The sequence below is a fragment of the Megalops cyprinoides genome, chromosome 23, assembly GCF_013368585.1.
Source record: "Megalops cyprinoides isolate fMegCyp1 chromosome 23, fMegCyp1.pri, whole genome shotgun sequence".
NCBI classification, from domain to species: Eukaryota; Metazoa; Chordata; class Actinopteri; order Elopiformes; family Megalopidae; genus Megalops; species Megalops cyprinoides.
The window spans coordinates 17,984,982-18,116,863 of NC_050605.1; the positions used below are offsets into that span (position 1 = coordinate 17,984,982).

Below are 131,882 nucleotides of genomic sequence, written 5' to 3' on the forward strand. Positions count from 1 at the left end.
TTAATTTTAAAAATAAAGTAGCGCATATGTCACATGGATATAAATGCACACAGATATAAAAAAAAAATACCTTCATCATGGTTGATACTTCTATATAGCAGTCTTAAACAGATCATTACACAATTTAGCCAATGTTTACAAGAGTTTTCAGTTTTGAGACACCATATTCTCCTGGCCTTATATATTTTTTTGGAAGAGTCATGGGCTAATTCTTTCATTTCATACGTTGGCTGGCAGTTCATCCACAAATCTTGGCATGTTTGCAGCTCAAGATGCATATCAATAGCGCTTGGTGCCAATGCATTTATGCACAGATATGAAAAACAAACACATTATGTTCTCACAGTATTTCTGTGATGTTGAGAGAGTGTTACTGTGTCCGTTGGCTAGGGAGTGAACTCAAGCTTGTGTGCTTGTCCTGAAAGAAAAAAAAAAAAGTGTGACATCACTCAGCTAAAGCCTGCAATGTTGGAGGTTAATTCAATTTGCTAGTGCCAGTCCTAACAGATGCCAACCCATTTCAAAAGTGATGTTTACAGCCATTACTTCCATATCTGTGTGAATGGGATCACAGCCCTCCATCTGATATCCAGTAGCCTCTAATAACTGCGGAAATGATCACGGCTGATAGACTGAAGCTGTGACTATTACGGAATCGAGTTTCATTAAAGATAGATGCAATGTAAAAAACTATTCAACGTTCACATCATGTCTCTTGTGATGCTGTCAGCATCACACCCGCTGTAGAGGTCTACTCTATTAAATTAGTGGATAAGTTAGATACTGTTTATGTATGTACAGAGAAAGATACGTGAGCAAGATATTCATATATTACAATGGAAATGCATAAACTTTTGTGTCCTTTTTTTACCTGATAACTCATGAATACAAGAGGACACCATAGATGAAGAGCTGGTGAGGGTAATAGCAGCAACAAAGAGCATTGCACGCATTGGCAGCACACAGCAAAGAGGACTCCCATCCATTTCACCTCGAAGTGGCAGGACCTTTTAGACGTTTCCTGAAGCCGGTCCGGCCTAATCCTTCCTGGATGTTTGGATTGCACCTCCACGACTTGTTTAATCAGCTCACCTAACATGGTCTGGATGCCCCAGCGCGCTTCGGCCTCTGTGTTTTTGTGGTGGTTGTTGTTTTTTCTTTCTGTTTATTTCACTTAGTAGAACGTGGCATCCCCCTCTTTCTTCCCCCGCGCTTTGAAAAGGTGCGGCGTGCGCCTTTAAATGTGGGCCCCCCTGCACACCCCCCCCCCCCAGGAGCTGAATGGTTCCTAGGACAGGGAATCGGAGTTGCACCTTTAACGACATTCCTAGTGTTTATAAAAACATGTAAAGTGACGCGTGGAGACTGAAAGTGAACAGTCAGCTCTCTTGGCTCTTTTCCCCCTCCCTCCAAGTGCCATATGAAAGCTGACTTTTGTGTACCAGTCTGCTCGCTTATGAGCTGGACACGGTCTGTTTTTCCTGGCAGCCCTTAAACAAATACAGACCAATTACACTGCTCGGCCTGGTGTGTCAAAATATGATATACAGTTTTATTTTGCATTCTTTTTCGCATGGGCCGAGGAAATAAATATGCATTCTCAGAACAAGAGAAATAAAAAAACATTTAATTCCATAGGTGTAAATCTTGTTAAAGAGTATGTATCCGGTGGTTGCAGAAAAACACAACCTGGCCTCTACTTCATCGCTGTCATCATACAGCTGGTTTAATCTGTGCTGCCCTTCAGCAATCTAATGGTCTGATCTTAAAAGATTTGGAGAAAAAAAAAATCATTGCACTTTCAGTTTGAATTTCAAAAAAAAATTATATATATATATATATATATATATATATATATATATATATATATATACATACATATAAACATCTTGTTATGATCAAAGATAAAATCTGCTAATTACATCGAAGCCACCAGGAAAAAACAGCCACTTGAAACTGATATTGCAACGTTAAAGGTGTTCAAATTTAGAGGCGTAAACAAATGGCCCTTCCTACTGATTTTTAACCAAACCATTCCACTCCTGTTTTATGGTCTCTGCCCTCATAAAACACCTGTGTTTTTTTTAATCAATCAAAACAGACTCTCACTGCTGCCTAGATAATGACCAGTGTACCCTTTCAGGTGTAGCCTTCACGCTGTAGACGGTCTCTGCATAGCGTCTCTATTAACCGAAGATGCAGTGCGTATTGTTGTGGACATAAATGAAATGGATATTGATTTGAAGGTAGAGCCAACTAACTTTCGGAAGAATATGATAACACTTTATAACAGAAGGGTAGGTTCTCGGATCACATCATTAATTTTTCAGAGAGACAGATCAATAGGCGGGTCTTCCCACTCTTAATGCTCTTGACAGTGTTTTTCACTTCACGTTTGTCCGAGATTATTCCGGTGTCTGTCAGCTACTTCAAGACTTAAAACGGAGCCTTGAAATATTCCGGCCTATTGAAGATATTACTTATTTTCCCCTCAGAATCTGCATCAAATTTGTGTCTCCTCTCAAAGTCCGGGTTAGGAATTGCATTATTCATCTGAGAAGGTGCCTTGGCTTTCTCACGGCCGACGGCACTTTTTCCTCTTAAGACCATATCATAGCATTTTCAAATTCCATCCAAGCTCCTTCATATTTTTTCTTCCTCATGAAAGTCTGTTATCTAAAAGATGAGCGTTGCTGCTTGCTGGGGAATACGATGTTGCAGTGGAGCAGCGCGAAGCTGTCAGTGGGAGAGGTGCAGTGACGGTTACTGGTAGCTTGAGTGCGAAGCGTCCGACCCGGTAAGCGGCAGGAAAGACCGAGCTGCGTATCGTTTTTTGGAAGGGGGGGGGGGGCGTGAAAGGATCCAGCGCAATTATGGAGCAACAATCAAAACACCCATTTTAATTAACTCGGCTCGTACACAAGTGCGTCCGCTGCGCTTCTAAAAACACGGCGAGAAAACATTCCTTTCCAGTGAGCGCGGGAGAGGCATCAGAGGAGCCGTACATCAAAGGGCGCCGGAGTTCCAGCTGCTTATTCATGTGTACTGCGCAAACATCCATTCACCTGGTTGACTGCCGGATAAATACGGCGCTAGACTCATTTCAGTAACAAGCGACAGGGGCAGTTGGAGATCCCTTTTAATAGTCTAAATTATTCATCCTGTTAGCATCATGCCTATCTTTTTTTGTTCCTGTCGTATAAGATGCACATTAGATTTGTTACTTTATGAATTATTGATTTGTTTTTGGAGACACACTCACCCCGGGAAGCCTGTGCAGTTTACTTATTACGCTTTCACACAGCTGGATTTTGACCGAAGCCGCTCCGATAAAGCACCGCGCTCAAGGGTAACAGCTGTGTCCCGCCCATTATTTGAACCTGTGGCTCAGAGGGTCAGCGCCGTGCTTCAACCGTTATTCCGCGGTGCTGCGTGGCGTAGGCTGGAGTTGTATAATGTTCATCGCCGGTAACGTGACTAAAAGGAATTCCATAACAGTCCGTGTCAGCAGTGACCGCTGCCTTTGTGCAGGTAGCAGGATTCTCCATCATTTTAGAGTGACAGGTTGTAGCTGACCTGGTACTTAATGAGGCTCTGATGCAGACGCAAATTAAACGAACAAATTGTTGACCCTTAATTAAACACTGTTATGATTCAGAATTACAGTAATTTGGAAGGGCTAAAAATTGACCGGTTGTGTTTTGAAATCTGGGACGTTTTAGCGGGACTGCCACGAAACGCTCAGTGTCCTTTCCAAGGTCTGTGATCCTTCCAGAAACGGGGTGCGCGGAGTCCAGTTGAAGTCTGGTATTATTTTGGCCCATCTGGACACATTTTTAGAGGCTAATTAGATCAAGAGAACTCGTACGTGCACCGCAACACACAGCCATTTCTGGAGCGCTGTCCCCCCCCCCCCCCCCCCCCTTGTTGTTGTTGTTTTTATTTGATATTTATTCAGAGACTGTGAAGTAAACATGTTGCAGCTGACCCTGCGACTGCTGTTACCCAGCCGCTCTGCACAGAGGAAGTGTCTCCTTAGTGCATTCCCTCAGACGAGGACCGGGCCAAGTCCAATCCATGCCCAAGCAGGCCTGTGAATGACAAATGCTGGAACTTTCCTGTTTTCTATGCAAGTCAACGTTGCTCTTTCTATCACCTCTTTTTGTTCTTGTTTGGGTTTTTTTTTTGGTGTGTTTTAAACTGTTAGCCACCCAACAGGTGCTGAAGGCCACACTTTTGCAACCCGTTGAACTTGACTCTTCCTTCAGTAGGATTAAAATGTCCTTTTTTTTTTTTTTACCTTCTTCTGATCAGGTGTAATTGCGAAGTTAGGGAGGAAGCATGACTCAGGAGGTCATCAGCTGTAACTGAAGAGTTGGTGAGTAAAAAAAAAAAAAAAAAAGTGACTCAGAAGGTCTCTGGTAAAGGGTCACGGCTGAGCAGAGCTGAAATTTGTCATGTCGTCACTTGGGGTTTGTTTGGAAACTTATGTGGGAGTGGTTGCGGGCGACATTCGATCAGAGCCAGTGTGACACATTGTCCTTAACTTTGAGTAACAACGATAGACAGGTGTTACTTTTTCCATTCTTGCACGTCACCAGATGCTAAAAAATTTGAATTTGTGAGCTCTAAGAAATGGCGGTTATATTTCCCACTGTTTTCCCATTCATGACAGGTGAAAGGTGGGTCAGATGATGCACACTTTATGAAAACCACAGGAAAGGTTTGATGGACTTTGGTTTACAATGTATACGCTCTGAGAGTTTAAACTACACAGACAGAGGCAAGCTGTGGGCATTCTGTAACACTGAATTTCATTTTCTTAGGTAATGTAAAATAGTCTCCAGAAATATTGCTAGGGATGTAGTCTGAAGCTTAGTGTTTTTTTCAAACTCTTATAATTGTGTTAGTAGCCCAAATAGTAAAGTAAAGTACATTTGCACTTGAAGTTTTATATTTGGTTCCCACAAGGGGATGGAGGGGAAATATTTCACTTTTGTCCTCATCAATGTTTTGTTGTAATTTTTCAACTCCTCAAGACCAAATGATTGATTATTTATGTAATTTGTATAATTTTCTTTTTAAAATTCTTTAATATGTGTAAAGGGTTCCCATAGGGCAACTCATGTGCTTTTTATATGGAATGTGATCTGTGGAGAACAATAAATTTGATTTATTGGTTGACTGACCCACCAATAGGACCTTCACAGTTTGTTCTCCAGTCCGTCCCCACTGCCTAACACAGCACGTGTTCGTGAAAGAGTCTGATTAAAGGAGAAACGTGCTTTGATATTAAAGCCCAACGGCGCTTTCGTTTTTTTTTTTTCCCCAAGAATAACCGACACAACCAGCCCACCCACTCCCTCCTATCATGTGCTAAATTTGATCAGCGGTCGTCTGTCTGTCAGATAGGGGGTTGTAAAAGAGAGTTATTTGTTTTCTGAGAGGCTTGCGATGATGTGAACCGGTTGTACTCCGTGCCACCGTCTCCCTCATTCATACAACAGCGGCCCGTCACAGATGGTGAGGGTGAATTGACACACTGAATGAACAGGAGGCTGGGGAGCAGTGCTAGCCAGGCTGAGAGCGTTTTATTCTTCTTTGTTCATTGAGCGACAGATGAAAATACCTCCACATGCAGGGAAGAGGAGCGCTCTGTGATACACACAAGCACTGATGATGAGTCTTACTGCACTCATTTGTCTCCTTATAGAGGAATTTTAGAGAGAATTTTATAGTGTATCATGAGAATGAACAACTGAAGCGGAGTTTGTCTTGAGCTATTACTACTTAGCAGATGCACCAGCAGCACATGTAGATTCCTCACATTAGATCTGACAGTAATACTGTATACAGTTATGTGACATCAGTAGCGTCATTGCTATTGGCTTAGTACAATACTGATTCTATTGGCTTATCACCAAGTGTAACTGATAGAGATTGTATGTGCAAGTTATTTATGACTTCCCCTTAAAAAATTAAGTAAAGCCATGTGACTAAAGGGTCAGCGGGCATTGTTATGCATGACGACTGCACCAATGTGCCGCACTCATGACAAGTTGAATTTTATCTCCTCCGGGAAAAATACACCTCACCTCTGACTAAACCACAGCAGCTCAACGGAGAGGTTGGCTCTTGGCTTCTGGGGCGTGTTCAGGTCGTCAAGGCACCACTCTCCAACCCCCTCCCCCCACCACCACCACCTTTCCACCACAGCCTTCGGTGTTCAGGAGGCTCTGAGAGTCAGAGCATAAGAATGAGCTTTTTGGTAATGTATGTAAGAGGTGTTTATTTTACATCAGGTTCGCGCGTATGTCAGGGGGGCTGTGCCAGGGTTCGAGCCTTGTTGACTGCATTACTGTACATGAGATTTTAATAGGATACTGTTAGTTCTCTTTAAGCCCTCTCTGGGCCCTTGTAAATGTTCCCTCTGCGCTTTACACTGCTCTGGTAAAATTGCCTCTGAATTGATTGGCAGTCTCTTCAACAGCATCGGCCTTGACTCTTTTAACCAGCCAATTTTTTAACGGCCCTTTCAACGGAAAGTAAAACAAGTCTGACATCAGGTGATGAAAAGGTGTTCCATCAACATGTGGGCGATTTGTATACAGATGTTGGGTTTATGTGAGGAGCCTCAGGAAATGGACCGGGATCGAGGGAGACACCTTTCACTCGCTCCGTTTTCCGCAGAAGATACTTTTATCCAGTGGGACTAACACGGCTTACACATGATCCATTTTGTACGGTTTGTTCTTTACCGAAGTCATCTGGGTTAAGTGCCTTACTCAATGGGACAGCAGCAGTATCCCACTGGGCAATCATAACAGCAGGCTTTGGGTTACAATCCATGCTGCGTCCCACTGCATCACACTGCTGGCGACACCATCCTTGCAGGCGGCGGTCTATAGGGAAAAAAGAACAGCGCCAGTTTTTGTTCAAATTCAAACCGCTGGAGAGATTCTGGAACACAACAAAACAAAAAAGATGCCGCCGCAGGGGCAGAGGTTAAAGCAAGCTATTATCTTCCCCCTCTTCTTCCCAGAGAGGGTTTGCGCTAGCTCTGATGAGTTCTCTGCGAGATCTGAATTCTCAGCGATCTCCCCCGTGGTGTAATGTTGAGTCATGCCGTTCGCCGTTTAGGTGCAGCTTTAGCGTAACCAACGCTGTGTTGAGGGAGCTTCTTTCCCGGGCCAGCCATCTTGGGATCGCTCGGCTGGAACGCGTTGTCTTTTATGAAAAGCTAAAACCTGTTCAAAGACATCACAGCTAACTCAAAGAGCAGAGTCCCCTGCTGTCATTGTTGCCACTGACAGAGGCTTGCTACCCCAGCTATGACTCTGACTACAGCCATACGCGCACATCACAAATCTCTCTCTCAGTTGCTGTCTCTCTAACATTCTGTCGCTGTTCAGAGAGAGGTCAGCGTGCCCTACTCTTGTCACATAGCCACAAAGGGGACTATAGATCTGCCAGTAGGAAGGAGGTCATGTGGCGGGAATGAGGATATCTACAGGAGAGCCCTGTTCTTTCCCCACACGCACTGGGGCTGGCAATAACAAGATATGCTTCACTATGCACAATCAGGCTATGGCTCAATTGGTAAAGAGATGTGTAAAAAAATGCAAAAGCAGAGAAACATGTAGCACATGGTTATGGTTGATTCAGACCTTTGTCGGCATGTACATTACACTCACCACGCATTTTTAAAGTCCTCCTTACCTCCTGAAGAAGGCATAGATTTCATGCAGTTGACGACTACACGCAGTGGCTGTAGTCTTTATTATTATTTTCTTTTTGGGAGATGTTAATTTCACAAGAGTTGAACGCTGAAATCCCAAGTGTGCCAAGGCAAAGACCTGCTCATAAGAGACCACACTGTGTATGAGCAGCAGTGGATCTGACAAGAAGCTGTGATTTTTCTGTTTTTGCCCTGTGTGCCGGCTTTAACCCAAGAGGGTTTACACTCTCCTCTCCGGTTTTCTGTGTCATAACTGTGATCTGTCCACAAAAATGGGTGGACACAAACATTGTACCCTTCTGTTTTACGGCAGGTTTGTGTATCTGAGATGGGGTCATCACAGTATGTGCTCTTATTTATGTGATCTTATTTCATAATTGTATGTGTGTTAGTGCATACATTTTATTTTTTATTTGCAGAAATGTGTACGCGTGCGCATGTAAAGATATGCATGGAGAAGTAGAATCTGCCACACAATTGTGCTTCTCTGTACTGTACTGTACGTGACCAATGAAACATTGATGTTACTTCCATCAGCCATCCTGAAAGCAGCGTCACTGTGACTTCTGTTGGATCAATATTTAAAGGACTCCTCCCATGTCTAAAAAAAAAAAAACATCTATCTCAGCTAAAGGTTGTCATCAAAGAACATTCCTTAATGTAAGTAAATAATGAAACACATCCACAAACAAGGAGATAAATAAGAAACATAACAAACTACTACGACTTGTTGACAACTTCCACATTTTTAATTTTTAATAAGAGAAAACAGTGGCTTTTTTATGTACTATGACACTAACCCTAAATCTATGCTACAAAGTACATGGTATGTTACAATCTTCCCAAAATTCTAATAAAAGTGAAAGTACTGTTACATTAATTCAAAATAAATGTAGCTTTTTTCTGTGCATTCCTATATTTCTGTTCTTGATGTATAAGTGATCTCTTTCTGCGTGTGCATGGTGGGTATTTTGGTGCCCTGATTTGTGTGTTTAAAGCATTACAGTGTAGTCACCTTTAAAAGGCATATTGATTGGGTAAGTAGCTGTCCATGTTGTCATGTCTCAGCTAGACATGGTAACAGGTCATTGAGTCCCTTCCTGTTTACCCTGGCTGGCTGACTGGCGACTGGCTGAAACTCCAATCGCCAGCGCCAGTTATGGAACTGTCAGTGACAATGTTGCAAAGCCTTTAACCAGAAGGTTGCTGGTTCACATCCTACCAAGCCTCTGTTCCCCAGAACTGCTTTTGTAAAGTCAGGCAATAGTAAGAAATTCATGTTCTGTAAGACCAAAAAAATAATATAATATAATATAATATAATATAATATAATATAATATAATATAATATAATATAATATAATTTGCACAAAATGCAGGAAATGAAAAAGAGGCTGTGTGTGCGCGACGTTGGGGGCGGGGCTCACAGATTTTTTTTTTTTTAATTAATGTGAAAAATACAAACTTTAAAAGATACCTGGGTCTTCGGTGATCTCCCTTAACGTAGTCCGTTCCGGCGGCTTTTCGGTCCAAGATCCAAGTTACCAACCAGCTAATGGGCCCACTTCGTGCAGGGGGGCACATGGTGAGGTTGCGTATAGTCATCGCTATATAACGCTCAATGGCGGGTGGACTTAGGATGGAAAGACTGTTCTAGAACCCACTTCGAACTGCTCTCTCTTTGTAAGTCCTCCATCGACAAGCCTACTCAGATATCGTCACGCCTCGTCATACCTTCTGACGAGGTTCTCTCATATCTCGTGAGTCATATTTGCACACCAGAGGAGAGAAACGTACGTCCTACGGTCAAGGAGGACAGGGAGAATGAGAGAGGCCGGTATTATCAGGCTACGAAATTCCCAGAAACGGCAAAATTATCTCTTCCCTGCAGACAAATACGCTTAAGTCTTCAAACCGCACAAACTGAGACATGTCCTGTCACAACCTCCACCTTCAGATTCGCGCTATATGATACACGCATGCACTTTATGGCAACAGAATGTTTTGTCATCAAATATCAAGTTTTGCACAAGTGGTAAAAGTGATTGCACTTGTGTTAAAAGGTAAAAAGAGAAAACTATAAGGCAGAGGTACAGACACACTACCTCTTGCAAAATATAACATTTTAAAATTCCCTTTTGCAAATTTGTCAAAGTTTCCGTCCCACAACCTTGGTCAGAAGAAAATATTCTGCAACATCTGGATTTCAGCATTGTCCCTGAACCTCATTTAAGGAAATTGGACACAACGATTTCTCAAGAATTTTGTGAAATATTTTTATAACCATAAATTAAACATTTGAGAAAATTCTGAATAAATAAAACATTACTGTTTCAAAACAAGAGAGCACTTCGTTTTATTACAACTGCTGTACCGATTACTAAAAATGCGCTTCAGAAGTTTTTAACACAACAGCATAAAGGAGGGGGGAACTTTTGTTTTTTAATTCACTTTGCGTCTAATCCTACCGGTGCCTTTACCTGACAGAGAAAAACAACCAACTCTGTTGTACAGAAGGTGTTAATATGCGCGCTCAGTTGCTGGCGGTTAATATACAACATTTTTTATTTCATATATTTCACATGATGCAATGTTAGTGACGAGTCTACACAAATTCCATAAGGGCGGAAGGTGAGGGAGGATTTGAGTGTGTGGTTAAAAATGCAATATTCGAGTATCCCCGTGTACAAATAAACCCGGATCATCTGACACCGCCTGTAGCACAGGGTAGTTAATGGTTTCAGCGGTGTTGTTGCTGCGTCGCGTAGCCCCGTCCCGTATGTATGGACTGTGCTCAAGGATAAAAAATAAGCCACACGACTATGCTGTACCCTCGTGCACTGGCAGTTTCGGAGCTCATGGCAAATAACCAGACCCCGACTTTCCCTCTTTTCTTCATCTTCACCCTCAACGACTTGGACTTAAACGCACCAGTGCTGGATTTCTAGTTTTGCTTCGGGAGCAACGGGGAAAAACTGGGGGAAATTTCATCCTCAAAAAAGAGAAAGAAAAACCTTTAGAATATGACCAGAGTGCACGCGTTTCCACGCGATCGGGAATGGCGCTCGTATTTTTGCAAGAAGAAGGAATGCTTGGATGAGTAGGGGGGAAAATTAAAACGTGTGGGGAAAAGGAACAAGGGAAAGGGCTGAGAAACGGAGCACCACAAAGGAGGACAGCACAGAAGGAGCGAGCGAGTCGGTGATGTGAGGAAAACGAATGGCCTAGATTCGTAAATCGTCAGGAGTTTGTCTGTCATTCTGGTTCACTGGGTGCCGTTTAGGAGTTTATTTCATTACCTGGAGGCAGGAGACGAAAGGGAGTATTTTCTAAGAAAGTTTGTTATAAATGCAACGATGGAACCTCTGGTGTTTCTTTAAACTTTATACTCCTTTTGTTTGCATTGGATTTTTTTCTGCAAAATTACACGTGTTTGTTGGGGGTTAAGGATATTACGTCCCTTTAACAGTGGCTAATTGTTCTGGTTACTCATGCAGTGGCTTATTACCTGGATGTCCCCGATGTCTAAACTTTGTTATTACCATTAATAATAACACTAATACCATTGCGCTCTGAAATATTAACCATTTGAATGATGGCGATGACTGTGGAATCCGACAGCGACAGGGGAATATCGGGCAGCGGTCACGAAAAAAGCCCCAGGGCTCGCGATCGCAATGGTTATGTGAAAACATGTGTTACTCCTCTGTCCCAGAACCCGGAGTGTGGATCGTGGGTGAAAACAATATTCACTAAAATATGGAGTTCTAAAGGACTGTCATCTGCGGTATGCGTGGGGTCGCTTTCGGTTTTTCTCGCTCTGGTGGTTAAATTTGTAGACTGGGAAATCGAGCACAACCGCAGCAGTAGTAGCAGCAGCAGCAGCAGCAGCAGCAATAACAGACGGTCCGGGTCTCCGATTCATTTCACGTCAAGCTGCGCGGGGGAGCTATTGCTAACTTGGTGGCATCTGGTTTCTCCCGTCTTCACCCTCGTATGTGCCTTCTTCTGGGTCGGCTTGTATCTGATCCGCTGTGGAGTCCTAATCAAAACAGCCCTTTTCCTCTTGACCGCCTGCCATTTGGGCGAAGCGGCGGCGCAGTCGTTGTTGCGCGGCGCGGATGATCAGTTGCTCTCCTTCACTGCGACCGTGGTGGTGCTCGCGTGCCTGGCAAGCGGGGCACTCATGGTGGTGAAGCTCAAGCAGGGAATCTCAGTGATCGTTTTCATCAGCATCGTCAGGACAATCTCGCTCATTTCTTTGAACAAAGTACGGGCCAGCTGGAGACCTTACTTGGGTTACGTGGTCGGAGTGCTGGGCATCCTACTGGCGAGGTATGCTGACAAGCTCCTGCCGAACCAAGGAATACACCAGGAGGGTTGTACCTCCGTGACTGGATCGAAGGAAGAGATCCCGGTATTTAAAAGGCGAAGGAGGTCCAGCTCCGTAATATCCTCAGACATGGCACACAGTCAGTCCAACAGCAAGTCTCACCGGCGGACTTCGCTGCCATGCATTCAAAGGGACCAGGTAAGAAGTTTTTTTTTTCCTGTCCCTTTTCCGATGAACGTGTCCGACCGACTTCGTGGTTTGCCTTGACAGTATTTTGGAATTACTGTGGATGTGAAGTCAGGAGTGATAGGATATCCGGCCTCAGCAACAAAATATGGATTTGTCGGTGCTTTTGAAGGCGCAATTGTGATCTGTTATTATTATTATTATTGCTATTATTATTATTATTATTAGCTTTGCACATAAACATCAAAGAAAACGACGCAATTTTGACGGAGCTATTGGCGCTGGATGTAGACTTCAACTATATCGGCTGCATGGTAATTTAATGAGATCCTGTAGTTCTGCCGCTTTATTGCGGTGCCGAATTTGAGATTTCACCTCTTTATATAACTTTGTAGATAGTGGTTGCTGTTTTAAAAATTATTTTTCGCAGCTATTTGTGATTTCCCTATTGAAATATGTCATTTTTCCATATAAATATTTGGGTAACTGTATGCGTAGTATTTTGTTGTATAAATACCACGAGAAAATATCACTGGAGTGTTCTGTATGTATTGCTGTAAGGCATATATATTTGCTGTTCAATTCAATTAATATTTAATGAGATGTTTCCTCGCTTAATGTTAGATGGTGGAGGTACTTCGATGTATCGACTTGAAGAAAAGTAAGCCGTGTGTGTAGTAAACACAAACCACGAAAGGTCGCTCTAAATGTTAAACAAAGTCCGGCTGGTTGTGGAGCTTGTGTACAGAAATAAAGTTTATATCAAATACGTTGCATCAACACAGATTAAAGACTCACAGTTTGGCTCAGATTTCAGTGGGTCATCATTAGTCAGAGGCTGTAGACTGATACCGTAAAATAAACATGCAAACATAACACATTGCGCAAGGCGCTGAATGATATTCTATTTTCCTTTGCCCGCTACCGTTTCAACTTAAGGAATCATTTATACGGACTTTACACACACACCTATCTGCATTATTTGTCTGGGAAAAGTTTGGGCAAATAGTTGTGTACTACATGAAGTAGAATTATATAACAACTTAAGTGATCTGTAAAGCATGCGATTTCAGAGCAGAGTGATGCTAAGTGATTGATAAAAATGCTGAGATAAATGTTAAGTATTCAGAAAGCAACAGACATTTTAAATTGGTCTCAGACCACTGCACTATACTACATATAAAACAATCTATATTTTTTTTCTTTTTAAAGCCCTTTGTAGTCCTTTATATCATTGAAGATATGGTGCATTTATTAGATTTTGTAAATTTATTAAACATGTCTCATGCACCTTGTGTAGGTATTCAGATATAAAACAGTGCTTTTTGTCTCCACACCAACAAGATGTGCTTTTTCTTGTGTGCACCATCCATTTGAAGGGAAGAAACTTCCAGAAAAGCACTGTGTCAGTACTTTGCATATCTTTTTTTTTCTTCTCCAGGGCCTTTGTTTTTATTTATTTTTTTGTTTCTTTGCTTCACTGATTTCGCTTGATGGATTTGCTTTTAATGAAATTACCATTTTGATATATATATATATATATATATATATATATATGCATTATATGGAGCCTCACTTAGATTGCTGTTGGACTTTGCTGTTGTTTTCAAGCAGAGCTGGCCATCATAAAACCATGCGTGCACACCCCTCCTGCTTACTTTATAGTCCTGTCCTAAACATGGAGATAGACACATACCTGTGTTCACTCGGAGCGCACAGTGATCTTTCACGCTAACTTAATGCGAAGTCCAACAATGTGGATTTACAGCACCCCTATGTGAAATCAATCACCACGGTGAGCCCTTCAATGAAAAACAGATTTTCTCGTGGATCAAAGACTGTATTGTGACTCGCTTTTTTTTTTTGGTCAGAAGCTCAGGGATACCTGAGGTCACAGTGTTTACTCAGGCATTTAAGATATATTGTTGTCATTTTATGGGCATGTGGTACTTAAGTGGGAGAGATATATTCTGCTGTCAGTTTCTCCTTTCGTCTGTTATGTGAACAGAATCGTGGAGCTTAAATATGAGGACAAAAAAAAAGCTGTCTGAGATCTCCGAAAAATAGGAGAATAGATCTAGGCATGTGTCATGACCGTGTTTGATGTCTTTTGAAGGACTGTGAATATTTTGAAAGATAATGGTGAAAATGCATGTAAGTGTTGGTAGAATTGTTTCCTGCGTAATGATGAGACAGGAAAGGTGCGAATAATATGGGCAAATTCATCAAGTGCTGCAGGACATCACCGGAGACAGCTGCGGTAGACACCATGTTCTACTGTAATAACCAGAAAGTAACACATTCCAAACATTTAGATACGCACCGAGCCCTGGCCCTCAAACCTACGAAATGAGGATGATAATACACATTCTGGGGCAGGTTTGTGTGCTCGTGTAATATGCACTCACCATTTTAAAAACCGATGGTCTGTCAGAATATTTGGAAGAGTGCCATGTTGTGAATTAACAAACAAGTAGTAAAAATATAAACATTTCTGTCGGGAAATATATTGTCGATATTACGATATTTCCCTGTTAATCTAATGCTAATATCAGTGATAAATGGCTTGGGCTGCTCTCACATTTTTTTTGCTGTTTTGTGACAGTTTTCACCATTTTGTTACAATGCAGTTGTCCTCTCTTTAAAATGATTATTATTAAGATGATTCATTAAAACATATTATTTTCAATGAAAACTTTTTCATGACACAAATTTAATATGTATGTAATATATTTTATATATAATTATGTACATATTATTCATATCATTAACACTGCAAAATACTGTACTGTACCATATGGAGCAACTGTTTTGCAAAGACATTGATAAGTCTTCATGTTAGAAAAATAGATGATTTTAGTTTAACAGATACTGGATATACAGGTACTGCAGTACACACTAGACTTTACAGCAATGCTACAGCATCACCCGTGATGGTAAAGGTGTATTTATGCATGTATAAAATGCTGTCCCATATACATTATGCTGCCTTATTTGGAAGGCTTCATGACAGAAAGGTAGTTTACCATACAGATAAGATATAAACAGTAAATGGTTTCATATTTTAATGTAAACTGCATATTACAGATAGTACAATATAACATATGCAATACATAATGCTTATTGTCTATATCCTATAGAATGTGTAAGATTTCTGTCATTAAATACAGCTGCTTCTGTAATGTCAAGCTGAGATGTACATATATATTTTCAAATTTACAATTGTTCCATATAAACTGCAAAAATAACAGCAGCATCAATAACAACCTCAACAACGCGGAAACAGGGAGCTCTCGTCTGTGGGCTGAACAGCTGCCATTCCCTCTTGTAAACAAGAGCCCTCTAGTGACAGACGTACAAAACTACAGACAGTGGGAACTGAGGATGCAACCATTCATAAATCTGGCATTTTTTCCCATTTGTGTCTGTGCTGGAATGTCAGGGCTGCTGTTTTGCATGTGGTGTAAATTGCCTTAACTGCGAAACCAAGCCCTTAACGACCGAAGGCTGAGGTCTTTTTTTTTTCTTCGTCGGGGGGATTGATGTGGCCGGGAGGCCGTGACGCAGACTGCGCATTGTTTGTGTGTACACACACAACAGGCGGGTCTGTGCATGTTCCTGTCACATGACCATTGCGTGTCTTACGGGCAGCGGGCCGCCTGGGCCGCGGTGCGTCCGTGTCATCTTGATGTGTAAACACGGCAGAACGTCACCTTCAGCAGTCATTAGCGGTTCTCACCTCTCTAATCGGTTTTGCTTGCTCATGTGAAGTACGGGGAGTTTAATTGCCGCGCTCTGTTGGCGTAAGATAAACTAGGAACGATAACTGAAATCAGCCCTGAGTTCCATGTGCAAGGTATCCCTACAATCACCACCTTGTGTTTTCATTCATGAAATAGAGCACATGACCCACAGTCCACAGTCCACTGTCAGATATAAACATATCTGTCTTAGAAAAGGGCCCAAGGGCCCACTTCTGTATAATAGAATTAAGAAGATTGCTGGAGTTCTGTTTTCTTGTTCATTTGAAGAGTCGCTTGAATGAATGCCAGTTGTTTCTTGGTTGACCTTTGATTGAAGGATGTATTTGGCTGAGAGGTTAGACATGAGTGGAAGCTAATATGGTGTTACAGAGCAAGGCTCATGCCCCAGGGCATTCTAGAGTGATTCTAGTGTTCTGGAGCACTCAAAATGGGACTCGTATTCCAGAACGGAAGCGATGCTGTGGAATGGGGCTTGTGTTCCCTTGTGAAACTCTCTAACATCAGAAGATACATCCATACATCCATCTGCTGTGAGAGGTCAGGAGGCTGAGGGATCTCCGGGGGAGTGGGGATGTGTCTGACAGCTTGTGGGTTTTACAGATAAAAACCAAAATCATTTTGTTCATGGAAGAATCAGGAACTTGAATGAATGGATGCAAATAACGAATACCTATTTGCCATTTTTTGCATTTTTAATTTTACTTTTTGCATTTTTGAACACATGTAAATAGTAGTTGCTCATAACTATTTTGAAGAAGCTATGGTATTGTGATAAAAAAAAAATGATCGCAAATGTCATAGAGGTACAGAACCAGGCAAGCCCTGAAGTAAGCATTTATGCTGCTGTGAAGTCGTTTCTACCAGTAATGCGTAGTCCCTTGACTTGTAGCGGTGCACACGGCCCCTCAAATTCATACTTGATGTAGGAGAAGAGTTTATATGGGGAAAAAAAACTATAAAAGAGCAGAGTGGGACCCGAATCTTTCTCCGTGTCTCTCCCAACAGTGTCTCCGCACCCCCAAGCGCCCTCGCTCTGTCAGCTGCTCCCTGCAGCGTCCTCATCGGGGGGCTGCTTTCCTTAAGAGGGAAGATTTAATAAACACATATTTTTCTGTTTTAGACTGCGGACTGCCTGCCAGCGTCCGACCACTCTTTCTCTCTCTCTGTCTCTCTCTCTCTCTCTCTCTCATTCTCTCTCGCCTTGCGCTTACAACGGCCTTCCACATATCAGCGCACTGAAAGAAAGTCATTATTAGTTTATATAATGAGAGCAAATTTGGCTCTGCCCGGACCCGGCCGTTCGTTGAGTTTATGCGAAACGACAGCCTAATCTTTGGTGCTCTAGTCAGACTGATTGAACTCTGGGGAAGGAGCTGAGGTTTTTTTGGATCACTTTTCACAGCTCGTAAGGGGATCTTGGAGGAAGAGATTCCGTTTCATATGTTCTGTTCCAAACGTCAACGCTGTCACACTTTTTCCTTCATAACAGGCCAAGTTTTTCACAAAGAGAAATGAAAAATTTTATTGGCCATGTAGCGGGCTTTGCTTTAATTTCAATGAGCCGATCTGTGCATTGTTCTCTTTTTTTAACAAATAAAATGACGAAATGTAAAAGGTCTATTTAACATAAACTGGTTATTACAGGTTTTATGAAAGAACAGCAAGACACTTAGGGCTTAGGACGACGCAGACATCAGTTTCCACAAACTGCTGCATAAAAAATTAACTTTTTTGATATCATCTGTAACATAAACATATGAAATCTATACTGTAATGGTCACAGAGGCTTTTTTTTTATTGAATTTAAGTTTATTGAGGGAGGGTGTGTTTACAGCTGTGTGCTGGAAAGAGAAGCTGATTCGCTGAGAGAGGTGTCAGTCATGGACACCAAATCGGTGTGTGGGTGCAGCCACCACCAGCTGTGCGGAGCTTTGAGGAGTAGCTGATATGACCGTAATCTCTGTCCTCTGATTGGCAGCTCCCATCAGAATTCCTCTCTCCCCTCTCACTCCTTGGTGTAAGGATTTGGGGGGGGGGGGGGGGGGGGCGAACACTGTCCTCACAGACACCAACACAAATATTATCCCAGCTAGCAGAGGAAATTCTTTCTTAACTCGGATGATAAAGGTATTTTAAACCTACAGTAATGACTTCCTGTAGCACAACATCCAAGTCAAATCATCAGTATCGTTTTAAAAACATTGTATTATATGCATTAAGGAAGCTTTTGTTTTTTTGTTGTTTTTTTTTTTTTTTTTTCAGTCGTTATCTTGAGTGAATCATTTAAACTGTGTGCATACCAAGACGTTGAGAGATTATTAGCAGCAGGCTGATTCACATCCCCCCAACAGAAGTTGTTAGCGTTTAAGTAGAAGACAACCTTGTGGGATATGATTTTTGGGAACACACTTTCTTGTGGTTTTGGGCCAGATTCAATCAAAACTTTGCTCCCCCTGGAATGGAAACAGCCAATCAGTGCTGAATTGGTCATTTGTGATTGGCCTGCATCAATCATGCCCCCCCCCCCCCCCAGATTCATTCCAGCTCAATGTTGTTGCTTCAGGAAAAGTAGGTCATTGGAGGTTTTGTTTATCGGCCAGGGAAAATAACAACCATACACTTGCCCCCTGAATTCTGGTAGCGATTTTGTGTTTTGAGCGCGGTGCGCGGGAGCGTGCTTTTCCCGTTGGACGCGTGGCCTGGCGGATCACCGCAGCGGCCGCCACATGAGAGGAGTGCTCCGACAGCCTAGGCACGAACCGACTGCCCCGCGTTTCTCCGTTACAACCAGAAAAACAGGCTAAGGTGTCGAGGTAGCGCCGGGTCAGCCAAAGCTAAAGCTCCGCTGTCATGTCTCACGGAGCCGGTCCAAGGTTCCCGGGTCCGATCCGCGGCTCTGGTTTCCCGCGGGTCTTGGACGCGTCAGGGGCTGGGGAACTGAGCTGTCTGTCCCAGCCCAGTCGGCACCACCTGATCTGCGGTGTCTTCACAGGCAGGCACTGTAGCGCTGCGAGTAAGGGCCCCGCCTGGATCCTCGCGTGGGATACTGTTTTGTCGAGGTTAAGTGCACGGGATGATGGGAGCGGCCCTGGCATTCTCCGCTCCGGGATTAGCTCTAGAAATGATGGCTGCAGGTCCCAGCTGTTGTGGTGCCATGTCGGTTGTGTTAAAGGCAAAGACAAAAAAAAAAATTCTGTGCTGATTTTTAAGTTGTGGCCTCGTTCCGTTTACAGTGCCCGCTTTATCAGCTGATGCCCTCACCATGCCGATCAGCGAATCTGCGGTTGTTTTGCACAACAGTGGCTCCATCTGAGATGCTTAGGGGGCCCCACTGAGCTCTTTCACCAATATAAGAGCTGGAGTCACAGTACAGCAGTACAGTGTGCCGGAGTCTGCTCCATTTATTTCAGTCAAACACAAACGCATGCAGCCAACACAACAAGACATACAGATCCACACGCATACATACACATACACACACAGCAGGCACACACATGATGTGAATATGAATTCAGGCAGGATGCTCATTCACAGATTGCCTCACATGCTAATTTAGATTTGGGCACAGCGGCGAAAAAGGAGGGGGGGGGGGGATGTATGCAGCATGTCTATATATAATTGACACCTCCCGTACATTTTCGGTTGGTTTCACTTTTACTTCGGGCTTGGTAATTATGTCTCGCAGGTTTTTGTCTCCGCATAGGAAGGAGGAAGGATAATATTTTTGGTTTTGAAGGTTAGCAGAGCGTACCAAGAATTATGGGATGGGAAAAAACCTCATTCTCTCATTGACGTAAGTGAATCTCTGGAGAGACTTCCTGTGCACGTCTGTGCCATGGTTTTTCGCAACATTGTTAGAATGCTTTCACAACCTCTTGCATACCGGGTGAGTACGCGGGTTACATACTGTACTCTGCAACAGATGATTAGAACGGACTTGCAGCAAAAACCTTCCCTTTCCCTCCGATGATTAAAAATGATGGAAAATGAGATGTATTCTTTTCCTGACTGCCTCGGCCGCAAGGGCTCTGTTTCTAAATCTGCTCTTGCTTCATTTTTGCATCAGACCTGTCAGACACGGCCTTCTGTCCTCTCGTCCTTCTTTCATGTTTTTTTAAACCCTTTTATGTCACAGAATTGCCACAAAAGTGTTCACTGCATTTTTCAAGAACTATTACAGAGTGCAGCACATATGTGTGATACAGTAAGTCCTTTATTTGGGATACATAACAAAAAAATTAACATACGTAACTATAACTCATATCTAAGCATATATGAACATAAAGAGATGGGTGACTATATTATGATTATTATATTATTTGATTTACATCTGCAGTGTCTCTCTGCAGTTGAAGTGCAGCTCCATGAATATTATCTGAGGGAAATTCCAAATACACAATACCTAAAAATGATTTATTAACTAATGCTTGCACCAGCAGCAGCAGTAGCAGCAGCGTTAGTCGTCATACCAACCAGCCAGACTTTTTATTCTGCTTCTTAAAAAAAAAAAAAAAAAAACGTTACAAGGAGACAGAGAGATCTTTTACACTGAGAAGAGGCCTGGCGCTCTTATTTTGGTGCTAACTGGTCAGCGCACCAGCCCTGGAATGTGTAGGTTCAGCTGTCTGGCAGCGAGGAGGGCTTCCAGTGTTCATTCACCGAAGGCCCGGCTCGCTGACCCTCTCCAAACATCGCGCGGAATACATTTCAGACCAGGCCTGACAGAGCCAACCCGCCGTGTCACCAGGTGTCCGACTGCACCGCTAATGAATGAACTCATACAGCTGAGAGCGCAGAGACAGAGACCGGGAGAGGGGGAGAGAACGTGTAAGGGAGAGGGAGAGAGTGGGGAGAGGGAGAGGGAGAGGGAGGGGGTGTGAAAAGAATTTCAGGCCAAGTACAACAAATATGTCAAACTAAACAGACCAGCCATCAGGCCTCTTTTCCACAAATCCCAATTTCGTTTTTACATGCAGACCAAAATTAGAGAGAGAGAGAAAAAAAAAGAACCTCACGTTTTTACACACTTGCTCTGTTTTTGCAGCAACGGGACACACTTGATAAAGATGTTTTCGTCCACCCCCGCTCCCCGGTGTGAATGGTGCGGTCCGTTGCTCCACGCAGGACTCCAGAAGCAGGGTGTCTGGGATCATTGTAATGGAGCAGGGGGTGAGGGACCCTGTGATAAAGCACAAGTGGTTTCCATTTACCCAGCTGTTAATGGTCTGGATCGTGGGTCACTACTCAGTGAGAGTCCGCCTGTGAATGCTACTAAGGAGGTTATTAACAGCAGTGTTTGGGGGAACTTGAAGCATTACCAGAAGGTTGCATTTTTGAATCATGGAGATAGGTCTGGGTAGCCCTTCCTGTTTACCCTGTCCTGATGACAGCACCCAGCAGAGACAGAATGCTCTGTCACTGAACCCCAACAGACAACAGCAGCTAGGGTGGACAGCAGTGTGGCGTATTCTTGTAGAGACAAGCTGATTGGTTCCAGTCCTGCCAAGGAGAGTGCTGCTCTGCCCTCATAGTAGGTACTTAACCTGAATTTCCTCAGTAAATACCCATCTGTTTCAACGGCGAGAATATGAAATGTAAGCTACGCCATGTCTGTTAAGTTAATAAATAATGCAGTTTTGTTAAATGGTGGTGGATTGCACTGGTGTCACCAGAGGTGAACAGCGGTGTTTCGGAGCTCTCTCTCACTCGCAGCTCTGATACAGCCGGCCTTCCTTCCTCTGATCACAGGCATATCTGTAAATGGGCCACTATTACACTGCAGGAAATCAAAATCCTTTGGTAAAAGCCGTGAGATTTACACTCATGTTACTCGTGGCAATTAGCGTCTGCACATTAGCGGTCCGAAACAGAGGACAAAGGCTTTTTCTCAGAGTCTGAAGCGCTCAGGCGGACGCTGGTCCAGGTCCAGCAGGCTGCTGCTGTTTTGCCTCCAGTGAAACTAACAGCCGCGGCACTGTATGAAAAACAGTTTAGAGGGGAGAGTGCGGACGCACGCTGCATCGTATTTCTCACATTAACATTTGCCTCCTGTGCCGGCCTGTTTGTCAGACACCTGGAGGCATTCTGTGTGTGTGTGTGTGTGTGTGTGTTGGTCTGTGTCTGCCACACTGTGTGTGTGTGTGTGTGTGTGTGTGTGTGTGTATGTTGGTCTGTGTCTGCCACACTGTGTGTGTGTGTGTGTGTGTGTGTCATGTATGTGTATATGTATTGATGTATATATTGTATGTTGTTTGTGTCTGTGTGTACATATTTTATTTTTTGTACTGTGTGTGCATGTGTGTGCCTGCGTGTACGTGTGTGTGTGCGAGCGTGTGGGTGTGCGTGTGTGTGTGTGTCCGCACGTGTGTGTGTGTGTGTGTGTGTGTGTGTGTCCGCACGTGTGTGTGTGTGTGTCTCACTCTCCGGCTGTGGAGAGGGAGCTTGTTATTTTAACCTGTGCTGGCTGCTGCTCAGTCCCCTGCATACAGAGAGGCTTCCCTGCTGGCCGTCCATATGAGCTGTGCACTACAAACAAGGCCCGAGTGTTACTCACTCAATGGTGTGTTTTAGTTTTAAAATATGCCAGGCAGATGGGGAAAAAGTGCAAGCCTTTAAAAAACTGTGCCTGAGCATCTGTGTGTGTGTGTGTGTGTCAGTCTGCGTGTTGCTCCCTTTTTGCAGGGAACGGTTTAAGGCTTTGGTTGAAAGTTTGTTTTTTCAGAGTCTATTTCAATTAGTGAGACCCGAAGTGTGCAACATTTAGCGGCGGTTTGCCGTATTTGCGCATCTCTTTTTTTTTTTTTTTAGCGGTTAGCTCATACGTGCTGCCAGATAGCGGGGGGCTTGCTTGGCGGGGGGGTAAGGGGTATTCTGGGGCTCGCTTGTAAACTTTTTTTTGTTTGTTTGTTTGGCTTTGTTTTGTTTCGGTTGCCAGTTTCCGAAAGTTGAGAAATGAAACCCCCAGCATTGCATCAGATTGTTCACTTTGCAGGCACATTGCTCGGCATTGATGACCTTTTTGCAGGAGTTTGCTGTGCTCGTCGTTCACACGCTCCAGTTTATACACATTTTATATATGAATATAAGAACATAAGAAAATTTAATGAAGAGAAGGGGCCATTTTCCCTTTTTGCAGGAGTTCCCTGTGCTCCACAGAAGGTCATCTATCACATGGTATTTTTTATACACATTATATATATGTATATAAGAAAATTTAATGGCCAAAAGGGGCTGTTCATGTTATAGTGTAGAGTCCATCTGGCACCACGTCCAGCTGTGTCACTTGAAGAGCACGCACTTGCAGAGCCACTCCTCTCAGTTTTTCCCTCTGAATTCTCACATGAGTGATCGTTGTCCGCATGTCCCTTACGCTGGCTCCCCAACCCTGCTTCTGGCAAGGTTAAAACCGCACGGCAGCCGGCTCTGAGTCAGACAGAGTGCCCCTCTGCCGTCTGATGCTGTAGCGTAGGGATTCCCCTTTCACATATGCCATTCGGGTTTGCTTTTAACGTCCGTTTGCCGCTGTGGAGATGTATGACGTAGTTCTTCTATTAAAATACACTTCCCAGCACTCACACAAAATATCACATGCTTTCGTCCAGCGCCCGGCTCTGAATGCCGATTGATTATTTTGTTTTGTTGGAATATTGGGTTGCCAAAAACGTACCAAAAATTAGAGGAATTGCAGCCAAAGTTGTTATGCAGAGCCCTGCTCTGTTTTCCCGGGCCAGCACGGTCCTGCTACATGACATCATAACCCTGTGTGGCCATTTCTAAATGTCAGGATGTGTAGGATAGTTCAGCAGTGTGTGGTTGCAAATGTTCATTAATCAATTAAACTGCATGAAAAGAATCCACAGCATATTAACAAATTCAAATGCATGGGCGTGCGTTTTCCTTGGGTAGCTGCTTTCTCTTTTCCCGTAGATTTATCTGTGTAGGTTCACAAATGTAATTCGTCACCTGCTGAGTGAAGTACGGACTGGAGTACTTCCTGAACAGAATACACTCACTGCAGAACTGGATTGCAAATATACCTCTCTGAGGGAGGGACCAGAGCCTCTGATTCAGTCGAGTTTCACATTAAGCTCAGTAGCCACATTCTGATCTGCAGAGAGATGCTGTAAATATGTGTGGAAAAGGCTCTGAGGCCCAGTGGCTCAGGTGAGCTGACTACCTGTTCAGATACAGTAAAAACCGTTTTAAATAGTTTATCACCACCTGTGGTGGAAGAAACAGCAGAGTCATTCTGTCCAATGGTCCTCTGTCCTCCGTGGCTGACTGACCTAAGGGTCTTAATAGCATTAATAGCTTCAACAGTCATGAAAATTCTCTCAGTCCCACAATGGTTTTGTTATCACACTGTTTATTTGCATTATTATATATTACGAATATATATATGAATTATATATAATGTGCCTTGCTGAAGGGATCAACAGGGACGCTGTCCCATGATTCCAGCCTGCAACGGTTGCTCCCCAGATCCAGTTCCCCAACCGTGGCTCCACGGCACTGCCAATGGGCACACAAAACTACAAAGCTGGAGGCATTCAAAGCCAGGTTCTGGTCTTTTGAAGCGTGCTGCATGCATTTCTAAAAGGTGCGCTTCAACGAAAACCCACAGAGGCCCGCGAGGGGAGATGGAGTGGGGGGTGGGGGGGTGGGGGGTGTTGTGGGGGGGGGGGGGGGGCACTCCAAGGTCACAGCACTGTCTGTGTTTGGAGAGAATCAATGGGCCCAGAGTCCGGTGGGGATGGACTGGGCATATGTGTGTGTGTGTGTGTGTGTGCGTGTGTGTGTGTGTGTGTGTGAGTGTGTGTGTGAGTGTGTGTGTGTGTGTGTGTGTGTGTGTGTGTGTGTGTGTGAGTGTGTGTGTGTGAGTGCAAAGCCACAGGACAGGCAGCGCCCTTCAGCTGGGCTTAGTGCTGTGCCAGGGCTCAATTCAGCCCAAATGGCCCTGTCCCGGAAAGTAAGCTTTTTAATCTGGGGGGAGGAAGTCTGTGGCTTGTAAAAAAAAAAAAAGCCTCTGAAATTTGTCATGGTTATTACTTGCTTACCATTTAGCTTTTTTTTGGTTATTGTATTGTCGTGTTACAGCCAATGAGATAGGACGACACTTTGTTGTCTGTTTGTTTGGGGCGGCGGTGGGTGCGGCGGGAGTTTCCTGTTTTCTGTTGCCAGTGCCGTTTTCATTGTTAACAGTCTGAAGCATTTTCTCCCGGTAGTTTGATCCGTGTATTTGCATATCAGATCATTTTCTTGTGTAATTGCGTTGCATGCAGCTGGTAGCGTTTTTTGACTCTCATTATGTTCTTTGGTTGTGTGATTTCTGCTGAAACACACACAGGGCTGAGTGTGCAATTCGGCTAATTGCATGAAGCCGCTTGCTCGCAGAGCCAAAATCTCATTGCCTCTTTATATTTGGTCAATTGCGTGAGAAGTGCCCTTTTGCTTCAGAGCACGGCCTGTCTCACATCAGGTACTCGGAGTACCACTCTTCGCCATATACTGTATGCAGTTACACTAGAGTCAACTCCTGATACCTGCATATGCTTAGCACGCTTGTAATGTTATGCATTTAAGCAGAGTATGCATATAACAGGAATAAAGATTTTAAGTCTGACTGTATGCCAGAGAAAGAGTTCTGGACAACAGTGGCATGGCTGAGCAGAGGAAGTCAGCATGAAGACACTGGTTGTCAGGGCAATGTATCTTTTTAAGTAACTTCAGCTAAGTAATGAAAAATTAATAAAAACATCAAACTCTGAAAGTGTCTGCGCCTCTGAATCCGGCCTGCATTTAGCCCCAGTGTTCATGGGAGATTAATGGAGAGGTGCTTTTTCTGTGACTTTTCCCCCAAACTCCAATGTCCCCAGTGTCCCAGGTTTTTCGTTCCTTTGTAATAAGAGTGACAGCCTTCTTTGTAATAACAGCCTTTGACCCCGCTGTACTGCACAGAAAGTCCTGACATGCCTCTTTCCCCCCTTTTTCCGCTCAAATACCCCCCGCCTGCATTCACCAGCCTGTCAATATATCTCCACAGCCCAGGGGCCCTGCACCAGGTGTTTTTGACGAGGTGAACGGCAGCAGCACCGTGGTGTTAACAGGCACAGGAATATTCAGCTCCAAAATCATACGTTCGGGTTGTGAAGCGGTGGACTCGTAGACCCAAAAATTGAAATGAATTCGTTGAATCAATGATATTGTACTGTACAATGATATCGGCACTGAAATGATTGGGTTTCAGCCCATGCCGACCCCCGCCACCTCCTCACCCCCCACCCCACCCCCGCCAAAGCTTGCTGTGATGTTCCCGTGTCCCATTGATTTCGCCACACTCTCCCCTCTTCCTCCTGCGTTGCTTGGAGACAGACGGGATGATTCCCCCCCCCCTCCGACTGACGTACTCTGTTGTGTTGACGTGCGGCGGCGCCGCGACGCGATCAATGTGAGCGGGCCATCCGAGCGCCTCGGGGGCGTCCCCCGCTTCTCACCTCTCCCTGTGTTCCTCCGTCTTTCCAAAAACAGGCGCTCGAGCACCGCCAGGCCTCCTGAACAACCAACCCCTAATGGTGTTAGAAATGTTCTTTTCTGCACTTGCCAGCGGTACCTTAATTTATTTATTTATTTGTTTGTTTGTTTATTTATTTATTTATTTGCATCATTTGAGAATCGATCTTGACTTGTTATTTTGGCCAGCGGTTTTGTTTTGTGTTTGGCGGACATTTAGACGGGCTGGCGCATTGGAGAGTGAGATTGATTGACCTTCTGCAAACACGCGGTGTTCCAGCGCACGCAATCAAAACCCGCTGTGGCGGGGGTGATTAGCTCTTTTATTTGTTAGCGTTCTGTCAGCTTATGTAGCGTTTCCACTTTTCCCTGAGGCGTTCGTCGAAAATTGGAACGCATGACGAAAGACAGAGAAGGGGGGGGTTCTCTTCACACCTAAGAATCTTCGCTGCAGTCCGTGAGATACTTCCAGTTCCACTGCAGGATGTTGAGTATGGACCGGTCAGGACCCTGGACCAGGGGAAAAGTGTTTTTTCTTTCTTCTTCTTCTTCTTCTTTTCTCCAGTCCGTCCAGAGAAAGTCTGAATCGCAGGTGGGACACAGCTGCTGTGCCCTAGAGGCAAGCCCCTTTTACACTGCTCCGTTAAAGAAACCCAGGATGTTCAAAGGGCTTTGTGCGTGGCTTGGGTTAAACTGCGCGGCCCAGATACAGTGGAACAGCACAGCAAAAGGGTGGCCCTCACAGCTGCTGCTACTTAGCCCAGGCTGCAGCTCAGTGCATTAGCAAGGGTCTAATGGGTGTTACAGTTACAGTTGCAGTTGCGGGGGGGGTTTCAGATGCAAACCAAAGCGCAAGACAACACAAAATGTGAACCGGACAGATAAGCTGTAGCCCATTGTTGGAGGTTGAGAACTGTCTCCAAGGCTTAGGGCAATTCCTCTCCTTTCAGATCGATATGTGGTGTGTGTGTGTGTGTGTGTGTGTGTGTGTGTGTGTGTGTGTGTGTGTGTGTGTGTGTGTGTGTGTGTGTGTGTGTGTGTGTGTGGGTGTATGTGTGTGTCTGCATGGGTAAATGCGTGTATTAGGGTAGTAGTGTGTGGAGGAGCTGAGGAGGAGGACCCGAAACCTGTGAGGAAATAACCTCCGAAACGATCAGTCCCCACTGGGCACAGCAGCACCGGATCTGCCCGGGGTGTGAATTTCCTACGTGTGTGCTGGGGACATGCGGGGCCTTGTGCTGACAGTGACACATGGTGACACGTTCATTATAGCGGAGAGAGAGCATGCCCTCCCAGGGGTGTCAGTCACCTCAGGTATCCACAAGCCTTTTTCCTTCCGATCAAATATTAATACAGAGGGAAAAACAGAAGGAAAGAGGACATTTCAGTTAAACTCCTGAGGTGAACTGTCAGGCTCCCTTTCCCTCCTCCTTCCTTTCTTTCCCTCCTTCAAAATGTCAAATCATCACTGCGCTGTTTCACACTCCACACACACGCATGCACACACTCACACACACGCACACACACACGTACACACACACACACACATAGAGACACACATACAGTCCCAGTAGTCTTTGGAAAATTAAAATGGCTTGTCATTGTCCGTTCACACTGGGGAAAAAGGTCAGATGTTTCGTATGCACATATGATTAGCTTGGTTGTTCATCTGTAGTACACAGTGTCTCCTGTGCTATATAGGCAAAGGGGTGGGGGGTGGGTGTGAGTGTTTGTATAACAGTGAGGGGGCAAAGCAGATGTGTACAAATATTGTCTTGTTTTTTCCTCTTCCACCTGGGCTGCTCCAGGTCTGTGCGATGTGTTCCATTAGAGGTGCGCCCCTCCTCGTCCTCACGCCGGTCTCCAAAGTAACCCCCTTTTAGTACACCTTTCAGTACCTCTCCTGTCCCGTTTCCCTAATGTTCGCCCCACCCCCCCCCCCCAATGTCCCTGGAGACGGAGGGGCGGAAACAGTGACAGTGGCAGCGGCGTCGGAGTTGTAGCAAGGTGCGGTCTTTAAGTGGGGCAGGAGTTGGGTACCTCGTGCCAGCAGAGGGCCTCTGGCTCTCTGAGGAACTCTGGAGGATTAGTTAAGCACACACTCACACACAGACCTCACCCAAACAGGAGTTACCTCACAGCTGCAAGTCACCACAGAGCCATGGTTTTTTTTGCACTGTTCTTTTCTTTTAAAAAACGGCAGTAAATGCTTGAGTGGTTTTGGCTGTCTGTCTCGCATGTGGTTGGTCCAGTGTGGCTCAACTGCAAGTTCATCAAGCTGTTTTGTGGCTGTTTTGTGTGTTGATATGACACCTTGCTGCACCTCCTCAGTCTCTCTCTCAGAAGCAAGGTAACAATGGCCACCCTATCAGCCATGCAACCGCATGGTTTTGGTGTTATCCATTGTGCAAGGCTCCTACACCTGTAGATAATGCCGCCGTTGTGTACACACACGGCTATCTGTTCAGATAAGACACGCATGTAGTTTGTCACACAAAAAGCCCTTGCTGCTGCTGTTATTGGCGTGAATGTGTGAAGAGTGTCCTCCACTCAGTGCTGGATTGGGCCTCTGTAGACATTATGATAAAGAACACTCTGTGCTCCGGGTCTCACAGATGAATGGAGATGCTTTTTTACATAACAGCGCATGTGGGAATGCCTTTGTTTAGGAGAGATTCTTATTAATCACAAGTGTTATTGCACCATCAATTGTGTGTATTAATTAGTCTATTTAAGACTTAATGTCAGAGTTAATGAATGCCTGTCTGAAATTTCGCCGTTCCCATATGCGCCGGGCGTCTTGTTGGAATGGATAATTTATGTGAGGAGCTGGGGAGATAATGCAGAGGACTCCGCTGCGTGGTGCTTTGTCATGATACTGTTTACTTCAAAGGGAATAATGTATGAAAAGTCGAGGCACTGAGGAGAGGTATGGGTTTCTTGAGCCCCTGGCTGAGGCAGGTAGACTCCACCTCGCCACAGTGACACCTGCCATCACTCGCTGGGCTCCACCCGGCAAGTGTCCACGAGGAAGGGAAGCCCGTCCGCGGTCCGCACGTCCCGCCCCTGTTCTGTAAAGCCAGATCGGGGACTGGGAGAGCCAGCACTCCTTTTCCGCCGGTTTTCGCTCGCCGTCTCTCTGTGACAGTCGCCAGCAGCAATATCATAACCTCTGCTGCCATCACACTAATGGGTCTGAGGGTTACGTAAGGCTGTTTTTTTGGCTGTGCGCACCGCTCCGAGCGGCGAGACCTGACAAGCCCCGTTTTTGGACGGCCCGCGATTGGATGGATTTGTCAGCTGGTTACCCCTCGTTCTGACCTCGAGAAAAAGAGAGCTTGGTGATTACGCCTGACCTCACTATCCCTCCCAAGGGGCGTGGGGGAAGGTGGTTGGGGGGAGGGGGTCTTATGTCCCTTAGAAAATGTTAAAGACCAAAGAGAGCTCCTCCAAACTGCGTACAGTACTGTAGACTGTCTGCAGTTGACAGTTACATTCATACAGCTTTAACTTTTAACAGTTTTAACTGTTACTGTTGTCGTGCTGTGAGAAGGTTAGGTGGGACAACAGCACGACTTGTTTTTCTCACTGGGAGGTGGTGACGGGGGTAACACTTTTGGGAAACAGCGGAGGAATTAGGGGGGATGCATTTTTCACACAGTAGACGTAATTATGAATGTCGAGACCTGAATCCATACACCTTAGAAAGAGCGTGTGTCTGCCCTCGTTGCCTCTGATTTATGACCTTTGACCTTAGATCACCATGTCTGAAAGATGGATGTCCCCCATTGCTTCAGTTGACAGTAATTACGCCCCCCACATACAAGATCATGCCAACAGGGGACCAAACTTGATCTAATGCCAGCACTCCTTTTGCAGCACTACATTGCGACTCCTTACTGAGTGTGTTTGGTGATGGTGTTATTGGACTGTTTGACAGGCGATTCAGTGGTGCCCGTAAATATTTAGCTGATAAAATTCTCTGTCTCTAAAACATGACCGCAGTATTTGTCATCACATGCTGAATTACGGGGTTTTAATCTCAGAAACGAGCCGACGTGTCTTCAGATCCTATTTGTACTGAAGTCTAGGGCTCCACAGATTTGGAGTCTTACTACATAAACACTTGTCAAGTAACCAAATGGCCCTCAACGTCACGCTGTGCTCTGATGTTCAAGTACTTTACCTGTTCGGATGAAATATCATTTCAGCCACTGCAGTATTTCACCAACACAGTCCACTGTATTAAAACATGGATCATCTCATTATCATAATGCTTAAATTTGTTGCTGTCTTAAAGATCAGTACACTGCTTATTGGATGATCCAGCCATTGACATGGAGTTAAAAAAACCTTGGTTTCATGAATATTGCTGGGTTTGAGATTTTTTTGGTACTTTTACTTACTGTATCATTTTAAGTCAGCTCCTCCGTGAAACGTTTATTGTAAATAAATCTGCTTTTGCTATGAGATTCAGGGGGCCAATGTCAAGAAGGTGATGGTGGTCACCAGCTAATTTTTTATTTGAATAAGCCACTATGTCACTTAATAATGCAAGTCCAAATGACAGCATGACTTTCAAAAGAAATCAAGATTTCAGTTTTTGAAAACGAAAAGAACGTAAACATGTCTAAACAGACAAGTGCTGCTGCTGGTTATGTTTTATAGCAATTTTTTGACAACGGCTTTTTTTTTCTACTGTGTTAAGGCACATCTGACATTCAGTGTAAATTCAGGGAAACATGTGCCACACAAATGCAGACCAAGTGGAAACAACTGGAGAGGTGATTCTGCTTAAATCAGGATCTGTGTTTTGCACAGTGCGCGAAACTTCAGCTGCTGAAAGCTTGATAAATGAAAACATCGCTAGGTGGTCGAGATACTTTCGGGTTGTTTCTTTTACTTTTAGCCAGGGATAAACAGTGTTTTTCTAAGTAAACCCTCTTCGCCCTGGCGATTGATTGCTAAAGTAATTCTGGGGTTTTGATAAATGAGTCTCCTGTTGTGCGGTACATATAATCCTGTGCTAGAGTGAAAACATGATTTATTTTTCCAGCATTTGTGTAATGAACCCTTTTTTGCCGCATGCTTTTGTGTTTGATGTATCGTACATCGCTGAGCGCTCCTGTGTAATCTCTCCAACTTGATGATTTTGTTGCCTGACTTAGGCTGTTGCAGTATCCCGGTGATATTTACACAAGTCCCTACATTTCATTTTTCTTTAGTCATGTGAAACAAAAAAAACAAAAAAAAATAATGAGATATAATAATGTTACATGGTTATTGTAGAAAACGTGCAAAAAATAATATAATCTCTTCTCTGGATAGTGTCCAGTCCTACTGTCGGCAAGCTTTCAACAAAAGGCAACTTTTGTTAGGTAATTTGTGAACTTCTCACTCTGAAGTGCTGGCAACACGTGTTGGTTGTAGCGCAGTGGTTTCACAGTCACCCACTAGAGACACTAGAGGATTTTTTTTTTTAAATGAACTAAACAGTGTTACCTTAACAATCACACAGGTAAGCAGGTGCCCTGGTTCATCCCTGTAACTTTCGTCTCTGGAAGAAAACCCCTGTCTTGACTTCCTGTCACACATGCTGTGAGATGCAAAGTAGCAGTGCAGGCAATGTAGCAAAACAGGCCCTCTGCAGGGAAAACCAGGCTGTAAACTTTTACCGTTTTCCTTGTAAAATGGCACAAAAACAGTGCCATATAATGAAATCATCTGATTCATATCCAATCAGAAGAGACTCTTTTTTTTCATATATTTGCAGCTGCTACCTCTTTTTGTAGTTCAGGCCTGGGTGATTTACTGATACTGTCAAGGGTCAGTTTCACAAACAAGCTCTTGCGATAGGCTGTAGGTTATGCGTGAAAAGCAGAGCAGAAATCCAGTTCTGGAATCATGAGTCTGGGGTTCCATCTGTATGTGATGTATTCCAATCTTTGTTTCGCATCATAATGGTGTCTGCCAGGCCTACTCAGTTTGCCAGGCGGACTGTTCTTCTCTCAAATGTCTGTACAGCTGAGGGAAACACAGGCAATTGATACTGGTATTTTAAACTCGGTGTTAAATTTTTATTGTTCTTTTTATGGTGATTTGTGATTTGGTTTTTTTTCCCTCCTCTTCTTCTCTTGGTTGAGCACTATCTGCAACAGATGTGTTTGATTTCTGTCAGGGGGTTTGGGGCGCATTTATACGCTGAAGCAGTCTTTAGGCAACAAGACTGCATCGTGCCTTGTGAGTGGCAAGGGGCGATGTTTATGATGAGCTCATTATTTCAAGAACATTAGCGGTAACGAAGAGTGGTCACTTCCAGGAATTTGCTCAATTTAGTGTAACTGAACACTTTGTGATTGAGTGTTTCGAATCATGTCTCTAGTCATTATTTACCATTTGTGTCGAAGTGTGCAATCAGCCCGGTCCCATGCTAGTCCATCTTTGGTGCTTCTAGGAATAGTCAGAATTACTTTATCCTTTATGTAACGTGTATTAAATCATCTTTTCCACTGCTTGCGGATAACTTTATTCAAAGCTCAGATGAACTTTGTGCATTTCTACACACACACACACACACACACCTGCCCTAGTCAAAAGACTGAAAGCACGAAAATTTCCAGTTGATGTCATAAAACCTATTTCTTTGTGCCTCGGCAGAAGAAGATTGATTCAGGACTTCCTAGACTCTGATAAAAAGGTCCTGGCTTAAATAAGGGCTTTTTCAGATGGGCCACCATATTTACTGTGGAGCTGCACAGGCAACACTGATTCTGACTCTGAGATTCTGAAAACTGGATTTTTCTGTAAAGCAAATAATCCCCCCCTCCCACTCCCCCCGACAGATAACCTCTCTCCCCCACTGCTCTCAAACCTACATTTTCTGAAGCTCAACATCCTGCCTCCATCCAAATCTCCCCTCAATCTCTCCTCCTTTCCCTCCCGTCTTTTTTTCCTGCAGTTCTTCGTCCAGATCCCCTCTCTTTCCCTGTTGACTTCTGTCTTTATTCAATGTCAGCTGGCTGTGGCGAGTCTCATAGCGAAATAAATGGCCCTGTTAGTGTTTGTCTGGGAGACAGACGAAGGGGGGCGTGGTGGGGGGGGGGCGGATGGCTGCGGGTGTGTGACGTCTGTGCGGGCCATTAAGAGGGGAAACTGCCAGGCTGCGAAGTGGAGTGTGTGTGTGTGTGTGTGTGCATGTGTGCGCGTGTGTGTGTGTGTGTGTGTGGGGAGGGGGGACGCATATGGCGGTCAGATGCGCGAGTCTGGAGCAGAGGGGCCGGGGAGTGCCCCCTCCGGTTCGGGGACCGGGGACGAGCACACGCACCACCCAGGGCCCCCGTGCGCCGCACACTGATCCAGGATCATTCCATTAGCAAGGCCGTTTGTCTCCATCGGGGGCCTCGGTTAATGTCAGTGGAGCCCGCGAGGCAGAGGCCAAGGCAGAGGGAGGCCTGTCCATTCACTCCCTCCTCTCCCTCCACTCTCCTCCGCCTCATTCACCACATTTAGCCCCTTTCTTATTGGATTTTTCTTTCCATTCCTTTGTTTTTTTCCTCCGGTGTTGTTATCGTTGTCGTGTGTTGTGTAAGGGACTCGACAGACGTGACAGGACAGAGAGTGTTGTTCAAAGTTATTCCCGGAAAAGCACTGTGTGTATGTGTGTTTTTTTTTTTTAAGCTTTGTTTTGTTTTTAATCTGTGCTTTTTTCGGTCTTTATTTTTAACGTTGGATACTTACTGGCATTTGGTATTTTACACCCCCCTCCTCCCCACTCCTTATACACTCTGTTCCCTTGAGATGACAAAGGCTATTACAGCGACATATATTTATTACAATGCCCTTTCTTGGTAGCATAAGCAAACAAGCTTCACTTAGGATTTACCTGTAAGCGGTGGAAATGCACAACTGTCGGCGGCGTATTGTAAAACACTTTTTTCGTGTTGTTTGTTTTGAATGTACTGGGTTTGCTAATGCACTTCACTTCTATTTGCATGTAGCTATTGTGTAGTGCATGGATGACAGAGGTCCTCTTGTTTGGCCTATTTGAATACATGATATTTAGCATAATGCATGCTAGACTGATACATGTGGGTGATTCATATGTACAGTGATAGTGAGTCTGTACATTATCATTGTCATTAACATTTTAGTGACATTCGTTGAGTGTTTTGTTATCAAAAAGGTACATATAAACATCTGACACGTATTAGAAAAGTGCTAATGGCTTGGTTAAGATATTCATATTCATAAGATATTCATGAATTTCATTTTGTGACTCATAAATAACTGCATTGAAAGGGAAACGCTGATGAAACGTTATTTTGACGAGACGTTCTGTGCTCATAAACTCCAGCCCAGCACCGGCCTCCTGTTTTTCCCACATAAATAAAAGTGCTTTGACGTCCGTGGTGTTGCTGTTACCTCCACAGGGCTGATGGGCCATTAACTCTCGCCTGTAAGGCGTACCTGAGTTTTTCCCGTGAGAACAGCACTCCAGGGGGCTCGGAATCAAGGCCGTGTGCTGCAGAGTGAATGGAGACTGCACTCTTCGAACTGTGCGGCCGTCGGGATGGGCACGGTCCGCACTCACTCTGAATATTGGTCAGATTCTGTTAGATTGTGCCCTGCCCTGGACCAGGTGTCATTGAGTTTTTTGTGGAACAGGGTGGGGTGGTGAGGAGAGTTCTCGTTGGGATTGTAACATGGGGCGATTTTGTGGGGGGAGTTCTCTTTGGGGGTGTAGCATGGGGGGACTTTCTGGGGGGGGGAGGTTATCCTTGGGGTTGGGGTTTGAGAGGAGTTTGCCCTGGAGTTGTAGTGTGCAGGAACTTCGTAGGGGAGGTTGTGTTGGAGCGGACTTTGCGTTGGGGTCGTAGGAAGCAGGGCCACATTTCTGCGCCGAAAGAGATGGGCCAAAGCTGCAGATGTGTGGCACTGATTTCACACCAGGAAATCCATAGCTACAAGCCCAAGGGTACACAGCCACGGACAGACGTGACACGAGATAAGACGCGTTTTTCTTTTTAGTTGTTTTTATCTAAGGGGGTCCCGGGAAACGACGCAGAGAGAGTGGTGGGAACACCCCTCATCATACACTCACCATTCAGTACAGCGCTGCTAACCCAGAGGTTCAATTCCCAGGTGGGACGCTACTTTTGCACCCTTGGGTGAGGTGCTAAAACCAAATGGCCTCAGTAAAATATCTATAAATAAATAATAAATAATAACTACATAAAAGGACAAGATGTAAGCTATGTGAGCTGTTCTGGCTAAGATCGTCTGGTAAGCAAACGCAATGTAATGTAATCACTGGTTGCCCTTTGATTGTTGAATGGGTTGCCACATGCATGCTTATTTTGCAGAAACGTAATGTTATTGACCTTCCAGCTCAGATTCGCCAAGGACTTCATGCATGGTATGGTGGTATTAGGGCAAAATATATCTCTGACATTCAGATGAAATGAATAAATCCCCCTGTGTTACAACCCCAACAAGAACTCCCCCCACAAAATCCCCCCCATGTTACAACCCTAACAAGAACTCCCCCCACAAAATCCCCCCCATGTTACAACCCTAACAAGAACTCCCCCCACAAAATCCCCCCCATGTTACAACCCTAACAAGAACTCCCCCCACAAACCCCCCCCATGTTACAACCCCAAAAGGAACTCCCCCCACAACCCCCCCCCCCCCCCCATGTTACAACCCCAACAAGAACTCCCCCAAAGAACTCCCAAAAACTCAATGGCACCTGGGCCAGGGCAGGGAACAATCTAACAGAATCTAACTGTAAACAAGCACTATGGCCATGAGCGTGCTCAATGAGTGTGGGTGAAGGAGAGGGCCTTGGGGTGAAATAAGGGCTGGCATTGGTTGGGCTAAAATGATTATGTCTGCAAGAAGCCCCGGTGATTGTGAGGTTTGTCCCCTTGAGAAAGAGCAAATGTGAGCCATCCGGGCGCCCATGGCTGTGATTCATTTAGGTGTTTACATTGCTGGTGTAAACTGGTGTAACTGGATTTACAGAGAGCCCACTGAATCACCCAGCCCGCTGTAGACAAATCTTGAGGGTTATCCTCCAGCTCTCTCTCTCTCTCTCTCTCTCTCTCTCTCTCTCTCTCTCTCTCTCTCTCTCTCTCAAAGTGTGCAATCAGACCGGTCCCGTGCCAATCCATCTTTGGTGCTTCTAGGAATAGTTAGAATTATTTTTCTTTTATGTAACATGTATTAAATGACCTTTTCCGCTGCTTGTGGATAACATTATTCAAAGCTAAAATGATCTTGAAGTGCATTTCTACACACACACATGCACACACACACACACACACACACACACACATATATGCACATGCACTGAGGAATAACAAAATTCAGATTTTACATTTACATTACATTTATTCATTTACCAGACACTTTTATCCAAAGCGACTTACAAGTAGGGTAGAGTACAACACAAGCAAAAAACCAAGTTTCCTAATTAAGCTCTCTCAGCTACTCGAACTTTCTGGCTGAACGTTACACAAATGATATGAGGAAAAAAAACATTCAGGGAGATCAGAAATACACGTATCATTTAGCACAGGCAAATGCTTCGCTTGGCAAATTTGCCCCCAAGTAAAACACTCAGAGGGGCTGGAGTGAAAGCCATGCACAAACACAAATCCACACACTCCTGCTAATAGGCTCTGGCAACTTAAGTTGAGGACTACATGCCATGCTGTCTTGTACTGAATTTATTATATTAAACTGAGCACAATTCACGATCGCTTATCTGTATGTCGAGCCAAACTTAGCAATTCCTTTTTTTTTGCAGTAGACGTCTATTTTGTGTAATTTCAGCAGCAGTTTTGGATAGTGAGCTATTAATGCATTTTTCATTGTGATAGTTTTTGTCTTCATCTTGTTAGAGTCTGTGAAATGTGTGTACTCTGTATGCCGGTATGTGTGTGTGTGTGTGTGTGTGTGTCTGTCTGTGTATCACTGGTGGTGAAAAGACAGATTCAACACCAGTCCTGGCTGTCAGTGACCCCCGCAGTATAAGCAAACAGAATCTGAATCTACAGAATGGATCCATTTTGCCCGGAGGTTGAAGAATGCACAAAAAAGCCCTCACCTCTGTCCTCCAGCTGGTCACCCCCCTGGCCTGTGGGGCTGTGCAATGTGAGCCAGTCATCCAGACCTCCAGTCCGTGCCCCCCCCCCACCCCACCCCGTGCTTTACAATGGGACCAGGCTGGGTAGACCCGGCATAAACAGCGGGGGTGGTGTTTGTTTAAACTGAAAACCTCATGTAGCCCCTGCCATGGTGGCCCAGAGTCTCAGCGGGGGTTGCTGGGAAGGGGTGTTGGGTGGTGGACCTCCATGTCTGGGCCATGGACGTTTGAGGAGGTGAGTGTTGACGTAGCCATGGGGGTCTTGCAGGGGTGCTCCTTGGGTGTTTTTTTTTTTTTTTTTTTTCCACGAGCAGCCCTGTGTGGATGGCCCATCTGGAAGAGCTCTCCCATTCCCAGAGCACCTGGCTGGACCCACATTTGCGGTGGTGTTGTGCGCGTGTGTGTATGTGTGTGTGGGGGTTTTTTATGTGACACATAAGAAGCAGATGGGCAGCAGCTTCCAGACCAACCATGAGTCTGCAGAACGCATTCACACAGACACACACACACACACACACACACACACACACACGCATGCACGCACACACACACAGAGGCAGCAGGAGACGGAGGCACATTTAACATTTTACAATATTTTTTTTTTTCCCAAATCTGCATAGAGCAGTATGCCAGACGAATTTGAAATCGAATCAAATCTTAATACGGCGTTGATGGTTCGAATGAGCGATCTTTATGACGCTGTCAGGGGAGTCCTGGAGGTGTCTGGTGGAGGGAACAGGCTTCTGGTCCTGGCAATATGAGCGCAATGACGTTAAATACCCACAGATTTCTGGGGGGGGGGCTTGGGTAATCTGGAGCAGTGAGGGCAGCCATACGAAGGCCGTGCCATTTGCTTCACTTGGCTGCCAACTTGCAAGGGCTCTATGTTTGCTTCACATGCAGTAGCTCCTCTTTGGTGATGTTTCAGTGTGGCTCACATTGTACGTTTGTCCTATTCTCATAATAATTGACTTCCTGAAATATTTCACGGGCGCCCCCCCCCCTTTTTTTGGATTAGATTACAGTGATTCGTTGCACCCTTTTTTCCCCCCATACATTACAGTATCTCTCAGATCTTCTAGAATGCATCGGTACAGAATTTTATTAAGAGGTGGTAGAACACCAGGCGGTGAGTGGAGAGGGCTGAAGAACCCGGAGCAGGGCCTGGCACAGGAGGTGGATCTGTGTGGAATGGAACATTGTTCTTTATTTGTCTTATGCAGAACTATGTTTCCCCGTTCCTATGTATTTCTCTGGATGCAGCGGACTTTCTCAATGTATTTTATCAGGCATCCCCAGAGAACGTTGGAATGCGTCTTTTTTTGGGATGAGCAGAACAGAGTTGCCTTTGTACCAAGACTGTGTAGTAACAATAACAACACTAAAGCATTTATCATATATAAATGTATACATATATAAATATATTGTAAATATTATATATACATATAAAATAAATGTATAAAGAAGTGACTGATAAATGTTTTGACTTTTGGTTAATATAGCACCATGTCCTGTGAAAATATCCATTTTTCATTGTAATTTATTTTACCACTCTGTAACTAAAGATGTTGTCTGTACACTTTCATTCACAGCTGACCACATTTATGTTATTATTATTACTAAGAGAATAATGATTAACACTGGCATGCCGTGCTAAACAGTGGAACTTAACATCTGGGGAAAGAATAAAAAAAAAAACCCAACAATGACATTCTCTGCTAATCGTATGGTAACTGTTATTTTTTTCCTCCCCCCTAAGAATAATATTGTTTCTTCTCCTATATTTGCGTCTGTGTCTGGATGGGTATCAGCGTGGCTGCAGGAATGAACAGGACCGGGAGGGGGCCGGGGCGTAGCTGGGGAGGATGTGCGTTCATTAATCAGCCCGCAGTGCGTGCTCGGGGCGGTGGTCACATGAACCCCCGCGCAGCCCGCGCGGCCCCGCCATCGAATGCCGGCCCCCATCGCTAGGCCTGATTGTCTGGAGGCCGCTAATTGCTGGGGGCGGCTGCGTATATCCGTCACCGGCTTGTTTGTTCGGATCTTTATCTGTCTGAGAGCATTTTGAGTCGCGGGAGGAATGTGGAGAGGGAAGCAGGGTAGCTGGTGGGGGGCGGGGGGGGGCACGACGCTTGTTAGGCGAGGACCTCTGATGTCATGGAATGTGACCTGCTGTGAATGTGTGCAGAGCAGTTACAGATGCTGCATGTTCTCTAAAGTGCCCCGCCCTCCCCCACCCCCCCCACCCCCCGCCCCCCGCTGATAACTAATGCGCCTGCAGGTTTCATCTATCTCACAACTTGTGCAACAAAAAAAAAAAACTGTTTCAGAGTCATCTTTCCCTTAGGAGAGGTAGGGTATCGGTGATCACGTGATGTTTGTCCCCTGACAGAGTTCCTCTGTGCAGGACATGCTCACTGAGGGGGGGCAACGTTGTCCTGTAGAGGCAAGAACCTCTCAGTCTGTACTGTCACAGGCAGGCAGCACTGAGCATCTCCTTTGGCTTTGACATGGCTCTGTATATAGGGATTGCAGTGGAGCAGGATGGGATATTTGCTGCAATTTGAGTTTTGGAGATTTTACGTCGTATGAAGTCATGCATTGTGACATGGTAGAGACTCCCTGCCAACCCCCTATATCTGATATATCTGTACCTGTTTTTTGTTTTTTTTTTTGCCTTTGGCTCGAAGCCATTGCATTTGGTCCAGTGTGTCTGTTTGCCTGACTGCATCAAAGGGGCGTAGTAGCAAATTTATACCACTAGAGGTCAAGGTGGCATCAAAAGGTCAGGGTTGTATTATTTATGGCTATTTTTTATTTCCAGTTTGTTTGCAATAATGTCATCTAAAATGGATTGAAACTGTTGAAAAGGCGGGAGCCACAGAGAGACGGCTCTTTGAGAGAAGCAGCCTTTTCATTTTCCTGAAGAGGGCTCTGAATTCATTGTTTCCTACTGTACTTTTCTCTCGCAAACTTTACCCTTGGACGTCTCTGGCTGAATAATGAAGGCTTCCACTGGCTCATTCCTCCTCTGCCGGAATGAGTAATCTCATAATGTCTGCTCTGACGTCAGCCCTCTCGCTGGTCGCCATGGTTACCCAGCGTGCCCCTGCCCCAAGAGGTAATTTTTAACATTCATCCCCACGCACTCAGCCTCAGCGTGGATGGAGAGCCGACATTCCTCCAACTTCAAGGCCCCCCTCGGCCCTGCAGTTTCACAAGATGAGGCGCGCTGTGTTTAATACTCTTCCTTTCTCTCTCTCTCCCTCTCTCTCTGTCTCTCCCTCTCTCTCTCCCTTTCCTTCTCTCCCTTCTTGGTTACTTGTTATCCTTCGTTCTAATTTCCCCACCAGATGTCTTTGTGCAGTCTGCATGCTCTGTTAATTTTAACAGAGTTAGTGACCTTTTTCTGTCGCAGGGCTTCTTTGCTTTTTTTTATTGTGTGTATCACTTTGCTTGAGCTTTAAGGGATAGGGAATCGTTTCAGGACATTTTGGTGTCAACGACTTTTACCATCTCTTCATGCTGTCATCAGAAGCTTTAGTCGAGCCCTTGTAAGGTTGCAGAAAAAAAAAAACAACGACCATGTGTCTTTTGGGACGTCGTAGGAAGTTCAACTCCAGTTTACCTCGAGCTCGAAAAAGGTTCACTGTTTGCGTTCCTATTCCAGCCGGGCCAGAGCTCTTAAAGATTAGCCAGATCCACAAAGGATCGGCTGGGTACGTTTTATGGCTGTCACAGAACATCAGTCATCTTTTATCAGAGCAGACCATTCCTCTCAGGCCTGCCCCAAAGTTGTATGCTTTAGCTCATATTCTGCGATGAAATTTTTCTGATTTTTTTTTTTTGGGGGTGGCTTAAATTTGAGTACAGTGGGGCTGCAAAGATATGAAAAATACAAGCGAATTAATGCTTGCTATTAATAAACGGCATGCTTTACTAATGGTTATAATGCAGAAAAAAAGACTGAATAGATGATTATCCTTATGTAATGAGCTCTATCAAGAGTGGCAGCAAGGAAAAAAAAAGCTTGGTATTTAATCTGATGAAAGATAAAAATTATTGTTTGCCTCCAAAGCACGGGTCAAGGCAGTGTCTGCGTGTGTAACCAATGCGAAACTAAAATTTCTCATTACATGGGAGTTAACTCGTTCGATTCATTGAGTGATAATTCTCACTCTTATGGTGGAAGGCGTGGGATGTGGTTTGTGTTACACTGCTTTTGCCACAGTTTTCTAAAAGGGCTTTCAAGCTCTCCTTGGTTCTCCCGGTGGTTTACGCTGGCCAGGTGGATGAAATGTGGACTGTAAAAAAGAGATTTAGCTCATTATTGCGTTGAAGTTTTACTAGGCCAAGTCTGTAGAAAAGGGTGAGGTCTAGGGTGAAATTGTTTCCATGTGATGCTCGGTTTAATGCCACGGGGGGGGGGGGGGGGGAGGCAGAGGGCGGCAATGAGAGTCTGATTTGTGTTGTAACTTTAACCAAGGATTGTGGTGTATTGATGAAAGGAGCTTATACCCTATCCTGCACCTCACTAGCTTGAAAGCCACTGTCCTACACGCATCCCAAACCGAAGCTCACCAGCAACATTCATTTTTTGGCTCCTGCTCTTGTTACATCGTGTACATACAAGAACAGTGTAGTTCAAGCAACTCTGGGGGGTGGGTTTATGGGTTGGTTCGTAAGTAGACAAAGGATTTCTACCAGAACAGGGTAGAAAGATCGCTACGCCAACGTGGCAGATGTATTGGAAACAGCACAGCAGGCGACACTTGGGGGGACGGTAAGGTATACACCGTTAGCTGTAATGTAACACGCCTTTTTTTGACCCTTGGTGCGGAAGCCGTGTCGGATTTATGGGTCGGGCCTCTGCCATTTCCCGTCCTCAAAGGGCCTGCCTGAACCTCCGCAGAAGGAGCGCACCATAAATACTGAGTGTTTGGAGCTTCCCCCCAACACAGAGGCAGCGCTTTGGAAAAGAAAAACATAAATACAGCAAATAACTTGGAAAATTCTGTAGTACTTTACCCCTCAGCATCAGATTTATATTGGTCTCGGTGGTGCATGGCGGCATAGGATACTGTAAAAGGACAAGGACATTGGTATGGCTGCATGTGTTTTTATTGTGTGTGTGTGTGTGTGTGTGATTGTGTGTGTGTACATGCATATGTGGGATAAGAAGCCAGGTAGAGCTTATCCTGGAGCTTAACCTTAAACACAGTTACTACAAATCAACAGCCTGTGCAAGTAATGAGAAATAACAGCTGACTTAATGCAAAACTGCTTAAGGGAAAAGAGTGGAGAAAAAAAAAATCAATACAACAAAGGAATTAGAAGTAACACGGCAGGGGTAGCAGTGTAGCATAGTGGTAAGGAGCAGGGCTTGTAACCAAAAGGTTGCTGGTTTGGTTCCCTGCTGGAGCACTACCGTTGTACGCGAGTGCAAGGTACTTAACCCACAATTGCCTCAGTAAAATATCCAGCAGTTTGAATGGATAGCATGTAAAAATCGTAATGTGAGTTGCTCTGGATAAGAGTGTCTGCTAAATGACAATAATATGATGTAATGTAACACAGTTGTGGAAACGCTTGATAAATAAGGGGTACTCAGATATTTGAACGTTGCACGCGCGGTATTGAAAGACGTTGTTATTCGTGTATTTCTCTCTGAGCTGGCGTTACAGCGTTAGATGGTTCGATTTCATCATCAGCAGAGGCGCTCCGCGTGGGTCAGACAACCGCAGCTCAATGCCACATCCACCCACTGGCTCCGCGCGCGCTAACGTGTATGCAGTCATTGCGGTGGGGGACTTGTTCTTTAAGGCATTTGGTAATTTCCCCGGAAAAAAAAAGCAAAAAAACATAAAAGAGAGAAAGGCTTGCCCTGTGGTATGCAATGGGAAACTCTTAATTAAAACCGTGACCCTACACGGTGTATGCAGTGTGTGCTTGAGAGGCAAGGGAATTCGGAGAATGTGTCTGTGTGGTCCACTCCTATGGGATCTGCGTTGCACAGCTTGTGTGGACTGCTTATGGCTTGCTTGCTTTGAGAGGTAATTAAAACACTCATTACTGCAGGAGAAGAGTGCATTGATTTTTCACAAAGGGGTAAAAACAAACAACTTCAACAGTTTAAACAGTGCCGACCTGAGAAGGGACAAATCCCTCATACCTGCTGTGCACCTGTTTTATCTTCCTAAATGAGGGGTTTATCTTGGCAAACGCGTGTGGTTTCAGCGAGTTTATTGCGGTTGATGACATGAGAAACGTGTTCGTGAATGCTGACTGATGAGGAAGCAGGAAGCCGGCTCACGTTGGCTCGATGATGTGCAGACTGCAGCACATTGTGCTGTTGGGTTTCTGCATCAGTCTGGCCCGGTGCAGGTCACCTACGACGCCTTGATTCGTGTGGACACAGGCTAAAGGCTGGCAGGAACATCTGCCCTCATTTTCAAACAATCAACTCGTGTTTGCAATGGAAAGTAAGGGCCGGTGTGTGTGTGTGTATGTGTGTGTGTGTGTGCGTGTGCGTGTGTGTGTGTGTGTGTGTGTGTGTGGGACTGTGTGCACACACGTGGCAGAGGTGGGGAGAGGACAAGGCAGATGGTGGCCATAGATCTGCTGGCAGGACAAGGTCTGTGCTTGACCTATTACGCTGATTCCAAACACCAGAGACTCCCTCGTTAGAACACCAGAGACGCTCTCATTAGGACATCGAGCTCAAATCACCACTGGGCCTCTGACAAGACGTTGGGCTAATGCAGCCTCTCTGTGGGCTGGCCATTACGAGTGACCTAACCGAATCAGCCAGGAGCCTGCGCTGCCCTCTTCCCGGCTTAATGAGGCATAGTGGGTCGCGCGCTCGGGAAAGGGAAGCGGATGCTGCCTGGTAGAACGAAAGTGAATGGAAAAAACGGAGATCATTTACCGTGACCCCGGTCGCTCGTCGTAAATCGGGGCGTCTGTCTCCCAGAGAACAATACACGGCAGTCCACTCTCCGCTCCCAAGCCTTTTTCCTCTTTTTTTTTTTTTAATTTATGCATTGCTGATTTTTTTTTTCCTCATACTTTTTAATGGGGAGACCAAATGTTAAAACAGCAATGCAAATCACATGTTGGCTGTTATTCGTTACACACGGCTGTCATGGCATTGCAGGTAACCTGAATGGTCCTTGCCAAACCTGTCTGGATGTGTGCGTGGAAGTGCACTTAGCGGACACTTTCTGTGTCTGTCTCACTCGGCCTACCACGGTTACACGCTTATTGACAATTTTGAGATCTGATTGCACTTATTTATGGCTGTGTGGCAGCACGGACGGTGATGGAAACGCAGGCTGTACAGCGTCTGAAATTCAGACCATATTGCTTTATGGACTTTATGGACCGCCCGCAGTAGCAAAGGTCGGCCGCTGCAGAGGCGGATGGGCTGTCAGAAGGCTACCGTTTGGAGCATGTTCAGTTCTCCCCCACCTCTGTTCGTCTCTGGTCCGTTCCATTTTTTTTTTTTCAGGTGCAGTAATCAGTTTAGATGCTGAACACTCGTTTATGGAAGCGTCTGGTTTTTATTAGATTAATGCACATGGTGTAATAAAAGGAAAAAAATTTCCCAGATGGAAAAAGATGACCAGTTGCCCAGATTTGAGTGGGTTTTTTACTTCAGGGTGGCCTCTAGTTTTACAATAAATATGTGGCACAATCCCACAGTGTTCATTTGTGAGTTTTTTTTTACTGCCTTATTTTATGTTACCTTTCCATAAATGCGCCCTGTTTAATTCATGGAAGCACTTACGCTTTTGAATACATTTTCTGAGGCAGAACTGAAATTCAGTTCACTGAATTTAAGCGCAAACACTGTGCGCAGTTGTCTTTACCCCCCTCATTTGACTTGAAACAGTTTGTTTAAATGTAGGTATTAGAGTTTGCATTAGAGTTTAAAAAAAAGCATTACAGTGTGTAATGAAATCACCGAACAGTGTGTCAGGTTTCCTGCTGAGATGGAATTGTGTGACACAGCTCAGATTTTACGGGTGTGTTTGGTCAGTCTGTGGTAATGGCACTTTCTTCGCCGATACCTTTATTCCTTCTCATTTCTTTATTAGGATCATGTGGGTGTGAAAACAGCTCGTTAAAGCTCTGCTTTTGAGCGCTTATTAACCCCCCCTTTCCAGCTGAAAGCACGCAGCCCTTTGCGGCGAGGAGGCGGTTTCGGTTTGTTTGTGGTATTTACAGCAGCGCTCGTCAATGTCACCGTAAAGCGGTCACCGTTTGCGGTTTTCAAGGGGGCTGCGGAGACGAGGCGCCCCACGGTCAGAGTGGTAACGATCACCAAAAAGGCTGTGGTGTGACCAGTCCTGGTGCCAGCGTTCCGCCGACCTTGAACAAAACCGCTGTGGTAGCTATTGTCCTTGCAGAGTATTCAACTTCACTTTTTCAGACATTGCTCAATAGTTTCATAACAGTGTTGAAGTGAATGATCATTAAAATGTGTAAATACAAGCTTGAAAACCTTGTTTAAGTGCTAAGATGGTTTGTGTCGTACTGTATGTAATTTGATGGCGCACTTGTTCTAAACAGAGTGCCCTGTCCTGAAAGAAAGGGAATGACCAGCTGGACAGTACATTGTGGGGAGAGGAAGCAGAAAGATGAAAGATTCATGGAATACGCTTGGCTTTAGCTAAATATTTCAGTGAAAAAAATCCAGGATAGCAGCCTACATATGCTGTGAAACCTCATACGCAGATCAGGAAAACAAATAATTCAAAATTTTGCTACACATGCAGTTGAGCAAGAAACAGCATGCAATGTGAAAGGCAGCAGCAATCTCTGTCTTTGTTTTTTTCCCCAGTGCTTTTCAATGTACATATCTATAGCTATCCGCTTATTAAATCTGAGATTTTCTATTACCAGTTAACGTGAACATGGACAGCAGTGGTTACCTCTGTCCTTGCAGTGAATTAATAGGGACACAGACATCAATGGCAGTCGTTAGAGCTACGCGGCTCTAACACGGATGGATGTGGCCTGGCTTTTCCTAGACTGCTAGTGCACCCCACACCAAGAGCTCCGATTCCTCTGCTCATTTCGTTCGCATTGCTCTCAAATGCGCCGGCGAAGCCAAGAAAACAAGGGGAGAAGCTCTTAAACCGCACGGCCCGCTGTGCTGGGTTTTTTAATGGTACTGCGCAATACTGGCGCTTGCAGGCCTGGCTCAGCTGGGCCGGTTCTCTCTCCGGCCCGCAGGGGCCCTTCGGTGGCCGGCGTTTCGGGCGTGAGGCCACTCGTCCGCTGCGCCTACGTGACTGGAGGAGGTAATCTAATCAGCGAGCAATCAGGAGCAGGCCGCGGCACGGCCCGAGCCACCTCCTGTTGGACGGGCTCGGACTCCATTAGGACAGCGTGCGGCGCTGATGGGATTGATGATATTGATGGGATGAGTGAGTCATTACCCACGAGCCCCTTCAGCACACCTGTCCACACAAGGCCGGCTGAAATATTGTCTCTCTTTCTCTCTCTCTCTCTCTATCTCTCTTTCTTTCTCTCTTCCCCCCTTTTATCATTTCTGTTTATATCTCAGAAACCAGTGAATTTACATTACATTATTATCATGTGTCAGTGCCATTTAGCAGAAGCTCTTATCCAGAGCAAATTATATAGGTTACAAGTTTACCCATTTATACAGCTGAATATTTACTGAGGCAATTGTGGGTTAAGTACCTTGCCCAAGGGTACAACAGCAGCGCCCCAGCGGGGAATCAAACCAGCAAGCCCTGCTCCTTACCGCTCTACCACACTCCTACCTACTGATTTATCCCCAACATGACAATGCTTCTGAAGAATGTGAGGGTTCCTGAGCTTCGGCGCTTCAGACTGAGCTTGCACCCAGGACTCTTGCCCTTCTTTCAGTCTTCCAGGCAGTTTTGTTTAAGTCTTAATTTACAGCTTCCCCTTTGTAAGGGGGATTCGCCATCACACTCCATGCCCTCCATGTCTGAATGGAATTCAGGCTGTGTCCTCTGCAGCAGCATAAGGACTCGCTAGGCCTCTACACTGTCTGTCAACCAGTCGGGCCTCTGCACTGCAAGGAAAAGGGCCACTGTGGACGGGGGGTCAAAGGTCGCCCCGACTGTTGCCACAGCTGTATCGCACGGCGAGATGTTTTGGAATCTCTGGTGTGATGGGAAGGGATGCAGACCTTGTTATTATGCAATTCACTTGCGAGTACATTTTCCGCTCTTTTTTCATTTTGATTAATAAGGCACGGCAAAGCAGCTGTCTCACGTCAAAAAAAAAAAGAGAGAGAAAAGTTTTGAGTGATTGGAACTTAAGCAGGGGCTGGCCCTCCGGCTGTGTCTTCCTGAACTGTGCGTGAACTCTCATTTCGTTCATGCCTTTGGAAAGAAAGGCTCATGAGCAGAACCGCAGATGCTGTATAGAGTTGAATCTTCTCGTCACAGATAATAATCAGTTGCCAATAATCTGAGGTTTTTCGAATAAAGGGAAGCCCTGTAAGGTATTAGTGACATTAAGGAGTTGTGTAACTTGTGTAATGAAAATGAATCCTACAGTTTGGTACAGGGCAAGAAGAGTAGTGAAGGTTAGTGCCTAGGTGCCATGGGAGAGGTGAGAAGTTTTCCTGTATCTGAGGGCAGAAGTAAATGTCAGTTTTCCTTTGGCTGAGGACAGAGATCAGTGTCAGTGTTCCTGTAGCTGGGGGCAGAAGTAAATGTCAGTTTTCCTTTGGCTGAGGACAGAGATCAGTGTCCGTGTTCCTGTAGCTGGGGGCAGAAGTAAATGTCAGTTTTCCTTTGGCTGAGGACAGAGATCAGTGTCCGTGTTCCTGTAGCTGGGGGCAGAAGCGAGTGTCAGTGTTCCTGATATGTTTCTGTAGCTGATTCTGAATGGTCCCCTCGTGAACGTGGTGAGGGTGCAGGGTGAACTGTGGGGATGCAGTGATTATGGATTAGTGAGTGAACTCGGATCAGAACGGGATGTTTCTGCCAGGAGAAAGGTTTATGTAATCCCATCAGAGAACATGTCTCTCTCCCGCCCAGTGGAGAAAGAACAGATCTGTTTCCCTCCCTCGCTCCCTCCCTCCCTCCCTCCCTCCCTCTCTCCCTCCATCTGAAGACCAAGGCACAATTTCAGTACCTTCCCTCAGGTCTGAAAGTGGTCAGGAATGAGAGCAGCTAATGTTAACACCTTTAGTCCACCCAGTGGGAAGAGTCACAACAATCAAAGACATGCTGTATGATTAACCGTGATGTAAATGATGGGAAACCACTCACCATTTTCTCACTCTTTTCACTGCTGGTCTCAGGTGGAATGAAATAAAATTGGAAAATTTTGGACTAAAGTCAGACAGGGATCCAGCCACCGGCTTTTAGTCTTTAAGCTTTGAGGAATGGGTTGAAACAAGTGCTGGTAGTTACACAGGAGGACTGAGGTGGATATGAGTCACAGCACAGCTTTCTGGGTGTATGTATGCAAGTCATTTTTTTTTCATGCCCTGTGATCTTCACAATAGAACAGCTCATCACCTGTTTTAGCCCCTTGCTGCTGACTTTTGACCTTCTCTAAGATATAATTGCAGGATCAAAGCTGATCTCTCTTTTATATATATATTTATTTATTAGAAGTTTGGTGGTGCACAAAAATGTAAGTGTTTGCTTGAAATCCTGTCTCAAAGTTAATGACAAAGCCCCATGGTGGTTAGATTGAATGCCCCCCAGAGGTTACTACCAACATCATTCTTGAAGGACATTTCAGACAACTTTTATCTTGCGGAAAAAAAAAAAGATTTGCATTTTACTTTTTCATTTAGATTTTAAACTGCGGACAACAAAATGTAACACAGCCGTGGAGGAGATATTCAGTCTTTTCAGATGCTATTTTCAAACATTAAATATGGAAAGAACAAAGAATATTCCGTGGACGATTGAAAATGCACTCTGACGCATGACTCGCCTCTAATGTGTCTCATCTTTCTCTTTTGTACGACATCTCGTGTCGTAAAACTGCCTCAATAATTAATGAACTCATTTTTGGGGAAAGTTGGGGGAGGGCAAAAAAAAAATCACACAGAGAGGAAGATAGAGGAAGGAGGCTAGTGCGAAACGCATTAGCGCTGTTAGTGGTCTGTCCCTGTGGCCTCCTACCACGCACGTACACACACGTGAGAGCGCAAACAGCCAACTCTCCGGTTTGCTTAAGCCGCCCTCGGTCAATACCGTTTTGCTAAGCTAAGCAAGACCAAATCGTTTCGGTGTGATGACGGTCCAGCAATTAACGGGCTACCATATGTGCGGGTAAACTGTCAGGTGGGATACAACTCAATAACTCCAATCAGGCTACTGTACTTTGTTTGCTCATTCCGGTTACCTGGCCCTCCAGCTAAACAGGTGATGAACTTGTTTCCCCTCGGGGTGACTCCAGAGGTGTATTCGCAGGATAAGGAGTGAGGCGAACGCTCTGTCTGAATTGTACGACCAAAGTCTCTTCCTGTTCAACTATTTAGACACAACGTTTGCTGAACAAACTTGAGGCTGAAACTTAAGGTGAGGCTAAGAAAGCTGAAGCTTTCAGTCCCCAATCCCCCACTCTCCCCCCTCCCACACACGCACACAGAGCGAGCTTAGTTGGGCCGAATGGTCTGTTCTCATCATAATATGTTCTTATGTTCTTATACAAAATGAAATGGTTCCAATGACTAAACTGACCCAAACAACAGGATAGGGATCAATTGAACATCAACAGTCACAGTAGTCAGTCACAATAAAAAATGGAGTGCTGCCAAGTTCATAATGCTGCACATCACTTATTTTAATTTTTTTCCTTTGTCCCAAAGAAAGCTCTTGTGGCACATGTCCACAGTCTTGACCTCACGGTACAGTCTGAGTATGTGCCTTCAGCTGCTAACTGGAAGCTAATCTAGTTTATTTTTTAAAATACATATTGACATTTTGCAGAGGACTTGACATTTATTTTCAAGCACTGATTCGAAACGTACAAGTGCAAAGGTGAGCTGAGCAGAACGAGCCCTGAATGCGCTTGTGAGTGGGCAGTTGTGACCGTGAAGTGTAATCTCAAAAGCTCACATTGATTGACAGCCACGCCCTAGAAGTGGTCACAGTGCCTTTCTGCCCTCTGTGGGTGGAAAAAAACCAGGCACACGGTTTTCACTCAATCTACCAAATCAAACATTTTTACAGCAGCTAACTGGACTTGTGCTTGTGCCACCAGACACGATGCATGACACAGCATAGCATTAGCGCAGCATCCTTGGAGAGGGGGGATTTGCAATGACCAGGTCATGGCAACCCACCTTCTTCAAGTACACCAAGGGCTATTCTGTGGGGGAAAAAAAACCCAGGTAAAAAAATCCCAGGTAAGTGTTTGGTTGGATGCTCCAAGAAGTTGTCGGTAACCCTCCCAAAGACTCCCTGCAGCATTTTGTGCTTTGAATAAGCCAAACACTTTACCATGGTTTAATTTTCAAACACTTCTTGCTTGTTCTAGATAACTTAAAATGGAATACGTGTTCAGAGTGGATTTCTTTGTATTACAAGGTAAAGAATCAATCCTTTCTCCTAGGAGACCTACCCTGCCTGCCCTTTTGTAGAGCTCCAGACAGTACATGGGCAGTTAAACAGGTATATTGTGCTGCAGGTGTGGAAATGTGAGAAACTCGAGACCTTCGAATGCCACCTCCCTCAGCCAATAGGCTGACTTGGCAGAAGTCATGACAATTAAATTGACATATAGCAAAATATATAAAAACTCATTGAGCAATAGTGGTGTCCACATCCTGAGTTTTTCAGTTAGCTGTTTGTGTCTGTGAATGTCTCTGTGGAAAATCGTTCCCGCGTCTGTTTATGTTTTATTGGAACATTCAGTGTTAGCTTTTATCATATATTTCGACAATCATTAACCCACCACATTCTCAGTTATTGATGGCACAGAGTTGGCAAACCAGCAGGCTTTGGAAGAGAGAGGGTTTTTAGGGTAGCTCACTGATAACTGCAGTTCAGATGGTGGCTAGCTTCTGTCTTCTCTCTGGGTATTGAAAGAATACCACGTTAACCTTCAACGCACCGGTGGATACCAGTCGTTACGAATTGGAAGTAAGTACTTGGTCTATTTCAAAATTATTACCTTTAAATCCATGGCATTTTAGAAAAAAAGGCCATGTGTTCGTTTCCGGTTTATGCCTGAGCACCGGAGTGAGAGGAGGCATGCCTTGAGGTAGGGCTTGGTAGTTTTGGACAGTTTTGATTCAGTGATTGTGTCCGTTTCCTGTCTGGTTGGGTCCAGGATGCAGGCTTCAAGGTCAGGACTGACTGCGAGCTTCACATAAACAGTCATGTTACATTTCATATTTGTTTTGACACTGTTTTACGTCCACAGTTCTCTTGTAATGCCTTGGCACTGTACACCATCAGGTCACCTTGGATTAAACCCAGAACAGAAACAATACAAACAATGATTACGGTGGTGATAGCTGTGTTATGAGAATGGTACAGCCTACAATGCAATACAGTAGGCAGTACTACTACCTGCTCCAGACTTTATTGCAAACTGGTAAAGCAGTTTGAATATCTTCTTTATTCTTATACAGCGTAATGTGTTTATGTGTAATGGCCTCATAGTCTGTCCAGTCACACCTCCCCTTTCTGTGAGTACCCAGAGCCCGCTGGGTGCAGGTGGAGTAGCAGAGACTCGGATAAGCCTGGGCTGCATGTGGCTCAGGGGGTAAAGCACCCATGTCTGGAGTCCCCAGTGAGATGCTGGTGTGGCAGCCTGGAGGAAAGGCCCTCTGCCTCAGCTGCTACAGTGAAAGTCCAGCTGCTTTAATGTATAAATGGGTTACAGACAAGTGCTGGCAGGGAAAGGTGTGAGCGCAGCGTGACTCCCGTGTCTGAGACATCTGCTGAGGAAGTGGAAAACGTCTCACAGAGGAGTGGTGGCGGGGGGGCGGGGGCGGTGGTGCTGGGCCCTCCCGTGGTGGTTGATTGAGACAGCATTGTGCCTTGAGCCCTCGTTGGGGACACGAATGCCCCGTTTCTGCCCCGCTGGATGGTTTGGTCCAGACAGGGCCGTATTGTGCCGCCTCATTACGCGGGAGACGGGAGAGAGAGGGCGCGGTCGTGATGCGTGGCCCCACGGCCCCTGCTGGCCCTGCTGCCATTCACACACAATCATCTGTCCCTTTCAGGTGCATCCTCTTACCCGCCGGCTACAGCCTGCCCCCCCCCCCCGACTCCCTCCTCCAGGAGCACAAGGGTCACTTTAACCTATTGTGCCAATGACAGTCTTATTAAGGCATCAATGGCAGCAGCAACCCCCCCACCCCCCGTGTGTGCTCCTTGCAAGGCCGTGTCGGCGCTGACGTCATGTGTTTCTGCGCTAACCTGCCTCAGCGGAAACAAAAGGAGAACAAGGTCCGCCGCACCGTGCTCTGACGCGGGGGAGAATGGGACTTTAATTGACGCAGATTGGTTACCACGGTACATCGTGTCCCCGGTTAAATTTAACTTAGAAATTTAGCTACACGGAAGAAAAAAAAAAAAAAAGAAAAGAAGAGAGGAGTGTGCTGAGAAGAAAAATAAAACATGGAACTGACACATTCTTTATTCTATGGGAGGAAAAGTTCATTTTTTTTAAGGGCTACTGTGAGAGATGATTCACACTAACGTGAATAACGCAGGCCGAGAGTGAATGGAGGAAGAAGGGAGTGAGTGAATGATGACCGGGAGGCTCACAGCGGCGCCCGAGGAGAGCGGCCTGAAGTCGCACTGTCGGGTGCGGGGAGATTTTCCCACCGCTACGTGACCGCTGTCGGACTTCTCCAGTGTGTGCGGAGAGCAGGACCAAGGTGCTCCTTCGAGAGGGAGAGACGGAGAGAGAGAGAGAGAGAGCGCTGCGGAGCCGCTCTGTGTGATGTAGAAACAAGAAACAAACCACTGTGTGTGTATTTTTACAAGGATTCCTTGGATGTTTAAACAGCAGCCTAACAAAGTCTGTCAACAATGTTTTCCTAATCCTGTGGTTTGCTTTAATGCAGCTCCAGATATCCCCCCTTCTCCAGAATGCACACACACACACACACACACACACACACTCTTTCAGCAAGAATGGATGGCTCCAGCGTGTTCGTCCGAAATATATATATTTTATTATTATTATTTTGTCGCTCCCTCTGGGATCCTGTGAATAGTCAGAGGTGGGTGGTCTCCTCTGGGTCATTCAGAGGAGTGTTTACGACCGCCCCCCCTCCCCACCTTCCCCGCCCCCTCTGCCAACACCTTGGACACGCTGTGTTCTGCCACTGCCTGTGGGCGCTGAACCGGCGCAGGCATTCAGGCCTGCACTGGGGGAGCGTACAGATGTTCCCTCTCTCTCTGTTTCTTTTTCCATCACTCTCTCTTTTTCTCTTTCTCTCTCCCTAAGTTGTTTGCTCTCCCTGTCTCCCTTTCACTCTCTCATCCTCTCTCTATCAGTTTCCACCTGTTTTTTTTTTTTTTTTTCATTGTGGTGACAAAACATAGTTTTGTTAAACTCCACCTCTCTCTTAATCTCTGTCTGACTCTCTGTCTCATGCTCCTGGACACTGTTCAGTCACATGAAATGTTAAGTGAGTTAACAGATTTCATCAGACAGGGGTTACAGTTCTTACAAGTCAGATAAGCATGTGGGACTATTATGTATTTATGATAACTAGTCCATGTCTAAGGCAGATCTGTGCCCTGGAAGCCTCCCCTCATTCATTTTAATGAAACTTCTCCTAAGAACATTACTGTTGAAAACATACTCTGAAGTTTCCACTTTGCTGCCTTATAGCTGTGTCATAACACGGCAATTACACCCTGTCCATTCTCTGTCCGGCAGCGGAAGCTTTTTGTTGCCAAGGAGTTCTCTGCCCTTCTGGTTGGGTGAATTCATTCTCAGCATGCCGAAGGCACTGGGCCCTTGCTGTAGTGCGTAGTTGCTGTACGCAGTCCACTCTGTTGTTCTCCGGGAGCCTGGAGTGGACGTGTGCGTCATAGCGTTTGACTCTGTTTTGGGACACGGTCACTCTCCAGCCATTGGCCGCAGATGACAGGATCTGTCCTCTTTGGCAGCGATTCATCCCGAAGGCCCTGGCGGAACACGTGATCGTCCCACTTCGTCGTTAGAAGTCATTTGCCTTTTTTTTTTTCCGAAGCTGTTGAAAAGGACTCTGAACCGGGCTCCCGAGTGGGTTCAGTAAGGGAGCTTGTTTTTAGTGTAGGGTAAGCCCTATGACCAGGGTTCGAAACCAGCTGGGTTATGTGCCAACGGTGAGCGGGAGCCCACAGTGGTGGAACAGATTGGCTTCGTTCTGCCGGGAACAGCGAGGGGCAAGTCAGCGAGGGTTAGCACGTTGCCCTGCTGATGCCTTGAGACTCACTCGGGCACCTGCGAGGTAGTCATATTAGCACCGGGGTAGGTGCCTGTCCTCCGCTCAGTCTCTGCCTCCTGGTGGATTGTGGGATTTGTAGTGTGAAAAGCAGTTGCATTAGCATGCATGTGTGCCAGAGGACTGCGTGCACTGTACTCCTGCTCGGGTGAAGATTTTGCCGCAGCGGGGCGAGCTTGACGTTCGGTCGGCTTTTGAGAGATGGTGGGTAGAAAAAGCGGGAGGATCAGGAGTTTGAAGGTGCTGTTGTGACATCAGAGTATAGTGGGGGTTCACCATTATCCCAGGGGACAAGGGAAAGTACTCCACTTCCTCCATTTCTTTTACTTCCTCTGTGTCTCAGCTGGTCCCCATTCCCACAGCCCAGGCCTGGACCTAAGCTGGACTCACGGTGGCGAAGGACGTGTGTGTTTGTACAAGCGCTGATAACCCACGTCTTCCTGACCTGCCGACAGCTTGTTTCAGAGAGCTCTGACTGCAGCGACAATCCCTGGCCAAGGAGGACTATGGGAAGGGGGGGGGGAGTGGGGGAATATGCTGATTTATGCCTTTGTGGGATAAGCACATGGTCTCCATTAGGATTCTGCCTCCTTGGCTGGTGAGGAAGACGCAGTTGTGTGCAGTTGTTGTTTATTGTCTGGTGGAACCCTTTGCCGTTCGGTTTCGTTGAAATTATCCAGGCCTGAGCGCGCGCACTTTCTTTTCTGCATAACTATGATTTATGACAGGACTGCAGCTTTGTTTTGTTGGGAGAAAAGTGATCTAAGGATGCCGCGCGTCACGGCGAAGCCGCATTATCTGCTGTGCTTGCACTGATGTTTATTCTGCTTGTGAAAGTAAGTGCAGTAAATCTGCTGCACTGCGTGCTGTGGGCACGATCTCCGCGGAAGTTTTTCGGGAGATGTGTGTGGTCTTCTTTAAGAGTGGACATCGCTCTCCGCATTCGGCAGAGCGCTCTTGAACATCTTGGAGTGGAACTTCCATTGACACAGACCAGTCCTGTTAAACCCATCAAGTTACTGTCCCTAAAACAAAAAGAGCCAAACAACTGCCTGTGTCATCCTAAATCACAGGGTCCTCTTTTAATGTGCAGCAGTTAGAGGTCTTTCGTCTGCTGTGCTCCACATGTCTGTGTAGTGTGTGTGTCTGTGTGTTTTCCAGTGTGTGTGTGTGTGTGTGTGTGTGTGTGTGCGTGTGTGTGTGTGTGTGTGTGTGTGTGTGTGTGTGTGCGTGCGCGTGAGACTGTGGCCACATCCCAGTCTTCCCCTACATGTCACCCACCATACTCTAGCCAGTATCGTACCTGGGCACAGCCAACATGCTGTCAGCCCAGTTGAGGCTGCTGTGGAAACACCTCCAGCTTCCCTCAGGTACACCCAACACACACCTGAGCAGGCTGCCTATGTCACCTCTGACAGGGATGTGTATACTGTGCAGCCTTTCATGGCTGCATAAGTTGCAACGTTTTGAACAAGAGTGTGTGAGATGCTGATGATCTCCTGTGTGTAAGGAGCTGTTTATATGAACACACACATAACCCTCTGTGTTTGATAGTGGTATTCTCTTTGCCTTGTATGTTCTTCATTATAACACAAAGCAGCGTGGTCTGCTTTGTTTGTTACTGAGACAGTGTATTGTACCTTACACAAGGGGTCATCAGAGGTCTCCCATCTGGGATCCGAACTCACAACCTTCTGGTTTTAAGTCTAGTTCACTCCCCACAATGCAGTCTGCTGCCTGCATTGAGGCCAAGCGTCGGTTCTCACATGCACACTTTTGCAGTGTGATAACCTGCGTCTGCTTGGAAATTGTAAATTGTGTGTGTGTGCACTTTTAAGAATTGTGCCTTCTGGCAATGTAGCGTCCGTATGCCAGGGGAAAAAAGCACTGAATGACTGGTGTGCTTTTCAGTTTTTTCGGCTTTAGAGAAGAAAAAAAGAAACTCGGCGGTTCTCTTGAACAGGTCTCTCCCTTTCAGAATCAAATTTCATGGTAGGTTTTGTGTCAAAATGAACAGAAATGTTCATTAGCTTTTAAAAAGCAGTCTTCAGAGTTTGACGTCCCTGAAGAAATATAACGCCAGTCAGACTTCTAGCTTAATAAAAGTTTTACGGTGGAACCATAACACCCATGTCTTTTGTTTCAGTCTGAAAAGTAGGCAATAAACACGCTGGAATGTGTTGATTTGCGTAACTTATATGAGAGAGGCCCATGAACACTAGGAAACTTATTTCACAATACTGTCTGTGGGCCTTTCAGAAGTTGTTAGGGGAAGCCATTTTGCGTGCTCCACTCTTCTCCCTGTTTCTGTGAGTGTAACTGAAATCTGTTCTGTCTCTTTGAAGTCTCTGCAATCATCAGTGCTATTTCCATTTCCAACTGGACGTAAGGTCAGAAATGCTTTTGGGGAGACCGTTTGGAAGATTGAACAGAGGCGGAAAAACACCTCTCAACACCTTGAATTTGCATCTCTTGCGCTGATGCACTCTATTTACTTAAACAAAATGGTGCTTGTTGTACCCTTTTAGTTGTATATTCTCCTCATGTGAGCAAATAATGTCTATACTTTCAAATCCATCAGTGACAACAGTCGGAGCAAAGAGGGACAAGGCTACTGCAGCTACTGTATAACGCAGGTCCTTCAAGAAGTAATTACATCACACGTTGCCCTGTGGCTAATATTGTACTAGCTAGGGCCTGGCTCTGATTCGCCAGTCTTTTCTTTCATTCAGTAGTGTGTTCCATCTTCCAGTTCTCTAAACCATTATTGTTTATGCAGTTGATATTGACGTTTACATTATGGTAAGCACATGCTGTTAAGGGTTTACGTCCTCCTGGTACGCCATCAGAAAATGACGACTAGCAGCTTAGCTAATTTCTTCAGAGGAGCAAGACAATCGTCTTTTTAACCCGTGCGCATCACAGAAATGTAGGGGTCTGGGTTGTTGGTTTTTGTTTACTGTATTTTCAAATTAATGACATGAGCTAGGAGGTGGGTAACGCTCAAGGAACAGTGCAAATTGCAAAACTGATTAGAAAAATAAATGTAGAATATAAAGACAATCATGTTGACTAGAACACTCGGAAATAAAAACAATTTCATAACAAAGAACTGCATGAATATTACAAGATGAGAAAGGTTGTGCTAGCTAGCCAGCAAGTTATGACTCTTAACTCTAAACACTGAGAGAACATTTTAAATGGTGTGGGGGGGGGTCAATCTGCATTTTTGATGGACTGACACCCATTAAGTAAATATGTAAATGAACTGAAACCTGTTTTTTTTTAAATACAGATAATCATAATGAAGACCGGTAATGACAAAAAGATGTATCAGTTAACAGTAACACCAACGACGTCCCCCACAATATAGCAGCACACAGTCAAACTGGCAGCAGTGAACTGGCCATTCCTAAGAAAACACACAAAAAAATAGGTTCTTTGTTCTCGGTTTGTGTTTAAAATGCTACCTATCTGTCCGACCTTTAGCAGAGGCATGAATGTGCTATTATATCCTAATGGCTTTGGAGGGCCTTGAAATCCACTGTTAGCAGACGGGGGTCTGGAGCCAACTCTAGTTAAAGCTCCGGGTTCCAGTTTCCTGTGGAGCTTTGGAGTTCAGCCATTGGTGCAGGGGTCTTCCAGGGGCTTCTGGGGTTTTTTATTATTTTATTTTTTTCGAGGGAGGGTATGGGCCGGTGCTGACCCCATCTCGCCCCGTGGGGCAGGTTGGCTGTCCTGCCCGACGGAGGCCGAGCACAGAGTTACTGCACGCTCGGGCCAAAATCTCGGGATCATAGCTGCTGGTCCGAGCGGTATCTGCTCCATCTCGCACAGATTCCCATCTCTGTGTGGATGCCTTGGCCATGTTGCCCCCGCTTTCTCAGAAACGGAGGGCTCCAATTTGTCCTGGCTCCCGATACCTGTTGCGGGAACGAAGGTAAACAGCAGTAATTCAGTAGTTATTGCACTTCTGTTATTGTGCTTTCTGATGGCGGCGGCGGCGTCACCTGACTCCCTCAGTCGACCCCCCCCCCCCCCCTTGCAGAGAAATAAGGACCAGACTCTGAGAACCAGGATCGCGATACAGCCTCCTTCAGACTGCAGCTGGGAGGATGGTTGGGCCAAGTTCACAAGGATAACATTTCACTAAATAAATTAACCGCAGGATTTTTTTTTTTTTTTTTTACACAGCTATTGTATTAAAGAAGGGAAGATAAGTCTGGGAAGGGTTTGTAAACTCCTAATGTGGACTTTGACTGGAGGCGCCCACGCACATCGCTGTTGATACTGGCTCGCGTTCCGTAAACCAAAAAAAAAAAAAAAAAATTTAATCCTTCTGGCGATTATTTAAAAATAAATGGCCGCCTTTAAATGAGTCAATTTTTCAAGCGCGCCGCAGACGACGCAGCTTGGACCTCCGCGAGCCGATGGGGCGGCCCCGTTCCCTTTCCCCCTGCACGTTTTCTGAATTATGCTTTATGTCAGGGTAATGGTAATTAAGTGTTCTGCTCGGTGGGGAGCTGCAATTTGTTTTGTTCTGGCTTCCAGATGAATGTAAGGATTTACAGTAATATGGATTCAGGAGGTTTGCTTTTTATTATGATCTACAGAACCTAATGTACAGAGCTCATACTTGTTTTTTTAAGCGATGTTTCTGTCACTGGCGTGCCTCAGCCAAAATTTAGGTAGCAACGCACTGGTAATATATCACTGGCAGAAAGATATTGTTTTTTTTTTAGTATAATTGCTATTTTAATTGGTAGTAGAAGGGTTTTACTTTTGTATAGCAACTGTGCTTGAAGAACGGTCCCCACCCTGAAATATAAGCACATAAAACTGATTTTGAATGTAAATATTTTATCTGAATATTTGAGGAGTATGACGTGCAGCCGCCCCTGGTGGCTTTGCGACTGAGACATGATTCGTGTTGTAAAAATCCTGGCTCCGTACTGGAAAGATGGGATCCCCTTCCGGGCTGGGGAGGGGGGGGGGGGGGGGGGGAGCTGATTAGTCATGGTGTGAAGATTAGGGTTGGAATCTCTCTCTCTCTCTCGGTGCGAACGTTCTCCAGTTAAAGGGACAGGAGCGGTCTCTGGCTGGGGCCCGCGTCAGAGCAGGGGGAGGGACGGGCGGTGTCAGACTCCCCCCCTCCTCCCGGGCCCCATCTTCCTCTGGCACCTCCAGTGATGACGCAAATGACCCCTGGAGCCTGACCCCCACAGCGAACCTGTAAATCATTAGACGCCACCAATAATACGCCTTTTCAGCTTTTTTTTTTTTTTTTTTTTACACAGTCTCAACAGCTGCTCCGGGTTTGGGAGCGAGAGGCGGACAGACCCCATCACGTGCGACGGGGCTGAGATGCATGTCGGGGTCGGTTTTCCTCAGGATTTCGGTATCCCTTTTGCGGTCGGTTTACATCACCGCATAGGGGTTTGGATACAAAACGGCACAACCCCCCGAGGATTTAAAGATTTTGCTTTTATACGTTCAGTTTCATTGGATAAATAGAAAGCCCTGCCTGTCCACCCCAAAAGAGGTGGGGTTCTGGGGGAAAATGGCTGCCACGTTTTACTCTGGTCAAGGCTAGCTTTTCCTCCCCTCAGTGTGTAGGACTTTGGGATATGTGGAAGGAGATTGCAGTGACAGTGTAAATCCAAATCATTCTCATTACTCTCACGAGTCACGTCTCTTGCTGTGGTGTAGTGACATTATCTAACTGTTTTTAACGTTCTGTTTTATTTCAGCCCTGTCAAAAGTGTGAAGAAACTGTCTGGACCGCAGAACACAAACAAAGTCGCTTTTATTAAGAGCCGCTTTTTTTTGTTTCATGGCATGCTTTGGATTTGATTTGCTTTCAGTTACATTTGTGGGATTTTTTGGTCTTTTCCCTCATTTGGGCCACTGTTCTGTCGTTTTTGGCAAGGGGGGACAATTCTGAATGGCCAAAACCAAGCACCTGACGACGTGACATCAGACCTCGTATTCTCAAACTCCACCAAAACAATGTCATAAAGGTACCAGAACGCTGTTCTGAGGCTTAGGGAGCTGTGTTTTGGCTTGCGTTGGCCGCACTGGTTGTCGTTGCGCAGAAACTGAATTAGTCATTGGTTCCTGTGGAATTTTCCCCAAAGTTACTAACCCGCAGAGGAAATGACAGCGTCGTCAATTGTTTAAGTGATTGAAACCCGTTGCCCCTCAGCTGGCTGATGATAGGGCTCTCCGAATGAAGAATGAAAAGCTTGGCTATTTGCTCTTTATTGTTTTGTCTTTGGGGATTACAGTGATTAATATGTATTGCTTGTTTTGTCATGCTCCTAAGCCCAGCAACTAAACATTTGTCATTATACTTGCAGACAGTTCAAATGCAAGCAGATTTTGTTAGGCAAACTGCACACATTGTTTTTACAGGAGTACTGCGACGTTGGTAGTTTCTTGCTTTGAGCATCTGATAGCAAACACAGGCCCACACATGGAGGGAAAAAAACCCCTGCCCAGACTGAAGCAGATTTTTCGCTGTGATGCTGCGGATAGTTTTGCATCTATAAACAATCAACGACCAACCACTGCGGTGGCACGACCCACGTGTCAGACTGTAGTGATGAAACGAACGTCTTTCGAGAAGCCTCCCTATGGAAGCTTTGTGGGCTCAAAGCAGCTCCTGTGCGTCTGCTTGCAGCCTGCATGGGGCGGAAAGGCAAACTGCCGGAGCGCAAGGCGTGCTGTCTGCATCAGGAGAAAGAATGCAGGCCTTTGCGGTGACCTTTTCAGAGTTCCAAACAGGAAGTGGCACTGAGCTGACCGGGTGAGAGGGACTCATTTGTCGCTTGGAAAATGCGCGACGTAATTAAGCGCAATGCTAGCCGCCCGTTGTTAGAGATACTAATTGCTGGAAATGTAAATGGAATCATGGCGGGCGTGTCTGGATCGTTCTCTCTCTGTGCCAGCACTTCCACAAGTGCTGTTTGTTTCAGAGACATACATGCATACATACATATATACCATACAACCTTACAGTGCCATGACTCCATTAAGAGTCTTGTTAGTCTGCAGAGTAGAACTGCTCCAGAAGAAGCCCATTGTCTTTTTGTCTCATCCCACCCAGGCTTAGTTTATAGGAGTTATCCTCTGCTCCAGAGCATTGGCGTTTGTATGTGCTGCACTAATCTTGAGAGTACCTCCACCTGCAGGCGATAGAAGGTATTACATCATCTTCCTGTCACACAAACTGGCAACCCTCTGATTGTGGTCTGTGGTCTGATGTGCAAACTACAGTCACGACAAGCACAACTGGGGACTGCACACCCTTATCCCTTTGACTACACCTGGACCTCTAGTGGTGGAAATGCATTACTGCACCCTTTGGATGCTGGCGGACAGACAGACAGACAGACCTACGGACAGAGAGATGAACTTACATTCTGATGCACTGAGCCAAACACAATAACCTTGGTGTTAGGGTTATGAGAGTACAGTGTCAGATTAATTAGACGTATATCGCTAAAAACCCTGGGATGGTAAAGACTGGTTTTGGCAAACCCTGGATTTGATTCTCACTGTGTTAAAGCAATTAGGGGGTCTATTAGTGTCGAACCAGCAATGCAATATGTATCATAAAAGCAGCTAGAAGGGAGAAGGGAGCTATTACTGCATAACTTTTTAAACAAGGTTTTATCAGAGCTTTTCTCTGTTTTCCCTTCTTTCATTTTTCAGACCCACACACGTAAGCAGTTTAGGCAGAAGAGAGGGACTAAATTGATGCAAAGGGGCTGGAATTGAAGATGGCCGAAAGGAACAGAAAATGAGCATTAGGCTGGTTACGAGTGAATGATTGTGAAACAGGGGGGGAATGGTAATCTTGTGCGGGACCGTATGAGGCTTCTGCAATTTCCTGCTCTCTTCTACTCTTACATTATTAAAAGTGCATTAGAGCCGTAATGGAGACCATCAGAGCGCGCTGAGGAGGGTGAGCGGAGGGTTTATGAGCTCTAAGGCTGGTCGGAGTGAAACAGGCGAGGTGGGATGTGTGGAGGGCTGACAGGATTTGAGTCTTAGGGCTGCAGTGGAGTAGGGCACTGAATGTGTTCGGGGGCCAAGGCCCGTGCGATGGCCGTGTTACAATCTGTTCATGGTAAATTATGCCCAAATTATTCCATCACCTCATTGGTGAAAGACTGATTTGTCTGTTGTTGTGCAAAACAACAAAAAAACCTCCCTCTAGCATCAGCCTGCTGGACGCCTCGGTGTTCTGCCCTCATTGTGAGTACAAGGCTGCCTGGTCTCGGCCTTCTTGGTTGCTGCGTTCTTCGCTTTATTGAGGCTGCGGCGTAATCAGTAGCCGGTCCAAGTGGGCCGTACCGCTGGCTGTCCGTTAAGCCGTTTCTGCCACGGGTCAGAACGCCATCCAATCACGTTTACCCTCAGGCTTCGCGCCTGTACCGCTGGCCAGGGCAGCAGGGGGGGAAATGTCTGACATAACATAAATACGCTGGGGTGTTAACAGGGGCAACTTTGCTACCTGCTATTTGCGTTCCAGATAAGCCAGCCTTTAAAAGTCGCAAGTGTTTACTTGCTGCCCCGTTCGCTGGCTTGCTCGGCGTGGCTGCGGGCCATGTTGAAAAAGGACTGGGTTTATAGTACCATTTACACTGGTTATGAGAAAAAAAACACAAACAGCAGCGTGGCTCCACTGTAAACATAATTCAGTGTGTTTGGGATTAGAAACAGTTTCATTAGCTTAGCAGCACAGAGAGACCACAGCAGGGAACTCAGCTGTATGTATCACTGAGTAAAATAAATCAGAGATATCATTCCCACCCTTAATTAAGAGATGGCATCATGAACTAAAATCATAAAGGACTAGATTAGTCAAAGTTTCTAGTATTATTATTTTTACTATTTTTGGGGTCAAGCTTTGTGTTTAGATGACTTTGGAGTAGTTTTACTAGTTTACACTTATGTGGCCTGCAGTTCACAGCTGTAGAGGTGATGGTAAGGTATGGAATTGTCATAGGCTGCCTAAGGGACTAAGGTTACAAGGCATGTCCAATCAAGGACAGGAAGGCTTCAGAATGTAGCAGATCAGATCAGAATGTGTCATTGGATTGGAACAGAAGCCCTCCGAACGTTGGACTTTTTAACTGTTTTATTCGTGCTGTGCGTGAAATTGACTGAAAATCCTTTGAAGATGCACATGTTTACCAAAAAGCTGCATTGGATCTCTTTACTGCTCTGAGGAATTTCTTCACTTGCATTCTACATGAAAAATATAGTCATTGTAGTTTGGTGGAATCAAAGTTTGATGTATTATAGCTTGGTTGTATCAAAGTGGAGCTCGTAAGTTATGGGATATTGCAGTGGGCCCTTGACCATGCAAATTCATCTAGCAGGCAGCCTTGAGGTTTAGTAGCTGAGGCACTTTGACTCATAATCAGGTTACAGGTTCTGTTCCCATGTGGGGTATACTATAGTTGTACCCTTGAGCACGGTACTTAACCTGAGCTGGCTCTCTAAAAAGTCCAGCTGTATAAACGAATCATATGTGAAATATGTTCCGTATAAATATGTGTAGAGGTTTCCCTGGGTAAGTATGAAGAATGTAAAGAAATGTACTCCTCCACGGTTAGCTAGATTAGCATTCTTGTTATTTCTCCCAGCTGAGGGAGGTACAGAGGAATGACTGTGGACAGAGTGGGTGCAGTGTCTTATGAATGAGATAAGTCCTTTTTTTTAAGTCGCTGGCCTCATTTGCCCTCAGAATAGGATTAGGCTTGCCATGGAGCTTTTAAAGAGAAGAAATGGTTTCCGCTTTCATTAATCGCCAATGCTAACTCACAGTATGATCGCAACATTGTTTCTACATTGTCGCAACGTTGCTTCGGTGTTTCAGTAATGCTATGCATGCATTAGGCTCTGACTCCTGTACTGTTTCAGGGAGGTGCATCTACACATTGTGAAGCTGCGGTTATGCTACAAAAGGACAGGTACAAAGGTATTGTGTTGCCCTGTTTTGAATTGCGGTGATTTAATGGTTTTAACAGAGGGCTGAGCAGAGAGGATTATTTCGGGCTGTGCTGTTATTATTTCTCTCTGGAGGCGCGCTGCAGTTTTACGAAGAAGGTCCGGATTTTAAATTTTGCCGTGTCGGTCTGCAGTGTTTGGAAACCTTGGAAAACATCCATGAAAAATGTCGAGATTTCAAAGAAGCCCTTTCATGCATAATATTACCTTTTTGGAAGGAAAAAAAAAATTCTCAGAATCGTCAGACATCCGGGGGTAGCGGGTTCCTCTCCAAAACCTCCTGCCCTCTGGGGTAGCAAGTGCACCTGTGGCATCAGAGGGTGACCGCAGCAGGCCAACACGCAATGGCAGGTCTCTCGCAGGACCGGAACACTGATTTTGCTGGTGTTCAGTTAAGTCTATAGCTCCTTCTCCCTTCACCCTCCTCCCCACTAAAGCAAGAAGTGAGCTCACATGTAACATTCACACACTAATCCATAGCATTACTTCCATGTTGAGAGAAGGTTTTAAGCAGGAAAGAGAAAAGTGTAGTGGATGTAGGGAAAGAGATCTTAATGCTTCATAGCAACTGTGTTTTACATATTGTGGTTGACCCCTTGTCAGCATACTATGCTGTGGGCACAGAATGTCCATTATACAACAGTCCTTTCTGCTGACACAAGGAAAAGCCTTATTGTAATTATTATGTAAACAGTCATGGTTTCACAAAAAGGCACTTAATAAAGGCATCAGTAAATACCATACACAAGTATTTACAAGGATTCTTTGATAACTTCAGGCTAGAATTAAAGTTATATGTGCTCAAAATGAGGACCAAACAAGTAGAAGCATGATTTTTCCAGCTTCTAACATTAGAACTAATTAATGTATTTATACAAAAATGAGCAAAATGACTGTGAACATAGAAGAGATGTGAAATCTCAGCCTGTTTCATTGACAAACTCAAAAACATGTTTACCGCAAAAAGCTGGCAGGAGTGGTAGGAATACCATGGCAGTTCCAGAAGTTTCAGAAAGTCTTTTAGCCGCACAATTTTGTACAGTGTGTCAACCTGTCTAGAGGGATTTTTACTAAAAGAGAAGAGTGAGGGGCAGAAGAAACCAATCCAGCACGAACTGAAACCACACGTTCATTTAGTCTCTGAATTTGTAAGGGAAGGGGGGAAAAAAAAAGTTAATGATCATTGATGATTTCCCTTCAACTGCATTCCCTTTGTCCCAGGGTGAGATATGGTGAGTTCATTAGAGACCCAGAGGTCTTCCCTCGAGTTCCTGCTTTTGAGAAATAGAGGAAGTCGTTGAGGAAGTGAGGAAAGCACTGTGGCCACTGGGGCTCTTCTGACTGCCAGCAGCTGAAATGAAGGAAGCCGTTTTTATCGCCAGCTAATAATTTACAAACTGCAAAGCTGTCTGAGATGGAGATCGCCCATCCCCACGCCCCTACCCTACTGCAATGTCATGGCTTTGTCCAGTGTTTAGTATTGTGAAGAGGGCGATTTTGGCCATAAGCACTGTGCCTATTTCCCATAACTGCAAGCCTGTGCACTGTAGTGTTCTCTCTCGTAATCTGCCGCGGTTTCACGGTGGAGTCGACGGCGTGACTTTCCCCGAGCGTGCCGCTAATGCCTCTCGATGCAGGGGCCGCTAAGCACCATTACTCTGAGAGTACCCATGGTGCACCACTCCCTGGGCGGCCCGAGAGCCAGTATGTCATGGGGTCACCTCCCTTGTTCCCCCGCCTTCCTGATTATGGGTCCGATAACCGCTGTTTCCAGCAGAGCACAGTAGGCCTGTAATGGGGCCGAGCTGATTGCCCATAATGGCTAGCAGCATGGCCAGCATCAGAGGCAGCCATCGCCCATAGGTAAGAGCTATAGCCATGTCATGCAAATCTTCACTTCAGCTCACTGTGTCTTGAATTTTTTTTCTCATAGAAGGCCCAGTATAGAAACACACTGAAAGAAGGGTTTGTGTTGTATTATCTCGAGCATAGAGCTGTTTATACTCTGGGCACTCAACCTGCGTTCCAGTGAAATCCCAGCGATGCACAGGCTTTAGGTCGTAGCCTACTTAATCTGCTATTGCTGATTCTCAGAGCGGAGGAAAAAAGATTGATACCAAGAATTAGGACCGGGCCGAGGGACCCGATCACAGATGCACAGTGCTGAAACAGCAGTTGATCTTCTCTGATATTTACAGCAGCAGTTGAACAGAGGCGCGTAAACAGCCCTGGAGGAGTTCTGGATGAGTGAGAGATCGTGTAGTTCCTCCATCGGACATCAGGAGAATAAATCACGCACCTACCGTCCTACGACCTGTTCTTCCGCACAAGCCGGGTTACAACTTCCCCTTTTTCTCTACTCGGTAAATCACTCACCAGACATTGCAGGGTAAAGACTTAACCACCCCCCAGCCTGCGAGCTCTGTATACCACTCAGCAAACAGGATGTTGGTTGTAGCATATTGTTTCTATGGGAGAAATGTGGATGCTTGGTTTTTTTTTTTTTTGTGAACACGTTCAGGCCAAATCCTCAGGGGCTGTGCCAAAGCTGGAGAGGCCGCCCCACATGGAAGTAGGATACAGCTGATTTACTGCCGTTCGACCGCAAACTATTAAACATGGAGGATGTGCCACCGAAAATACATTTTTCTTTTGTTTACTTCCTCCGTGCTGTGGGAAAATGTTCTGTGTTTCAGACTTATCTCTGTGTGCTTTATTTTCCATGTAAATCGCCCCCCCTGTCTGCGCTGTGGGACGGACGAAGCCCGGCTAACGTGCCGGCGTTTTCGCAACGCTGTAGAAGCGTTGATGTCGCTGCCACATCGTGGCAACGTTGAGGGAACGTTACGCGCTAACCGAGGGGGATTTATGGAGCTCGGCCTGCGTTCACCCCTCTTGTTTTGTGTTACCGAGGCCAGACAGCGTGTGATGCGCAATAGTTAAAGCAATAGAGCAGCTCTGAAACTCAGTGTATTGTCCCAGGCAAGTGGAAAATGGCTTTACGATGCCTGCAGGAGATTTTACTGCCTGTTAATTAAAGTGCATAAAGTTTTCAGCCCCGTGGAGCCCATTAGGGCGCTATGTAAACCAAACCTGACTGTGAAATTGAATTATAAGCTTGCGCTGTTGAACAAAATGGAAATTGGAAAAAAAAAATGGAGAAACCCGGGAGCATTTATGATTTATTTTATTTCTTTTCTTCTCAGCGCTGCCTTTTATTTTTAGCCTCATAGTACAGTAACAGGAGAGGCGGCTCGTCTGCATGAGCACTGTGCTGCCTGTCATGAGGAATGCATTTTAATCTTTTGTCCCTCTGTTTCTCTGTCTCTCTCTCTCTCTCTGTCTCTGTCTTGTTTGTGTGCCTGTGTGTGTGTGTTTGTGTTTTGTTTGTATGTGTGTGTCTGTGTGTACGTATGTTTGTGTATGTTTTGTGTATGTGTGTGTCTGTATGTTTGTGTGTGTGTTTGTGTGTGTGTGTGTGTGTGTTTGTGTGTATGTGTGTCTGTGTATGTGTGTGTGTCTGTATCTGTGTGCATACGGGTGCGTGTTTGTGTGTATTTGTGTATATGTGTGTGCGTATGTGTATGTGTGCATGCGTGTGTGTGTGTGTGTTTGCCTCCACAGATGCTCTCCCAGTCAGAATGGGATCACAAGCGTGGCCCCCGAGGATCTCAGGTCAGTGAAAGAGACTCACAGAGAGTCTCACCACTGTGTATTAAATGATTATTTTAATAACAGGCATTAGAGGGGCACATCCATCCAAAGCCAAGAGTACTGATATTACCTGCAAAGAAGCATCTGACCACGTCCAGCACTGGTCAGATCAGGGTGGATCACTGTTATAGAGACCGACAGACACCGTGGTCTGTGTGTATACATGTATACTGTATCTAGGTTGCTCTGCACAGTATTTGCACGCTTTCCAGCGAGTCCAAAATCAAAGATTATCCCAGATAAATCAACCTGGTATCAAGGGATTAGTCTGCCTCTGTGGTATGAAGAGGACAGAGGGAGAATTTGTTATCTCTTTATTTATTTTTATTTATTTATTTATTTATTTGGCAGATGTTCTTACTCTTAGGGACTTAAGCTGGAAGCCGAGACAGGCCTGAATACAGAGGGCATGGGTTACAGTGAAGCAGGAAAATACTATTCAATCACTCATAGATTGAATAGATCAGTCACAATTGTCCTGTTTCTACCTGAGGTCCCTGGTGGGGAAGGTCATATATTGAGCTGCTGTATAATCTGCCAATTTGGGCCTGAAATCACATGTGGCCTGCACCCAGCCCTGGCTGCACAATGTCCTTGTGCACCTTCCATAATCGTGAGGATATCCTTCTGTTTGTGGCCCCGCCACAGCTAGACAGGCAGGCAGTTAGAGTGTCTACAGTTTGCACTTAGTTGTAACAGAATGCCTGGTGTTACGTGTATGGAAATAAACAGCCATATTCATAATGCTGTATGTGTACCTAGGGTACATTACAATCATACAGTAATAAACAGATAAATGGTAAAGCACATGGGAAATGCATGGGTGTTTAATGAATGATGTGGGTCCCACTGCCTCTTTTTTTATTTTTCTATAATTTTGAATGAAGTTTTTACACCTGTCCCATTTCCTTATTGTTCATAATGATGTCAGATGGTCATAACATTAATAGCATGATGTTGTCAATAAGATACGATATTACACAGGGCTACTGGAGGAGAGCAGTGAATGTACAGGGTGTCCAAACCATGTAGTGACTCTAATGAACTGGGAACCTCAGTGGAATGTTTCAGGTGGACGGGAAGAGGAGCTAATGACCTGGTCCCATTTACCTGAGAGCCAATCTCGATCTGCGAGCTACCTGATGCTGTTTGTGTAGTGCCATTTGTGCTGTACATTGTCAGAGTGTTTTTTTTTTTTCCCCTCGGTTTCCGTTAGCACAATTAACCAAATGGGAGGAGTGGGGGTGGTGGTGAAAGCTTTTTGTTGCATCCAATTTCGCCCAAATAACTATTTATTGTGTGGGACTCAGGCATTGCTCTTTGCCCCGCCGTCTCCTAGCAACGGTTATTTTCAATATAGCGGCTTCCTGTGCTGCCCACCTCGGCGCGCGGAGCTCCACCGTGTGTGTGTCCTCTCGCACATCCGGCCCCCAGTGGAGAGCGAGCGTGCGAGCAATGGTCCTGCCTCCACCGTCCCCGGCACCCGCACCCCGGACGAGGATCCTCTGAGGGCAGAGTCGCCCCGGAACCAAGCGTCAAATATTTTTTTTGTGGGTGGGTAGTCGAGACGCTGGATGATGAACAGAGTATGTTCACAGGGCGGCGGGGGACACCCTCGGGGGGACACCTTCCTTCCGATTCAGGTGTGGCTTTTGTCTTCTCTTTCTTTGCCTTTCTTCAAACCTGTTTCCTGTTGGTGCAGGTCTGGCTGTGGGTGCTGTTTGAAATGGCTGGTGTTAAAGTCAGTCCACTCTCAGACCCCCTAACTGACAGTGTTGGACCCTTAACTTTTACATTTGGGTTTGTGGTTTGCTGGCTAAGTCTAACAGAATGTGTATTTTTGTGATTTTTTTCTTATTATTGTGAAAGGCTTTTTGGCAAATAGTTGCTAATGGGGGGTTACAGGGAGCAAGTCACCATGTCCTGATTGATGGTTATTTTAGAGTGAAGTTTTGATGGAGACATATACTTTTTAATATTTATGCATTTTTGAAAAGTATCTGGGTGCAATCTCATAAAAGTCCAGACTTAAAAGAATTTGAAACTTGTCTTGGCTTTTTTTGCCTCATCATGTAGATGTTTCCTCTTGGTTTATTTCTGTGAAATGAATCCTATGTCTTAGAAAAGGCCAGGGTTGCTGAATGCCACAGCAGTTCATTTCATGTGTAAATCACGTAGTCTTGCTAAGCTTGTTGACCACGAAGATTTATTGATTTGTGCAGGACTGTAGTTGCCAACGAGCACACATTAGCAGGGTAGTTTTCCTAACCACTTTTTTTTTCTAAAGTTTGCGGTGAACGCTTTAAGTTACAAATCTAAAGGAAAGTTATGTATGGAAAGCACTATTTAAATATTTATATTCAGCCTGAAAACACATTGGTTTTGGAACATGCCTGTACCTGGGGGGAGATTATTTGAGAAAAGGGAATTTGAAGCCCGGGCTTTCTAAACTGTTACCAGGTATTACCGAGAGAAAGGAGGGACTCGTGAATGAAGTGGAATGAACCTGGTTCATGTGAAAGCACATCCATTAAAATATCCACCTCCATTTCCTCATTTTTGCTGAGAAGCTATGAGAAAAAAAATCTCACAGAGGTGGATCAGAATTGAAGGCAGTCATGCAAATAAATGAATTTTACAGTACAAGCCATAGAAAAGACCCCTGGATTAAAATGAAATCAGGTTGAATCACTGCAAGCGTACATGCTGCGACTTTGGGTCAGAGCCAGCTGCAGCAGGTAATTAATCCTGATGCGTGGTGTGAAGTTAGTCTGTCACGCGTTTATGGTCAGTCCACGGGCATAAAAATTCTTAGCTGGTTAAGGAGACAGACATCATAAAAGCTCCGGGACATTGTACCTTTTTGAGTCATCTGACAGCAGATAATAGGAGTAACTATGGAATCACAGGTGTACCCCTGATCACACCTACTCTAACCCATGATCCATTATTCATTTCAAAGTTTGTTATTCACTGTTAGATCCATCACCTACAATCCATCCATGCCTTTTACAATTCATCACTCTGCTTACAGTCCATCACCCACCCAGAAATCCATCATACGTCTTATAATGCATCGCTGACCTGACAGACTGTCCTCTACCTTACAGTTCATCACTGACCCGCCAATCCTTTATCCATGTTACAATCCATCACCCACCATATACCTAATCATGTGTTTTATAATCCAACACTCAATTTACAATCCCTCATCCACCCTACAGTCACCCATTTGACATTCCGTCATCCACTTTACAGTCCATCACCTATCATGCAATACACCCAAAATCCATCACCCATTTTACAGTATCCTACATTCCATCATCCACCTTACAATCCATCACCTATCATACTCTACCCCAAAATCCATCACCCAGCACCCTGCAATCCATCGCCTACCCTACGATTTATCACCCATTTTACAATCTGTCATCTACGTTACAGTCCATCACCTTCCAATCCGTCATCCACCTTACAACTCATCGCTTACCATACAATCCATCAACTTCCAAAAATGTATTTACATCCATCAACTGTCACTCCATAACCCATTTTACAATGCTCTATAAGCCTTCACCAATGCAACAATCTGTTAATGACTTCCACATCTCATACTGCAGTTCACCACCAATCAGTGACAAATCTCTGATATTTGGGCTCACAGTTTATTTGGTATTTTTCATCTGGTAGCACCTTGATACTTGGCAGAATAATTATTATTAGCAATAATATGTTATTTTCTGATTACTTTTTTATTGGTGCAGTAGGAAGTTGTCATATTCTCTAACATGATTATCAGTTAGTCTAAGTTAGCTATTGTGCATTTTGCACAGCTGAAGTGTCTCAAAGTTGTTGGACAGATTACATTTTCCAAGGGGAATGGGAAAATAAAATTAAATAAAAAAAAAAAAGAAACACTCGGACCAATTTCAGAAAAGATGGAAATTATTCCCTGACCCCAGAAAAAGGCGGGTGGAGAAACGCAGTGGAAAAGGACACAGACAGCTTGAATAGAAACACAAGGAGGCTTGTAAATGAGAGTATCCAGCAAGTTCACAGTCCAGAGACTGCTAGGCGGCCGGAGGGGTGGTTCTCGGGTGGGCTGTGGCAGGCTGTCTGGCCATTACCACACTGTATAAGGAACACCGCATTTGCGGAACAACAACAGAAAAAGCCACCCTTGTTTACGGACTGTGTTTGAATAGGTCCTGCTGTGTGCGTTGTACTCCTCGTAGGGGTTCTCTCTGACGTTCAGAGAGACGAGGCCTGCTCTGATTGAGACCGCCCTCTGTTTCCGCCAGTCAGCCCTTCGCAGACGTTAGCTTTACGCCTTGCTGCCTCTGTTTCTCCCACAGACGCAGCTTGCCATCTGCCTGGCTCCGTTTCAGCCGCCTGAGCCGGCCTCGTGCGCTACCGTTTCCTTTCATGTCCGGGCTGTTAGCGTCTCTCCGAGGGGCAAGCAGTGTGAGGAGGGGGGTCACGTGAGGAGGACAGTGAGGGAAAGACGCAGGAAGATGTAGCTGACGCAAGAAAGAGGGAGAGTGCGATCTTTGTTTGGGTGGAGTCTTTGTTTTCGGGTTCTCTGTTGCAGCCTCAGAGGAGGTTCAGGAATTCCGGCAGGTTTTGTGGGTTTCCCCTTCGATCAGTGTGCACGTCATCGGGGCTGTGAAGTGTGTTACAGGACGGCACCGCGAACGAGCAGCGGGCATAATTCTCAGGTTGGCGCGTCGGTTTAATAACCGTTAAGCCCTTCAGTCGGCACGGGCCCACTCGGGGCCTGCTCCCACATGGCCGCCTTTGCGGAGCCTGATTCGGGGTTTCCTGGCCGGGCTTTGTCACAGTTCGGCCGCACGCTGTCCCGTTTTGTTTGTGGACAGCGTGACCCTGTGGAAACAATCCTATGCGCACCGCTGCTCTTTTGTCACCTTTGGACCACTTCCCGGCCCCGTTTGGTTCTGCCAGGCTGCTATTCCCTCTACTGCATAGGACATGAACACATGCACATGAACACATGCACACAAATGCATGCATATGTACATGCATACACTCATGTACTCATATGCGCTCTCATAGGCATATGCACTGCACCCCGTACATATGCCATACATACATGTACTCATACATGCTCACACACACACACACACACATGCACACACAAAACAGAAATCACGTACACAGACGTGCTCACAATGCACACACACTCGCACAGAAAGCTTACAAATGCACGTACACGCAAGCAAGCACACCCACGCACATTCACACACTGCAGGAAATAGGCCTCGGAGAGTCCATTACTGCCAGGTAATATGGGAATGCTGTGATCACAGGATGTAATAAACGGCTAAGTGAGGAATGGCCTAATGCATTTTGTTCAAGGTGATTTGATTCAGAGTGCAATGCGGAAATCTGCAAGATGGCCTCATCCGCGTTTCGAGGAAATCATTGGGTAATTCTTTGCTTCTGTTTCTCTCGATCTTTTTTTGTGTGTCTCAGTCCTCATAGGTTTTTTTTTGATAATTGTACGCACATTAATATAGTTATCTTAAATTGAATGTGGAAAAAATGGATGGAATATTTTATTAATTTATGTCAAAATATGTGCCAGATCATAAAACTATATGCACATGCATAAAAATGGCGCTTTCTGAGGCCAAATTAATTGTATTTTACGGTACAATTACAGAAAATTATGTTCTTCATATTCCATATTTATTTTCCTCTTTTAAAGTTTTGTGAGGGTCTGGAACTTCAGAGTCCAGGGAAATTCATACGTGGACTGTTGCCAGTTATTGTGCTTATTTCTGACTCTGAGAACGTCGAGCTGGCGTAAAATAATTAAAGAAGCTCAGTCTTGAGCCCAAACTCTCGATCAATAAAACCCGATCGTCAAAGCAGATGTGTGAAATGGGAATCGTGATGATTAGATTCAGTCTGCTCTTGCTTTAAAAGTGTTTGTTTCTTTTTGTTTGTTTACTGGAGGCTAGTGGCAGATGCAGAAAGAGCCGTAGCGAAAAACGGCAAACTCCCACGCGGAAAGCAGAGAGGGTTCAGGCCACTAGACCTTTTTTTCACAGAGCACTCTATATAGAAGAGATATTTATGCTTCCTGCTGTCCACAACTGCCCTCTTCACCGTCGCTTGTTCAAACATGGAAAGGAAAATATAACAAACAAGAAAACAGGATGTGCCTCGTTTTGCCGCTGCCGTTGTCTGCCGCCATAGCGGATCGCCAGCAGCTAATATGAGGTAACTCCACACGCTGGGTCAGCATCATCAAGCCACTGCGGGCTCATAGTCCAGCCTGTTATTCTGAAAAATTGATACAAGCACCAAGCTTGGTAGAGCTTATATAGAGCTCATCTTATATGGGGTGTCCAAAACTGTGAACGTTTTTAATATTTGAATATGTTGCTGTCATTTTAATATATTGCAAGTGCATTAAAGAGTATATATTAAATATTATTAATAGTATACATTAATACATTACTGCAAAGCAGAACTATAGTGCAAAATAACAAAATGGCAATGATTTGCATATTTTAAAGGATACATTCTTAATATATAATGTGTATATAAAGTGTATGAAGAGGAACCCCCATCAAAATGGTTTACACATCATCTGAGGAATGTTTGTGCCAAATTTCATGCTTTATATATTTACAATGTAGGAATTTAGTGGGCATTTTTTTTAATATCTTGCTTTTTGTTGGAATTTCAGGTGGGTGGCCCGTCTAGGTTACTTATACATCCACCGTGTAACAGTTTTTTTGCTAACAGACTAGACTATTAATGTAACAGAGACATAAGCGTTGCGCACCAGCTAAAAATGACACAATGAAGTGGCCACTCAGCAAGAAATGTGCAGCATTTTTTTTTTTGACAAAAACGTTTATTTATATTAATGGTGGAGAGCAGGAAATACCACATTTGCAGTTCTAAAGCTTCTCTGGCTTTGTGCGTAATCGCTGCGAGGCTGGAAAGTTTCTCCTTGGCACTGTGAAATACAGTAATGGTTTTAATGACGCTGTTTAAAGTGTGCGCACACACACACGCACACACACAGAGCGCTATTGGTTGTGTGTCGCTGCTGACGCACCCGTCCAGAGCACGCTTCGTTTCACACAGCACCTCAGCTGCCCTCGGGGTGCGGGCACCCTACTGCATTTCTGAGCACTTTCAGCCCTACCACGGCCGCCTCATCCGCTGCTCGGAGAGGAGGATTTATGCGTGCGTTATGTCTAGTAAGCGTATAAGAGTACTTTTAGTTCTAACATCTTCTGTTGTTTTATTTTAACACTTGGGCTTGAATAGTGTTGTGCTCACACTCACTGGTCTGGGAGTGTTGTGGGCCTGGTGTGACACTGTTCCTCGTTTAATTTGAATGGTTACACTTATGTCCTATTGTGATGGAAGTCACTCTGGATAAGGGCTTCTGCTAAATGCATGTAAAGCAATGTAACACTAAAACACTAACACTAGTTATTTTTCATCAGCCTGATTTACGCAATTATTGAAAGTATAAAATTATATTGTTAGACGACTAAAAATTGTAATTCCTTGTGTTCAATAGTTATATTTAAGGATGAAGATCCATCCGGCAGGGTTAGATGAAATGCCCCCCTCTGTGGTCACAGACAGAGAAAATTTGTGTTTTTTAAAGCCAAGTGGAGGATTCATCATTCACTTCCCGTAACTGATGGACCAATGACTACAGAGCAGCATCAGCCAACAGGAAGAGGCTACGGGGCATGCACAGATGGGGGGACCGAGGGTTTTCTGAGTTCAGATATGAGATACTCACTGAGCCGTTAAAGTTTAAAAAACGGGCCCGATGGCCATAGCTGCATGGCTGTGGGTTATAGCTGCTGAATGACTGAAAATGTTAAAGTGGCAATAAACTCCAAAATTTTTTTTTTCCCTGTTAAATTAACCTTATTATTCAGGATGTATCCTGAAGGAGTGCTCAAACCTGTCTAAATGGGGAAAAAATTCTACCTTTCATTCCAGAATTTTTGGTTCCTCTGACCTTTAAACATTGCCTGTTGCCCCCAGTGATTTAGAAGTCGACGGCAACAATCTGCTTTTTGGTGTGGATTTATGCTGTTATAAGGGTGAGGAACATTGCATAGATTTATAGATTTGTGACAGAATACCTTAGGCAGAATAGGTTATGTACAGATCGCTGACCGCAGCATCACAGATTTTCATCATTTGCCAGAAGATATGACCTTTCACTCAAAGATGCAGAACCACTGAAAGGGGATTATGAGGTGGGTATTGAGTTATGCACGTTCACACAAACATGCCTAGTGCAAGCTGGTCCTGTACTCTTCTGTGCAGGTGACCTTTGAACTGAGTGATCTGTTGGCATCTAGGTCGACACTGCAGTCCTCCAACTGCTGTCTGAGATTAACCTTATTTATTGTCTGTATTTCAGGGTTGATCCTTGTCAGTAAAATTTAATGTTGACCGAGACGTGCTCTCTCAGATTTTGAATGGGAGCTGAGTTATTGTGAGACATAAATAAAGAAATTGGCTGCCTTTACTCTTTTACTTTTGGCTCTTGCTGTAAAACCCTTTGTCCTCTGGTAACCTGCTGTAGATCGGAGTAAAATGAGGGGAAACAGCAGTGCAATAGTGCTCGGCCTTATGACAGCTGACTTGGTTGCACGGTGTCAGCGAGCTAAACGCTCCTTCTGGGAAATGAATGGGCGGCCTTCTCTGTGGGTCTCGCAGATGCTCCTGGCTGCGCCGACAGAGCTGAGCGCCGTGTGGGTCGGTCTGTCTGAGGCGAGAGACGTTCCTTTTCACAGTCGGCGGGCTGGGAACCAGTGGAAGGCGTGACTGATCCAGCAGCGCTGTGGGTTTGGGGCGGCCAGCGGAGCGTGTGGGGTCGGGTCCTGACGAAAGCCAGCCTGCACGTGCTTCTCGTGTCTTTACTCAGAGCGTATTGTCATGTTTGTGTGTAGTATCACTTGAATTCATCGACTGGTTTCTGGGAAATAACTATGCCCGTTACTCATCCGGTATTAAACATTTTAAGTTTGTTAAGACTGAGATAGGAAGAAAAGAATGTAAACTGGTCCAGAATTCTTGTGGGTGGCAGTTGGTGTTCCTCCGTCTCTGTCCTTGAGCCATATGGACTTAGTGAGCAGTCCCTAGACCCAGTGGAAGACTGACTGCTCCAAGCTCAGGGCTGACAGAATGACAGCCAGTGACTGATAAACTGGCAGGCAGATGAGCAGGGATTCCACAGGTCCTCCCTGTGTCTTTGGGCCCTTGTCATTGGACCCTCTCTGTGTCAGGATGCTGTCTCGCAAGCATGCGGTTTTCTGGATAAGAGGCTCACCTTATGGGGCCTGCGGCACACAGCTATGGCCGTCACCCCCAGCCCCCCCCCCCCCCCATCCCTGCCCACAGCCCTCCCTCCCTGCCCACAGTACCCACGTCCCTGCCCACAGCCCCCTTAGACAGAGGCTTCTCCCGCCCCGCAACCTGTCCACACCTATCTTAGAATCTCCTCTTTCCTCTCCGCAACCATTGCACTCCCATGGGAATGGATTGCCTGCTTGTTAGCGTTGGACTGCACTGACCTTTCATAATAAATGCCCTGCTAGGGTGTGATTTCTTTTGTTTGTTTTTTCTTTTTTCTCTTCTCCTCATAATAAAATCTGGAATAAAGTGCAATGGCATCGCAGACATAGGGCTAGCTCCAAGTGCCTGGTCTACACAGAGCCAAAGCACTCAAAAATGAACTGGATAGAAGAGTCTCTGTGGGGTTTTATGTTTTGTTATCATGTCATGATTCATACTGTCATTGGGGATCTGTTTTAACCTGTTTTAACCTGATTTTAACCCAAGAAAAGTTTCCCAGAAACTCCTTTTACAATAACAGCCTGACAGATACCATAAATGTCATTAAAGTAATAGAAACACAACAGCCAGAGAGCTTTTAGGCAGTCAGTGGTTGGTAAATACGTTTATTATGTAGCTGCTAGCTTATCGATAATTTCTGCTGCAAAAAGCCTGATGGCACAGTGCAAATGGCATGATGACATTGTTTGTCTAGTCATAAAAAGTTTATAAAGCCCACTTTTTTTGAAAAGAATTGAATTTGGCAGCTAAACGAGAGGTTCTTATGCAATTTAAATCAATTATATGAAAAAATAAAATGATTGCAAATTTGAATTAATGACTCAATATGTTTTGAATGAAATCAGCCAGCCCTGCTTGGAAGGGCTGTTTTCCCCATGTACTGTATTGATTAATCAGCTGGGATGTCTCTCTGCCATAGTCCACTGTGTCCGCAGTATATCTGCTTCAAGCATAAAAACAAGCTTGAGTCCCAGGGAGGAACAAGATTGGAAAGAGAGTTCCACCTTTAATCAGGGAGTGATTTTTGTTTTATATTCCCCTGGAGCGTGATGTGCATTTTGTGTGAATGTGAGTGTGTATGTCTGTCTGTTTAAGTGTATGTAGCGTGTCTGCATGTATGTATGTGTGTGTGTCTGTGTGTGTCCACACTTGTGTGTATGTTTTTGTGGGTGTGTGTGTGTGTAGAAATGAACTTCACATTCAAACTGAACCACCAATGCACTTTGTCATAGGCATAGTTTGTTAAATGCGTTTTGGTTAGATGTATTACAACGTCAGCAATAAAAAGCACATGAGTATGCATGTTTAAATAGCCTTTAAACATTGTCATTTTGTTGGTGAATGCCTGTCATCTTATCTTGTCTAATTTTAGACTTTAGACATTTTTCCACTGCAAACTGTGCTAGAATTAAGTATCTCCTACCCTTAGAGTTGTATTTGTTACTGTCTTAACTCTCAAGGGCATCAGTGTGGAGTAATGTTTATCTCCTGGACCTGTTGTCAACTGGTCAATGGTTTGAATCCCAACTGGGGTACAGCTACTCTACCCATGATTGAGATAATTAAACAAATTTAAGTACCTTGATTAAGAAACCTTATTAATGGTACAACTTACTAAATCAAAGGTACATATCTTGCAGAGGTAATGAATAATATTTCAGGTGGTGTCCTGTAATATCTGTGGGACAGTTGCTTTGTGATGTGCATCAAGAAACAACATCATTTGCACTGTAAATTAATTCAGCCATTGATTTCTCGGGTTTCTGAGGTCTGGGCTGAGTGAATCCCCAGAAACACATTTTGGAGATCAGAAAAACGAAAGCCAGGAGACATAGCCAAAAATTCTGTCGAATGGAGCACCGGTCACCATGGCAACGTGGACCAGTACTGTACGAAAGTGACAGTGACCACTCTCAGGGCTTGAGTATTCATGACCAATTGTTTATGCACAGGGGCTTTGCATGTCTTTGGGAGTTTGCAGGCTGCCAATTCCCCCAACCCAGTTGCCGGAACATTGCCTCTGTGGTTTTTGACTCGAGCCAGGCTCATTAATAAGAAGAATTATTAATCATATTTTCTCAACCACAGTTTTGTTTAACTCAGCATATAGGGGAATGCTAAACCCTAAAAAATCCTATCTGCGAAATCCCTTTCGGGTCCCTGTGAGTGACTGCGGTCTTGTGTTTGCCCGTCCTTCTGATGAGGAACACGTGTTTGTTGTTTGTTTTTTCATGATTGAGAGAGTGTGCTGAATTTATATTTATTCTGAGTGTGTGTGGTGTGTGCCATCCGCTGTTCATCTCCATTTAGTCATATTACTTAGTCATATTTTTGACTATTTTGACCATATTTTTTTCTGCAAAAATAAGAAGTACACACACATATTAAGGAATAGACACACACACACACACGCGCACACACACACACACACACACACACACACATTCAATATCACAGCAGTATTTGCTTGGCCAAATTCAGATGGCATGTGGGTTACACAATCCACTGTACATATACCACAAAGTTATGAGTATCCTGTCTGGACAAAAAGAGTATTCATGGCTGTTTATTGTATTTCTGTTGCGTATCAATGGCCGTGTAACATAAAACATGCGCTCAAAATGTGCCATTTAGTTGACGGCCACTATGTAGCTTTAGGAACAGTACAGTCTCTCGGTCACTCACTCGGCTGATGAGTGAGCAGCTCCCCCAAGGTAAGGGCAATACTTTTGTTTTACCACTAGGTGGGGATCCACCACAGCAGTTGCAGCTTCAAAGCAGTGCCTTGTTGGTACCTGTTTTCTGTGTGACCCTTTAATGCTAAAGCCTCATTGCTTGGGTATGAAAGCAAAGATTGAGTCAGGAGCTGCCTTACAGCAAAGCTTCGTCTTGACGAGGAGAAGGTACTGTAATGCGAGTATAAACCCAAACAGGATCCCAACATAGGAAAATACAGGAGAAACGGACCCTCGAGCCAGCCCAGGGATGTGGGCTTGACAAAAAAAGTTGAGGAGAGGAAGGAAAAGTGGATTTTGAACGTTTGAAAATAAACGGCGGAGCAGAACAATTTCCTTTAACCCCCGGCATTCGGGATGGAGTGCGGGCAGGACTGGTGTTCCCTCAGCTGTTATGACTGGGATCTGACCAGCTCTGCTCTAAGAGCTACGGCCTGTTTGCTCAGGGAAGATCACTGGAAAGTCAAACAAGCACAGATGGATCCCTGTAATGATGTGGGTAATGCCCGATCATGAGTGTGTGTTTGTGTGTTTGTGTGTGTGTATGTGTGTGCGCGTCTGGGCGTCTTCGAGATTGTGTCTGTATGTGTATCCCGGTCTGTGTGGGCTTGTATGCTTGCATGTTTGCATGCGAGTTTGTGCCTTTGTCTGTGAGCGTGTGTGGAGAGTGTGTCTGTGTGCCTATGTGTATGTGCGTGTGCATCTGTGAGATTGTGTGTATGTGTATATTTGTCTATGTGGGCTGAATGTATGACAGTGTGTCTATTTGCGTATGTGTGTGTGTGTGTATGTTTAGTTCTTCACACCTCAGTTGTGCTGTGTGTTCAGACCCTGTGAGATGTGTGAGAGGTGCAGATGTAGACGCTGCCGGACCGACCCGCCCAGCAGCGACCTGCCAGCTTCCCCCAGCTGCAGCTGTACTTCAGGAGACAGTGAGGGAGAGAGAGCAGGACAGACAAGCTCGCATAATATGGCTCTCAGACCCTGTTACAGTTTCCCCTGTTTGGATCTCAAAGTCCTGCTCTAATGAAGATTTATTCATATTAATCACTCAGTATATGCTGAAATGTACACTGACGACTGCACATGTTCAATTTTGGTATCAAGTTAGCAGCTCAGTATTTCTTTTTGTCACTTTTTTCCACTGCTCTGTTGGAAACATGTACTTCACAAGTGAACGGGTACTCTCCTTTCACTAGGTGGCAGTTGGAATTGATTAGGGTGATGTATACATTGCAATGACTGGAACCATTGTACACAAGGGAGAAGGGATCTGTGTGAAAGTGGTGTGGGGAATAAAACAACCTTGATAATTTTTGACGGGCAAAGTCACCTCACCTTCCACAAAGCAGAACTGAATTATACACTTTCACACACATGCGGCAAAGAACGGAAGGTCAAGCCTCTCACTGGCTGCCAGTATAAACAGAGTAATTGTGGAGTAGTGGCTGGTTGTGTCATTGTGTGTGTGTGTGTGTGTGTGTGTGTGTATGTGTGTGTATGTATTGCTTGCCCATACCTGAATCTGATAAGATTCTATTGAAACATAAAGGTCTTAAAACTTATACCGGATTAATGTTTATCCAGTGAGTAGTGACTTGTGTTTAGTTGTGGAAGGTGCTGTTAAGGTACTGCTGTGGAATCGGATGCTCTCTGAACTTTTCCATTTCCCCCTGCAGGAGAGCAAAGCTCTGTGTGTGTGTCAGTGTGACAGGGTGTGCTGGATATGTTGGGGCTGCTCTTCTCAGAGGATCAGTAGCGACCTTGACCCCTGACCCTCTTCTGCCCTTGATCGGCGATGTTCTGTGACCTCACAGGCAGGGCTCTGTGACCTGATGATCAGACTCACTGTGACCTCACAGGCAGACCCTCTGTTACCTCACAAGCAGACAGTCTGCGATCTCACAGGCAAACACTCACAGGAAGAGCATAGATTGTGTGTGGTGCGAGAGAGAGAGAGAGAGAGAGAGAGAGAGAGGAAGAGGGAGAGAGAGTAAGATAAAGACAAAACAGCAACGTGACTCAACTGTGCCATTTTTAGCTGAACGTGAGCAGTCGTGGGGCACACTTTAGCAGCCTGAATTGGAGTGGCCAGGCCATAAAAAGAATTGGAGAGCGGCTTTGTGCGTCACGGTGCTTTCGGGTGAAGAAGGCCCGAGTGGCGCCTGTGCACGCCAAGGCTCTGGCTCCATATAAGGATCTCCCTGTATGTTGCATGTGCTGTCTGCCAGCCCTGCTCTGGTGTTGCCTTTCGCCGTGAGCTCTGAAAATAATGACCAGATCAAAGTCCATGCAAATGCGTGAGCAGCTCAAAAACAGGAAGGATGCTCTTAACGACAAAAGCAGTCTCGCTCAGTCAGACTGCAGAATTAGGCTCAGGATTGTCGGCCGCTCCCTTGGCTTCTTTGTATTGTCATTCACTTCGCCGCTCTTGAGTTATTTTCGTGAAGAGTGTGTGAAGCAAGTGGGGTTGGATGTGATGACTGGCTGTGCTGTTCTGGTACACGCTTTCACCAATGGGTCCAGTGTGTCGCACATCAAAAGCTCTTTCAAGTTGCATCGATAATTGGTTGTGACTGGGTGTGTGTGAATGTGAGGCTGAGTTCAATGAGCTAATACTTTATTAGTATTATATTGATGTCAGAATTTTGGAAATCAGTAGCTGGGTGTCTGCCTTGGAACCAGAAGCCAATGTGGCCTTGACTCTGCAGCTTGGCCTGATATTTGGACCCTTCCTCTTGTTTGCATCTCGGTGCCAAAACAGCACAGTGTAGAATGCAGCAAAGCTGTGGTCAGTACGCTCTGTGTTCCAAGGGGTAGCTTTGTCCCAAATCCCTCAGAACATTTTAGGAAGGGGGTAGGGGTCAGTGTGGAAAGGCTGAAATAGCATCTGTGACCAGCTCTCAAATCCCCCCACTGTCACGCCAAGCTATGCCATCTCCAACAGCACAAGGACAACACATTATAACACTAAAGGAGGCACAGTGTGGCATAGTGGTAAAGAGCAGCACTCATAACCAAAAGGGAGCTGGTTTGATTCCCCACTGGGGCACTGCTGCTGTACCTTTGGGAAAGGTACTTAACCCACAGCTGCCTCAGTTAATATCCAGCTGTATAAATGGATAACATGTAAAACTGTAACATATGTAAGTCATTCTCAATAAGAGCGTCTGCTAAATGACACTAATGTAATGTAATGTACAACCCTGATAACCCTTGGTTCTTCATAAACAGAACTAATGCATGAATTGAGAGGATATCATTTTGTTAGTCATTCATTAGCAGTGCACATTCATTCGCATAATCTCCTCCTAAAATAAGCATCAACAAAAATACTGGAGAAGGCTCCCTGTGAGGAGCCACCATTGTTCTGCCTGTGGATCTTCTCATATATGCTTATATTGATGACAAGGTAATGGTGGTGCAATTACTGAAATTATATGCATATTTTTTTTTAATTGAACACTATATTGCCAGACATGTCAAAACTGATCATGCTAACGGTAAATGGCAAAAGGAGGCTTTATTAGCCAAAGTGAGGCCAGAATATACAGGGAACACACACATATATATATATATGTGTGTGTGTTCCATCAAATGCAGCTGGCTGAATGAGCAGATAGTTTAAAATGTACAATCACCAAAATTTGAGAATATTAGATCTGATCCAATGTTAAGTTACTGAAGTTTTATTTGAAGCTTTTAATCTATGAGATTAGATCATTTCTGTGACTAGTGGCTGTGGTCTCTACTTCTCTGCGTTATTAAGCTGTGCTCACATCAAGCCTGTGGAAAAAAAAATTGCAGCACAAAAAAAAGCATTGTTTTTCAGGGAAAGGATGGCATCAGAAAACCAAAGCCAGACAGCAGGACAGAACTTAATCTTTTGCCATCAGCTGTTGTGGCGTCAATTACGTAATAGTGCAGCAGAAGTTTAGGTCAGAATACGCAAATGTTTGGTGGCCATGTCACAAGATAAATCCCACCCACACAGACTTGCGTTGCAGATCCATCCTGTACCTGGAGCTTCCTGTTTTCTACCCTGCCCACCAACAGCTGGCTATAAGTTGAAACGGCCTTGTGAGTGCGGCCACCTTCAAGCGCACCCAGACATGTGTGAGTGGAAATAAGCCTACAGACAGCGCCAGGAATCGGTTAGGATCAAACCCCATTATCAGGGTGATATTGGCCACGGCTCCAGGCGGTGGAGTGACCCCAATGTGTGGGTGTGTTGGCGGGGGGGGGGGGTTCTGTGATGAGAGCTGGCAGATGCCCTGGCAGATGGAATAAGCCACAGCTCTCTCTTCCAGAAAAAATAACAATATTGATGGTGGGTCATGGACCTGGCACTGTTACAAGAGCAGCAGCGATGAGCAATGATGATGTCACTGGGCCCGCAGTGCTGTGTTAAAATGGTGACTGCTGATGATGTCATGTCCATGTAGCTTTATAGTAGGAATGCTGAGCGGTCATGAGCTCGCTGGCAATGTAGCTATGCAACGTAGTTAAGATACATTCCATTTTGTAACACTGCAAAGATTTTGATCTCGAACAGATATTAAAATGCTTCTGTGAAATTCTGAGAATACAACACCCTGACGGACCAGTTTTAGTCCAGTTATATGGGCATAAAAAATAGCTCTATTGTCCTTCTGTTTCTGCCTTCTCGATGACAGTGGTTAAGCTCTGTTCTTTATGAAAAAATGTATAAGAGATCCTGTTATAGATTACCCCCAGGAGACTATAATGTGGAGTGTTTCTGTGTGTGATTGCCCATGTCATGTGATACACAGCATAGATTTGCTTGCTTAAATGCTGGATGGGTTGAGCAGTAACAGCAGTAGGGCTGGTGGACCGCAGGTAGTTCAAGACAAGCAGAGCGCTCACAGGGTTCTGTGGGCGTCACCTGATTGGTCTCTGAGCCAGAGTGACGAAACGGCCTGTGTCACTCTGCGCGTCCGTTCACTGTGGGAGCTGTTTCAGGGAACTTGCTCATAGGGCTGGAACTGCACTCCACTCACAGATGAAAGGGGAAGGGAAGACCTCTTTTACACACTCGTTCTGGATGTTGCATCCTGCTTTTTTTTTAAAAAATGAGGTTATTCCTGCATCATGACTGACTGTTTAACTGATAAAAGTCCTAATGGGTGAGCGGGAGTGATGAGTAAAGGCACAGGCAGATGCTCCTGCATCTCACTGCAGATGCTGACTGTCAGTCCGATGTTCTGCGCTCCACGACGCTTCGACTGTAGAAACGCGTACGCTGCCAAATCTGGTCCGAACCAGCCTTTAACATGCACGTGCCTTCTCTCTCTCTCCCTCTCTATCTTATTTCTCTCCTCTCTCTTCCTCTCTCTCTCTCCCTCTCCTTTTCTGGATGCCTCTCCCCTCCTATCTCTCTCTCTCTCTCTCTCTCTCCCCCACACGCACTATCGCTTCTATTTCGCTCTCGTTCTCTTTCAGTCTCTGTAAATCTCTCTCACACTCCTTGCGTCAGTGTTGCTGAATTGGAGGTGAATTGCAGAGGAGATTAACCTCTCTCTCTCTTGCCCTCCTTTTCTCTCTCTCTCTCTCTCTCTCTCTCTCTCTCTCACTCCCTCTCCCTGTGCCTGTCTCCCGCTGAGCGGTTTAGATTTCCGCACGCACGCGCGTGCAGCGGCCCGCAGGGGGCAGCGTCACTCCTTGCGTCAGTTCAGCGTCACCGTTGCCAGCCTTGTGAAGGTGAAGGTGAGCTAAGTCTGATCCTCTGTTTCTCTGTTTCTCTCTCTCTCTCTTTCTCTCTCTTCCTCGCAGTCCTTGGGCACCACCGTGACAGTGGACATTGCGGTGATGGGAGAGGCCCACGGGCTCATCACCGACCTGCTGGCCGACCCCTCTCTGCCCCCCAACACCTGCAGCTCCTTGCGGGCTGTCAGCAACCTGCTCAGCACCCAGCTCACCTTCCAGCCCCTGCACCGGCCCCGCGTCAACCCCCTGGGGTCCTTCAGCGACGCCTACACTTGCTCCGACTCCGAGGAGGGCCCTGAGAAGGGCGAGAAGCTGGCCATCCCAAAGGTAAGGCCCAGTGCATCATGGGAATGCACGCCTTCAGTATTCTTGTAACCTCTTTGTTGCCGTGGGTTCAAGGTTTCATTTTAAAGACATAAAGTAAATGTTATAATTTGATAGGATAGTAGGAATTTACTGAGGTGTTTTCAGAGTATGTTAAGTGTAAGGGTGTTGTAACAGGTAACATTCCCAGAATGTTGCCAAATTCTGCAGTGTGTTGTGTTTAGGGCACAGTGTCCACTGATGCATAAATGCATAAATGGAGACAGATTCAGGTGGATGTTACTCTTACTGTTCCCAGATCAGTCCCCTAAATCGGTTCCCCTGAGATGGATAACATGCCTAGTAATGTTCAGCACGGTCCACTCATCACATCGTCTTGGAAGCTGTTGTTTTCACTTTCACTGGCCTCCCAAATGTGACTGGGAAATTTGCTGGCCATGACACAGCGTTTCTGTGGGTGTGTCTCCCTGTGGGTGACACACACGGCCACAGTCTGCCTCCTGTTTCCGGACTTGTTTTGGGGCTTTTTCCCCCCTCTGAGCCCCTTTCTCCAGCCCTGTGATGCCGAGGTCGGTATCAGGTTTTAGATCAGTCCTACCTTTCAAGCAGTGCTGAGTGAGGATGCTGGCCCGTTACAGCTGTTTCTGGGTTTACCCGTTAGCGTTAGCGTTAACGCCTGTGTGCCGTGCAAGTGTGGCGGGGCCTAATGTAGCAGCAAATGACGCATGTTGCCAGGGAGCACTTTTAATGTTTTACAGCGCGGCACTTAAAAATGCATTCCGGCGGTTTACGCGTAGGTAAGACTAAATAAAGCCGCTCTGGTGTAGCTCAGGGTCCCAGGCTGAAACACGGTGGATTGTCACAGCGCACCCAGGCCTTTTAGATCCAGCTCTCTGCTCCGCTGTGCCCCTTTTTAATTTAATTTAACGCTCAACCCAGTCGCTGTGCAGCTGCTAGACAGCTCTGTACAGTGTAGGTCGATGTGTGTCCTGTGTCAGTTTGAAATCCAGGGTTAGTGTTTGGCTGGCCATAGCACACTGGGTATTTCAGGCAGTATTTCCATTCATAGCTGCTATTGATGTCATGCTGTTCTTCTTCGCATTACATTACACTGTTGTCATGTCAGCAGATGGTCTTATCCAGAACAACTTACATAGCTCACAATTTTATACATTTCTACAGCTGGATATTTACTGAGACAATTCTGGGTTAAGTACCTTGCCCATGGGTACAACAGCAGTGTCCCAGCAAGGGAATTGAACCAGCAACCTTTCAGCTACAAGCCCTGCTCCTTACCACTATGCTACACTGCTGCTGACCTATTTCTTTCACAGTACAACAGCGCTGCTGCTGCTGCTAACCTAGGTTTGTCCTGATGTCACAGACGTGTAAGTTGTAGGTAATGACATCTTCCATCTGTTATCATTTCAGTCAGCAGAGGTCTGAACTCTCCAGGCTAGATCACGTATATGTGTGTAATACTTGGTCTCGCAGGTGTAAGAGTGAAGTCATCGCTGAACTCTGCAGGCTGACAGTGAACGAAAACAGATGTCTGCCGGGAAACAAGCATTCAAACAAAAAAAAAGGTTGTTTTTGCAGGGAAGAAACATCCATTTGCATTTCCTGGATCAATAATTCTCTGAATATGAGATATTTTGATGGGCCCTCTTCCTGTTTTTAAGCAATCCCTCTCGCGTGTGTCTGTATCTCAGTTGTTACCGCCTCACACACAGTTCTTCCAGATGAAGTTGTTCTTTCCTCAACGCCAAGGACAAAACCTCTGCCGACTCATGAGGTGCTTTAAATCAAGACCTCTCTGCCTCACCATGGATACGACCTGGTTATCTCCCATTTTATCAAATACCAAAACGAATCTCAATACGAGTCGTTTATTTACAGTGTGTTTTGTTTTCTCCTCATATCCTCCTCATTTACCCTGACTGTTTAACTCTTTGCCTGCGGGCATTTTCCCATTAAAGGGCCAAAAGGGAAGATATTTTTGAATTTTTAGGGAAGAAAAATAGAGCGTCTGTCTCGTTCTTAGAGTGGAGTTCTCCTTTTCGTTTCCACAGCTGTGTCAACATGAGAGATCTGAAAAAGCAAAAAGAAAAATAGTGTAAAAGGTTAGGAAAAGGGTTTTGGATTTGGAAAGCATGAAAGTAATCAAAACACAACTGTTAAAGGGTCAAAAAGAGGCCTGTAGCCCTTGCACAGTAGAAGGCCTGGCCCCTCCTTCCTTTATCGGATTAAACGCTGATTGATTTGCTTGGCCACCCAAGTTTAGTGTTGCTGCTGCTACTGCTGCTGCCTTTGTGTTTCAATGAAAGATTCAGAGATTCATTATTCAAATTGTGCTTTATTGGCATGGCTTCACAGCATAAGTAATGCATTAACACTAATAATTGTGACAGTCAGTAGAACAGTAATAAAAAGTTCTTAGAAAAACATGTAATATGTAAAGATAATGAAGGGTATTGAAACATTTGTGATCTGGCTCCATATATTTCTTTTACTTCAAGATGGTCTTCATGCATGTTCTGTATTAGGGTGTAGGATCACCTTTAACATTAAACAATACTTCTCATGCGATCATTTATTGATTACACTACAAGTAGATGGAAACACCAATACAGATGTTAATGGCGTAACATTGAAGTTGTTATCAATTATTTGCAACCATATAGAGATTTAATACCATGCAATCCTGAATACATATAACTCTACTATACAAAGCCCATTGATAACAGAGCTACTTGCAAAACTCGTAACAACATTTATCATGTTTTTAAAACAAAATTAGTAAAGCCAACCACAAAAATGGGAGACTATTAAATTACATTATTGGCATTTAGACGATGCTCTTAGTCAGAGCAACTTACATCACTTAGTTTGTTACAGTGTCATCCTGGATAGCTAGATATTTACTAAGACAATTGTGGGTTAAGTACATTGCCTAAGAGTACAGCACCAGCGCTCCAGGGGGGAATCAAACTAGTAACCTTTTGGTTATGAGTCCTGATCCTTCACCACTATGCTACACTGCCACCCTATTTATAGCTGAGAGATGCTGATGTTTGAGCCGCAGTGGCAGAGGACGTGGTTCGAAGCTGTCCTTCGTTCATGCAAGCCTAGTTCAGCCCGGAGGTTTTGATTAATAGAGTGATAATGACAGAAGCAATAAAGTAGGAGACATTTCTGCAGCTCAGAGGGCAGAACCACTGTTTGTCTTCAGCCTGCACCCCCATCTGCTGCATGCACTCAGCTCACCTTCACACACCAAGGGAGGGGGGCGGGGGAAAAAAAAAAAAGAGATCTCTAATGGAAAACAATTATCCGTCACAAGACGCCGTTGTCATTGAGGCCTGCCTGCCGTGCCTCAGAGCAGGGGGAGAGAGTGCTTTGCGCTGTTCGCAGTTGTTTGAACTGTGCTCACTGTGTCTGGGGCGTGGAGATGTCAAATGATAGTCTGCCCACCCGACTGTTCGTTGCATCTGTCCCGGTGTTCTCAGTGGATGTGCATTAACCTTACAGCACACCTCCCCCAGGAATTTGGATAGAACTCCCAATGTTCTTATTCTTTGTGATGGAAAAGTGAGGGCTCTGGAGCCCCATACGATAACATAGATAGATAGATAGATAGATAGATAGATAGATAGATAGGAAATTATAAAAGGAAATTACATTGCCAACAGTCAAGCATGTGGGGGAACAGAGGTCCCCAACATAAAACAATGGGACGATAAAAAATGCAACTGCACCTGGTGGACCTTCCATATGCTGTCAATCACTGACTCTCATCAGCCAATCAGAACGGTTTTCTGTCTATTGCAGATCTCCGTGATTGGTTGAAATCAGTGCGTCATTGATGACTTATGAATTGCCCGAGCGTTTTGGCGCTCCTAACGGCTCGCTCTGCCACCGTTGCCGTGTCGATCTGTGTCAGGCCTGGGGGTCTGGCTCCTTGCCTGGCTGGCTGCTTGTGGTTTCATCAGTCACCCCCTTCGTCCTTGAGATAGCCCCTGCTCAGAGAGGGTCTGCTGCCCGCTCGGCTCTCTGAGCGCTTCGCTCCGGTCGGGAGGATGACCTTACAAAGCCACCGCTTTGCCCGAACGGTGGTTTCAGGGCAGCAGAAGCTCACCCCAACAACATGTTTGTTATATCTGTGCGTCTAAGGTCTCAGGTGTGTTTATCTCCTTCGTTGTCTCTTTCTACACTGTTATAATGAACAGTGACTGTAGTCGTGAGCAGCAGGAGCAGCAGTGTTATTGAGGCCTAGTAGTCAGGTCAGTAACCGGGAAGCTGCTTGTTTAAATACCCAGGCAGTTTTCTGCTTTCCCACCCTTTAAAAAGGCTCTTAACCTGAATTGCTACAGCTACAGTCCAGCTGTATTAATGGATGATGGCAGTGTGTACAATTAGTAAGCCATGTAAGCTGACCCGAATAAGGGAGTCTGCTCGACAAAGGAACGATAATGACGTAATTTCTGTTTCTGAGCTGTTTCTGAGCCTCCTTGTGTCAGTGTCAGCTCACACTGTAAGCGTGACTACACTGTCAGTCCATACTGATCTACTGTTATTGTTTACCCAGGAGAGTGTACAAAGCATTCATTTTACATGTTGCCCCATTACATTTGGATGCTTGATAAAGCAATTGATAAAGCAGTTGCTCAAAGGTGCCAATGGCCAATATGGGGGTTGAACCCACAGCTCTCAGTGGGTTGCTCTCAGTCTGGGGCTGTAGCTGTGAGGATCGGGGGGGGACTTGCAGTAACGGGGTTGCTGTCTGTGTGTTAACAGCGTCTGAGGAGGAGCCTCCCGCCGGGCCTGCTGCGCAGAATCTCCTCCACCTGGACCACCACCACCTCCGCCACGGGCCTGCCCACCCTGGAGCCGGGCCCCGTGCGCCGGGACCGCAGCGCCAGCATCAAGCCCCTCCACGAAGGCTCCGCCTGCAGGTGACCCCCCCACGTCTCTCCATGCATTACATGCCCACCTCTCTGCCTGCTGCTGTTCTGTGGCTCACTCTCTGTTCTGAGATCAGCTTCATCCTTTATCGCTGTGTCTGCCATTTGTCATCGTCTCTCGTTCTATCTCCGTCTCTCTCCTTCTCTTTCTCATTTTTCTTGTAGTACATTTTTTTGTTATTATTATATTATTTGTGACTTTGTTTTTTTCTCTGTTTTATGCTCATTTTTAAACAATGTTAAAGAGTTTTTTAAATAAAAGTTTCTCTGTCTCTCTCTTTCTCTCTCTCTCTCTCTCTCTCTCCACCTGCTACTTGTCCCCTGCCACACCCTCCTGAGTTTCACATCAGTCAGCTTTGAGCTGCAATCATCAGCCAGTCTTGTTAGATGTAGAGGTCACAAGTGTTGAAAAAAGACCAGAAGGACATTAGTTATCTATCACCTGAGAAGCTCTTGATTCCCCAGAGCTCTATGCTTTCCCTCTTTCACTATAGATATTCCCCCTCCCTCAGAGAAAAACTGTCTATATTATTACGAACCAATATTTTGCACATGTGGAATTCCATTATAGTTTGCTTTCCTGAATATCTTACCTATTTGACATGCTCATCAGTACGCAGACAGTCAGGTTTGGCCGAAACGAGGTGTGAATGATTAGAGAGGTGTTGATAAGTGCAGCTGCTAATGACCAAAGCGGAAACATGCTTGACATCGTAAAGCAACACAGAACCAAGTTTTGTTTTGAGGACTATTCAGTGCCGTGCTGTTTTTCTGTCGCTAACGGATTGCTAAGCATCTCCTTGAGAGCAACATGGGGCGGGGGGAAATACAGAGAACAGAGAAAGCAGCGCTGGGGTGATGCTGCTGGTCTGAAATGTCAAGTTCCATGGGAAATGGGAGGAGCTATGTGGGGATCAGCAGGATAAGGTGACGTGAAACAGCTGAAATGTCAAGCTGAGGCCAGTGACCGACAGAGGGGTCAGAACATGGTCAGAGTCTCAGAACAATTGTTTACATGCTTTAGGGACACTGACAAAAATACGTGGCGGCTGCGTTCCTCCATTTCAGTAGATGGCATGAATGGCTGAAACACGTATGAGGCCTGAAATGTTTATTTTTCATATAATAATGACATTCCTGACTGCAGCTCCACACTAGAACCAGTGGGTCCTTGAAGAGCTGGCTTTGAGAGTGGACAGAGTGGGCTATTTGACTTTTGACCCCCAACTGCTTCTCAGTAGATACTGGAGTATTTGCCTGGAGTTGCTGAGATGATTCTGTTGCAGTGTCTGTGACATCGGAGAACCCAAACGGTTCTGGGCAGCACATGGGCAGCACATCCTATCTCCTCCTTTTGGGGTGACTCAAACATGGGTGATTCTCCTGCACTGCACACTGCGTGGTGCATGTGATCTGCTCCAAGCCCTTCCAAGTACTTACATTACATTACATTACATTACTGTTATTTAGCAAACGCTCTTATCCAGAGTGATTTACACAGGTTACAATTTTATCCGTTTTATACAGCTGGATATTTACTGAGGCGATCGTGGGTTAAGTACCTGGCCCAAGGGTACAGCAGCAGAGCCCCAGCGGGGAATCAAACCGCCAACCTTTCAGTTATGAGCCCTGCTCCTCACCACTATGCTGCACTGCCGTCATGCTTTCCAGTATATTAGCACAGACTGGTGAGGCCCTGTCTTCCTTATCCATTACATCATCATAAGCTTTCAAACTGTTGTCTCTAATTTTGAAGGCTGATTTATACTGAGTCTGTTCTGTAGATGGCCAATTTTCTCTCTCTTTCGGTTCCCTCGGCCCCAGACCAGAACCCAGGGTTAGCGCTCACACTGTGAATGCGGTATTCAAACATGGTTTTTAAACGATCTCCACCTCTAAGTCCGACTGCACAAGCAGTTTGCACGCTGTCCGTGGTTTATGATTCTCTGCAAAGCCGCTCGCAGATCAAACTGCAATTTAGCAGCAATAAACAGCCAGGGTTTTTTCATCCACTGTCACAGGAGTGCTCTGCGCACAAAATAATTGATAAGCAACTAAAAACATCCCTCTGGAGGACAAAAAAAAGAAACCCAGTGTTAGGTGGTGAAGGCGGGCATCACGTTCTCTTTCCCCCTTTCTCTTTCCCTCCCGCCGACTTCATGACATCGACATGAAAGTCCTCTCAGGCATTAGTCATTCTGCTTTGTAAACAGAAACGCTCCTCGGCAAGCCGGTCCGGAGAAAACTCCTCCCGGATCACTCCGCTTTAAATCAAATACCAGGGGGGAGTCTAAAACAGGAACATGCACCCACACTGGAGGGCATCCACAGAGACATCTGCGGGAAAATTTGGTTCTCCGTTTGTTTGGTTTAGTCCCGTTTTTTCTTTATTTTTACCATATTTAGGAATTTGTTATTTCTACCGTACGTATAAATCCACTGACATTTGATTAAAAAGCTCGAGTTAAGTTGTTAATCTTAAACTTCAGATAGCCATCTCCTTTTGGCGCCTGCCCTGAGGCTGTCTTTCCTAGAGGCCCAACGGTCCAGGGCAGGCCATGCCTCCAGCTTTCTGAAAGTCCATTTGCGCTCAACATATTCGTGCCAGATATACGCTCTCTTATGTAGCTGTGTGAACTTCGCGATTGCCGTTACAAACTCTGCAGCTATGGTACTTAACTACTCCAAAATTCATGCGCTGACTGCAACCTAGCTAAAGTAAAAGCACTTAAAGATTGGCTCTTTTTCAAGCATGACTGCAGGTCCATGCATTTGCTTCGGTCAGCAGTCTTTTAGCACCTGGCCCCCTATAGATGTGGAACCGGCGGCCTCAGATGCTTGCTCTCTAATGGATGTGTTCAACTTGTTCTCACAGCTTGGCTCCAATGTCAGAGATCAAATGAAAAAAAACACACCCTCTCCACTAAAACTCTGGCCGGAGGAGTGGTCCTACAAGAGAGAAAGCACCTCGCTGTCTTCCGCGCAAAAAAGCTGGGCCCTTTTTCCCCTCTCAGACAGCATAATGTGGTGTCTTGGGAGAAGGACAATCTGTTCTATAATTATTAAGTGTTTCTTTGTTCTCTGTGAGCTGTATTTTCACTGATGAGTCAGGCGGTTTATTTAGATTTGTTTGCACACAGCGACAGTATTATACCGTAATAAGCTCAATCACAGAGATTATGTATCCAAACCGCTGTCATCGGAACAATGACCGATGTTTGGATGTTTTCGCGTGCGGGGGAACAAACACCTGCTTCAGTCATCCTTTCAGAACGGGCAGCAAATCAGGTCAAGCATAGACGCACGATGTTGTAGCCACTTGTTCTGGGGGGGGGGGGGGGTGGCGCTAAATAAGCCGTATTGTGGAGGCCAGCTTCTCTCCACAGTAATCATAATCTTCCTGGCTCCTCTGGTTCACAGTTCCATTCATCTCCTTGAGGAACGATTTGTTTCAAAGAGGGTAATTCACCGAGGCATGCAGACATTGCAATCCCGGAGGCAGGGAGGAGGAATCGCCCCTTCGTATGGAAACTGTTTTTGTTTAAAAGTACAAAATGTCAGTCGTGAAAAAATATTGCTGGCGAGATTAAATCTGGTGCAAATAAAATACAAAATAGACTCTGAGACATTCCCGGAGTTAGTTATTGCCTTTTTTAGGCTTGTCCAATAACAAATTCTCTATAGGTTATTTCCTCAGATGGTGAAAAAGTTATTAAATTTTTTTTTCATATATTTTGTTACATATTACATTTTGATATGCATGCATAAATCTGTATGCATATGTACCTATTTATGGTTATATATTTTATGTATTATGCATTTACCATGACACAGTATTCTCTGTGTATAAAAGAATTAAACCTACAGTAAATCCGTCCTTGAAAATACATGCTGTATCTGTAATACTTTCGGCTCACAGGTTATAAGGCTTGCTATAATTTTATTAGTGTTTTTAGCGTCATTTTTTCCTCCCTCCATTAATAGGTGGTTTTAGTGACGTATGAAGCAGTGTAATTTGCCAGCTGCAAAGCCAGACATCTTATCTAATGAATCTGAGCTAGAAGGCGTGCGTAGAGGACTGTTTTTCCTACTGTACTTGGCGCTGTTATCAGCTTAACATCTGTGCCTATGGGGCATACAGTAGATTCCTGGAAGCAAAAATAAGGGTTTCATTGTTTGCCGTGGCTTTGGGTGCTGTTCTTTTAGGCTCGGGACCAATAGTTATCTGTCAGCTGCAGAATCGTTTTAACGTAAAACACTGTGGCGAATTAATACCGAAAGCATAACAAAGTATAGGCAATCATGGTTTATTGCACGCTCCAGAATGTTCAGATAAGCAAAAATAGGAGGACTTCAGAGAAACTGCAGACGTACAGTTAATAACTCCTCTTTCCAATCAGAATATAATGGCCTTGATTTCTATTAAGATGGTTGTGTGTGTGTGTGTGTGTGTGTGTCTGTGTGTGAGCTGCAGTAATACAATATTTTAAGACATTGTAGTGTTTTCTGTCAGATGGGAAACTCCTCACTTTTCCCCCTTTTTCTGTCTCCCCACCCACTGTTTTATATACATATATGTGCTGAAACTGTAACAGGCTTGTTATGTTGTGTTTTAGCTGGTATCATTTCATTATTTTACAGTTATTTTGCCATTTTAAACACTTTCATTTTTTTTTGTTTGTTTGATTGTTGTATTTCACATTGCTTCTTGCAGTACGGTTAATACCGACTCGTGGAACAGCTCAGTCATGCTGACTATTTCCAAAAGCAGGTCCATGTCTGCATCCTACGCCACCTCTGCTGCCACAAACCACCTCTACGCCAAACGGCAGGGCAGACCAGGTGACTCTCCCACCCTCTCTGTGACTGCAGCTGCTGCTGTGTGTGTGTGTGTTTGTGTGTGTGTGTGTGTGTGTGTAAACTTGTTTGCGTGCAGTGTCTGTGAAGCAGCACGTGCTCGTGTGTGTGTGTGTGTGTGTGTGTGTACGCGGTGCATCAGCGTGTGAACGTGTGTGAATACGTGCAAAGCTGTCTGTGGTCTCGTTTGTGTCAGGGATGAGAGCACAGTAATCTGTATGAGTGTCTGAGAGTGTCAGGGCTTTCAACCAAGAGAGGAAGTGAGCTGCTTTCTGATGCCTGGCCCCTAGCAGCACACCCCGCCACACTGCATGCGCTGGTGCATTGTGGGTAATAAGCTAGCAGACAGTCAGGCCACACAGGTCATCCCTGACGTTATTCAGTGAGTCTGCCTGACACACTTAGACAAACTAGACGGATGGATGGTTTTCGTTTTATTTAGGTGGCTTCCCAGCCAACTAAATAATGCTGTCTGAGAGATTACATTACATTTTTGGCATTTAGCAGATGCTGTTATCCAGAACAACTTACATATGTTACAGTTTTTACATGTTACCCATTTATACAGCTGGATATTTACTGAGGCAATTCTGGGTTAAGTACCTTGCCCAAGGGTACAGCTGCAGTGCCCCAGCAGGGAATCAAACCTGCAACCTTTCAGTTACCTCCTCCTTACCACTATGATACATCGCCACACAGTATTATACCCCAGATTAACAATATTATACCTTACTACCATCCTCTGATATTAGTTATTACATAAAATTGAAAAACTGTGAAAGGTTTGGGTTTGGGTAACAACACAACACTGACTGATGAGCACCAGTACATCCAGCCAAGCGTCCCCCTCGGATTTCATTATTTTAAACAGCATCCCTAGGAAACCCCCCGAAAGTTCAGATCATCACATAGAAATTGAAAACAAGTAGTAAACCTTTCCACCAATATCCCGGCCGCACTATGATAATGTCATGACTGCATAAGCGAAACCATTCGTTTTGTACTCAACACCTGCTCTACGTGGCACAGAGCCAGCCCAGCCTGCCGCGCAATCAAGGCAGCTCGTTGTATTATTGTTGGATTATCCCTGCATTTACCAGAGGAGTTGTGCCACTCAAAATGCCGAGTGAGCGGCAGTTTAGCGGAAAGTTGTATGAACTGGACGGCCGTGTGCGCGTTTTCCCCACGGTGCCGCGTTCCGCCTGCAGGCATTTCCTGCAGTGCGGCTGCAGGTTATGGAGCATTTCTGACGAGGCGTTCCAGTGGAAACCATTAGGGCCGGTTCCGCTCCACTTGGAACAATGGAAAAGCGGACCTGTTAGTGCAGGGAGGGGGGGGGTTATGGGAACACTGGAGGATGACTGGGGTTTTCAAAGATGGGGGAAATATCTTAACCCCTCCTCATTCGGAACAATGGAAAAGCAGGCCTGTTAAGGCAGGGAGGGGTGTATAATGGGAAAGCTGGAGGGTGACTGGTCTTTTCAAAGACGGGGGGGAAATATCAGAACCCACCCTCATTTGTTCCATTACTTTGACTTTTCGGATTTCTAAGTCCCTTTTTTTTGTTTTTTACCCGGTGATTGAAGAGGAGAGGCTGATAAATTGGCTATGACTGTCAGCGGGAGCGGTCCAGCGCAGATCGGAGATGAATAGTCTGGATCTGTGGCCCCTCTCGTGCCAGCTCCGCTGCTTTTGTTCTCTGCGCCATAATTTCCCATGAGCCCACTGGCAGAGAGGGCCCTTATGCTAATCTCGCGCTGGATGGAGGCTGTGCGTAATGGCCCAGTCGTTTCGGATTCGTGGCCGGCGCCAAGCACGCTCTGGACCCGCTGCTTCCAGTAAACGGCACCAGCCGCCGCGTTTGTGTTTGGGAGGAGGCGCTAACAGCTGTGGAGGGTCACCGTGGAAACAAGGAACGCCCTCTCCCACTCTCTCTTTAGTGATGTCAGTCGGTCTTGTTCACTATGACTTATTCACGGTCCCACCCAGAGTCAGGCAAGAATTGGGAATCTTGGCTGGGAAAGTACCAAGATCTTAAGTACGAAGGGAACTTAAGTACAAAGTGTGGTTGGGATTAATTCTGGTCAGTTCAGTGGTTAGTGCGCTCCCTCTGTTGTCCACTTGATAAGTGCTGATGACACGTGAGGAACACAACTAACTACCTTTCACAACTTCAGCCATACAGCTGCACATCACAGGCATACAGACATCCTGTGCTGCTCAATTATCTGTAAATGCCAGAGCAACAGAAACTGATCACATTGTTTCCAGTGTGTGTGTGTGTGCGTGTGTGTGTGTGTGTGTGTGTGTGCGCGCGCGTGTGTGTCTGTGTGTACGTGTGTATGTCTGTATGTTTGATATCGCTTTATTCCGCTTTAATTTTATGCTATTCCTCTTATTTTGTTAGTTCTTGCAGTAGCAGCAGTAGCAGTGATATATGCATATATAGCCATTACCATCGTACAGATGCACATAATATGATGCTTGTGTGAGATTTACAAGCAAAGAAGGAGTCAGTCCTGCATCTGGTCAGCTCAGTGCTGATTGTTGTCTGATGTAGATGATCACCTGTACGGTGTGTTAGCCACAGATAGAGGTATAGCCACAGATATTATGGTGCTGTGGACAGCTCTGGAACCTTCAACAACAGCATAAAAGACATCAGAGTGCAGTGGATAGAGGGAATCCAGAGATACATATCTGTTTAATAAATTGAATATCTGTGGCAGATTGTTGCAAAATAATACATCAAGAGACCGGCCACTCACTGAAAGTACAGCTTCAAGGCCTACCTGTGTGTCAGGAGAGTGAAATATGGATCTGAGAGTTCACTGCAAGATTCAGATTTATCCGAATCAAATTTGGAGATTGACAAACTAAATAATATGAAAGTTATTTATTTTCAAAGACACTTGTGTTGTAAAAGTCATATAAAACTTGTATAAAGTATGCATAACACCTTCATGAACGTGGTATTGCTGCTTTATAAAGCCTTTATAAACAACTGCAATGCATTGTTACAGCTGAATAAGAGTGATATAGTACATGTAATAAAAAAAGAAGAACCACGCATGCAGACATATTGTACACAGCTCTTTGTTCTGTGTCACAAAGTGCAGTATTTATGACTGCCTTATAAAGTGGTAACACCATGCTCACAAATGGCTTATTTGTGATGCATGAACCTAGTGTGAAATGTAATATTTTTCCCTCACTTAGTTAGCTGTCCCAATGTAGGAGGAGATGAGGTAAAATCAGGAGAGGAACGCAGTCCCCTGTGTGGCGTGTGGGATGTAACAGGGTCCGACCGGACTGGTCTGCAAGTTTGCAAGACACTGCGGTTCTTTACTGCTGCTGCTGTTCCTGCCAGTGCTGTGTCGTCCTAACGGGTTAAACAGCGGGGTTTTTTAGCTGTTCAATGCATGCTTTCAGACAGTACTCTTCTTTGTCCTGTGACGTGCTCTTGACAGAGGGGTGCTCTCTCGCTAGGTTTTCCGCCCGTCAACGTCTCCCCCCTGGTGTCTCCGTGCCAGTCCCCTGGCCAGGGGACCCCTGTGTCTAGCCCAATCAGCAAGGTCCCCTCTGTGGACCTGCCGGAGCCCGCGGAGTTGCTGAGCGAGCGCGCTCCGGGCGCGCACAAAGCCTTAACCCACACTCGCAGCGCGCCGGGGTCCACTGCCCAACACTCCGTCTGCAGCAGGTAAGACCTGCAGCTGCACTTCACCTCCCCCACCAGCAGGGGGCGCAGTCCTGTGTGCCTGTCCTTCCTCAATAATACGTTTCACAAGAAAAGCTACTGTGTGAAGAACAGGTTGTGTGCAGGCACGGTTAGTGTGGTCAGCGAGAGACGTGCTTTATAGAGGGTGCGTATTTGTTTGTGTGTGTGTGTGTGTGTGTGTGTGTGTGTGCATGAGAATGTGTGCATGTCAGCATTGAGTTTGATTGTCTGTGTTATTGCATATTGTGGATTTTGTTTAAGCAGAACAACAAACTGTGTGTTTTATGTTGAATCCACAAACCAAAAAGCCTTCAGCTGGAGACCTTGGTATCTCTGAAGTGGAGAGAAAGAGAAGGAATTACTGTATAAAAAATAATCATCTTCATCATAAGCTGTCAGGCAGGAAGAGATTCTTTTTTCAATTTGGCCCTGAGCCAAGGGGAACCAAATTAGGAAGAAACAACCAGAGTAAATTTTCCCTTAATCAAAATGTAGACAATTACCTCCCTTTTGAATCAATTTTTGCTTTAGAACCCAAAAACAGCTGCATATTTACTGAATAAATTCAGGTTAAGGGCCTTGCTGTGCATTGCGCTGTCCTCAAACTGGGCCTGCAGACCTCTGGCTCCTTAAGCACTGTGCAGGCCTGTTTTCCGAAGCGTCTGGTTGTCAAAGCAGTGCTCTGTACGCTGTGTGGTGCGCTGGTTTTCTTTGCAGCTGTTGCTCCAGTTGCAGTTCGACCTTGTGACTAAAGAATATACAAAAGACAGGCAGAACTGGAATGAATGCTGTGCAAGTCGCTGGTTCAGAGAGAGAGAGAGGCGTCAACTAAAATGTAAAGGCCGGACTGGTCATAACTCGTTGCTCAAAGAGTCCCAGTACTTCTGCGGTGGCCGAAACAAATGTTAACATCGCTTGGGAGTTGAGACTGACAGACCATTGCTGTGTTTTTCACATCACAGCGGTCTTCTGTATGTGCCCGAGCTTTTGTGGTGTTGTCTGCGTCTGTCAGCCTCGTCTTTAGTGTGATTTTGTGTAACTCCTCTGCGGAGACAGAGCCTGTTCTTCAGAGTCTGTTACTCCTTTCCAATTTGTTCTGCATTATAAAGGCCAGTGTGGGCCCGTAGAGCCGAGGGTGTCAGAGTTCTCACATGAATAGGTTGTTGAAAGAAGATTCGGGAAGATGATTTCCACACAACCTGTCACACAGTCATCTGAATGTGCGAAAACTGGTTTTCTGGCAATTGTTTCCACTAAAATCAGGGTTATTGTTGATGTACACTCTGGTATGCAAGGGTATGTTAGGCCCACAGTCACTGGAGGTTGTCAGTGCTTAACCTTAAATTTAACTGTGTCAGGTGCTCTTGAGACAGGAAGAGAGAGGAAAACCATGTGGCATGGAGCAGGTTTGGAGTTGAATCTAATCCCGTCAATGGCCATCCTATGAGGCACCTTACAGTATCTTGCTTTATGCAGTTTTTGAACCTTTCTGTCTTTCTGTCTTTTCTTTCTTGCTATCTTTTCCTCGGGTCTTCCTCCATCTTTTCCTCGGGTCAGGAAATAATGTTCCCTTTTACCCAGATTAGCCTATTTTTCCCCCATTCCCTCTGGAAAAAAAGTTCCTCTGGCACTCTGTGACAATATAACTGTAAAAAAAAAAGTGCTCTATAAATACATTTTGATTGATTGAACTGAGAAGCCACATTAGAATAAACACGCACATCTTGGAAACCTTGTATGGTTTTTCGCTTTTAGTAAGCATTTTCCTGACCTCTGACCCCCTCGCTGTCTTTCTCACAGCTGCGGAAGACCATACAGCGTACTAAGCCATGGGGAGGGGTCGATGGACAGGGGAGACAGAATACGCAGAACAGGTAAGCGCTCTTCACCGTGAGGCGAGGGTGCGTCTTCACCCCGAAAGAGGGTTTATCTGAAATTTATTGCGGACCGCTGCATTTTAGACAGGCCTGGAGATGCGCAAATGATAACTGACCACCGGATTTCACTCATGTCCTCATTAACTGAGGATCTCTCTTACTCTGCTGCGTATTCACCTTCCAAACGACCTCTCATCCTGTCTCGATGCCCAAGCATGTCATTAGAGAAGTAAGCGCTGGGAATGAATATAAGCACTGTGTTTCATAAGGCAGTGTCCTCTTTCCCCTCTCTTTCCTCTCTCTCTTTCCTCTCTCTCTGTCCCCCCTCTCTGTCTCTCTGTCTCTCTCTAATCTGTCTCTCTCACTCTCTGTTGATGTCTCTATCTTTCACTCGCTGTCTCTCTATCTCTATCTCTCCGTCTCCCTCTCTCCCTCTCTCCCTCTGTGTTCTGCAGATGACCCAGCGATGGCTTCGTCCGACTATGACAGCACCCACGAAACCAACAACAGTGACAGCAGTGACGTTACACAGAATGAGGAAGATCCCGAGAACGCCAAAAAGCCCGTAGATGGCCGGGTGGGATGCAGGACATACCCGTCTGAGAGCATTATCCTGCACCCGCTAATACTCCCAGAGGTATAAAACAGCTACCTAATGCTTGTCAAAGTGTGATACAGCTACCAGATACCCCCAAGGTATACAACAGCTACCTGAATCTTTCACTGACATACATCAGCATGTCACTTACCCCAAAAGACTGCAGGACAGCTGTCAGGTACACTTAGCAACACATTTACATTTATATTTTGTCTCTTAGCGGAATCTCTTATCCAGCACAACGTACAATGTGAATACATTTAACGTTGCATTTACATTTTTGACATCCAGCAAAGCACTCTTGCGCAGAGAGGCTCCCAAAGTCACGCCCAGACACCTAGCGGCCATCTGAATCAGTGATGGTGCAAGGTTATAGTTAGGTTGAAAGGGTTAGTGGAATTTGGTTCCTTAGCAACAACCTGACTGTTTGATCCATATGGTGAGAGGTTACACTGCTGGTACTGAAGGCCTTGTTCTGTGCTCTCTGTCCTCCAGGACAAACCCATCCTGGCCCCCGAACCACTGGTGATGGAGGAGCTGGAGCCCCTGATGAGCCAGCTCAACAACTGGAACTTCCCAATCTTCAACCTGGTGGAGAAGACCCACGGCAAGTGCGGCTGCATCCTCAGCCAGGTGAGAGACTGCTGCGTCTGCGCAGATCCAACTGCAAAGCTCAATCAGCCAATCACCAACCAGTGGGTAATTTGATAGTGGGTCATATGAATGAAGATTAGGAACCACTTCACCTATAGGCAAACAGGTTACATGCAGTCTGTGAAGAATCTAGATTTGAACTTTTTTTCCAGTAAATGTTTGCTTATGAGTTTGTGGAAGTTTCTGAGTCTATTTTCCCTAAAGGCTTATGAAAATCAGTTTAAATCTTGAGTGATACTTTAGAAAACCACCAGTCAAAAAGTGCTTTAAAATCAAGTTTGTTTGTTTTTTTTCATTTTGTTCATCATTGCTGCTGATGTCAGAATAGAGGGATTCATATTTCTGTAATCTACTCTCTCTACTCTCTTGAGCACTTTATAGAATCACTGTTTTTCCACTGTGCGTCCCAACGCCCTCTCCAAACACACACACACAGACACACACACAGAAATACAAGTAAACACACACACATACACAGAAACACACACATAGACACACATATACACACACACAGACACATAGGAAAAGGCACACACACAGAAGCAGAGGCAAACACACAGACACAAGGAAAAAACACACACGCATAGACATACAGAAACACACAAACACACACAAACGCACACACAAAAACACATGCAAATGCACACATACACAGGCACACACACATGAATCAGGTTGGAATGGAGCAGAGCCGGTGTGGGCTGCTCCAGGTGAATGGCTGTTGAGCGTTACTGAGCGGCGAGTGTGCCATCTCCACCTGAAAACCAGTTTGGGCTGGAATCCAGTGGAGAGATCAGTGGCAGAACAGCCGTGACCTCATCCAGACAAACAGCAGCCACCTTTCCAAGCAGCAGAGCCAATATCAGGCCTCGGGGCTGGGGACACAGGAGGAGGGAGAGCTTTCAGAGAGGGGAGCTGGAGGCGGAGGGGGTGGAGGTTTTTGGGACAGGGTATGAGGCAGTTTCCAGTGGGACGCGCAGTGAGGGCAGCAGTTGGCCGTGTGGGATTCGGTGGAGAGGGAGTTAGGGCGGGGGCTGAACCCGTGCTGACAGCCTGCTGGAGGGAGAGGAGGGCCTGGGGAGGCCAGCGCTATGCCCCCCCCCTCCCTCCACTCAGCGGAGAGCAGAGATGCTGTGTCCCACCAGCTGCCTCTGTCAGCATCTGGCCTTGTACTGTTCAGAAATGTGTATGTGTGCATGTTTGTGGGTGGGTTGCCTTTAGTTATTAATGCCATGCAATAACTGCATTTCATGGCCATACATGTGCACACACAGACAGGCAAACACACACAAACAGAAGTATGTGTAACCATACATATGTATATTGCATTACATTATTGCCATTTAGCAGACACTCTTATCTGGAGCAACTTACATAGTTTACAGTTTTTTTTTTTTACATTTCACCCATTTATACAGCTGGATATTTACTGAGGCCGTTGTGGGTTAAGTACCTTGCCCAAGGGTATAACAGCAGTGCCCCCAACGGGGAGTCGAACCGGTAACCTTTCGGTTACGAGTCCTGCTCCTTAACCACTATGCTACACTACTGGCTCACTCTGCTCACAACCAACAATTTTGGAAGAGAGGGATAGAGAGAGAGAGAGGGCAATGAGAGATGGAGATGTGCACATGCTGCTGTTGGGGGGGGGGGAGATGCCTCGCGGTTTTGTAGCCGCTGCAGAAAGTCTGAGGGGAAGTGGTGGGGAGGGGACAGCATCACTGCTGGCTGCTGAAAGCACACGTTGGTCAGACAGGACTACAGGCTTAATGAAGCAGTCTCTGAGCAGCGGCTCACAGGAAAGGGGAGTCTGAGTGTGTGTGTGTATGTGTGTGTGTGTGTGTGTGTGTGTACTGAAGCCCTGAGTCAGATGGTGGCAGCACAGTGCCATCTGCTGGTGAAAATAACTCACTGCCACAGTTTCTCCTGCTGGCTGATGAGTCATACATAAAATAAAAACTGTAAATGGTATCACTCTCATTCCCTGCTGGGGTAACTGGACTGTCTGGAGGCGCTGCCGTAATAATACTGACAATCTCTGTGAGAAAAGGGAAAAAGCCATTTATACTTACAGTAGAACAAAAGTGGCACAAGAAGAGACACAGCTCAGAGCAAAAGGAAAGTGAGGTGTGGCTCTTCACTGAGTTTCAGTGCTGAGGAGGAGAGGCCTCTTTAATTGTGTCTCTGAGGTCATTTTCAGTGTTTCTCTGTGGTCAGTTTCTGTCTGTGTCTCAGTGGTTATTTCAGTGTGTTTCTATGGTGAGTTTAATTATGTCTCTGTGGTCAGCTTCAGTGTTGCTCTGTGGTCAGTTTCAGTGTGCTTCTGCGGTCAGTTTAATTATGTCTCTGTGGCCAGCTTCAGTGTTGCTCTGTGGTCAGTTTCAGCACTAAGGAGGGTGGCTTCTCCAGTGTTGACCCGGAGTGTGACGTGTCTCGTTCTTCCAGGTCTCGTACCGGCTGTTTGAAGACACAGGACTCTTCGAGACGTTCAAGATCCCGGTGCGGGAGTTCATGAACTACTTTCACGCCCTGGAGAATGGCTACAGAGACATACCATGTGAGTGAGGCCTGCCCATGTGCTAGCAGTTCACGACTCTCACTCACCAGTGCCACGCACAGAGCTGCAGACAGGGGGCGACAGAGAGCTAACATTCATTTAATGGCAATCCTGAACTTCATTTTGACCTGAACATCTAACAAGTTGGTTATTAGTAGCTGATTCCTTTGTACTTGACTGGGTCTGTGATAGTGTTACCTTGCTACACTTCACATTTTATCATGGAAGAAAACTACTGATTAAAATTTAAACCCAGATCCACTATCAATTTGTTGTAATCAAAATATCAAAATTTAATTTGAAGGGCACAGAGGTGCTGCTACAATAACTGACACAGTTCAGTAAAGACAAAATTAGCTGCTGATGATGGGTGATCCTTATTGAAAGTGCATGCCTGTTAATCAGGGAAAAGAAAAACACGTTCAGGAGGATTATAGATTTCCAGGAAAGTTCTCTGCTTCTCTGCCTCCTGGTACACACAGATACTTTTTAGCTCATGGTATATTGTTGTTGTAGTTTGTATTGTGATTTAGAAAAACACCTCAACTGTCAAAAATGATTCCTTTCCCAAGGACTGTAGCAATTGACTCTGGAATGATTTTGAAAGAAAGGGGACCACTTTGGGATATTATCTCCCAAAAGTACTCTTTAAGACCTTAGCAGTATTTCCGTGATTGCGCCACTAGGGGGAACGTTCTCACTTTAATCATATCACTGTGACCAAAGCCCCTGACAGCGTGACACTGCCCTCTAGTGGATTCAGTTGGCATTACAGCAGCCCTTGCTTCTTTCCCTCTCTTCCTCACCAGATCACAACAGGATCCACGCCACAGACGTACTTCATGCAGTCTGGTACCTCACCACACAGCCCGTCCCAGGCCTCCCCAGCCTCAATGACCATGGCTCTGCCAGTGATTCGGGTAAGACCAGGGCACTTTCTGGATCCTTCAGATTGGCATACGAGTTATTTTTATTATTTTGCCCAGTACTCACAACAAGCTGACCATGAATGAATGTGTAAGGATATCGGCACCTCTTTATGGACCATGTGTTATATATAGGTATCATAAATGAGATGGATACACACACGCACACACACACACATGCACACACATACAGTATTATTTCAAATCATTGCATTACATTACATTACAGTCATTTAGTTGATGCTCATATCCAGAGCAACTTACAATTTTCTGTATTTATACAGCTGTGTGTTTACTGAGGCAAATGTGGGTTAAGTACCTTGCCCAAGGGTACAACAGCAGTGCCCCAACAGGGATTTGAACCAGCAATCTTTCATTTATGAGCCCTGCTCCTTACCATATGGGAGGTGATTGCCTTGTAAATGATCTGTACTGGCATTTTTATGGCTACAGTCTGATGTGGTGGTAAACAGCAGCAAGCTGCCTTGTTCAGTAGGGGCAGGGATCCGGTGTGTGTGTGTGTGTGTGTGTGTGTGTGTGTGTGAGAGAGAGAGAGAGAGAGAGAGAGAGAGAGACAGTGCTGTGTCATGATGCCGTGTCCCCCCGGGCAGACTCGGACAGCGGCATCACCCACAGCCACATGGGTTTCCTGATGTCCAAGACGTACGCGGTGTCGGAGGACGGCTACGGCTGCCTGTCGGGCCTCATCCCCGCCCTGGAGCTGATGGCACTGTACGTGGCGGCTGCCATGCACGACTACGACCACCCCGGCAGGACCAACGCCTTCCTGGTGGCCACCAGCGCTCCGCAGGTAAAACCTCAGGGGAAAAACATTACATTACATTACATTAGTTTACATTCATTTAGCAGACACTCTTATCTAGAGTGACTTCCAGCACAACAAAACAGAAGTGTATCCGTTCGAGTTGAATGAGCAACAGTGTCAGACCAGGCTAACAGCACTCCCAAACCGGTGAGTGTGAGCATAACACTATTCAAGCGCTACCAGAAGTTAACTTGTGCAACCTGACTAGACAAGGGAGGCAAGCATATACTGCTATACAGTAGCAGTATGGTCACTAGATCATCACCAGTCAAATACATTCCAACCGCTCATGATTTTGAGGCTTATTTTCTCAGTGCAATTTCCAAATCTGTACCTTGCTAGAGAGCAGTCTGGGGCTCTACTGAGGTCACAGGTTTGAATCCAAGTCATCTCAGTGTATTTCTCTAGAAAATAAATGTTTTTGCTCTGTGGCTCCCCTTGTAGGCGGTGCTGTACAATGACCGCTCTGTGCTGGAGAACCACCATGCAGCCTCCGCCTGGAACCTCTTCATGTCCCGCCCTGAGTACAACTTCCTGGTCAACCTGGACCACCTGGAGTTCAAGCGCTTTCGATTCTTGGTCATCGAGGCCATCCTAGCAACCGACCTGAAGAAACACTTTGATTTCCTGGCTGAATTCAACGCCAAGGTAACAGTCACGGGACAGCGGTACTTCCTTTCAGACATCACATGACAGAAGCTCTCAGCTGTAACTTGTGATTAGGGATGGATGAGTGCATTCTGGGTAATTGATTGGGAAAAGACAGTGTAGTAAAGTGTTGGTGTGGTGCCTTTTACCCATGATCCCACACTGTTCAGCACTGCTGCTTCAGAAGATGTAACACAGCTGAAAACCTTCCACTTTGTAACAAAGCTGACAATGTAGGGCAGGAGGCTATGGGTAAGTATTTCAGGGAAATGCGGTCAGGCAAGAAAACAGTAGTAGCCATATGAGTCACTGTTACCAAAGTGTCTTTATGGCAAAAAGCAAGTGACACAGTCGACCATAATCAAGACAAAGTAGGCAGAGCAATTACCCTTAAACTAATAATGGTCTGAAACCTGTTTCTGATTCCTGTGGCTAACATGCGTTACAGTTTAAGCAAATATTACCCACTACAGCTGGTTCCATTTTATGCACTTACTAATATTCTTATGCTATAGTGTTACAATTCCCTTGAGCACCTCACATGAAAGTCTTTAAAATTACAACAAAGACATTGAGTTACATTAAATATTTTTATTATGGAGATCAGTTGTTTTTCACCAGTTGTTTTTTAAACGATTATTGCCGAATTTATTTCATGTGTAGTGCACAAACACAGCTCTGTCAGTGCACCCAAGTAAAAAGGAAGTAGCCCTTTACTGACTGATACTTACTGTACATGTATTAAAAACAGGTTCAAGATGGTTATCCAATAAAGATCATGTGGTAAGATCCCCAGTTTACCCCTCAGTGCCACTGCGATTGACATAGAAATCAGCCCTCTTTTTACCCATAATGCAATGGGAGAAGCAAGCAGTGAGCATCCACTGCAGAAAGCCCTGGGAACTCAGCAAGAGGAAGCTGGGTTTCCCAGGCAGGACAAAGGAGGAAGGGGACTATTTTAGATGGCGGAGGCAGGATGTGGCGTTACTTGGCAGTTCTCTGTTTTCATCACGGGCATAAAACCACATCTGGTGCCTATTGACGCAAACACGCCGAGCCGAGCAGCGCGGGGATTAAGGACCCAGTTTAAAACCCCAGCGCTAGCCGTGGTGCCCAGCCCCACGCTGTTCGCCCCACCACCGTGGGCCTGGCTTTGCCTTTTCATCTCTCCCAAACCAGCCTCCGCTTTCTCAGAAAAGCTGAATGAAATTATTTTTGATCAAAAGCTGATCACACCACCGATTTTCAAGGCAGGGGCCGGCGAGCCTTGCCAGGAAGCAGTTTACACCCCCCGGCACTCACGTGGAATATTTATGGCTTTCATAAAATATGTGCAATTATCCTTCTCCTAGAAATAATTGATTAACCCGGTTTTATTCAGTTATTATTTTTGTAAATCCAAAACCGAGGATATGTTGCTACAGTACAGACTATCAAGGGCAGCCATTCTCTGTGACGTCTCTGGTTGTAAGTGTATGCCTCATACAGGACACAAGTCCATCACAGGGGATTGAATCATCTTTAATGATGTAACAATGACTGCACCATCTGTAGTGATGAGTAACAAGGAGAGGGGTGGAGGGAACAGTCTGTATCAGGTGTTTCATATGAGCCACCTGGGGGCTTTACCCATAAGGCCACTGGGCTACTTAAAACAACTTATGGCCTGTTACCTAACCATGGAGAATGAACTGGTGTAGTAAAGGAAAGGAATATGAAGTATCTGAATTGCACTGGAATAATAGCAATGGATAGTATTAAAGATAATAACAGGCATTTCAGTAGATGCTACATACATTCTGGACAGTATCTATGGGAGGGTCAGTGAGCACGAGGTGGATCAAACCAAAAGTGACGTCTACCAAAAGGAGATGCAATTGACTGTAATGAAATGCAACTTCAAAAATGCCTCTTAATGCGTAAGGTCACTAAGACTAACATACATCCTTCCAGAAGTCAATTTTCCTGATACAGAGTTAATGGTAGTCAATGGTGAACTGGTTCAGAGACTGCACTGTCACTTTGGCCAAATGCTTTTCTGAAATCTATGGTGACGAGAGAATGAAAAGTACCAGACTTGTCGGTAATCCTGAGGAGTTTGTTTGCTAAATCCAGGAGACAGCAGGTTGTAAGTCTTCCTGTGAGGTGACCTAACTGTTGGGCATTTGCAATAAGATATGACTACAGGCCCTGCGTTTAGCAAAGCTCTCTGCAATCCTATCCGGCACAAATACAGAAATAGGTTCGTGCTCACCGGTGGAGGAGGCTTAATGTTAAATTAATTGTAATGCACACAGCCTGGACATGAAATCAGACACTGAATGTGATTTAGAGATTGACTCGCAGCTCGCATGAGGGCAGTTACAGTTTCTTATGATGAAGCACCGGTAACACAACACTCTCCCAAGGTCTCAAACTGAGGTGTCATTTCAGCATGTACACAGAACACATTTCATATTTTCATACTCTGATGCATGACGGCACTAAACCTGTGAACACTAGCTTTTTAGTCGTCTTCTTTTTTTCCCCTGTAAGTGCTGATTGCAAGTGACCTTCCCTCTGTTGATGCTTGCTGCTCTGTTTAGTTTACAACTCAGTGTTTTTGCATTGATGTAGGAATGCAAGTCTGTTGTGATCTCCTTCTCCAGACAACAAAATATCCTGCATGCACCATGTATTCTAACCGCATTGTGCGTGAGCTATAACACGTATCGTAATATCATATATCAGATCAGATATCATAATGTATATACTGTGTGTGACACACTGCCTCAGGGCACAGCACTACCTCATTGTCCTATATTTTAATACAACAGCTTGTCGTGGGTTATTCCCTACATAAAACATGTTGTGACAGCTCTTAACAATATTGGATTTCATGCAGAAAAAAGGGAACAAATTGGACAACCCTATCGTACTTTACCGTACTGTATCAGCGGCTTTAAGTTGGAAATTTAGTTGAAATTAAGTTGTTGGCTCTGTGTGAATCCTTTTTTGGTATTGTGTTATATTGTATGTATTGTGGTATATTGCATGGTATCACAGTGTATTGTTTATCAGCTGTTTTATGAATCTTTTTTGTTCCCGTTTCTCCCTACCTCTACAAGGACTTTTATTTATAGGCCGGGGAAGAATTCAGTGTTATCTCAAAATGCTTTTATGATTGCAAGTGACCTTTTTTGTGCAAAAAAAAATCTCATAAATAAAGTGGGTAAAATCCCTCCCCCCCCAGGTGGGCGACGACGTGGGCTCAGGCATTGACTGGTCCAATGAGAATGACCGGCTGCTGGTCTGTCAGATGTGCATCAAGCTGGCCGACATCAACGGGCCGCTCAAGTGCAAGGACCTACACCTGCAGTGGACCGAGGGCATCGTCAACGAGTTCTACGAGCAGGTGAGGCATTCCTTCACGCTTCCTCACTTCCTCTTCCTGTCTCTGTGGAGATGGGGGCAGGCACCATTGTAACGCACCATCGCTAACCCCCTACCGGTTTCCCACACAATACTATGATAGGCTTTTTTTAAGGAAGAGTGTGGTGAGATGCTGGTACCGCCACAGCCCTGGCTGAAGCAGGCCTTTCAGTAACGACAATCAGATTCTATTACTCACATCTTTTTTACTCTCCAGGGTGGCTCACTCTTTCCCAGCTTTCTTCTGCTTTCTTATAGCAGGGTTTCAGTTGGCGCAAACGTAGTGTAACCCTTTATATGGGAATGAAACAGCTGGAATTCACAAAAATCGTGTCAGTATCACTGCCTTCAGGCAAGGCCCACCTTCTATTGGATAAGCCCTTCATTTGCATTCATGCCCTCTTCAACAACTGTAGCAATTGAGACAGTGTTACAGTTTTTTGTGTGATTATGGTATATTTTTACTTAATCTGAACTATCAATGCTTTGCATAACAAAAAAGAATTTCACATACAACTTTCATTCAGATTTCATGACAAAGTGTTTTGCACGTGTATTGGTGTTTATCGTGTGGGCATTGAGGATGATACTTAGAGTAAATAAGAGGTAGTTGGTTTGAAAGTGCGGTTTGAGTGCAGTCTAAATGTATGCCATTCACCCTAAGCTTCTCCCAAAAACCACCACCCCATCCTTCAAAACTATTTCCAACCACACCAATTAGATGCCGGATAACGAGGGGTGTGGCGCTCGATCGGGGGACCCTTTGTCCCCATCAGACTCGATGGTCACCGCCGTCCCACTCAGGGGTGCGCGAGGGCCCCGCGTGACACAGGCTGAGCCTCGGTGACTCATAGCCACAGCGCTGACGTCCGGGCGCCCACCAACGGCAACGGCACTTCAGCAGCAATGACACCGGGAGGGCAGTGACGCACAGGTGCCAGGCACCTGCGCAAGATTCCGCTGACGGCGAGGCCGGCTGAGCAGGGTCTGAATGCGGGAGGACCTTGTAGGAGTGAGGAGAAAAGAAGGTCGCAATTCGTCATGGCAAAAAGCAGCTTGCGTGCGCAAGCCCGCGGCTCCTCAGTCTTATATTAACATGAATGGGTACAGGGACGTTTCTAGCTATTGAAAAGATCCGGAGCTTAGTCAAGCTTGCCTGGGGCTTATCTTTTTTTTTTGAAGGGAGATAGGCATCGGTACGTTGAGGAGGTTATATCTACCTTTATAATAAATAAATATTATCACACCTTCGGATGCTGCAAGTCAAGTTCCGCCCTGTTACACAGTCTGTCTGTTGTTTTGCTATAAACGCCTCCTTTTTCAGGCGAAAATATTCGGGGCTAGGCTTAAAATATTCGGGGCTAGGCTTAAAATATTCGGGGCTATAGCCCCGAATGATCGGACCTAACGACGCCACTGAATGGATACCATTCGCGGGGAAGAGAATGCGGTAATACAGTGGACATGTGAATACCACTTACAGCATTCAAAACAGAATGACACACGCACATAAGAATTCTTGCTCATTGTTCCTTCCTATTGTGTTTGCTGTGCTTTTTTATTGTTGGATATCTACCAAACTGATTAATCTCCTTATCAAAGTGCAAAGGCAATATGCTGCTTGGGATTTGAACCCACAGCCCTCTGGTTACTAGCACCGCTCCCTCCCCGCTACATCACACGGCCGCATATTGTTCGCGTGTCACGTATGTGTACATGCTGTTCCTGGGGAGTGTTAGCACGCAGCGTAATGGGAAGATATCTTAGCCCGACTCCGTGGCGGAACAGCAGATTGCGGTATTATGCATCTGACTCAATCCCATCTCCTGCAGCCTTTGCTGTGCTTTCATTTTGATCCCCCGGGAAAAAGAATCCCATCAAGGAGGGGATTTCCATAGGCCTTTTTCTTGCCCTTTTTTGTCGTCTGTGGAGTAAGGCATTCCTGCACACCGCACACCGACAGAGCGCGCAACAGCTCCTGTGCCCGTTTCCATGGCAAAAGGAGACCCTGACATCATAAACCTTAGTTACTTATGCCGTTGGATAATGTATTACGCATAAGCTCAGCAGAAGATTACTTTAGCGCCCCAGTATTCAGGTCGATGTCCCAAATTGCATCCCTGCCCCAAACAAGAAGAAAATTGTTTTAACTGACAGCGAGAGCAGGCAAAACGAAAAAGTAAGGAAATTCACATTAGCACTGTGGCATGTATGTTTTTTTCAGTCCTTTCCAGTACACACTGTTATGATAGATGGTACTCGACTGTACATGGCTTCGTTTTAGAGAGGATCACTAGACACCAGGGTAATAGGATGAGACACTGAGGACTCACTCTTGGCAAACCAGCTGTCTGTGACTCATGGTAGAAATGTGTGAAAGAAGTGCGCCTACTCAAATCATGCGTATCCCAGAAGCTGTCAGGCACGATTCTCTGTTTTAATGTCTCTGACCTAATTCAGTTCCAGCATTACTGAAATATATTGTGAGATATGAGATTCCATCACAGGCAGTAGATTGTAGGTCTTCAGTGCATAATCGGAGGGGAAGAGCGTTATGGACTTTGTACACAATATAATTTAATCCTTTTTTAAGTGATTACTTAACCATATTATCAAATAATAATCAATATACAGATGCATACGAGACAGTTTGGCATTGGGGATTAGGATTAAACCGCAAGATTGCCGGTTCTCATCCTGGATGGGGTGCAGATGCTGTGCCCTTGAACTAGTGCCTGAAACAGGATTTCTTTGGGAAAAATATCCAGCTGTTTAAATGTATAACGCATAAAAATGAAAACTGTGAATTACATCACCATGTATATGGGCCAAGCGTGGGCCAAGTGCATGTTAATATGTGTCAGGTGTGCTAACGTGTTGATAGGGGCAGCAGTCTGTCATAGCAGTAAGGAGCAGAGCTTGTAACTGAAAGGTTGCTGGTTCGATTCCACGCTGAAGCACTGCTGATGTACCCTTGGGCAAGGTACTTAACCCACTAAGTCAGTAAACATCCAGCTGTGTAAATGGATAAAACTGTAGCCTTTTTGTAAGTCTCTCTGGATAAGAGCGCCTGCCAAAGGGCAATAATGAAATGATACGTAAATAATGATGCCGTTGCAGGGTGACGAGGAGTCCAGCCTGGGCCTTCCCATCAGCCCCTTCATGGACCGCTCGGCGCCGCAGCTGGCCAAGCTGCAGGAGTCCTTCATCACCCACATCGTGGGGCCGCTCTGCAGCTCCTACGACTCGGCCGCCCTCATGCCCGGCCGCTGGGTGGAGCCCGCCGAAGGCGAGGAGGAGGAGGAGGAAGGGGCGGACACGGACGAGAACGAGGATGACACGGCTGAGGAGGATGCCTCCACGGGCTCTGAGGCCTCCCGTAAGACCGCCTCGCCCGCACCCAATTTGCCCGGACGCCACATGGCTTCCATTTGTGTGTTTCCACATCAGATTCACTCATCTGTTTCAACATCGCTTTTGCTTGTCCAACACTTTTGTTTTGTCCAACGACGTTTGCATTACATCACATGCAATTAGCAGACGCTGTCATCCAGAGCGATTTTCAGCACAACAGAACAGAATTGTATCCATTCAAGCTAAATGAGCAACAGTGTCAGACCAAGCTAACAACCCTCTCAGGCCAGTAAGTGTGAGCATAATACCATTCAAGCCCTTCCAAAAGTTAACTTGTGCAACCTGAATGTGCATGTCTATCCGAAAGTTTAGAGTGTTTCAGGCAAAGCCTTTAGTCTACGTCTGTGTCTGCTGGTTGCTGTTTCAGTTTTGTTGAAAATGACCTAAATGGTGATTATTGTTGCCTAATTGGACATTAATCACTGCTCTCAGCTCATTAATGATTAAGGATGGTTTCAGGGGAAGATTTAATGTGGCTACTGAGAGCCTGACTGTAAGCAAAAAGCAGCAGAGACAAGGGCAGCCAACGACCAAGCGTGGGGTAATGCTAAATGCTAGTTTAATCAATCAATTTGGGTTCCTTCGTGCTCTCTTTCAGAGAAACGAAGCCCCAAGAAGAGGAGGAAAGTCTTCTGCCAGATCACCCAGCACCTGCTGGAGAACCACGAGATGTGGAAGAAGGTGATCGCCGAGGAGGCTCAGAAGCAGGAGGAGGAGGAGGGGGCAAAACGCCTCGGCAACCCCACCGAGCCAATCCTGGCCATCCACGAGGAGGAGGAGGAGTCAGCGAGCAAAGAGGAGGAGCCCACGGAGGGCCAGGAGCGGGAAGCAGAGACGGAGGAGGAGGAGACAGGGCCCCTAGAGGAGGAAGAGGCCCCGGCGACCGAAACCACACCGGAAGAGGAGGCGGAGCCACAGTGATGGAAGTTTCTGGGGATAGCCAAGAGAGGAACACCGCTTTCCAGAGCCAGAACGTCTTTGAAGTTTTTTTTTTTTTTTTTAAAAAAACAGACTCCTGATATTTTGTTGCCAGCACATCACTTAGACACAACACTGTAGAAGTTTGGGGAATATGTGCCTAAAGAAAATATGGTGGGGGGGAGAGGTTGGGGTTTGGGGGGAGGTGGGGGCGGGGGGGGGGGGTTCTAATGTTTTACACGTAAATTAATGAGGTCAGATCCAGATCTGGCCCACAAACTCGACCTTCCGTTTGAGGAAGCTTCCACACTGTAATACGGGATCACGAAACAGACTCCACACCCCCAGCCCCACCCCAGCCCCACCCTAGCCCACCTCCATCCAATCCCCAAACCCCCTTCCCCCTTCCCACCTACCCCCCCCCCCAATGCCCTTCCCCTCCATCCATCCATCCAACACCCAAAACCAACGTGTTCAAAGTTGAACCTACAGACTGGTCTGTTTTTTTCTAAGAGTGATATTTTTTAAAAAGAAACATTGATATTAAAAAAAAAAAAAAGAAAAAACATTGGACACACAGCTCTGAGCGGCATCCAGGCTGTTTCCCAGGGAGACGTCCATGAGAGCGTGTGCACAAGTAGCAGTGTGACTATAATGGACTGTCGCAAAAGTATACATTTTTAGATGTTCTCATTCCATTGTGTGCATAGGATCGGTAAAGAAGACGAAGCTCTGCAGGTCTGAAAAGCTTTATCCACAGTCAAGGATAAACCACAGTCTTTTGCAGTGCACATTGTCTTGTTTCCTTTCTTTCCCAGCTTGAGTTTCCCCTGTCCATGAAATCCAGCTAAAACACCTCCACAGTATTGTAAGGCACGAGAGCGAGCTGTTGCTAGCATCCTTTTCGCCTCTTTGTCATTGCTGTGAGCCAAATTTCCTGCTGTTCTCTTCTTTTTGCCTAAGATAGTCTCTTTCATTGGCTGTCACCTCTGTTACCGTTGACAGCTGTGTTTTTTTGTAAATATAATAGGGATTTTATTTTGTTGTGTTTCTTTTCATATGGCCTTTTTTTAAATTGTAGTTGTGTGTAAAGCTGGCCAAAAAGGGAACTTCTATGTTTTAAAAAAAGGGTCCATTGGCTGTTAAGAGAGTAATTAATGTAATTTCTTTCCTCTTTATTTTTTGAAGCCTTATTATTCTCACAACATAGCATGTCTTTATAACCGGTGGGTAGCTGATAGCATTTGCGTCAAACTTCAGATGTGGAGGCACGAAAGTGACACCTCAACAAAGATCTCCAATCCAGACAAGAGGCCATTTTTTTCTTTGCGGAGAGGACCAGTCCATTGATCCTTGTAACTGAACGTGCACAAGTGTGAGATTTCCACAGCTGGTAGACACACCCTTAGATACGATTCTGAACAGAATCCCTGGTGCAATAACTTCTGATCAGAACAGCCGTGAAAAAAAGGTGATCGCAGCGGCTGTCTGTCCAGGTGGTCCAAACAGGGTTTAGAGCCGTGGATTGTTCTCATTCCTACACAGCAAATCCAGGGACAGGTTTGCGTTATGAATTATAGCACAGTGTTCGTCTGGCCTATGACGCTGGAGTAAAAGATGGTTTTGTCTGGCAGTAGTGAAAATTATAAGCTGTGCTGAGAGACTGGCAGGGCAGTCACAGAGCATACAAGGCCACGGCAGCCGCATACCTGAGTATTGTTGATGGATCACAAAAAAAAGAGTGTGGGGCTTTCCAATCCCCTCCACATTTGGAAAGGTGCTCTTATTTCTGCTGTGGGGAAAAAGGGAGGGGTGGGGGGTGGAGGGGTGGGGGGGGTGTGCTTATTAACCTTTTGATTAAGAGGGGCTGGTAAGCGACCCCCTGCAGGGCATGTTCAGAAAAGATTCCCTGTGAGGTGCTGAGGTACTGAGGTCCCTGCCTCGCATTCTCCACAGAGAACAAGGCAGCCATTATGTTCCGGAACTCTCCGCCTGGGTCTGGTGCTCCCGCAGTCATGCACGGGGGATGAATGAATAAGGACAGGCTTTCTCCACCCCAGCCCCATGCCTGAGGGAGCTCCCAGTGACGCGAGTGATCCTATCAGTGGGGCGGGCCCCCCCACCCCAGAACCCCGCCGCCCCCCCCCCCACCCCAGAACCCCGCCGTCCCTGTGCACGTCTGCCACACTCGGAGGCACCCGCGAGGGTCAGCACACCCAGGCCCGACACGTTCACGCGGTCGCCAACACGCCGCTTTGATGTGCAGTGACTCTGATAGGATGTAATTGCTCCCTGGGTCGAGCGATACCGTATCATCAGCCCACACTTTGGGCTGGCGGAGCCGAGCTGTCGGTAAAGTGGCGCTCAGAAGCCGAGTCACTCCGGGCAAGAGAGAGGATTTTGCAGTGCCATCCCTTTGAAGCGGAGCTAATTAAAAGAGGCTGGATTTCGGAGGCTGCGGCTGTGCACTGCAGTTAGGCTGACGTCTCTTGAGTTTTCTCCCTCGTACGAAATCCCACCATTACGTAACTCCTAATATCCTTTGGACAAATATTTTCGAGCAAATCCGGCGTACACAGTAAAAGCAATACCCCCCTGCCTCTGTTCATTTCCTTCTAGAACGCGGATGTTGTCCTCTCAGGTTTTCAGGTGTGGCTAGACAGCAGGATTTCCTTCATAACTCAGAACTGTTAAGTTTTTAGCAAAATTCATTGCAGTGATCAGTGCCAAAAATAACTACATAACAATTCATGAACTCTTGTTTGAGCAGCACGGAGCACAGATTTTTTTAGTTGGGGTCAGACTTTGTGTTGTGGGAACTTCGGTATCTTCAATAAACTTGAAGGTGTAAATGGAATGTTGACCATAGTGGAGATTTGTGATTGGATGGGGGCCATGTGCATATGTTACGAGGGAATTTCCCAGCATGCCAGCATTGGAACTTGGGACGGGTGTGCCATTCACCGTTTGACCCTGTCACGCCCCCACTCCCTGTCCCTGTCCTTGTCGCTTTTCGGTGGTGGGGGGGGGGGGGGGGTTGCGGACAAAACAAAAGAGTGTGCATCAGAGGTTACATACACAGCCCCCTGTCTCTCTCGTTTGGCGGCGGCGGGCAGGGGAGGCGTGTTGGCGTGTTAGCCGCTGCAGGGGTGGCGAGGTGCGTGATGAGTTATCACCCACAAGTCTCTCACCTGCCGCTCACAAAATGCGCGCGTGGGGAGGGGAACTGGCGGCTGCTGCTGTTAGCACGCTGCTAAAACCAGTTACATGCCTGGCTGTTGTGACAGTGTAGCATGGAGTATAAGTTGCTCTGGATAAGGGCATCTGCTAAATGCCAATAATGTAATGTAATGCTCCTGGGCTCTTTTTTTTTTGGTTTCGGTCAGGCTGGTCACGTTACAAATATTTACTTTTGCTCCTGCAGACTTAAATCTGGGAGCCATTTATTTTTCCCCACCGCAAATCAAAGCTGTTACCCAGCGCTGTTCAGCGTGCCCTAAAAGCAAGGCATGTGGGAGGCCTCCGCTACAGAACCCATTCATGTCCAGCTAGGCCAGGCGACCTCCGATGATCACTGCCAAGCGTGAGCACTCCCCAGCTCAGCGGGAGGCGGTCAGTGCGAGCATGTGTCAGTGGGTCACACCCCTGCGTTTGTATTGCAGCTGCACTGACCCGTCCGAGCCCCGCGGATTCAGTGCGCCCTCACACGCGAGCCCCCTCATCCAGTTTTCCCTGAGTCGTACGCAAAGGGACAGCATGCACGGCATGTTTTTCCTAAGCAGTGTAGCGTGGCTTTGTTACCCGGGATAGACATCAGTTCCTGATTTCTGTGAACCACCTCTTATCACAGCTTGGAAAGGGCGCTGGATTATAAGGAAAGTGCGGGAAGGAGAGCCACCTCTGATCAGGGTTCGAGACAGGAGGTTCCTGTTGTTAGCAGTTAGCCAGGGTGTGATGTAACGAGGGGACTGCCACTTCTGGCTTCACCTTAATGTGCTAAGACGCAATGTTCTGGGTGTGAGTCACGCACAGCGGATCCAATGATGATGGTGAGTGGGTGGTTACCATGCGGCATGGTACAGCCGGGTATGTGTGTGTGTGTGTGTGTGTCTGTGTGTCTGTGTGTGTGCCTGTGTATGGGAGGGGTTGTTAACCTTGGGGAACCAGCCTTTTGACTGATGTAGTTGCTCTGGTTTTAACTCAGGGCCATAAACCATGCAGAAACAAGCTTATGCAAATACTGTGCATTTGGCGGGGATGGCGGCATTGGTAGGAGCAGCCGATGCTGCATGACTGCGTTAGCTGTTTGCGTTGATCATCTCCAATGCCTTGTGCACCAGAATCCGTGTGTTAGCTGATATTCTGCACTAGCTGGTTTTCCCCTGTAATTCAGAATTGTCTATCCGCTGCAAAGTGGCATGTCCATATATAATGATGCCCTGTCTCATCGGGATACCACCACCCTCAACAGTTAAGCCATCAGAGAACAGTGGGCAAGAAGCTCAGTCCTGGTGGCCTCATTTTTTTTTTTTTTTTTTTCCACAAACGGCACTTTAGTGAGCAGAGGGTGACCAAGCCTCAGTGTTTTGGCAGCCCCTCCATCCCTATGCCAAACCCTCAATGATTGGGTCATTTGGGAGCTCTAGGAGGCCTACTGATGGCCTGTGTGGGTTTCATCTTTTTTTTAAGTGTCATCTGGCTTCTAGAACACTGCCCTCCTCTCTCCACCCCCGTACCCCACCAGTCCTGTATTTTAAAGCAATGAGACTTGATTAAACTGTGGTATTCACCAGTCATTCACACCTTTGTCTTATCAACAGTTCGACGGCACGCTGTGTCTTTGGCTTACGTGTGTGCGCGTTGTCGTGACAACCTCTGTTGTTAAACATTGTCCTGGGTGCCTAAGACAGTACTCTACTCACAAGAAAAAATAGCTTCTTTTACCTGTTTGGCCTATAGAGGGTTTATTTATCTTTCTTTTCCTCTCCATATTTTATTTGTATTTCACAAAATATGCTGTATGTGTCAGTTAAAATGCATTTTAAGATTAGTAAGTACACTTTAAAAATAACTAAGGGACTTAAAGACAGAATTTTTTGTTTAATTTGGTTTAGTTTCCCACGTTTGTAGTTATTTTCTGTTGAGAGATCAGATGTAGCTTAGTCTTTTCCTCTTTAATGGAAAGGCTTTGTGTTTTATCGTTGTACAGTGCAACTTTTGATCACGTTAAACAAATAATTTTTTCCAGCATTAAAACACAAGCTTTATGTGAGACAATCCCTTCGCCAGATGGTCCACAACATGGACACAAGGAAACCTCCTCTCGTGCTACGAATGTCAGGTTCACATTTTTAGCAGGAGGGCACACCAGTACATTGTATGCTCATGTATTAACCTACTTTTCTTCCATTCACAGTGGAAACATAGAATGGCCTTCTAGAATCGGGGCTGATTCTGGCATAGATATAGAGTTACATGGGAAATGAAGCTTTTGCGGATTACTGCATACCGTAAACCGTTGCCTTTGGTGGGCTCAATCTGATCTATTAATTCTGTATCTATGGCATTCTGGGATGGAAACTGAGGGGCACAAAAGACAGAAATCTGAAGGATGGTCTTTCATGTCATACAATACTGGGCTGTTGTGCTCTTTAGTCTTAACATGTCTATATTCAATTTGCCATAATCATTAATGCGCATAATTATTGATTACAAGAACCAAACAAGCTTTACAAACTCTGTAAACTGAAAAATGAGACTTGTATTTTTTATATAGTTGGCACTTCAAACTGAATAATTATTTTCTTCTCACTAGTATCTTGCACTTAACACATGTAGCAATACTTTCAAAAAGGAGAAATATGTAATTCACAAGTATTTGTTAAGTGAAATACTCATTTTATTGTTAGTTCATGTTCCATTTTGTACAAAATATATGCTGTACAGATAAAAAAATTAAAACGACAAAAAGTCTTTTAGATAAACATTATTTATTTTTACCGTTTTTTGTAATTTAGACACTATACTGTAGCTCCTTTATTGCCAGAATTACTGGAAGTGCCTCTTGGTATAATGTATTATACAGTAAATATGTATTGAGATTATTAGAACTTATTTGTCACAAACTGAACAATGTGGATGTTGTAATGTGAATACAGTTGAATTACATGAATTTAATTCTGTGGTACATGGGTGTCTGTGTTTTTATTTCCGCACGGCCGTGAACAATGTCCCTCTTTGGTTCATTGTCTGCATCACAGAGAATGGATACAGGGACAGGTGCTAAACCCTGAAAAGCTCTCTTCAGAGAAAGGGCTGAAAACACTTCAAGACTTTGTGGGGCAAATTTCAGCAAAACCTTCTCTCCAGCGGTTATTGAAACAGCTCTTGCGGACAGATGTGCATGTGTTGTGACTTTGCCTCGTAAAAGAGGTGATTGATCGGTAATGCGAGAATAATTGTCTTTATGTATGTTTGGGGCCTCAGGGTAACACCACTAGGAACCTCTGTCTTCCTGGGAGTCTAAAGACAATGACAAGAAAATATATTACATTTTTTTTAATAAATTGAAAAAACAGAAGAACTGGCTGGCTGGTGGCAGAAAACAGTGTTTTGGCAGGTAAGAAAATATTGTCTGAAATTACTTGCAGTGAGAAATCCATTAACATTTTTGTCAATATCAGAGAGGTGTCACTTCAATGGTACATACAGTACAATACACACTGTCCCTTGCAGTCAATGTTGGAGAAATTGGTATAAGTGTAGGGACTCCTCCATCAGGGCTGAGTTTTTGAAGTATTAAGTTATTACCAATACTTTTCCTTGTTCAATGAAAGTGATTGTTTTACCCACACTGCACCGCTGTAACTCTCATAAAGTGCAAGTCATATGGTAGTTAGCATCCATTTTCCAAATTTTCCAAAGGTCAGTGGTTGCATCCAGCACTGGCCCTTTTATGGAATTACATTTACATATATTCATTTTGCAGCAAATTTGATCCAGAGTAGCTTTCAAATGAAAGAATGTTGTCTGCATATCATGAGGAGCATAAACATCAAAATAATAATCTGAGTAAGCAACACACATTCAAAGAGTTGTAAAGACATCCACGGCACTTCAGTAAGGAATCTTACATTATACAGATCAGACCTAAGGCTAACAGATGAGTGGAAAATTGTTTGAAGTGCTATGGAATGTTACAGGCATAACTGCACATACATGTGCATGTGTCGGTGTGTGTGTGTGTGTGTGTGTGTTTTGACAGTGCATATTTTTCCCCTCACTGAGAGAAAAGGGGGAGAGGGAGGAAAGAAGTTATGTAAGTGAATTAAAACACAGACCTCAGGGCCCGGGTTCTCTGAATTCATTACTTTGGGATTTGTCTAAAACCCGCAGACTTAGATGCTGACAGGTGAAATGTTCTACATTAGCTTCCAGAAGGTCAGCTTTGGGCTCAGAATGGGATTAGTAGCGGCCCTGGCACTGGCCTGCTGTTTTTGCAGTTAAATACAGTAAATATTATTAACCTTCGCCTCGTACCCCACATCTGAACCATTTTCCTGTGGCAGGGCTCTCCCCTCTGACCTTCTCCTGCCCTGGTCTCCATATGTCTAATCCCACCGTGACATGGTGGAAGTCTCGCTTCGGATCTGGTTTGGGAGGAGGGGGAGTTTAGGTTGCTGTGCTTATGTCAAATCAATGCACTGATGCCATACTCTGCCTGGAGGTGGTCACATCTACCTCTGTCTTTTTCACATAGGGGTCAGAGGTCATTGAAAAGGTTGAAAGGTCTTCCTCCAGGAAATCCCCGGCCAGTCAGCCATCTCACCGACGAAGCACAGGGTGGCACAGTCAAGACCCTTTTTGTCCACCCACACATTCACAGAACTCTGTAAGTTATAACTCTGTCTTTCTGGGTCACCTTTCCTCTACACTCTAATCTTTTTTTTTTTACCTTTTTCCCTCTTAGGTGACTCTGGAATGACTGTTGGTATGGTGTGGTGACCCTGACAGAATGTTCCAGCAAGACTGACATCATCTCATATGACATCATCTCAGTGCTGATGAAACGAGGCCCACAGTAGCTTGTCTAGTCCTTCAGGGAGGAGTTGGAGGATCTCTCTAAGGACTGACTGTCAGAACACCTACCAGAGATACACATATAAGGGAATTATCCTGTGAAGGTAGAGCTTTCACTGGTGTTACCCTGTAACTATCCCCAAAGAAACTGACATTGCAAATGCTAGTCAATATTCCTGTCACGTGGGAGGTGAAAATTTGATTGGCTGTTGTGCTAATAAGCATCCTTACTTCTCCATTTGCTTTGTTAATAACTGAGCTCATTCAATCAACTCCATTGCAAACTGGTTTGTAATTGTAGCTCTGTGTCTACTTGGGCTCCCAACAAGTGCCATCAGACCTCTCCAACTGATTCATAATGCAGCTACTTGACTGATCTACAACTGACAGAAATATTGTTATGTCAGACCTCTCCTCATCTCTCAACCCTAGCTACCTGTTATGGCTTGGATAAAATTCAAAACTAGTTCTAGCCTATTGAGCAACAATAACAAAAAAATTACACCCCATACTTACAATCTATTATCACTCCCTATGCTCCTGCCAGACAATACCACTCTACTCCCTCTGGTCATCTAGTCGTCCTTTCCTGGAAGGATTACATTAAATCACATTATTGCCATTTAGCAGATGCTCTTATCCAGAGTGACTTACATAGGTAACAGTTTTATCCATTTATACAGCTGAGGCAACTGTGTATTAGGTACCTTGCCCAAGGGTACAGCAGCAGTGCTCCAGTGGTGAATCAAACCAGCAACCTTTCTGTTATGAGCCCTGCTCCTTAGCTGGGTTGCTCATCTTGATAATGTCCTTTCTCTAACCTTGCCCCCAGGCGATGGAATGAGCTGCCCCCAGCACCTCACTGTCCATTTTCCACCACAGACTCTAAACCCACCCATTCTGACTACATCCACGCTCTGGAAACTGTGACCCTTCCCCTTCCTAACACTGTCATAAAAGCTAGTATCGAAAACAGAAAATGGAAGCATTGAAGATGAAAGCCTGGTGGCACTTGAAGCTTTCACAGCAGCAAGAAGCTCAGCCATAAATGTGTTGTGGTTATACACGCTTGTGGTGATACTAGTTTATGGGTGTGAACCCGATGATAGCACTTACTCCTACTGTGGCACTGTTACCCATGATGGTATTATGTTGCAAGGATGGCAGTAATGATTTGGGTAATAGCCTAACCCCTGTCCTGCATATATTCCCCCTGTCCTGGAGCCCCCCCTGTCCTGCATATATCTATTCTTGCTCCAAACACACCTGATTGATTAAATCAGGTGTGCTCAGCTACTCAAAAGTGCCACTGATGAGTTCGGTCAGGTAGGTGTAGCGGGGAAAGATGGAAAACGTGCGGAGCAGGGGGGCCCCAGGAGCAGGATTGAGAATCAGTGCCCTTAGAGAATGCCCTTCTTGGAAACTGCTCTGGATGAGATTGCTTGCTAAATGAATATATGTAAATGTGAACTGTGCATGTGAGAGAAGCCCAGCTATTGGTTAACATGCCTCCCCAGTTTTACTCTGGCTATGATTAAATGCAGGCTTGTGTTAGCAGTTAGAACAGTTAATAGTTTGCACCGGCTCTGGCAAAGGTGTCCGGGTGCTTGTAGGAATTTTTAATTAAATTACCTGCTTTTGCGCATTTTCTCCATCTTGCTGTTCTTTATGTGTGGCCTGTCGGCCAATGCTGTGACACACCTCCGTTCTCCCCTCTCTCTGTCTCACACCAGCCTTTCAGCCATCCTATGCGGCCTCGGGCAGGGTGAGCTGCTTGCATGACAGGACAAGCACGAGAGGATTTTGCGTTCTACTTTTTTCTTTTATTGGGGGGGGGTTATGAGATTTTCTTGTGAGATGAGGGGAATCTCCAGATTAATGTTAACCTTTCACGTGTCTCTTGGTTTCAGTCAAGCATCATTTTGTGCTCTGTCTGAAGGGTTAAGGTGATTATCTGGACATACAGTATCTTCACAGGTAACGGTGTCACAATGTCAGTTTTGTGAATGAGAAGCTCTGCTGTGTGCAACACGCTCTCATTCATTGCGTTACAGGTTTAAACAGCCTTTGGGTCAGTCAAGAGCCTCAGCACATGTGCCAAAGAGGCTAATGTGAGTATTCTTGTCACATACCACGAGTGATGTCAGTGTCCCACGTGTACGGAATATATATCTGAGTGGAGAGAGTCCCACCGTGACAAACTCACTGTGGTTGCACACTGCGTGCGCCGAACGAGCGCATCGCTGTCCTGTCTCTCTGAGGCTGCTTGGGGAGAAGATGGAAGTTCCGGAATCAGCGCTCGATTGTGACATTTGCAGACAAGTGAGGAGGCGTGCGAGAGGACACCAGCATGCATCCATATGGATGCCACCGTTCTGCAGACTGAGTGAGAGAGAGAGAGTGAGGTGTTCCCGCCCCAACAGGCAGATGGAGCCTGTGCCCCTGGTCACAGTTACGCGGTGATCATATGGCTCCATACAGTACGCGCACACATTAACCCCTCCCCCAGCTCCGCTGATTACGTTCCATCTGGTTCCCTTTTATTCGCCTGTCCTGTTTGTTTGTTTGTGTACTCATGACTCTCCACTCACACGTTCTTTGTTCAGGATTCTGCTGTGAAAGGTGCTTTTCAGTAATCAGCAAATGAGCAATCTCTGCCGTGATTCCTTCCGATTGGCCGGTGCATCCCATGCAGGACACAGGAAAGGCTCCTAATTTGCATGTCAGTTCTGCCCACAATGTGATTTCTTTTTGCGTTCAGTTATTCATGAGCTGAAACTGCAGGCAGGAAATTGTGCCGGATACCTCTGAATTATATAAAAATATAATTGGGTATATAATAATTGGGTAAATTCACATGGCATCTGCAGCTGAGAGGTTGAAAAATAATTCACTAAAGATTTCCTTCTGTTGCCTACCGGGAAAATTCATATAACCTTTTATGAGCAAATAATACAATTTTGAGACCACAGAATTATGATAGATTAAATAAATAAATAGCTTAAAACATTAAGTTATTTGTGTAAACATAATAATGGGGATATTGCATTTCGCTAACGTGTTGAAACGTGTGTGCACCTGTGATCTCAGCCCTGTCTGACACTGTTTCACCTCCTTGTTTCCACGTTTTGTACAACAACATTTCGTGTTGTTTTGTAAATGCACTCCGCACTAGCACTTCGGACGTTCCTCTGGATTAGAGTGTACAATACACTGTAAATGTAAAATTTAATGTACATTTAATGTAAAAAACTAAGCTGCAAAAAATGGACAGGACGGAGAGTGTTATCAGTTTAGAAGCTGAAGGGGAGGAACATATGCAAATTTTGTATAAGATGCTGCATAGCAGTGGATGCTGCACTGACTAGAATACTGCTCCATCCTGGTCTTTACTCTCCATGGTTCCTCAGAGCATTTGAGAACGAATGCAGCCGATTAGTGCATTACCCAGAGTTGAAAGCCCTGAAACCCACTATTCTGACGCCATAGAGCTTATGGTATTTATTTTGTCCTTAATCAGTTGACATTGCTACTGTAAATTGGCTAACCCAGATAAACGTAATCTGACTGAAGGGGGGGGGGGGACTGTCACAGGCGTCTGCGGGTTAATGACAACAAGCTCCGTTGTTCAAAAGCGCATTCCTCTCGTCTGTCTCACAAAATCCCATTATTCTGTGAATACAGGAAGAAGGCCAGAACTACACCTCCCCTAATTTCCCCTGCGGCCAAAGTTTGAGATGAACTGGATTTTCAACCCTGTTTTGGTTCCATTAACATGGAAACAGGGTCCCAAAGCTTAGGCAGGGAATACAAACTTGCGGTCTTAGAACCACTGTTAAGATTCACTGAAACGCGGGGGAAAAGAGTGCCGGACTCTGATGTGTGACCAAGACAATGGTGGCCAGCCTTCAGTAGAACCAGGTTAAAAATGTGTGCGTTAACTGAAAATCGCTCTCGCAGAAACGTTCTAGAGTGTTGCCTGAGTGTTGCGAACTACTCGAAAGGTTTCAAATTTCATGAAGGAGGATCATTCTCCTTTGAAATATTCCTGTGGGTCCACTTTCTTTGTAGACCTCCCATTCTTGCCCCCATTCCCAGACCCTGAGCAAACATAACCAAGATGCACGTTGCTCTTCACTTCAAATAACATTCAAATTTAAACAGCAAACCTCAAAGGCTTCATATTTGCTCCATATTGTTTGTTTTTTTATATGCTTGAACATCATGAAGAGTTCAGCAGTTACTAAAATTAATTTAGAATTGTGGAAAAAAATTATTGTAACACAAAAAATAACCCACAACAGCTTCATTCAGCATTCCCTCAATTTATAGTGCAGACAAAAGGGCTTTGTTTTTTGACAGAATCCAGGCCTGGGAGTGGATACTGAGTAACATGGCTACACAGAATAGGTGCAGCTCTCAAAGTAGGATACAAAGAAAGGATGCTAAACACCCGAGGTGATTTTTACCTACGATATTTCACAGATTATGGGATGTGTGTGTGTGCTTTGATTTGACAAACTACACAGGGCAACATGTAGCCTTCTGTGTTCCCTTGCGTACAGCGGGACTCCTTTCCCATGTCAGCATGAGTTTGTTTTTTTCTCAAAGGGAGGCCCATCCAGCGGTCTCCTCTGATTGCTCAGTTGAGTCTAATTCACTTTGCGTCTTTTGGTCTCACTAGGGCAGACGGACGGGCCACTGGCAGCTGTAGGTGGCGGAGACGAGTCCCCGATGTTCACATGACCGACAGCGGTCAGCTGTGTGAACGCGACCCAGTAACGGCCAATTACCGTCTCCCAGAAACAAAGGCTCACTTCTGTTTGTCTTTTTTAATTGAAAAAACTATGCTCCATATATAGTGCTACATGAAATGGAAGAGGATACACAACTGATGCATCTGTTTTGTACAGTACAGTGAAACAGCATTGCTTGGGGAGGCTCCGTAAAGAGCTCAACCAACAGGATGTCACAGTGGAGAACACCTTCTTCAGGGGGAAGACCTGTCATTGGCAGATCCAGAGGACAAATGGGTACTTTTTGGGGTTTTTTTTTATTTCATGATGCATAAGAAATAGCTTTGTGTAGGGCCCATGTATGGGACTGCGAAAATTGTTTTTAGAGAATGTGAGAGTTGGGTCAGAGCTCTCAGGGATTTGTGTTACTATCCCTGCAGCTTGGGAGAAAGGCCACATGCATGTTTTATGCACATGTGTGTATTCATTCAATGCCTTTCGGCCTGACCTGCCTACATTACATTTTATGGTGTCACGGGGAAAAATGCTACATTGTGTATTAGAATGCCCTCCGTATTTTAATAATTAATGAAGACTCCACTGCCACATGTTAATTCTATCTGCAGTGCAGGTCACAAACTGAATGGATCAGATTGCATCTACAGTGGAGTCATTTTGCATCTTTAACAGTCTGGCAGAGAGAAAAGGTTGGAATGTACAGTATTTAGGGCAGTCAGCACAAAGAAATCCAGCAGCATCCACAATGATTACTTCAGTTCACTCTGCTCAGACTGCAATGGCTGGTGCTGGCTGCTTGTACTGTAGTGTGTTTTTTTGCACCACCTTAAGTCAGAAAAAAAAAATCAAAGAAATGCAATGGAAAAGTGCTATACCTTGTCCTGTGCATTTTTGCTAATGCTAACTGATGCTAACACCAGTGCTGATTTGCTTAAGCCTTAAGCAACTCTTCTTAACGCCTCTCAGAAAACGTCAGAGAACCTGGCTTGATCCTCTGCTGTGTTTTCACAGCCTGACTTTCTGTGCATTTCCACATGTGGAGGCAAGGGAGTACTAATGTATGTGCTGGAACACGGGCTCTTATGGTTTGGTAGAGAGGATCACTTAATAGAGGTACCCTGAATAATTTAAGGGAAACAACATTATCACTCTCTCCATTATTGATATAAATTTTTATTGATATAAAAAATGTAAACCTGCACCAATAAAACTCGGAAACACATTTTAATGAGGAAATCAACAGAAGAACACTACACAACTGGGCTGTCTCCATGGAAACAAGGGACGAGGAACCTGTGATGTTTCGATGTGGTTTTTCACGCTCAGAGCAACGCAAGTATCACCAATGACGTCCGAATGCCGCTTCAGTCTGTTTAATTGCGTTGACTCGAGGCTAAAGAGAAAGGGTAGCTTTGGTATGGTGCTTCCTAACGTATCACTTTCTGTTGTGGTGCCGAAAGGACGCTCGTACAGTAATTTATTGGCGCGGCACGTAGTCTAGAGAGCGATTTAGACAACAGTGGTGGGACTCCCGTTAATAACCTGCATGGGCTTCCGCCGAATATGATGCACAAATAAATAGCCACGGTTCGTGCGCAGTTCCACTTGAGGATCGAGACGCATGCTGTAGAATTGTTTTGCTGTATCAGCGTGTGGTGCACACGCGTCGTTATTTGTTGAACGGCCCCAGAAGTTCCCCATATTTCCTTTCAGTAAACATTTGCAGCGGGCAAATTCAATTCCAGATACAGAAGCGTCCCTCTGCCTGCCTCTCTCTCTCTCTCTCTCACTCCCTCAAGCGTTATCACATGTTTTAGTCAATTCTTCAAGCGGCTTGCACAAACTAAACAAGGCTTGAAACTGTTTCACTTCTCAGGGACGCAGTTGTTAAACCTGGCTGATTGACGTCAAAGATTAATCTATTGGAAACAATGTGTGATTTAACCCCAAAAGGAAAAAATTGGATTTGACAGGAACTCCTGAGAAATACCTTCAAGACGTCCTCCAGACCCTTGCCTTTTCCCCCATCCTCTCCAGGAAGTTTCTGCGTGAAGCTTGCGACATCAGCTGTTCAGGCAGCAGCGTTGTCCATACGAACGCACTTACCACCATCGGGAATGCTTGCAAATCCATAGGTTGTGTAAGCCCCCCATAGCGCAGGGAAACTATAGCGTATCAAACGTTCTCTTAAAACGGCCTGAGGTAAGTTGCTGAATCGTTTTTTAACTAATTTTTGGCGTGACAACAGGAAGGCGCTTCTTTTTACTTTTTCAAATTTTGAAGTAATTTACAAATAAGACGCAGAGCAAAACATCCTTGTTATAATTGGTGTTTATGTGATTCGACTCTTTCAACATATCTTCTGTCTTAGTATAACTAAAAGGTCAATTTTCAGCTCGTTGCACTCTGAGCAGCGAAGGCGGTTTCTGCAAATTGTATATCTAGGTCGCATTCCTGTGAATAACTGTTATTTGACTATGATTAGCTAACCCTGATGATACTGTGTGGGTACCGTTTTCATTTCTAGTTATTACAGAGAGCATTCATCAATTTAGTCCCCCATGTCCTGTTAATACTGTCCCAGGAGATAAGAATTGTGTTTTAGTAAGTTGAAATCATGACATATGTTACATAAGTACTATGGGTGTTTTTATATTGCGATTGTGTA

The 131,882-nt window shown here is 45.4% G+C and overlaps 1 protein-coding gene across 1 annotated transcript; it reads left to right on the forward strand.

Moving 5' to 3' along the window:
- Nucleotides 1-11,338: 11,338 nt before the first annotated feature.
- Nucleotides 11,339-116,384, forward strand: LOC118770726 (cGMP-inhibited 3',5'-cyclic phosphodiesterase A-like). The gene is made up of 16 exons (XM_036518492.1): nucleotides 11,339-12,268; nucleotides 68,763-68,813; nucleotides 86,756-87,016; nucleotides 91,811-91,968; nucleotides 96,749-96,819; nucleotides 100,324-100,534; nucleotides 102,353-102,426; nucleotides 102,885-103,066; nucleotides 103,523-103,660; nucleotides 106,127-106,238; nucleotides 107,048-107,158; nucleotides 107,776-107,975; nucleotides 108,435-108,638; nucleotides 111,871-112,032; nucleotides 115,170-115,428; nucleotides 116,062-116,384. Exons 1-16 carry the CDS (start codon nucleotides 11,339-11,341, stop codon nucleotides 116,382-116,384), a joined length of 3,447 nt encoding a protein of 1,148 aa, XP_036374385.1.
- The last annotated feature ends 15,498 nt before the right edge of the window (nucleotides 116,385-131,882 follow it).

Excerpts from the sequence above, each read along its gene's own strand:
- LOC118770726 (XM_036518492.1), top strand. The coding sequence starts at position 11,339 with ATGACTGTGGAATCCGACAGCGACAGGGGAATATCGGGCAGCGGTCAC. Across the intron at positions 96,820-100,323 it reads CAAACGGCAGGGCAGACCAG|GTTTTCCGCCCGTCAACGTC; the intron begins GTGACTCTCCCA and ends CTCTCTCGCTAG. Across the intron at positions 100,535-102,352 it reads CAACACTCCGTCTGCAGCAG|CTGCGGAAGACCATACAGCG; the intron begins GTAAGACCTGCA and ends TCTTTCTCACAG.